Source organism: Micromys minutus (genome assembly GCF_963924665.1).
Source record: "Micromys minutus genome assembly, chromosome: 2".
Classification (NCBI taxonomy): Eukaryota; Metazoa; Chordata; class Mammalia; order Rodentia; family Muridae; genus Micromys; species Micromys minutus.
The window spans coordinates 19,919,060-20,036,452 of record NC_137971.1 but is presented as its reverse complement, the minus strand read 5'-3'; the positions used below and the strand labels follow the sequence as shown (position 1 = coordinate 20,036,452).

Below are 117,393 nucleotides of genomic sequence, written 5' to 3'. Positions count from 1 at the left end.
GGGACAAAGGCGCCTTAGCCCTATCCCGCCGCTAGATGGCAGCTGGCATCAGGTTGGTGCCCTTTACGGACCTGGAGGAATTGAGTCAGGTCTTCACTGAGGGCAAGACCCAGAGGCACGAACTCGAATTACTTGTGTCTTTCGATCGGTCTTCCCAAGGTAAGAGGCCCTTTCTGTGGAAAGCCCATGATCTCAAGGAGAAAAACATATTGAAAGTCACAATCCTTACGTGTGCTGGGAAACCGGATCATGCTCGTTACTCCAGAGACTCAAGCGGAATCCCAAAGTTTAGGCCAACCTGGGCTACTGAGTGAGACTCTGTTCCCTAAAACAAAGACAAATGAATAAAGTCCCCATAATAGAGGCTTTAGAGATGGCTCAGCTGCTATGAATATTTGTTCACTTCTCAGAACCCACAGGGTGCCTCACAACCATCCGGAACTCCAGTTTCGTGGGATCCATTGCCTTTGCCATCTTCTGGCCTCGGTAAGCGGCATCAGACATCCACAGGAGCACAGACACATGCAGGCAAAACACTCCTATGCATAAAATCTAGCAGAAAAATTAAAATATCCCCACTGTAATACTATGGTATTTTTTTTAAAAGCACAATACAACAATACTTGTATTATATTTAAAAGCACAATACAACAATACTGTGTTTCTTTATCCCCCACCCCTCTCTCTGAATCAGTTTCATGGATCCCAGGTTGATCCTCAAACTCAAGATGTGGCCAAGGATGACCCTGAATTTCTGATTCTCCTGGGTCTGGAATTTCAAACTCACGGCTTTGGCTTCATTCACACCCGGCAATCACTCTACCAACTTAAATTTTATTTTAAAACAAGCTTTAGTAAGTGGATCCTATCAATAAAGGCGATCTGTATATTTGTCGCTAGAAAGAGTAGTAAGGGGAAGAGGTTCAGTACAAGAAAACGGGATGGTTAGAGAATATGAGGACTTAGAGAAAGTTACAAGTTAGAAACATTTTCTGGGGCGAAAGTAAAGATACAGAGATGGAAATAGCCAAGGAACCAAGAAGAAAACTTATTGCTATTTATTTATTTATGTATGTTTACTGTTTACTGTTGTTTTGTCACACTCTAGAATGCGTTTGCCCTTCTCAGGAGTGCCATGGCCCTTCTGATTGTCTAATAGCACAAACATTCTGTATTTCCACTAATCTGAGACACAGGCACATGTGGCCCTTGTGCATATGATCGGCACGCAATGTGCTTGAGCTGTTAAATATTTAATATCTGCCATCGAAGGTTAAACAACCTCAGGTGACTAATAGCTGTTGCAATGTGCAGTTGGGTTGTTTATGATCAAAAGTCACCTGCCAACCATCGCCCTGTGCTCCCAACTCCAACGGGGTTATTTTAATGGTTGTGGGGGTAAGATTGCTCTGGAGCTGGGTTACAGCTGGTTGTGAGCCTCCTGCTGAGGATGATGGCAACTGGAGGAGCAGAACACATGCTTGCACACTGAGCCGCCTCTCCAGCCCACATCCCATAGACTTTCAAAGGCCAAATTTATATCACTCAAATTATATGTATTTGCTGAATATAATTTATGTAAGGTAAGCAGTTTTATCTGTCTTGTTTGCTGATTGTCCCCTTGCCAAGTCACGCTAGCTGGTTTCATATGCGAACATTCAAAATATGTACTGAAGACTGGCTTATTGAACTCCTTTAATTTAGCTCTCGGGAGACTACTTTATTTCAGGTTGTACTTATCTTTAAACGCTGTTTTATATCTGCTCATCAAATCTTTTAGATCTCAAAGTTTAGAATTTCCATTTCCACTCTGGAATTATTCATGAATGATTATTGGGAAACTTGGGTTGGTTGAAGTAATGTCAGGGTTGCCTGGTAAGGAAATACTGTTCAGCAACATCTAAGTTACTTTTCCCTCAAGTTTCAACCCTTGAGAGCTGGGTTCAGCTCAGAGGCAGAAGACTTGCCTACCGTTCTATCAGCTCTGGACTCTTCCCCAGTGCTGGGAGTGGGGCACGAGTTTATGTCTCCATCTAATTTTTCTGTACTTTGTGGAGAGCTGTGGAAGATGTAAGAGGACTTTATTCCCAGTCTTCCATCTTCCATCTTGATCCAATCTGCTATGTTTCCAACCACATGCGGAACATTTTCCCTCTGAAATGCAGACAGCCACTGGAATCATATGATCTAATTTGGAAATCTCTCCTTCCAAGGTGATGTCATATTAACGCACCCGAAAGACTTGGCTCCACCTTACATCTGGCATCTGCATGGCACATGGGAACAAATTTCTTCCTTCTCAAAATTATCTTTCAGATTTTAATATTAGGTCCCTGAAGAATTGAGATTTTTATGTTAAAGATTACAGCACACAGAAAATAGTAAGAATTTAGACAAATTTTGTGTTCAATTGTCACAACTGGGAATGAACTCTGTCCTCTCTCCCCCCCTCTATTGTAAAACTAAACATCACAGAGTTTATTGTAAAACTAAACATCACATGGAAAAAACATGATTAGGGAATTTTGGGGAAGAGACAGAAAGCAGATGATGGACCAGCCTGATTCCATTTTAGGATTAAAAAGCCATTTTGTTATAAGACCTGGATGAGTTGTTTCTGTTTGCTACAGAATTCAAATTTGACTTAGAAATACTTTGCTGTGATAAGATAAGGTGCTCCTTCAAGGAACCTTAGCAGTTCTGCCAAGATGATCTGTCAAATACTGTAATCTGCTACCTGCTTAAGTAAAATTGGCTTGCAAAATCCTTATGTCACATTTTCCCTAAAAGAGGTGCATGAAAAGCCAACCAGTACTGATTCTCTAATCATGCTTTAGAGAGTCACTCCTGTGCACAGTAAATAAAGCTTGCTTATTTGGTTTTCCTTCGGGTGGTGCTTTTCATTCCTGACTGGAAGGATTAGCACAGACAGCTGTGAGCTCCCCACCTGCTGTAGCTTCAGCACCACAGACCCTGTCAGTAGGAGAGCCATCTCTTAATCCCTTCCTCTGTTAAAAAAAAAAAGTTTTTGCTCTCCAGTTACAGTTTTGTCTTCACAAGAAACCTTACCAACAGCACAAATCCATCCTCGATCCATGAAATACCTTGTATTCATTGGGAATCTCAAACCTCTTATGGTTAAGAAGTCTGATTTAGAGGCCATCTTTTCAAAGTATGGCAAAAATCTGGATTGCTTTGTGCATAGGGGCTTTGCCTTTGTCAAGTGTGTTAGTGAGAGAGGAGCTGCAGCCAGAGAGGATGACAGGGTGATCGCTGGCCAGGTTTTAGCTGTTAATCTGACTGCAGAGCCAAAAGTAAGCCGAGGGAAACAGGTGTGCGATGCTCAGTATCAGGGATGTGCTGTTCCTCGCTTGGCCTCCGATGGAATGATTATGACAGGATGTACAATTACCCAGCATGCATCCCTTCTATTGCTCGTGCTGTGGTGCCTTCTAAGTGTAGTGTGTGTTGGAAAATCCTCACAAAGGGGCAAAAGTGAATTCAACGTGAAGATTGGACAACTGGGATCCTGGAGCCTGGAAAGATGATCTTCAGGCCATTGAGAAGGAACTGACCCAGATAAAATACAGAGTGGACCCTCGGCTGGAGAGCCCGGAGAAAACCGAAGGAGAAATCAAACCAGCAGAGCAGAGCAGCCTCTGTGCCAAAACCGGAAGCTAATGCGGAGGCGGGAGGCTAAGGCAGATGAGTGCTGAGCAGGTGGCCTGCTGGATGACTGTGCGATGGAGGTGGTGATGGTGTGTGCGTGAGTGTGCGTGCTCGTGTACACGTGTGTGTGTGCGTGCGTGTGTGTGCGTGTGTGGGAGTGTACACATGTGTGCATGAGCGTGTGTGGGAGTGTACACATGTGTGTGCGTGTTCGTGTGTGAGTGTGTGCTCGTACACGTGTGTGCATGTGTGTGGGAATGTACACATGTGTGCATGAGCGTGTGTGGGAGTGTACACGTGTGTGTGTGTGCGTGTGTGTGTGTGTGTGTGCGCACATGTGTGTCCAGCTGGAGCTGATAAAGGATGATCGAGAGAAGCCAAAGAAGGATAATATGACTCTTGAGCACATGGACTTTAGAAATCTTTCCCCCTTATTCCTTTACCTAAGTGCTTGTGTGAGACTGAATTAAGAACAGATCCTCTTTCTTGGTATCTTATGTACATCATTACAGGCCTTCCTCTCTCTGTCCTCCCTCTCACTACCCTCCCTCTGTCCTCCCTCTCTGTCCTCCCTCTGTCCTCCCTCTGTCCTCCCTCTCACTACCCTCCCTCTGCCCTCCCTCTCTGTCCTCCCTCTCTGCCCTCCCTCTCTCTGCCCTCCCTCTCACTGCCCTCCCTCTCTGTCCTCCCTCTCTGCCCTCCCTCTCACTGCCCTCCCTCTGTCCTCCCTCTCTGTCCTCCCTCTCTGCCCTCCCTCTGTCCTCCCTCTCTGTCCTCCCTCTCTGTCCTCCCTCTCTGCCCTCCCTCTGCCCTCCCTCTGTCCTCCCTCTCTGCCCCCCTCTGTCCTCCCTCTCTGTCCTCTCTGTGTCCATTAATTTACAATTGCCCTGCATCTGGCTCCACTTTCCTTTGATGCTCCTTAGTAGTTTTGTTAAGACTTATACCCTGTTTTCTTTTTAATCTTGATACCTCTTTGGCTTAAGAAGAAAAAAAAGATTTTTATTTAAAAAAAGAAAATAAATCATGAAAAGGGGCTTTCAATTACTATAGGGTTTTTTGTTTGTTTGTTTGTTTGTTTGTTTGAGGGAGGAGTAGAAATGTTGGAGTTTATTAGGCTCCAGGGTCCAGTTACAGACATGCATAACTTCGAAGTTCCAATTAAATTTGAATGTATGTAACCTTTTTTAAATTGGATATTCTCTGTATTTACATTTCAAATGTTATCCCTTTTCCTCCCACTCCCATCCCCCCTCCCCCTTCACTTGTTGTTATGAAGGTGCTCCCACTGCCAACCACCCTCTCTATTTCAGTGCCTTGGCATTTCCCTACACTGGGAAAACAAGCCTTCCCTGGATCAAAGGTCTCTTCTCCCATTGATGTCAGACAATGCTGTCCTCTGCCACATATGCAGTCAGAGCCATGGATTCTCTCCATGTGTGCTCATTGGTTGGTGTTTTAGTTCCTGGGATCTCTGGAGGATTTGGTTGGCTGATAATGTTGTTCTTCCCATGGGGTGGCACACTCTTTCAGCTCCTTCAGTCCTTTCTTTAGCTCCTTCATTGGGATCCCCGTGTTCAGTCCAGACTAGTTGTAACAGCTTGCAGTCTTACCAACAGTAGAGGAGTGTTCCTTTTTCTCCACATCCTGGCTAGCATCTGCTGTCACCTGGGTTTTTGATCTTAGCCATTCTGACTGGTGTGAGGAGTAATCTCAGGGTTGTTTTGATTTGCATTTCCCTCATGACTAGGGGTGTTGAGATTTCTTTAAGTGCTTCTCAGGCATTTGGTATTCCTCAGTTGAGAATTCTTGGTTTAGCTCTGTACCCCACTTTTTAATAGAATTATTTGATTCTCTGGAGTCAAACTTCTTGAGTTCTTTGTATATATTGGATATGAGCCCTCTATCAGATGTAGGATTGGTAAAGATCTTTTCCCAATCTGTTGGATGCTGTTTTGTCCTATTGACAGTGTATTTAGCCTTACAGAAACTGCAATTTTATGAGGTCCCATGTCTATTCTTGATCTTAGAGCATAAGCCATTGGTGTTCTGTTCAGGAAAATTTCCCATCTGCCTATGTGTTCTAAGCTCTTCCCCACTTTCTCTTCTATTAGTTTCATTGTACCTGGTTTTGTGTCTTTGATCTTCTTGGACTTGAGCTTTGTACAAGGATTAATTTATATTCTTCTATATGCTGACTGCCAGTTGAACCAGCACCATTTGTTGAAGATGTTTTTCTTTTTTCATTTTATTTTCATAGCTCCATGGTCAAAGATCAAGTGACCATAGGTGCATGGTTAGGGATGGTGATTCTCCCAGAAGTTCTTTTATTGTTGAAAATAGTTTTTGATATCCTGGATTTTTTGTTATTCCAAATGAGTTTGCAAATTGCTCTTTCTAACTCTATGAAGAATTGATTTGGAAATTTGATTGGGATTGCAATGAATCTGTAGACTACTTTGGGCATGATGACCATTTTTACTATGCTGATCCTTCCAATCCATGAGTGTGGGAGATCTTTCCATCTTCTGAGATCTTTCTTCTTCAATTTCCTTCTCCAGAGACTTGAAGTTCTTGTCATACAGATCTTTCACTTGCTTGATTAGGGTCACACCAAGATATTTTTATATTATTTGTGACTATTGTGAAAGGTGTCGATTCTCTAATTTCTTACTCAGCCTGTTTATCCTTTGAGTAGGGGAAGGCTACTGATTTGTTTGAGTTAATTTTTTATCCAGCCACTTTGCTGAAGTTGTTTATCAGCAGTAGGAGTTCTCTGGTGGAATTTTTGGCATCACTTAAGTATACTGCAAATAGTGATATTTTGACTTCTTCCTTTCTGATTTGTATACCTTTGACTTCCTTTGGTTGTCTAATTGTTTTGGCCAGAACTTTCATGGTAATTTCTATGGTAATTGAGAGTTTTGCTGGATATAGTAACCTGGGCTGGCATTTGTGTTTTTTTAGAATCTGCATGACGTCAGTCCAGGATCTTCTAGCTTTCATAGTCTCTGTTGAGAAGTCTGGAGTAATTCTGGTCAGTCTGCCTTTATATGTTAAATGTCCTTTTCCCCTTACGTTTTTTAGTATTCTTTCTTTGTTTTGAACATTTGGTGTTTTGACTATTATGTGTCAGGAGGAATTTCTTTTCTGGTTCAATCTATTTGGAGTTCTGTAGCTTTCATGTATGTTCATGGTCATCTCTTTCTTTAGGTTAGGGAAGTTTTCTATCAGTTTGTTGAAGGTATTTAGTGGGCCTTTCAGTTGGGAGTCTTCACTCTCTTCTACACCTATTATCCTTAGGTTTGGTCTTCTCTGTGTCCTGGATTTCCTGGATGAATCAGGTTAGGAGCTTATTTTCTGTGTTATCTTCTTCCCTGAGCTTCTCTCTTCCATCTCTTGTATTCTGTTGGTGATGACTCCTGATCTCTTTTCTAGGTTTTCTGTCTCCAGGGTTGTCTCCTTTTCTTTATTGTTTCTATTTCCATTTTCAATTCCTTCTCTTGTTTGGTTGTTTTCCTGAAGCTCTTTAAGTGATTTTTATGTTTCCTCTTTAAGGACTTCTACTTGTTTATGTGTGGTCTCCTGTTATTCATGTGTTTCTCGAGGCCCTCCATCATCATCATGAAGTATGATTTTAAGTTTAAATCTTGTTTTTCTGGTGTGTTGGGATATCCACTACTTGCTGTGGTGGGAAAACTGGGTTCTGATGTTGCCAGGTTGTCTTGGTTTCCATTAGGTTCTTGTGCTTGCCTCTTGCCATCTTATTATCTGTGATGCTAGGTGATCTTGTTGTCTCTGACGGGGGCTTGTCTCTCCTGTGGGTCTGTGGGCCCATGGGCTCAGGAGGGAGATTGCTCCTGGGTATTCAGCTCTTTGTGGATAGTCTGTGAGTTCCGATGGCGGTTAACCAGCTCTGGCTCTGGGCCGGAACCCACTATAGGTTTTATAATGTGTGTATATATGTAAAATAAGGATTTTTACCTAAACTATATGAAGAACCTAGGAGAATTGGCCAAGAGTTGAAGAGTATATCTACTATAATTTGGATCTGAAGTATATCTGAGGATCAGCCTATGATGCTCTTGTGAGATAATAGAACCTTCTAGAAGTGGGCCTTGGTAGGAGGAAGTTTCCTGGCTTCCACAAGGTGAGTACTGTTCTTCTACCTTGTGCTCCTCCTCCACCTTTGCCTCACACAGGCTCTTAGGCTCTGGGGCCAAATGAGCATGGGGGGGGGGGGAAATAAAATGTCCTAAATTATGAGCCACAATAGCACTTCCTTCTTGAAAGCTATTTTGTCAGGTGCTTTATCACAGTGGTGGAACGTGTCTTCACAATATCCAAATGACCAATAAACAAAGGAGGAGAAACAATGTCATTAGTAATAAAGAAAATCAGAATCAAGACAACAGTAAAATACCATGACTCACAAAAGAGCAAATGATAGAAAAACCTGCTAATAAGAAAGTTTCAGTAAAAATGTAGAATTACTTAATTTTCTCTTTTCCCTATCTGTGCCCCACCACCTTTTGGAGCAAGGTCTTGTTTTATAGCCCAGGTTAGCCTTGAACTCATGGTGATCCTCCTGTGTCAGCCCTGAGTGATGAGATTATAGGTACAAGCTGGCATTGTGGCTTTACCTGTTACTGATGGTTGTGTAAATTGTTGCTCTTGTCTCCTGTTTGACTAACCACATTCAGCTCCTATGACAAAATACATTCTTTCATATATGCACTGAGATGTGTATGTATTTGCCAAAATACTATGAGGATCCTTATAGAACTGTTTATACAGCATCAATGACCACATTAACAGCAAAATGTATATGTCATAATACAGTCTAGTCATATGATAACGTATTGCAAAAGAAATGAACAAGTTTATATGATTTCATTAAACATGTTAAGATATATTTATTTCACATGTATGAGTGTTTTCCTACATGTATGTGTGTGCCCACAGAAGCCTGAAGAGGCTGTTAGAGCTCCTGGAGCTGGAGCTAGGGATGGTTGCAAGTCACTGTGTGGGTGCTGGGAATGGAGCCCAGATCCTCTGCAAGAACAAAGTGCTCTAGACCCTGAGCCACTCTCCCAGACCCCTTCTTGAGTTAAAGAAAATCCAAAACAAGGCAAAACTGCCCTGCTAGTAGAGACCAGGACATGGTTTGTTTGGGGGGAGCTGTCAGTGGGTAGGAGTGCAATGGTGTGTTCTCCTTCAGTTTCCTCGATTTACTGTATGACTGTATGGTTTGGTAGTTCTGTTCAGTTTCTCTGGGTTTTTGTTTGTTTTGGGGTTTGGGGGATTTTGAGTCAGGGTTTCTCTGTGTAACCCTGGCTGTCCTGAAAATCTCTCTGTAGAGCAGGCTGGCTTCCCTGGAGCTCATTCAGTAGAACAGGCTGGACTTGAACTCAGAAATCCCCCTGCATTTGCCTCTCTGCCCCCCTGCCCCCCTGCCCCCCTGCCCCTCTGCCCCTCTGCCCCCTGTCCCCCTGCCCCTCTGCCCCTCTGCCCCCCTGCCTCTCTGTTCCTCTGCCCCCCCTGCCCCTCTGTTCCTCTGCCCCTGCTGGGAGCAAAGGTGAACATCACCTCCGCCTGGCTAGTTCTGTGCAGTTTTAATGAATTTACTCCCTCATGTTTCTGCCACCACAGAAAAGGCACAGAGCTCCATTCCTACGAAGGTCTTTCCTATGGTTCTCCCCTAACCAATCCGTTTTAACTGCCATTAATTTTATAATAGACATGATTTGATTGATCATCTAAGTTATTTACAAATGGCTTACAGCAGGATGTGGTGGTACCTTTAATTCCAGCACTCTGGAGTTAGAGGCAGGATGATCTCTGTGAGTTCAAAGCCAGCCTGGTCTACATAGCAAGCTCCAGGACAGCTAGGACTACATAGGGAGACACTGACTCAAAAACCAAAAAAAAAAAAAAAAAAAAAAAAAAAGGAATAGTAGTAGTAATAATAATAAAACAGCTCACAAACATTTACTAAGTAAATCATATGCATGGTGTTTATACGTTACCTGAAGATAAAAGTTGAATGGCGCTCTAGTGGAATTCAGTCTGCCTGCCTTGCCTCCCTTTCTCTTGAGACTGTCTCATTAAATACCCCAGGAGGACCTGGAGCTTCAGTCCTCCTGCACCCCAGGAATGCAGGTGTGTGCCTCTATACCCAGCTTCAGCTCCTTGCTTTTCACTGACTAGCCACTTTACATAGTCTTGCAACACAGTTAGAATAGCTGTGTATTAGCATTAGGACCCCATGTGTTAAATTCAACCTGAAGCAATGGTTTCTGGCCTTCGGTGAGCACCAGCCCTAATTGTTTCTACAGTTTTATTGTCTTTGCCATTAGGTGGAGCTGGATAGATTCCAGTTTGTCCCAGTTTGGGGTATTGGGATGAGGTTTTTGTATCTGTGGGATTATTTTTCCCTCCTGTGTTTTTAAATCGAGAAAGGGGATTACAACAGTTTCTGAGAAGGTCGTACTTCTAGTTTGCAAGTGCCCAGTGCATCATGGCACTAGGGTTTCATAGAACATGGTGAGTTAGGTTTGCTTCTGATGTACAGTAAATCACATGGAAGTCAGTGGAGTTAAACAACAAACCATTCTTGTGACTTACTGGTCCCAGTCTTCTGGGCTGGGCTGGCTTGGCAGGACTGGATGGTCTCAGATGACCTCACATAGCAGACTGACTGGGTCATGGTATGAAGGTTGGAAAGACACACATCTGGGAACACAGATGACTTTCTTAATGTTTGAATCAATAAGAGAGAGTTGCTCCCTTAGGCTGCCTTCTTTGTCTTTTTCATGGCGCCCCCTTGATTTTGAAAGTGGCTTAGCTATCAGGTGGGTTTTTCCTTCCTATGTTAAACATACATCTTTCACTAATGTTAATACCATTATTACAGCTAAATGGTAACAGTGTGAGCCTGAAACAAAATTTACTTACAGCATAAAGTTAAAATTTAAGAACATCAATGAGGTAATTTCTATAGCATATTAGTCTGCTTAATTTCATAAGGTTTCACGAAAAGACATATGTTTTGTATTTTGAAAAGTACATATGGCAATACAACATAGGAGTTATATACAATAACTGTGTATTAGTTTACTTTTATTTGTTACAGTTTAGGAGTGAACCAAGTTTTAAAATACTCCACAAGTGACCAAGTTCCAAAAGTCACTTAAAAATTTCAGAAATCATAACCATATTTATTTTTAACATATGCATTCAAGGATTACTAAAATGATAATAATATGGTAGTAAATTTTAAGTGGAAAAATCTTATGTTTTGATTATATAGAATTAAGTCACCAGACCAGGTTTTTGTTTGACAGTGTTAACAAAAGATACCAGATATTTCCATAACTAAAAGAAAAAAATTGGGGCTGGAGAGATGGCTCAATGATTAAAAGCACATACTGCTATTGCGGAGGACTTGAGTTCAATTCCTAACACTAACATTAGGCAGCTCACAAACTCCAGTGGCTCTATACATCAATTTAAATAGTCACAGATTTTTTTTTTTTTTTTTTTTTTTTTTGGTTTTAGGGAATATATCCAAGTTTCATGTAGATAAAAATTTAGTATGTCTATATTTTATTTTCATTATAATATATATGTATAATAATAACATTACCTCAGAGATGAAATATGTTTTTTAATGTAAATGTAAAAAACCTAGTTTACCAATTATTCCTTATTTCCATTGAAAATGATTCCCAAATAAAAAATCATAAAAAATTATCAACCTTAAAGACATGCATTTTATTACTTAATATTAAATTCTCTTAATCTGTGGTTAAGATTTTCTTTTAGATTAACAGAACTATAGTTACGTTGAAGATGGGAACATCCTTGATAACCTTATTTTAGCCTATAATGTCCTTGATAACCTTATTTTAGCCTGTAAAGCAGGGTTCTGTGGTTGTAACTAACTCTGAAACAAAACGTTTACTTCCAGAGCTTGGTTTCCGGGCCTGGCCGGCTGTGTTTCCTCGGAGGCAAGTGACCTCTATAAAGTTACTCAGCATACTACATGCCTCATTTCACAGTTCCATGGGGAAGAGAGTGCCTTGATTTCCGAGCCTAGGGTTATAATTAAAAATTAAATAAAAAACAGTGAGTAGTTTAAAGCACCTTCATTTATTACATTTATTATCCCAACCAGACCCCATCTTGAAACTAATCATATTTACAGTCTCTTACCCCTCACACAGTACTTTTGCTTGTTTATCTCTGTGTTACTTCATGTCCAGCTAGGGTTATGTATAATTTATATTTATTTTACTAAAGGCCATTTTAAAAATTATTTTCTTTGCTTAAATTAAAAAAAAATTAAGTTTTGAGACAGGGTCTCTCTACCTATCCTTGGCTGTTCTGGAACTTACTATATGGATCAGTCTGGTTTCAAATTCACAGAGATCTGTCTGTCTCTGTTTTCTAACATTGATGTTAGTCCATATGATGTTACTCACATGTATGTTTTCAGGGCTTTTTATTTGGCACCGAACGGCTAGCTCGATTTTTGTTTACTTTAAAGAAAAGACTAGGCCCCGGCTTCTAGAGTTCTTGAATAGTTACCATCCGATCCACAATACATCACATATCGCTACATACGATTCCTGTGTGTTTTCTGGGAGAACCCCACGTCGGGATGCCATAGAGACGCCTACAAACTTGTGTGCACTGCAGCGCTGTTCACAGTACCGTAGCTGTCGTCCTGGCTCAGGTGCTTGTCAGTGAGAGAGAGAGAGAAAACGGGCATATGTCCATGGTGGAGCTCACTCAGCCTCGAAGAATAAGGTGATGCCATTTGCAGGAAAAAAAATTTTAATTTATCACATTAAGCAAAATAAGCCAGTTTCTGAGAGCCAGATTTGGGGAAAGGGTTGGAGAGGAAAGGTGGAAAAGAAAGGGTGTTGAGTGGACAGTTACGACCAAAGTCTGTTATATGCATCTATGTAACATCACAGTGAAACCTGTTACAATTAAATACCTCATACAATTAAAACATGCTAAGAGTTAAGTAAAAACAAAACAATAGACAAATGGCATATTTTTAGGCAGACTTTCTGTAACGCCTTCTAAGAATGTGACATTTTGAGTTTCATCTTATGTTTTAGCAAGCCTTGGGCCTCGAGTCACCAAGGAATGAAGAGAAAGAGATGACCAGAATCATTAATTTGAAATTAAATTTTCTATTTTAGAACTAACAACACTGATGTAAGTTGTGTTAAAGGACAGAAAGTTTTGCTTATTTCCCTTATTTTAGCCCATAGAAAAGAGTCACAGTGACATAACTAATTTTGAAACAAAGAGAGACAAAATATTTCCTCATCTTATTTTGAGGCTGGTTCCTAAAAAGGAGGGAGAATATAACAGGAGCTATGTTACATGTTATGTCACTGTAGCCATCCCTTTAGCATCTTCAGGCTTAGCTTTGATGCCTTTGTCAATGTTAAAATTATGTCAGTATAATATTATGTGCAGTAGATAATTTAAACATTATGTCAGTATAATATTATGTGCAGTAGAAAATTTAAACCAAAGGTTTATGCCCTGTCCCAGCAGTTAAGAACACTTGCTCTTTCAGAGGACCCGAATTTGATTTCCAGTACCCACCTGTTGGCTCACAGCCATTTATAACTCAGTTCCAAGGGATCCAACACCCTCTTCTGATCACCACAGACACAGGACAAACATGGTGTACAGGCACAAATGCAGGAAGAATATTCAGACACATAACAATAAATAAATCTTGAAGTTTTAAAATGTTTATTCAGGTATCCTTTTGTTGTTGTAGGTGTTTTGGTTTTTGGAGACGAGGTTTCTCTATGAAGCCCTGGCGGTCCTGAAACTCATTCTGTAAATCAGGCTGGCCTCAGACTCAGAGATCTGCTGCCTCTGCCTCCTGAGTGCTGGGCTAAGGTGTGCACCGCCACATTACCACATCAGCGTAAATGATTCCTTTTATGCCCTCTGATTTCTCCCTGAACTTCACAGTAATTGTTTGTGTGTATGTGCACATTATCTAAACAAAAGTTCTTTTAGGTAAGTGATTCATATCCCTTTTCTATTTCTCTTTTAAGCTTTGTTGTTTTGCTTTAGATTTTATTTTTTTATGTGTACATATATGTATCCATATGAGTATATTCTATGAGTGTGTATCTGAAGAGGCCAGAAGAGGGTGTCTGATCCCCAGGAGCTGGAGTCACAGGCAGTTGAAGCCACCGGATGTGAGTGCTGGGAACCCCACTCAATGCCCCTGCAAGAGCGGTGCACACACTCAGTCATCTTTCCAATTCCTCTGTTCAGTTTTGTAAGTCATTGCTTATTGTGTTTTGTGCCTCTGTTATTGGATGTTCATAACTGTTACATTTTCCAGATGTACCTTACCATAATGTTCTTTATTAGTATCTATTATTATATAGATATATATAGAATGTCTATAATTATTATAGATATTCCAGCCTCTCTATGGCTCTCCTTTACATATTTGTGCAATTTAACCTACAATCTGGTGGTTTTGTTTTTGTTGATGATAGATAGTTGGATATAATTTGCATTCAGTCTGTCTTAATAAGCTTTGTGTTGTTAAAAAATTTTTTTTAAATTACAAAACCACAAACCCACTCAACATAATAGAAGGGCTGTTCAGCTCAGCGTTGTGGAGGCATCCGTGAAGGTGGCTGACTGTTACCTTTGGCCTTGTGGTGAGGCATACATCATTGTTCTTTGATTCTTTTGTATATGTATATGTGTATGTGTATGTATATGTATGTGTTTGTAGGTATGTACACACAAGTGCAGATACCCATGGAGGCCAGAACACAGCAAGAATAACTGGAGTTACAGTGGTGAGTACCAGATGTGGGTGCTGGGAACTAAACTCAAGTACTCTAACAGGGTAGTGCTCTTAACTGCTAAGCCATCCCTCCTATGTCCTGTGAATAGTTTTGAAGTTTGTTAATATTTGGTGTAATTGATGTAAACAGGTGGATGCTGATGTGCTGGTAATTGACTATAACCCATTCTCTCCACTACTGTTGGACTTTCTCCTCTTGCTTTTATGTTTGCAGAGGTGGTCCCCAGGGTTCCTAGTTGTTTCTATAAGCCCTTGCTAAGTGTGCTACATTGCAGGGTCTATCTGTCTTCTGACACTAAACTAGTCCTGAAGCTAGCATCTTAGTCAGTTGAGTTGGTCCAAGCCTATCAGTGGGAGATTTCCCAAGGAGAAAAGAAGAAATTGGCTCTGCTGTTTGCTCAAAATATTTGTGCCCTTTGCCTTTGGCTCCTTTCCAAAAAAGCAATCTATAGTGTGTGTGTGTGTGTGTGTGTGTGTGTGTGTGTGTGTGTGTGTGTGATCTACTCTCTGGGATTTAGAGGGAAGTTAAGCCCTTGTACACAAGCTGGGTCTTGCTGTGAATGATCAAACTGTCTGTATCTTCCAACTCTTCTGCATTTCTCCCCAGCAATGTCATTATTTACAGGACAGCCCTCTTTGTATTTTATCCTGGTTTTTATCTTACTGTGGTTCACTGAGGCCTGTTTTCTAAAACTCAAGCCCCTGTCTTCGTGGTACCCACTGGTCTCTTTCTCATGCTTTCATTCTTTTTTTTTTTTTTTTAAATAGACTGATCTTGCTTTGTTTTTTATTAAATCATGAGTGGGGATAGGCAAACAGGTTCAGATTTCTCTCACATTATTGGGTACATCCTAACCTAAGTTTTTGTACCACTTTGCACACCTGTTAGGTCCTTAAAAGCTTGATTGGAGTGACACAAACACATTAATATTGAGCTGCTAAGAGTAAAATAAGGTCCCAGAAGACTTTTATTCACCCATCAGCTTCCAAACGCAGATGTTATTGAATGGAAGTATCCAAGGGTAGCAAGCAATGTAACAGAACCTGCCTTCAGATGAAGCCTACAGTAATATTCCCCGAAAGCACATCGGTCATCTCATGCATACTATCAAACCTTTAAAAAAGCCAAGTACCAACAAAAATATATCCATGTTTTCATTCTTACGACTTGTCCTGGTTGTAACCAGGGTTACGTACGTAACCAGGTAAGTAACCCCATGCTTCGTGTACTTTAGTGAGGGATGCATATTTGTCTTTTACAAAGGGTGTGTATTTGTCTTTATGAGGGGTATATATTTGTCCATCCATAAAACTCAGTCGGAAATTTGGTTGCCAATGTATAGAATGGTGTTGGAGGGGTCTATCTTAAGAGGGATTAATATCTTTCTTACAAAACTAGCTTTGTTCTTTGGAGTGGATTAGTTTTCTTATTAGCATATTGTTATAAAAATGCCCTGAACTTCTTTGACCCCCTCTACTCTTTTATACGGTGGGGTTGCCACACTCTGTGAAAAAGGGCATAGCATGAAGCCTCAGATGTTGTGGCTACCCACTTACTCTCAAATTTCTCTGCCTCCAGAGCCATGAGCAAAGTGTTCTTTCTTTATAAATCGTCCAGTCTCATGTATTCTGTTATAGCAATAGAAAACAAAGATGGCAGCCAATGTTGTAGGTAGGAAAAAAAAAATCCCTGAGCCCATATGCCTTTCATTCTCTGCCTATAAATCTGCATGAGTTACACCTGGTTTTCAGCCTTCAGCTCTGGCTTCCACTTTTGTAAGGTTCCTTTTGAATCTCTAGCAGAGATTTAACACAGAGCAAGCCAGTAACTTTCTGGATGGTCCATCTCTAGCCGCCACTGGCACCACAGAGTTGCAGGTCCTCCTCTGTCAGGCCCAGTGAGGGTGCCACTTTGCCTGACAAGCCTGGTTTCTCCCTTCCTCTTTGGATGTGAGTCAGCCTTCTCTGGGAGGAAGGCTGCTGGTTCCCATTGCCAGCCCTGTCCTGGTAGAACTTCTTTTTTGCCAAGATTGTGTGTTGAAGATGGGAGAGGAAATTTTTTTTAAAAAGCCAGGAAAACAGGTCACAATTCCCATTGTCTTTACCCAAAGTTTTGGCAGATATTTAGAAATGAATGCTCTCCAACGTACCTTCTTCTGTCTAATTTTTAGGGTCCGGAAATCTATCTGGTAGTAGGAACCTTTATCCTCTCTGTAATTTTCTTTAAATATGCCCTCCACATACATTTTAGAGCATGACAGAAAAAAATGTGTTATTTTTTCTTCATTCTTCAAGCAGAATTTAAGAAGCTCAAACGGAAAAGGAAAAGCCATTGTTCTCTTTTGAATTTTTGGCTATGGTCCCTTTATCCCGATGCTTCTTCCTAAAACCCTGAAGTTCCTTTTCTGTTTAGCAAGATCCCATAGCTGTGTTCAAGTCAGGTGCTGATGACAGAGTCTACCATTCCTACATCAGGTGCTGTCTTCCTCCCCATCATTTCTCACAGGGTTCCTTCCGGGCTGTGAGTTCTTGCCTTTGAGTAGTCGACCTCTGCTCTGAGAACAAATTGCTGTAATACTGCTTTGCTTTGCAGGAAGGTTGCTGTTTCTCTACTTTTACACGTTGTCTTTGTCTGGCTTTTCTTTCGTTTTTTGTTTGTTTGTTTTTTGTTGTTGTTTGTACTCCAACCCCCACCCCCCAGACGTGGTCTCTCTGCTTAGCCCTGGTTATCCTGCAACTCACTATGCAGATCTGACTGACCTTGAACAGAGATCTGCCAGCCTCTGCCACCTGAGTGGCAGGTTATAGGTGTGTGTCACCACACCCAACTTGCCTTTACATTTTAAAAGCCTGGCTCTTGCCATATCTTAGTGTGGTTTTCTTGAGACTGATCTCACCTAGTGTTCATTCAGTTTTTAGGTCTCTGTGTTTACAATTAGAGGTGTTGTCTTGTGGCAGTATCCTTTGAATATAGATGTTTTTGGATAGACTCCTCACTGTGGAATGTCTAATTTATAAGCATCCCTAAGGTTCAGGTCTTGAGCAATCTTCCCTCTCCCAGGCTAAGGTTGGCGCTATTCCTAAGCACAAGTCTGCCCAGGAAACAGCTAGCTCACTTGTAGTTCTGGTCTACAACTTAGGATCTGGGTGCTTCCCAGAACAGAGAGCTCCTCCCTTCTCCCCACCAGTGCTTCCTTCTTCTCCTGTTTCTTCCCCACCCCCACCCCCTTTTAAGATTTTATTTTTACTTAATTTTGTATATATCTGTGTGGGTTTGTCCAAAGGACTCTGGCCGTCTGCAGAGGCATGGGTGGGTGTTGGATGCACGAGAACTGGAATCCCAGGCAGCTTTGGAGCCAAACTCAGCATCTCTGCAGGAGTGTGGGCTGAGCCACTTCTAAGCCCCAAACTGGAACGTTAATTAGTAGTGTTTTTTTTTTTTTTTTTTTTTTTTTGCAGTAAGTTGTGCTCTGGCACAGGCTCAGAACTCGATAAAGATCCAGTTAGTTCTACGTGGTGATAGATCTGAGCATTCCAGGCTGTTTCTGGGATTTTCTTGCTAAGACATGGAGCTCTGACATTTGGAAATGGGCTCACATATGCTATTCCTAGTGTTTCCTAACCTTCAGAATTCAGCTATGGTTTGGGTATGTAGAGTTTTTCTGTTTATTTGAGGAAAAGGAGAGATTTGTTTCATTAAGAGCAGGTCCTATCTTTAAGAACCTGGAAAATCAATAGAGCAGAGGTTTCAGCCATATTGGCACTCAGGAGCTGTCTTCTTGGGGACAGAGGAGCAGGCAGACTGAGGCTGGAAATGACTCTCAGGACCTTCCTTACTTGTGCTTGAAAGTCGAGTAAAAATCCCCAGCAGTTAAATCCTATGTGTTCATATTTTTACAAATATAAAGAGTATTTGGATCTTTACCCACTTTATTCACAGAAAGCACCCTCGCCATCCATCAGCTTGTGAGTCGCTAGTGTCAGAGCTCAGTGTGAGAGAGTGATGGTGCTCACTCCTCTCTGCTGTTCATTGGCAAAGGCAAGGCTCGTAATCCACACTGCTGTAAACATTTATACTGCCTTCAAGTACATGACTTTTCTTATTTCAGCCCTCAAGCATTAGTACTGCTAGGTGAAGGTTCCCTTCTGTCCTTTTCTCTGGAGGAAAGAAGAGACACAGCTAGTTTATTTGGCAAAGCAAGGGGAAGGAATACTCCAGGGACACACACACATATACACACACACAAACACACACAGACACACAGAGAGACACACACAGACAGACACACAGGCACATAGACACATACACGGGACAGGGTGGCCCGAGGAAGGGATGGTAGCTCATTCAGTTCTTTATTATGTATTTTTAAGATTTTATAAATAGTCTTGAGGTGGGTGCCATATTCATAGAAGTAAGATGACCCTTTTGTGCCCTCAAATCATAGTGGAATGAATCTTCTTTTCAGGTGTTTTCCCCTGATCCTTGTGAAATGTCCACAAAAGAGACTCAAAACCACAGTGCTATAGTACTATAATGAAGCCTGGTACTTAGAGGATGCAGAACTATATTACTGTTCATGTATGGACACTGGGGAACTTTGCCAGGGTTTTGCTGACTTAGTGGGAAGAATCCACCTGCAGCTTCAAGGATGATTAGCCTCAGGGGCATCTGCTTATCAGAAGGTACAGCTGCATTTTCCTTGGTTACCTCATGTCTAACTCCCTGCCCTCTGCTCTCAGTATCTGTTGACATAACTTTTCTCGTGGATAATTACAACTACATGTGAAATAAAGGCATTCCTCTACAGTTTTAAAAATGTTAGAGATAGCTGGGCATGGTGGCACATAACTTTAATCCTAGCAGAGGCAGGTGGATCTCTGTTAGTTCAAGGCCAGCCTGGTCCGTATAGCAAGTTCTAGGTGAGAGTGTTTCTCAAAAACCAACCAAACAAGCAAGCAAACAAATAAAAACAACAACAACAACAAACTTGCAGAAGATCAAAGTTTGGGTCCAGTTTGGGTCCCATTTCCCACTTCCGGCAGTTCAAGACCACCTATAATTCCAGCTCCAGGAGATCTGATGCCCTCTTCTGGACACCATGGGTATTTGCATGCACATGTGCACAGATGGACTCATACATTATATAATTCTATATAATTAAAAGTAAAATCTTTTTAAAAGAGGTAAATAGGCAAATAGTAGTATCTTACTTAGGGCTTCATTGCTGTGAAGAGACACCATGACCAAGGCAACTCTTATAAGGACAACATTTAACTGGGGCTGGCTTACAGGTTCAGAGGGTCAGTCCATCATCATCATGGTGGAAACATGGCAGCATCTAGGTAGCCATGGCACTAGAGGAGCTGAGAGATCTACATCTTATTCGAAAGTCAAACTAGAGAAGACAGAATCCCCAGACAGCTAGGAGGAGGGGAGTCTCAAAGCCCACCCCCACAGTGACACACTCTCTCCAGCAAGGCCATTTCAAGGCCACACCTTCTAATAGTGCCTCTGGGCCAAGCATATTCAAACCACCACATTCCACTTCCTGGCTCCCACAGGCTTGTTCAAACTCATGAATCTATGGCAGCCATACCTAGCCATATCTTAATCCAAAATATATTTTTCTTATGGGGTTGCAAACCCCTTCAACTCCTTCGATTCTTTCTCTAACTCCTCCATTAAGGACCCCATTCTCAGTTCAATGGTTAAGCCTAAGGTTTTCATGACCACTGTTCCTGAAGATCCAGATCCAAAGCCCGTGTCTTCCAGCCTCAAGATCTGCATCACTGTTGTGCTCTCCATTTCTGGACTGTAGTTCATTTCAGATTAAAAGTCCAAATGAAAACAATAACCAAGTCCCTTGTCCAACTGCAAAAGAATAAACAATAACCTTAGCAGAATGGGATCTTGCTCTGACGTCACCACTCCCTTAATCTGTTTATCTCCTGGAACACAGGATTTAGCTCCATTCTATTTTCTGGTGCTCCTTTATTCTTTGAACCCCACATTTTGTACTTTACCTTTTGAAGCATGACTTCTTTTTATCAAAATGTTCTTCCCATTTTGTAACCACACAACAGAATTTATACCAGGCTGTTTTGAGACTTCCTTTGTCAAAGCAACTAATCTAAATCTCTTCACCTTTGCCTCAGGCAGACTCTTTGGACAGTGGCAAAAAGTGGCCGTTTTCTTCACCAAAATATCACAAAAACAGTCTCTAGGCTACATACTAACATTCTTCTCCACTAAAATCTCTTGGGCCAGTTCTGTGCAGTTCAAATAATCCTCAGCACCAATTCCTACTAGGATGGTTCAGTAAACCCCACTGAAAGCCTCCCACTGTGTCTCAAATACAAGGTCTCCAAATCCTTCCAAACAAAAACACGATCAGGCTTATCACAACAATACCCCAATCCCTGGTACCAACTTCTTAGTTGGGGTTTCATTGCTGTGGAAGACCATATTTAATTGGGGCTGGCTTACAGGTTCAGAGGGTCAGTCCATTATCATTAAGGTGGGAGCTTGGCAGCATCTATGCAGGCATGACGAAGGAGGCGCTATGAGTTCATCTGAAGGCTGCTAGAAGACTGACTCCTAGGCAGCTAGGAGGAGGGTCTCAAAGCCCACCTCCACAGTGACACACTTCCTCCAACAAGGCCACACCCACTTCAACAAGGCCACACCTCCTAATAGTGCCACTCCTTGGGCCAAGCATATTTAAACCACCACAGTTAGATTTTGATAGGGGTTCTCTTAGCAGCATCCTAAACATGATGCTAAAGTAATATTTCCTACTTATGTGGTTATTCCTAGCAGTCTGATGATAAAACTATTGTCAAGTTGAAGCTTTCACATTTAAAATGGTGGTTATACAAACACTAGAATATTCACCTAGACATTCTGTGCAAATTTAAGTTTCTTCAATCCCCCCCACCCCCAAGTTAAATCCTTATGTTTGTTAATCTTAGTTTAAGGTTTGTGATTTGGAACAATCTAGTTTGAGAATGTAAAACAAATAGTCTTGTAATGCTTACAAGACTTAAATATGAATTTATTTCATATTACTTGAATTCTTAATCATGTTCTCTCTCTTAAAACATATATTGTAATTTGTAGCACTTAAGATTGTGTTCCTACAGGTAGTCTACCGAAAACTATACTGTGGATGCTGAACATGATCTCGGAAAAATGACTTGGCTCCTCCTAACTGGAGATGTTTTACAGGGTTTTCCTATAACCTCAAGCAAGTTCAAACTCAGTCTCCCCGCCTTACTCTCCTAAACTGAGAAAGTTTGCTTTTTTTGTGGTTGTTGGGTTTTTCTGATTTTTTTGTTTGTTTGTTTGGTTGGTTGGTTTTCAGCCAGGGTCTCATGTGGTCTAGGCTGGCCTGGAACTCACTTTGTGGCAGGTAACTCCCTCCTGTCTTCCGTTCCCACACACTAAGTTTATCCACACCTGGCTCCCCTGGAGGTTCTTTATAAGTAGTTTAACCAGCCATGTAACCTACCAACTGGATGAGTGTGCGCTTTGCTGCGCTGTCAGGCTGGGGCTGCAGCGTCTGTTAGCTCTTTAGCAGAGTTCAGAAGGCCAGTGTCTGCTTCCTCAAGATGCTGTGATAACGAAGCAGAGAGCGCAGCTCCACAGCAAAGCCCAGTAGACTTGAGTTACCGAAAAGGGCAGCCCCTTTCCTTCCCTCCATTCTAAGCCTTCCTGCTCCCCACCCACTTCGGGAGACTTGAAACAATGGAGCGGCACTGAGAATGGCACCTTTGCGTTCACTCCATAGGAAAATCTGGAGTCTGTAATGACATTAACTTTCCACCTTCCTCTGCTTTGTCTTGGATGAATAAGAATGGCCACTGCTTGTTTACCCAAGAGGTGGCACATTTACAAGCACTCTCCTTTCCCCAAAGCTACTTTCTGAAAACAAAACAAAATAAAACCCCAGCAGGCCAGTGGAGCCCCAAGCCGGTGACTCCACAGCGGTTGTGAGCTAAGGCTGCTTCGGTGTAGTTTAGCCAACTTCTCCATTTACAGGGAAGCAGAACCATTGGAATGGCCTGAGAGAAATACTGGTCATTTTGCTAATTCCCTGGCTTCTGTTAATTCCCTGTTCTGCTGAGTAGGTCTTACTGTCCTCTAGTGGTGACTCCGCTGTGACCATTGAAAGAGAAGTGAACCGAGCAAGGATCATGGTTAGAGGTGCATCTCCCGACTGTCTCTGGACCGTCCCTGTTTAGGCCTATGAGGAAGTGGTTGAAAAAACAAAGCACCCTGCAAGAAACAGAAGGAAACAACTAGAAAAACAACCGATGGCTTTATTAGAAACTGGTCTGGGTAGTTGTGGCTGAGGCAAACCACCGTGTAAAAAAGTAAAAGAAAAAAAAAAACAAAAACAAAACGGGGAATCTATTTAGGGGTACGTCGTCGTTTTTCTGATGTGCACAGTGGAATGCAGGCCTTGTGAGGGAAAGGCAGGCAGGCGGGCAGTGCACAGTCTCGAGTGATACTTCCTGTGTGGAATAGAAATAGAATATAGATTTTTTTAATTGGGGAGGAGAGATTAGTGGAAATAAAGTAATTTTCAGCAAATTCTCCCTTTGCAAAGGATCTGTGGTGGTATTTATGCAGATGTTTTCCTAAATGGAAGACACAGTGGGACAACATTGTCCTATTTGTTTCTTGAGTGTATTTCAAATTGGATTTGCTCTTTGTAAAACAGTAAGAGATCACCCATACCGTGCCCTGGGAGTTCACAGCTGCTGTGGTTCTTGCCCCCACTTCCCCAGCCCCTTCTTTTGCTTTACTATGTAGTACACATTGATCTCAAATCCTGCCTCAGCTGTCTGTGTGCTGGGGTTATAGATGTGAGTCACCAGATCCGGCTCCCAATAGTTCCTGTAGGCCAACAGGACCTGCCCTATTAGAAGAGTAAGAAAAGAGACTCTCACCTGCCAAAGACTCCACAAGTGGACCAAGCCAGAACTAGATTGCATATTTCTATGTAAAATTCTCTTTTGGTTTCTCAGACTGCCAGGCAATGCTTCCATGATCCTTTCCGTTTCCCTGGTTTTAGTTAACACACAAACACAACATTGGAACATCCATGTAGCAGCACAGGGCTGTTTGAAGTTTTAGAGGTTAAAATGTCAGAATGCAGAAGCCCTGGGTGTTCTCTGCTCTGTCTCCCTCCCCCTTTTCTGTGTTCTAATTGGTCAGCTAGATGAAAGGCATCAACCAGGTGCTGGTCTTGGCGGTACACATCTTTAATCCCTGCACTCAGAGACAGAGGCAAGCAGATCTCTGAGAGTTCAAGGCCAGCCTGGTCTATAAATGAAGTCCAGGGCTACACAGAGCAACCCTGTCTTGAAAAAACAAAACCAAACAACCCCCCCACACACACACTAAAGAACAAAAAGAGGAAGTGCATCACCGGGGTTGTAGTCAAGATGAGGGAGCTTCTGACACACTTTGGTGTCGCCTCTCCAACCAAAGGTACAGTTGACCTTGTGGCTCCCTTCCCCACATATCCAACCTCACGGTTCCTTGTGCAGGGTAGTAACTCTTTTTGAGTCTTATCTATTTTCTATCTAAGGGTTCTTTTCAGTCATAAAAACATACTGAGCTCATGCAGGTCACAGGCACTGCAGGGACAATCCTGAAAAGCTCCAAGTATTGATGGTGTGAGTGAACTGGCAAATAAGAGCCTCCACTTTTCTTCCCTAGGCGTGGAAAGCCAGTAACCTGGTTCTACCAGCTCCCCCAGTGGTCCCTGTCAGTATAACTTCAACTACACAGCTGTTTGTTTCTGTATTGGCCTTCCTCCCACTGCCTTTACCTCACATTTTCTAGTATCTCCCGCAATTGCCATCAAAATACTTAAATCTAAGCCCCAAGACTGGCTGCTGAGAAGCCTACTTCAGCGCAGAAGCCACAGCTATTATGACACAGCTGCCTCTTTACAGCCATGCTGTTGGACTCTGGGAACCTCTTTCTTCCTCTCCTTGGTTCTTCAGGGCTGTGTAGTCACGGTGACACAGTTGCTACCTGGGGAGTGATTCACTATCCCGTGTCTACAGCTTTGGGACAAAAAGGGGCAGTGGAATCTGTATGTAGTATGACTGTGCATTCTTTTAGGAAGAGGCTAAGCGGACTGAGCACTTTCTTGTCTCACAGAGGTGCACTTCAAAGACTATAACTAGGGAGGCACTGTGAGCTAATCAAGTGCTTGGAAGTGACATGAGTTAAGGCAGCAATGACTATAACATAGTCACAACCGTGATGTCAGAGAAAGCTCTAAGGGAGTGTCTATGGTTTTCCTCAAGGCTATTGCTCTTAGAGAAGAGCTGCTCTGTAACTACTTAGGCCTTTTCTATGACCACCCCAGCTCTCCAATAATGACATGGAACCTTATATTAATTAATAAATGCCTAGGACTTAAGCTAGGCTTGTTTCCAACTAGCTCACATCTTCTTATCCCATTTATACTAACCTGACATCTGCCATGGGGCCGGTCATCTCTTCTCAGGGTTATGCTTCAGACTTCCTGAGTCTTGCTGGCCAGACTCAGGGGTCCCACCCTACTAACCTGCCTTCTGCTATAGGCCACAGGCTTTTTATTTTAACCATTCAGAAGGTGCCTTAGGCAGGCAAGGAAAGACAGAGACACATCTTCACACAGTGTACACGTGTACAAAAACATCACCCCAGTACTGTTCTGGCACTGGGTGTGCCCTTCTTGGAGGCAAAGTGCTACTTGGTCTCTAATACATATCTTGTGTGACAGCTCATTGTTCTTGGTACAGCACAGCCCTCCTACCCCAAGCTGCCTGTCTGCTTCATTTGTCATCTCTGGTACTGCTGTGACCAGATTTACATTAATCAAAACTACTTTAATGAATTAATAAAGACATGGAGGGACTTCTGAGCAGGATGTGGACTCACAAATGAAGTGTTAAGAGTTCCTGGTGAAGGTATCTTAGAGGATATAACAGGAACAATAAACTAGCCTCTCCTTGTGGAACTTCAGGTCTGGTAGCAATAGAAAACTGGGGAGGAGGGAATAGAATTAGAGTTGAGAAGAAAGGACCGCATAAGCAGGAGTCACAGGCTTCTTTGAGAAGAGGTTGATAGTTATGGGTTCCAAGCATAACTTGAAGTTATGGGACCCCGACTTATTGATGAAATTGCAACGTGCCCTAGAGCAATAAGGTATGAGGTAGAAGGTCAGCAAAGAACAGAAATTCTGGAAGAAGGAAACAGAAATGAGTGAGCCCTAGGGTAATAGGAATGGTTCCTGATAACCATGTGATCAAGGCAATTTACAGAAGAAAAGTATATTAACCTTGTAGTTCTTTTTTTATTTTTTAAACTTTACACTTGAAATATTGTGTGTGTGTGTGTGTGTGTGTGTGCGCGTGTGTGTGCTTCATATATAAAGTAGTCTGTGCCACCGACCCTTCCCATGCTCACAAGTCAGTCTCCTTCATCCTTATTTGCTTCTTTCCCTCTCCATCCTTCCCCCATCCCCCACTCTTTCTATCCCCATCTGTTTTCATTTTGGAACTATTTATTTACGTGAGACTCATGTAGCCCAGGCTAGCCCTGAACTTTCTCCATGGACAAGGTTGTTCCTTCTGCTTCCACCTCCCATGTGGTGGGATTACAGGCATGCACAACCCTCCCTGGATTTTCTTTTTACTTGGTGGTTCCCTTCTGCCTTACTTTTTCTCCTTATAAAATTTTGAATGTAGGAAAACTTATGTTTAACAAAATAAAATACCTGTATATACACATATGTTATGCAACATAATATTTTTGTTGATTATTTGGGAATTTCACATAATGTACCCCGATTGCAGTCACTTCTCAGTCCTCCCAAGTCTACCCCCACCTTGTTTTCTCCTCCCAGAAAAAAAGAAGAAAACACCAAGACCAGTTTGTGTTGTCCATATATTCACTGGAACATAGTCAAACTCTCAGTACCCAGTCCCTGAAAGAAAACTGAGTCGTGCTCCACATCCCTGCCCAAGAAACCATCAACTGTGAAGCACCACACTTCAGCAAACTTCTCACAGATCTTAAGAGTTTTCTTCCATGGCTTCCCACCTAAACTGATTGGGGGGGGGGCAGGGAGGAGTGTCACAAAAGCCTTCTGTGTCTTTCATTCTCAACTGTGACTCTGCAGTCATTGATAACTTCCTTGCCCTCTATAGTCAATGGCGGCACGGATCATGGACTTTCACATGGTTTCTGGTGACAGCACAGACCAGCTACCTCAGCATGATCTTCAATGTCAATACAGACAATGGTCATGATCATGGCCCTCAACAGCAGCACAGGCTACAGACACCAAGATGGCTCTCACAACATGGCTCTTGACAGCAAGGCCCACAGGCATCAACATGGCTTCAGGCAGCAGCAAAGACCAAGGGCATCCACAAAGCCTTCAGAAATGGCCTACGGATGCAGCATAGACCATGGACCTCAACCAAGCCTGTGGCGGCAGCACAGATCACAGACAACATGGCTCTGGGTGACAGCCTGAACCTTCAGTGGTAGCACAAGGACCTCTGGCATCAACATAACCTCTGGCATCAACACATCCTGGGCCGGCAGCATGGACCATGGAAACAAACATGTCCCCTGGGTATACCACAGACCATAGATAGCAACATGGTCTCTGGAACTGGGGACCAGCCTCGGCTGAGGGCAGGGCCTGGACAAGGTGGATGTGAGAGCAGCAAAAGGAAGGAAGGATGAGAGACAGGTTGGAGAGGAAGCACATCTCGGTATGGCTTCTCCTACACTAACAACTTCTGTCTCTTTCAGGCTTTATTTATACATAAAATCATTTCCTCAGTAATTTTATTCATCAATTACACAGCTTTTCAAAATACATTTTCTTCTAAAGTCTTCCTTGATTATGTAAAAATATTGAAAGAGGAAAAAAGCAAGCAAACAACAATTTTATAAGAACCAAAAATTGATATTATGATAAAATCAATTGTTTTTAAATGCGATATCTTCTTCCTTAAGATTGGTGTCATAAAGCTTTGCAGTTACAGAAATGCTAGACAGGATGACTCTATTTGAGTTTGATTGTTTCAGTTTGGTATAAGGTTAATAGATCAAAAGTTATTTCCTACCAATTATATCAAACTTGGCTTTCAACGAAAGTTTAATCTCTAACCCTATTTAATTCTTCCTTTCCTTCCTCTATATTTCCTTTATATTTGGCATAAGACCACCATCCTTTTTCTTTGACTCTAAAATACCATGCAGCTCCTTTGCTTAAGCAAGGGGGATCTACATGTAAAGTTCTGGTCTGACAAGTCTGTTCAGGAGGGCAGGCAGTTCACTGAGCCAGGATGCCTTCCCGTGTCTCTGTCATGAACCCTCATTTTAATATGATTTCTATCTTTATTACAATTCTGTAAAGAACGGAAGAACATCAGGATTCCTAAAACTGCTTACTTTTGCCTTCAGGAAGGCACCAAGGCTTGTCTTTAACTGTATGATCAAAATCTCTTCCTATTCATACAAGTTCCTTGTTTCCAAAGTTGAACATTAAAAACCCAGCAATTCAATTAGTTTGTCAGCTTCTAGAATTTCCCTCAGTTTTTCTTCTTTAATAATTTTTCTCAAACCCTCTATCTTATGCTTACAATATTCATTAAAGATCTAAGTGTTTATTTAAGTAATAAGTTCTAGGGAAAGACTCAATTTTCTGCGTAACTGTTTTCTATAGGGACCTCTCATTAATTCATTCTTGTTTACACTAGTTTCTTGTTATCCCAGTTCTGTCTTCTGGAGAGAGGCCTTTAACAGTAAGAAACATAAGTATAGCAAAAGGTGTGGAGTAAATGTCCATCAAGGGCAGTGAAGGCTCAGTCCCGCTTATCCAAGCACCAGAACTCTGTCAAACAGAGCCTTCAGGATGCTTGGCATCGCCACTCTGGGGGTAGCATAGAAAGGAAGTGTGGCTAATATGCCAAAACGTGCCATCTAGACAGTATTACCAAAATGAGATGTAGGAAGAAACACCAACGTAGAGAAGAGAGAAACTCAGAGGGATGCTGGACATGGCAGCACATGTCTTTGATCTCAGCACTTGAGAGGAAGACGCAGGTTGATCTCTGAGTTCGAAGTTAGTCTGGTCTACAAAATGAGTTCCAGGACAGCCAGGCCTGTTACACAGAGAAACCCTGTCTTGAAAAACAACAACAGAGAAACTCAGAGAGAGAAGTAACTAGGACTAGTAGGGTCATGCCTAAGGAACAAAATTCTTCCCTAACAAGAGCAAGGACCTCGGTTTCATCCTCAACATCACAAAAACAATAGATTAAAATAATAATAATAAAATCCTTAAACAGAACAAAACTACAGTCATTGCTACTTGTAACAAAACTCAACTCTAAGTGTAAATGCAAAAGCAATATTTACAATGAATTTAGGGTTATATACATCATCTAAACACTGAGAAAAAAATTAAATTTAATAACAAAACTATCTTCAAAAACATTGGAAATTTAAAAAAATTAGTTCCTCACTTGCACCCTTGCAGCAACCCTCAGTTTGTTCTGCGTGGCACTTACCTATTTGAAAAGACTAACATATACGATCAGCATTTTAACATCTTACTCCTCTCCTAGATGCACCCCTGAGAGCTATGTTGATCATCATTAAACACCAAACCCTACAAAAAAGAAAAAAAAAAAAAAAAAAAAAAAAAACCCTGGTCATCATAACACAGATGGTAAATTCTAGCTGAAAGGAAGCCACGCCCTTGCTTTTAGTCCCTTCCTTAAGTTATTTTCCACATCCGCAGGCTCTGTATCTCACTACTGGGAAGAGAGCTTTAGTTCAACTTCAAGTAGGCTCAAAGAAGATGTCTTTCATGTAGAAACGGCACTTTTGGCACCGATATAGGATATGTATATGAAGTTGTATAGCAAAAGTAAAAGTTGAAGATAATTTCTTGGCACTTCTGACCCGTGTGCACAAGTAAAGAATGTTCTACCCTCCTGAAGCCTATTTGCTCACAAAGTGAGGAAGGCCAAGTCTGGGCAGGCAAACACTACCAGGAACCTACACTGGGTCATGGAAACAGTGGCTTTCTGAGGCGGTATAGGTGTGACACAAGTCTGTGACAGGTAGCCTTTTAATTAGTATAATATCTTGGCTATTTGTGTGTTCGAGGGAGAACAGCCACATGCTTGAAGTCGCAGAAGCCTACACAGAGAGCTTTAAGAGCCACCCTGTCTTAAAAACAACAAACCACCATATATTCGAATAATATGTATGAGCCTGAGAACAAAGCAGGCAAGAACCCTCCTCTGAAGGCTCAGTGGAGAGTAAGAATGGCAGGGGAAGAGTTTTCTTTACACACATTTACATATTTCTACTAAAATATTTCAATATAAATTTAGGAGAGAAGGCGAGCTATGGCCTTTTGTTAAGAACGCTGTTCTCAAGGAAATGACAACACGAGTTGGTCAAAACTCAATGATCCCCATCGTCTTAAAACTCATCCTTCAGCACGTAATGGGCAACCTCCCACATGAAGAAGCAAAGATTAGTTTTTGCTGAATTTTCTTTGTAATCTTCAAAGTATTTAAAAAGTTGTGAACTAAAGTTCCCTGGAAAAGCCAGGTGTATGCTGCAGATCTTGCGAGCTGCTTAGCTGAACCTTGGCAACCTGGGCAGTTGGAAGGTTACAAATGGACAACCAAAGTTATCTTCCGATGTCTTTAATCTCCTTACTAGTTAGTCTTACTTCATCCAGGCTTTTAAAACCCAGCCTCATGCAGCCCAGTTTTGCCTCAAACTCCTTAAACTCTTCCTGAATCCTCTTCTTCCACTCCCAATGCCATACCTGGTTTCTAATAGCCATTTAACACGCACTGTTGTGTCTAACCTGGCATTCTTTTGTCTACACCAAAAGGTAAAAACAGTCATTTTAAATATAAATCAACAATGAGGTTCATAATAACGGAAACAAAAATGTTTAGAATTTATTTAACCAAATAAGTAGATAATCTTTATTTAATCCTGTTATAAATTTAGATTCCACGTTGAATTTTAAGTTGATAGATTTCTGTGTTATATTACTTTGCCTTATTATTAAAGCTTTGCCTTATGACTAAAATTTCAACTTAAAGGTTGTATCATCTTTTTAAAAAAGATTTCTTTATCTGTAAGTATACACTGTAGCTGTTTTCAGACACACCAGGAGAAGGCATCAGATCCCATTACAGATGGTTGTGAGCCATCATGTGGTTGCTGGGAATTGAACTCAGGACCTCTGGAAGAGCAGTCAGTGCTCTTAACCACTGAGCCATCTCTCAAGCCCCAGCTTATATCATCTTAACATAGGTGTATGCTTTTTATACCTATTTTTAGATATATGTTATATTGTATACTTTTATGGTAGATTCCCCTAAATGACCTAGTTCAAATTGATTTATGAGTAAGTAAGTATTCATATTAAATTACTTAAATTCCTTTTAGATCATGGGTCTTAAATCTAACTGGTTAATTCAAATCATGGTGTTTGGCTAAGACAGACTCGTGTGGTGTTTTGCTGAGGCAAGACCCATGGGAGGACACATGATGTTTGGAGAGAGTATAAAGAGGACTCAAGGGACAGCGATGGCATGCTTGCATAGCTAGCTTTGTAGTGCTTCATTGATCTGGAGTCTTTGTCTTCACTGAGCTTTGTTGAGAGAGGAGCAGTATAGAATGTCTCCTGATGTCCCGCTGACTGGTCCTGATCTTCGGCAGTTTCTGCTGGATTGTGACACTGATGCTGACTCTTGTTGGATATCCTGGCTGCTGAACTGGCCCGCTGGTACCCTGACAACAGAGATTGGAATCACCCCAAGGAACTATGTCTGAGCATGTCCACATCCCCTTATCCTATTTACCATCTTTTCTCCCCTACCTTTGAATGGTGGGCTAAAATGTGGTCGAAGCATTTGAAAACCCTTATTAAAATGTTTTTAAAAAATCAAAAGCTACACAACGCCTTCTATATTTCAAATAAAGCTTTCCGAGTTTTACTTAAAATATAAAGTTGTGGCCTGGAGCCTCCCAGTGCCCAGAGATGAACTACTAGAAGTAGCCTGAGATCCAGTGCTTTGAGTTGCCCATCCCCCAGCCCCCAACATCTACTTCATCTACAAGCTGTTGGAGGGCCATGGAGGAGCCAATGCTGCAGAGCCAGATCCAGGAGCACGTGAAGCATGACTGTGATTAAGGCCCCCATCACAGGGACACAGTAAACCCGGAGCCATCTAAAAACAAAACCAAAAAAGCAGGATCTATGGGAAGATGGACTGGCTAAACTGGAAGGAAAAAGGTTGAGGGGCAGATGCATACTGAACAATGGTGAACCGACAGACACAGCAGGAAGGGAGTGATATGGGAGAATGGCCCTCGGCAGACAGAGAACAGGGCATTACTGAATAGGACCTGTTATTAGCCCTTGAGCCTGCACCATGGAGCTCCTACTGCTGCTCACCTTAATGGGAGAACACAGCCCCTGTGCAGTCACATAGTTGCAAACACAACAGTTGTGCCTAAAGACCTCAAGGGCAGCAGGCATTGACCTTGGGGGAGGAATGGACGGAAACCCACCTGGATCATGCCCCTGGATGTCCTGCCTAACCAAAAGATCAAGATCACCCTGACTCTGGGCAACAGCAGAATATCCAAGATGAGTCTCAGTGATGGTCCAGCATTTATGGTGTTTCAGAAATCAAGACCATTGAACCAGACCAATGACACATTGCAATGAATGTATTCATGTAAAGCTGTTTGGACACACACATATGAACACATACTGTATGTCACACTATGACATTTCCAATGCCACTATTAAGAATGAATATGCTGGATAAAGATGTGGAAAAGATGGAGGAATAGAGATGTGCATGCAGTGGTGAGAGGTTGAACTAGGGATTTGATGCAGTGACAGTTGTGGGAGAAAGGCATGTCATTGCTGAGACGGGCTGGCAGGGTCATGTGCAGCACAGCCTGGAACTCTTAACAGGCTGCCCAGCCCCACGGTCACCCAGCTCTGAGCAACATCAGTTTGTCTGAGATGGAAAACGGCTTATTTTCTGGATTGGGCCTCTAAAGACGTCCATGGTCCATGCTACCCCCAGAGTGGTGACGCTAAGCATCCTGAAGGTTGGAATGTGGCTCTTTGGTGAGGCGATGTAATTCAGATGACCTTTGATAGGCGTGTATAGGAGGTTGGCACCTTAGCAGGAGAAATGCTGGACTGACAAACTTGCTTTGCTGTGGGATCTGGAGGCTCCGAGTCTCACCATCTCCATCACTCAAAGTGGAAAACCTACTGAAGAGGTTAGTAAGAGCTGGGACTTCTGGAGTAAGGTACTAAGGAAGACAGAGACAGACGAAGGAGACCTGAGGTCAGAAGTAGACCCTTATCAGAAAAGTTTTCTGCTCGTGGTTGGCGTTCAGAAGTGTGTGTTGAATAAATGAACACATGCGTGATGCTCATCAGGGTAAGGCTGCACACAGAACAAAGCAAGCACTATTTATGTTAACATAATACCCTAATTAGACTCCCCCAGCCCCAATCGTTACTTGTGCCTGCCTGGGTTTCCAATTGCTAAGGATTCAGTTAAGAATATATTCTGTCTTTTCCCAAGAGAAGTGTCAGGGTGTTAGTATAAACAAGTAAGACAACAGGCAAATACACGACTGTCTTAGGGTTTCTATTCCTGCACAAACATCATGACCAAGAAGCAAGTTGGGGAGGAAAGGGTTTATTTAGCTTATACTTCCACATTGCTGTTCATCACCAAAGGAAGTCAGGACTAGAACTCAGGCCGGTCAGGGAGCAGGAACTGATGCAGAGGCCATGGAGGGATGTTACTCACTAGCTTGCTTTCCCTGGCTTGCTCAGCCTGCTTTCTTATAGAACCCAGGTCTACCAGCCCAGGGATGGCACCAATCATAATGGGCTGGCCCTCCCCCCTTGATCACTAGTTGAGAAAATGCCTTACAGCTGGATCTCATGGAGGCATTTCCTCAACTGAGGCTCCTTTCTCTGTGATAACTCCAGCTCGTGTCACACTGATACACAAAACAAGTCAGTACAATGACCAACAGACATGAAGAAAGCCAGTGCTAAACTAAGGCTATGTGGCAGAGTCTCCTATGTTTTTCTGCTCAGGAGTCATTTTCCAAAGGCTTTGAAACCACGGCTTCTCTCCACTAAAGCCAGAAGCATCAGTCAGCTGGGATCTGAGGAGTTTTTAGGAGCAGGAGTCAAAATAGGAAAAATTAGACAGACATGTATGACCCTGTTGGTGAGAGAGAGCATGCCCATTCCTTCTTACCGCAAACTGAGACTTGTCACAGGTAGGCAGATCATAACCACGACGACCTCCTGGCTATTTGAGTGGATAGCCAGAAAAGTAAACTTTGATTTATATTTAAAGTAAATAGGTATTTAAATGCTTATTTAAATATAAATGTTATTTATAATATATAAATTGTGCCTATTACAAATTTCAGCGAAATCACAATAGCCAACGAAAGTCAGATATTAAGTAAAGACCTCGTAAGTGGGCTGAGAAACTGGCTAGGAGAGTTGATTTCACTGATAACGCCTGCAGACCATCTGGGAAGCTCCTGATAACATCGACCAGCACTCCAGCCTCCGCTGGTATTTACAACATTGAGACTTCAGGGGTACAAGCCTGAGATGGGGTCCTCCACAGCCAAAGTGCTCTCTCTAAGCTATAACTGACCCCAGCCCACTGCGTCATGGTGTACAGTCTCCACTCTTGTGAAGTGATTGCTGCCTTTCGTTGTTCTGATTCAATGCTGCAGAGGGTACCTGTGGCGTGTAGTTTTAAAAACACTCTACCACAGCCTTCGTTGCACTCGAAGCCCCTCCTGACTCCGTTTCGTCCCACCCAGCCTCCGTGATCAGCTCAACCCAGCCTCTCTATCTGTCTCCACTTGGGAGGTCTCAACAACAGCTCCCACCCAAGACTCTTGAATCTGCAGACAAAAGACACACAGACAGCTCTGTTACTTTACAGCGTGCCCACTGGGCACAATTGCTGAGCGCAAATGTCTCTTGTCTGGAAATGCATGCTCTTACCAATGTATCATCTCCGTCTCTCCTTCTGCCCTAAATTTAGTGGCTGGTTCCAGTTAGCCCTTGTCAAACATCAGCAGAGGCCGCAGTCCCTAGCTCTCCCTGAGGCAAGGGAGAGATGCCTCTGAGGGGCCCATGTAGGGAATCTCTTCCCCCTGAGGGATCAGTCACACAACAGTATAGTACAGAATAGAGTTTATTCAGGTCATGGGAAAGTTAAGAGGGTGGTAGAGGCAGAGAGAGAGAGAGAGAGAGAGAGAGAGAGAGAGAGACAGAGACAGAGACAGAGACAGAGACAGAGACAGACAGAGAGACAGAGACAGAGAGAGGAGAGGAATAGAGGAGTAGAGGCCAGCCATTAGCATGTGGAGGGAGGGGGGAAGGGAAGGAGAAAAGGAGGGATAGGGGTGGTAGAGCAAGGCTGCAAGAGGCCAAGAGACCTAGAGAGGCAAGAGAGCCAGGAGGCCAGAGAGAGAGAGAAGGGGGCAAGCAGCCCCTTTTATAGTGCCAGGTCATTGGGGCGGAGCATACCTGCCTACTGCCAGGTAACTGAGGGGTGGGGTTTACAGAATCCCAACAGACAGGATTTTAACTTCAGGCTCTCCCTCTACGGGGATCATCTTCCCTTTATTTCCGTGTCACTTCCATCAGTGCCAACCTAAATACGTATTAAATACACATACAAAACAGTAGACTTGGGCCTATGGGATGTGGCAAGTCTTTAATGAAGACAGAAGAATAATTTGTGTTCAGGTCCCGGAACTTTAGAATGCACTGAGTTTTATGTTATGAAAATACTACTTATGAAAAGCTCGTGAGAAGCAAATTATAATCTTAGAATTGGATGGAAAGGGCTGGGGGACTTTAAAGATTTATGGTTTGAGTGCGACCTTGAAAGATGAGCTGGAGTAACCCCACAGGCTAAGTGGAGAATCCACAAGTCTGTAAACAGTCCCAAAAGTCTGAAAACTGTATTAAATCTTTCTGTCCCCCAATTGCGTCCTGCTCTGCTGCCCTAGTGTAGAGGGAAACGGGGGTGGGGGGTGGGGGGTGGTCGGGGGAGGGGGGTAATTGGGGTGGCTTCTTTAGGCATTGTCTCCAGGTCACCTCTGGTTGATCTCTGCGAAGGTGGAGGCCTTAGCACTAACAAGGAAGCTTCCTGCTGTGGCCCAACTTGATGCTATTGTCTTCAGGAGCTGGGTGTGTGAACCCCATCTCAGAGGTCATCAGCACGATGCTAGGGGCCTCTTGTTCCTCAGAACTTCCCGCTAACCAGGGATTGTGAGAAGACAGAGACTTACGCCCTTTGAGATCCTGACTGCTTGGAAGACCAATCCTGAGGCCTCTAGGGCTGGTGAGTGTGGTAAAACTAAGGCACCAGCCTTCCTTCCTGCCTCTCAGAACGTTAAGTTTTCCGGCAATGTTCCCATATAACTCAGCCTGTCTGGGGAAGCCCAAGCCTCCCCCGCCCCCTTTTTCCTTCTAGGCTTAGACCAGCGATCTCCTTCCTGCTCTCCCCCAGTGCGAATTTCTGACGTCTCCCCAGAGACACTCATTTGGAAACTTTTTGAGCCAGTGAAGAATCAACTTAGAGATCTTTCCTTCTCCTGACCAAAGGGAATATTGTGTGTCTTGGAGTGGAAGGATTTGAATAGCACTATCACACTGAGGGTAGCGGGCCGCTTGCCGGTTGTGGCTCACATCCCAAGTTTGCTTTGCTTTGCTTTGCTGAACGTGGACACAGTGGGTTCTGTTTGAACAAGAAATCATGTGTAACACACGCTTTTGCAAAACCGTGGTCACTTAGCAGTTACTTCAACAAAAATGTGCTTCATCGAGGGGCTTCAGCATAAAAGCTGCATTTGAACTTTTATGCGATATTGAATTTAATGCACTTATAAATAAATGTAATTTTAGGATAAATTTCAATTTATGGAAAAGTCAACATAGTACAGAAAGTTCTCATGTATTGCACGCTGTGTTTCTCCCGCTATTAACATCTTACATTAGGATAGTGTGTCTGTCAATTAATGAACTAATATTGATATTTGTTTGTTTCTCTGTTTATCCCTGGATGTCCTGTTCAGGAACTAGCTCTATAGACCAGACTGGCCTTAAGCTCAGAGATCCACTTGCCTCTCCTCTGCCTTTTGAGTGCTGGGATTAACTGCTTGTGTTACTATGCTCACTTAATACTGAGTTTTAATGTGTGTGTGTGTGTGTGTGTGTGTGTGTGTGTGTGTGTGTGTATCATTGTGTATGTATAGAGGTCAGAGGACAGTTTGTAGGAGTCAGTTTTCTCCTACCACGTGGATCTCAGGGCCCAGAGTCAGGCTGTCAGGCTTGACCAGAAGCACTTTCACATTCGGAGCCATCTCCCTGGTCCTGGTAACATTATTAACTAACATCCCAATCTGTAGTGATTTGAATGTGGACTACCCCTTGGCAGACTCACTGGCTGAAGGATAGACCTGGCCCCATGTCTCTCTTACCTTTCTGTTCCCTCCCATGCTGTGCCTCACACCTCCACTTGGGTAATGTTCAGAATCAGTGGTGGTCCATGGACTGAAAACTCAGCATCCCTGAACCTCTTCTTCGATTGTTTCTCTGAGCTCTTTGGTCACAGAGATAAGAAAAATCCAACACAAGATCTTTATTCATATTCCTTTAGATTTTTTTTATTGGTCTAGATGTGACATTACTTTTAATTCCCAAATATTTTTACTTCCATATTCCCCATAGTTGCCTAGAGTTCTGAGACTATTTTTGCCGACTTTGGCAGTCTGAAATAATACTGGTAAGGATGTGTTTGGAGCGACCCTCAGTCGGGATCGCTGTTCTCAGTCTTACTCATAGTTAGCCTGGAGTCTCGGAGGAAGACCACAGAGATAAAGTTCCATTTGGGTGACATCATACTGATTGTGTACTGTCAACGGGGCTCGCTGCCATCACAACTGTCACTCCTCACTTCCCTTCTGTGCTGCGCTCTTTGGGAAGAAGTTACGAAGTGCACGAGGGGCTTTTACGGTGCGTCCTGGGTAGCAGAGCACCTCTGTGAATTACTTTTAATTCTTTTAAGCAGAGATTCCCTTGTTTTCTCCCATTTATTTAATAACTCACTTATTTAGTAAGTAGTCTATATTAGTATAGTCTCATGGATACACATGTTACAGTTTGGATTATAACAGAGTCTGTTTTGCTGTTCAGGTTGTTTCTGGAATATTGGGAGCTCTTAGGACTGGCCCCCGTTTTCATTTTGAGATATATATCTTTGCAAGTTAAAATAAAAAAAAAAACACTTTTCAAAAGTCATTTTGGGGCTGAAGAGATAGCTAAATGCTTAAGATCATTGGCTGCTCCCAGGTTTGATTCCCTCCCAGCACCCATATAGTGGCTCACATAAGCTATATCCCTTTTCTGGCCTCCACACAGTCACATGCAGGCAAAACATTCATACACACAAAAAAAGAAATGAGTTTTGTGGCACTCTGAGATACTTTAGACTCACCATGTACATGTCTGTATCAGTCCTAGACTCAACTATTTCTCAGAATACCTTTGGTCTTTTGTATTTGGAGACTGGCTTTGAGGTGAGGGTCTGTGGTTAAGGCTTTGTCGATTATTCAGGCATCTTTGCTGATATTTTCAGCTGTCAGCGCAAAGGAATACTGTAGGTATGCTCAACCTAAATTTATGAGCAATGGCAGATATTGCTGTCTTTTCCCACATGTATTTCTATTCAGCTGAACATGAACTTACACGGGCTCTGACTCCAGTCTTCTTCCTCATGCATCATATGAGGGATTCTCCGTGTTTAAAACACTCAAAAGCTGCAGCGTCGACAGTGAGAGGTGCTTCCTGTGCCCACATCCACTTCCCTGTTTGATTCCAGTAGAACGAGCAGAGGTTGTGGAAAAGTGCTTCTCCGCATTTCCTTCTGCTGCTGCCTTACAGCTGCACTCAGCCCCAGGCTGGCTTAAGCCAGGCCTTTTCTTTCTCACCATTCAGTGAGGTTGTTCCCGTACTCGAAACACAATTCAACACTTTTCCCACAATCTACATTTTGGGATTCCCTTGGCCTGTTGAATTGTGTGTGTGTATGTGTGTGTTTAATATATGTGTGTTTGTATAATGTTCATTCTTAGTGTGACAAATGTATATTGTTGTGCAGACACCATTACAGTATCATATGGAATAGTTTTGAAGTACTAAAAATCTTTCATTATGCTCCAGGCTCAATTCCCAGGCCTACCAAAACAAGAAGACCCATACACACAAATTCTGACTCGCTCACCTATTTAAATCATCTTCCCTTTTTTTTTTCCAAGAGTCTCTACCACTGATGTGTTTGCTGTCTTGATAGGAGTTTAATAGTGTAAAGTTTTAAACTTTAAATATTTTCAGAAGTTCTGGAGCCTGGTCTTGCTTGAGTTGCAATGAGGGCTTTCTTTGGAACTGAACAGAGTTGACCCTAAAGACAGCATGGCTGTTGTGCTACGTGCCTCAGGCTGGTCTTCGGATGAGGCTACCCTTGGGTCTTACGGTTCCCTTCTGGAGGAACTGGCTCTTCTGCAGCATCTAAGGATTCCTCCCTGGTTACCCTGGTTACTGTGGGAACAGAAGGGCTTGCCAGCCCATCCTCATCTCCATTTTGATGTCTCTTGTCATGGGGCCCCAGCCCTATAGCTGCTGACTGAGTCTTTAGGATAACTTTCAATTCAGACAAGGAGAGTGGAGAGACCTGTGTCCCATACAAATGAAGAGACTTCTGTTCCTACTCACATCAGGAAAAAAAAAATACACAAAACATGTAAGTGGGGCAAGAGACAGTAGAAAAACAAACTCTTTTGTTCAATACAGATTTAGAGTACAGGTAAAGACCAAGGAACTCTGTTTCCTGTGTGTGAGCTGTGTGCCAGGGCATCTTCTAGGGTCTCACATTCTTTATTTACTGCCTCCCCACCCCATACTCCGTGACCCTCTGAAGTAGGTTTTAAAACAAACCCTTCATTAGTCTGTGCTGTTTAAAAAATACCAAAGGAACACAACATTTTGAACACTGGGATATTGCAGTGTTTCAGTATATTAACACATAACAAAGGCTGAATGGATAAATACAGGCATTCTTGGAACTGGCAGAACACGCCATTTGCACAATAGTTTCCCTGAGCATTTATTTTATGATACATAAAACCCAAGTACCTCTTCTTATGAGTTTTATGAAAGGACTACTGTTTTAATGGAGCCTTAGAAACAATATGGAGACCAGAATGCCCATTGTCCACTCAATCCAACCAGCTGCCTCCCCTCCCCGCAGTTTGATGAATGTGACTCCTGCCCCATCACAGTTGGGTCTGGGGAGAGTGCTGTAAACTGTCAGGCCACACAGTGCATGCTGCACGTTGGATGGATGTACATTCCTGACTTCTGTACCTAATGCTAAGTTCCACATCAAAAGAAAAGGAGGTGTAGGGCTGGAGAGATGGCTCAGTGGTTAAGAGCACTGACTGTTCTTCCAGAGGTCCTGAGTTCAATTCCCAGCAACCACATGGTGGCTCATAACCATCTGTAATGGGATTTGATGCCTTCTTCTGGTGTGTCTGAGGACAGCTACAGTATACTCACATATATAATAAATAAATAAATCTTAAAAAGAAAAAAAAAGATATGTCTCATGTCAGTTTTGCCCTACAGACAAGTTGCACAGCAAATCTGCTTCTCTTGCTTACATGGCATTTCTTAACTTCGATTAGCTTATTGATTAGCTTATTGCTCAATCACTTTTTCTTACAAATGATCTCTTCATCTGACTATTGGACAATGACGTGCTCTGCCTACTCTCTTGTTGTTTTTGTGAGACATGGTCTCTCTACATAGTCCTGGCTATCCTAGAGTTTTATGTAGACCAGGCTGGCCTTGAACTCACAGAGATCTGCCTGCCTCTGTCTCTCCAATGCTGAGATAAAAGGCCTGAGTCACCATGCCAGGCTCGGGCTGTTTTGTGCTGATCATCTCAGCAGACTACATGTTTTAAAAAACTGACCCTGGCCGTAGCTGCACATTGCCAGTGTTGATCCCACGCTACTGTAGCATGTGGGTAAGACTCAGTAAACTCCGGTCTGGGTTATTAAACTCTGCCTCAGTTCCTCCCTCTAAAATCATAGAAATAGTACCTGTTTGCGTTCACCATGTAGTTCCAGAAGACAGACGTAAAAACTGTAGCCATAACAATGTCATGCTGGAGAATGAAAACCATTGCAAATTATGTAGTCAAGCAGTGTTCAAATATTCAGTTCTCCTGATATTTTTTAAAAGACAGAGTCATGCTGTGCATTCTAGGCTGGATTTGAACTTCAGATTTTCCAGCCTCAGCCTCCTGAATTCCAGGGTTACAGGGCTGTCCCCTCACATCCAGCTCCCTGGAGTGTCTTAGTATGTTCTGTTGTTCTGTGCCATGTACTTCCTTTGAGATGGTAGTTATCCCTAGAAACTCGCTCTTCTTCCCCCCCCTTCCCTTCACTGCTCCCCTCTCTTCCTTTACCTAAGAACCTTCGATAGGGTGTTCTACTCTCCTGTCAGTACAGACTGAATGTCTGCCTCCTTTTGTGATGTAAACAGCCATCAGTGATTATTACTTCAACACATGGTTTTATTAGGTATCAGCAAAGCAGTGACAAATGCTGCCTGTGATATTCCTTTCTTGTCTGTAAGCCTTGAGAGAGGACCTTTCTCATGAGCCATTTGGTCATTGGGTACAGTTTATGCAGCAAAGGTGGTGGATTGTTGATATTACCCTTGTTATAAACGCTGGCCATATTGCATATCTGATGAGTTCCAACCCATTGTAGTTATTATTTCAATCATTGCTTTAACTTTTCCTATTTTGACTAATGCTATCTACTTGGGATTGGCCCCAAGTCATTCTGGTGTGGCCCTAGCAGTTTTGGATACCAGCCCTGCTTTCTGGTGTAACAAAATGCTTCAGATTCACATTCTCATATGCTTCCTGCCTGAGGCTTGGGCTCAGCTATTTTTCCAAGGAGTCTGGTTTATTTTGGTGGGAATAATAGTGAAGATACAGTCTTGGTGGTAGGATCTATAAAGGAGAATTCCTTAAAGAGGCTGTGTCCACAAAGACTGATGGACTTTAAACTGCAGGGAAGTAGAGGTGTTGGAACGTTACAGATCCGGAGGCCAGTTACCTTATCCTGGGCTAGCTTTAGCTCCCTCAGTAGCCAGTCCTTTCCCTCTGTGTATCAGAACTAACAACCGTGGAAATATATAAAAACCTTTGAACCCATTAACTTAGCAGACACTATCTTCCACCAACCCAAAAGCTAAGAATGCCACCAGCTAGCATCTTGAGCCTATAGCAACCTCCCCTCCCCCCATCTTGCTGTATCCACCTCTCTGATGTAATCACCAATGTATTTTAAACTTGTCTTGACTTATGACTTTGTCCTGTAGAACTGTGACACTTCATGATACTACTTTTATGTTGAGGGATGGATTTTGGGACAATCTAAATCTGTGTTTCTGAACCATGGTCACTAAAATGCCTCCAAAAATAAACTCTTATTTCCTTTGGGATGAGACACGTGGTTCTCCCCTGTCCCACAACCCCCCATCAACAAGCAGAAGACAGTATTTCAGTGAGAACATGCAGGCATGTAGGGAGAAGCTCCTGCGTATTTGTGAAGATAGCCTTGGAGACAGGAGGAAGAGCAGAGCACATCCCTGAGGCTGGGCCAGAAGGAGCAAGAAGAATGCAGTGAATCAGAACAGTGGAAATGGGGCAAAGGCCATGAGGGCCTGGCAGGAGGTTTGTTCTTCTTGTCCTGAGGTGGAGCCATCACAGGATTTCCAGCAAGGGAGGGATAGAATCCTTTGTTTTATCTTGGTCCTATGGATGCTGTGTGGAGGTTTGATTGATGAGCAGAAAGCAGGAGACTGGTGAAGACACTCCTGATTCAGCTGACAGCAGGTACGGTCTGGATGAGGACAGAGGCCGAGGAGGTCATGAGGAGAGATCTGGTTCTGGATGTGTCTTGAAGGAGGAACCCACAGCATTGGCTGAAGGATTAGACATGCACTGTGAAGAAAGAAGATTGAAATATGACTCAAAAGTTTGTGGGCTGAGATGTAAGTGGATGATAAAACAGCATGATACTGTGGTGACACATGATTGGCTGAGCACAGTGGTTTTGTTTCTGCCCATGTAGCACCAGGCCTAGAGCTACCGCATGAGGAGAATGGGGTTCTACCTGTGATGATAAGGACAGGAGGATTCTTAGACACAGGAATAACGTTATCTGGATACACTTTGCAGAAAGGCCGTCTGTGCAGTGGTGTGGAGAACAGCTCGGATAAGATTGACAGAGAACACGTCTAAAGCGCATAGCGTTATAGGCAAACACAAAGGTCCTGGGGTCCCCTTAGTCTGGCTTCAGTTACCAGTTCTGCCACATACTAACTTCATCAAGATACTCAGTCTTAGGGCTGGAGAGGTGGCTCAATGGTTAGGAGCACTAACTGCTCTTCCAGAGGTCCTGAGTTCAATTCCCAGCAGTCACATGGTGACTCATGACCATCTGTTATGGGATCCAATGCCCTCTTCTGGTGTGTTTGAAAAGAGCAAACTGTGTACTCACATACATAAAATAAATAAATCTTAACAGAAAAACAGATACTTAATCTTTCTGAGCTTCTGGCTTGTGATCTATAGAATGAGAATCCTAACAATTGTTAAATCACCGGGTTATGAGGATGAAAAATGAATTAATAGGCATTTATTAATTAGGCTACAAATTTTAGTTTTTAACTCATCATTACTACTGCACAGAGGGGATTGGCCATTGGACAAACATCAGTCTCACTTACCTGGGCAGTGCTGTTGAACAGTTTCATGGGGGTGCGAGTTGTAGAGACTGTATTAGCCTGTGCCTAGGTGAAAGTCAAGGAAAGTGTATATGAAACAGAACTATTTAAAATATATGAGAGCCACATGCCGTTAAGGTGGAATGGAGAGGGAGGCGGACAGTGGCAGTCTAGATGCAACCAGTTGTAAGCCCAAAGGAGCAAGGGGAGGAACAGTTACCAAGTCTTGGAGGGGAAATGTTAAATAAGGCCAGGGGCTTTGAGAGAGGCAGGAACCTTGTGCAAGAAGCGCAGCTAACTTCAGGTGGCCGAGGAGATCAGAGGAGCTAAGAAACCAACCTTTTGATGCAGACAGCATGTGGAAGCAGGGAGGGTACCTTGGAGGGACAACTCCAAAGCATCGGGGACACACAGACTATCAGGATCACATTCTTGGCTGAAGGCACCTTCTAGCTCGGCTTTAGAGATTTGTGGGCAGTTTATACTCACCACAGGTACTTGGTGAAAACTGATTCTGAGCACTGAACTTGACGTGTTATGACACTCTCCCGATCCTGTCCCCAAGACAGAGACAGCTGCTGAGACTATGACTTACGGTCATTTGCGTTGGGCTCTTGGACTCATTATTTTAAGGAGGCTCAGAGGGAACAGACATCCTTGTGAAGCAAGGTGACTAGGTATGAAGTGTATTTACTTACACATTAAAAGGCTTTTGACTTCTTTGTCCCTGACCTGGCATAAAGGGACACCAAGTTGCAGTTGTTCAGGCAAAGCTGAGGAGCAAGTGTAACGGCAAAGGTCATGGAAATGGAGAGGAAGCAGATTTGAGAATGACAAGAATAGAACAGTAATATTTGGTCACCAGGAAGATATGGGCAGTTGGGAGGGGCTGCATTTTTATGAAGTTTTATAGTTTTATAGAACAAAAATGTCATAAGTCAAGACAACTTTAAAATACATTGGTGATTACATCAGAGAGGTGGTTACAGCAAGAAGAGGGAAGTCTTTCTACAGGCCCAAGATGCTATGTGATGACATCCTTAGCTTTATGGTTGCTGGAAGCTAGTGTCTGCTAAATTGATAGGTTTTTATCTGTTTGTCACAGGTGGTCCTGACACACAGGTGGGCAAGGGATGGCTATTCAGGGAGCCAAAAGCTAGCTCATGCTAAGGTAATTAGCTGAGGTAATTAGCCTCCGGACAGGTTACATTCCAGCTTGCAGTTTTAACAAGTCAAGCAGTCTTTCCAGGAGCCTTGGTTCACAGGAATGTGTGAATTAAGGGAGTGGTAGAGACCCAGGGAAGGTAAAGTCATGATCTGTGAAAAAGAGAAGAGGCCCAGGCTGGTGGCATATTTGTTTTTTTTTTTTTTTTTTAAATAATAATAAAAACAAAACCAGAACCAACCAAACTGGGGGGAAAATGCATACAGCATAAACTTGATAGTATTGACCGTCTTTGGCTACAGTTAAGCCTTGTCCAGTACATTTGCATTGTTGAGCAACTAATCCCCAGAACATTCTCAGCGTGCAGAACTGAATTCTTGGTGCTCCTTAAGTACCAGAATTTATCTTTAAGCATAGAAACTCAATTACTTCAGATGCTAATGGAGGAACTGACAAAATGTAGGAGTGTGAAGGTGTAGGAAAAATGAAACTTTTCTAAAAACTTACATTAAAAATACATTTCATCGGTAAAAGAAGAACAGGTATATTTAGCTCTAGCAACTTAAAGTACCTTAAGAAGCACCTTTCTTACTTTCTATGGAAAAAGGAAGCAATAGAATTATAATGAAGGACTTTTTTTTTGCCCAGAAATAAAGCTGAATTTTAAAGCAGTTTTCAGGTCTTTAAACAGGCACTTGTGTCCTTGCCATCCCTGATGTGAACTACTCTCATGTGATTGGAGACAATCATACAACCATAATGCTTTTCTGATACCAAGGAGCTGCGTATCCTGAGCAACAGGAATGTGCTGCACTACAGAGTGCTGTACCACCAAAACCATTAACTGCTGTCAGGAGGTTTGTGTAGGATGAGTTAGTTTGGTATGAAAGGCCGCTTCTATTACTATGTATTCAATTCAGGTGACCTTCAGTTAAAAACAAATTATGTGTGGGAGGGTGGGGGGAAGGGTATGTGTATTTGGGGGCATGTATTGAGGTCACAGGACAGTTTGTGGGAGTCTGCCTTCTCCACCCGGCAAGGATTCTGAAGATTAAACTCGGGTTGTCAGGCTCAGCAAGCACTTTTATCTACCGAGCCATCTCTCTAGGCCCGAACTTCATCTTTTTTATAGAGCACACATGCAGTTATAAAGTCACAAAGAATGATTTGCAAATATTTCATTATGTCACTTAGAAACAATGCTACTATCATAGGACAATATCCAATCAATATTTATACGGTTTAAACTGGCCCCAGAGAAGACATTTATTCAGCTTTTCATTTAGTGTAATTAATTATTCCTCTAAATGCAAAATCCTATGGTTATGCACCATTTAGTAAGATACAGAAAATCTTGCTATACCGTTCTGGATTTATCAAAGTATTCAGAATTCACTGAGCCCCTGCTGTGTGGCAGGCACTACACTGTGCAAGGGAACAGCCCTGCCCTGTTACAAATACCCCGAAAGTGTAGCAGAGAATGCATTTCCTTTAAAGCAATCTTCGGTGGTCACATAGTAAATGATTTGGGGCAGAACTATGTCTAGCGGTATAATTAGCTCCAGACACGAATTCTCTGCTATAAAGGGAACACAGAAAAACCAACAAACAACAACAAAACCACCATGAACTAGAAATCAGAGGGCTGGGTGAATATCCTTCATTGTTACTGTTCATTCACTAATTCAGCCATTCACTCGGTGTTTACTGAGTACCAGCACTGTGGGGGAATCTGGTGTTGGAAGCATGGTGGCAAACAGGAGAGGTCCGCTCCAAGCCCAGTGGCATGTGACTAGGAGCAGGTGGCTTAGTTTTCCTGCTGCCGTCTTGGGTTGATGGGATGCCGCAGGTCTCCTTCAAACCTCAAAGCTAAGGTCACAGAAGCCGTATCAGGAGAAGCTGTCCAAGTGGCTTTGGGATTTGAGGGCTTCCACCTTCCTCCCTGAGGGCCAGCCCTCATGTCAAACCTCCTCATTTCAAAACAAGTTCATAGTTCACCTGCATTTGGGTCACCTTGCAACGCCTGTGTGCAGCTGTCCCTGTTCCTCCGGCTTTGGAGGTAGGAAGTCAAAGCTGGAGAAAGGATGACATTCGTCACTTACAGCCCGCAAGCGGTTACTCACTGAGCAGTTTACTCTGTGGTCCCATAAGGCTTTCCAGACAACTGTGCGGTTTTGCCTGAGGCTGCCCCCGTTGCCCACGTTCTTCTCCAATGAGACCGGAAAAAGGATTGCTCATGGGGGCTGGAAGGGGTCAGCTTTATGCAGTAGGAAGAACGTCTATCGCCCCCCCACAGGTGTTGAGTGTCAAGGCAACCAACATTATAATTGTAGGACAGCCGTTTCTCATTTTATCCTCTTTTCTATCTTTCTCTTGGTGGTAGTAGAAATGTCTTTTTCAAGGGAGAAAAATAGAGTTTTCTATAACAGAGAGGGCGAGAGATCTATAAAGGAGGAAAAGAGGAAGGAAAGGGGAGGAGAGAGTAAGTTTTGAACACATACTACTTCAAGCCCAGGCAAAAGAAATTAGAACCCCAGTGAGCTTTCGAGTAACTAGGGAAATAAACTGCCCGGCTCCTTTTCCAATCAGTATTTCTAGTCAATGGAAAAAGACATCGGCTTTGAGGTTCCTTCCGAAACCGGGCTGGCTAATTTAGCCCCTCCCACAAGCTCTAGGGTCTGTTATATCTCTGAACCGTGAGTACCTCTCTCACAGAAAGCCACCGCAGCAAGCAGAGGCAGCAAAAACAAAAACACCCAAGACAAACGAGGGAAGAGGAAGAAAACAAAAAGCTGCCCCTTATGGAAGATATAAAGGGTAAGACCAGAACTGATTTGATCCAAACCCTTCGGGGGAAAAAAATGCCCAGATCCAAAGCAAGTACGTGCAAGAGCCAGAGGCTAAGCGCCTGAATGAACTCTCCCACTCTCCTGAGCGAGGCAGAGAAAGCTCTGGGAAGCAGACCGAGCCAGGGTTGCAGCTGGCTCTTGAGTAGGCTGGAGTCGATGAATATTCATAATTAATTGGTATGCAGATGTGTTTTTTTTAAAGCGGCAAGTGACTGTTTTTCAATGCTCTTGTACCTAAAGAGGCAGCTGCTTCATCTACAGTCTGGAGTCATCGAGGGTCGGTTTGGGTCCCTGGCTTGCAGATGTTGGATTCTGCGTGTAGATTTGTTTTGTTCGAATTTCCTGCGTTCTTTCCTGCTGGGACATTAGCAAAGACTCAGCCGCTTCTCTGTGGGGAGTTAGACGGGCAAGTTTTTGTGGCGCGAGGCTGTCACAACAGGACCCCAGAGTGCGTGTTGTAAAAATGCTGTAAGCTCCTTATGCTGTGTGGGGGAGTGTGCTGTCCCAGAGAGAGGGAGAAAGAGGTGGAGGGAAGAAAGGAAGAGTTCCTTTTAAAAGAGCAGGTCAGATCGGACTGACCACGTTAGATTTTGCCTGTGAACTACAAGGGCAGACTGGTTTGCACAAATGGTGTGCAGTCTCTGCCTTTTACCTCTTTTGGGCATTTTCTGTCAGGACGGAGAGTCAGCTGCTTGCCAGTCCTTGGGAGCCAGGAACAAAGGGGGAATGTAGGGTCGCGAACCCACTTCATCGCCAGCTTCTAACAGGCTCACAGATTTCTATCACATAGGATGCCCAGGAACTAGAGAGCTAGCAAACAGATTTCTTCCTAAGTAAAGCAGACCAAAGCTGTGTGGGTTTACTAGGGCGTTATTTACTGTGTACTGGGACCTGTGCTGCTTTTCCCTTACGTGCTGCGCAGCTTTTCTCTCATCATCCATATAAGGTAAGTGCTGTCCTTATCAGCTCCATTTCCTGGAGGATTCAGTGCAGGAACCAAGAGCATTATTCACCTTGGGATCCTGTCTTTAGGAAGTGGCATCTGTGGACGCAGGCAAGGCTCCTTAGGAAGGGGGAAGTCTGGATCGCGGGGTTTTAGGCTTGTGAATCTCTGAAGCTATCGAGGAGGAGACTGATGAAATCTAGACTGTGAAGGAATTTGTATTTTGTAATGAAGTCTACACCACCAGTCCCAGTTGGTGTTAATGGTCATTCCTTATGGGAGAGAGGCAGACATTGTTGTTTTGTTTGGTCTTTTACAAAAGGGAGGATCTGAAGCTGGGAGGAGTTAGACAGAATGAATCAAAAATCTAGGTGTCAAAAAGTCTAGGTCTAACCAGAGCGCCTCTACTTCTGGTTTCTCTTCTGAACATGTGTCCCCACCCCCAGGGAGTACTCACCAAGCTACTTTCAGTTCCCCAGGGACCTGATCTTTCCTCCTGATCAGTCAGCTGCAAGGCTCTTTTCTCCATCTTGAAGGCCTAGCTGACCTCTTTTCTTCTTTGTCCTGGATCCAGCCCACCTCTGCTTGAATTCCCTCCATCTTTTTTTTTTTTAACTGTGAGCCTTAACTTTCTCATCTGTGAAATGGAGAGAATAATACTTACCCTAGAGGGTTGTAAGGACCAAGTAATGATCTCCACGAAGTTCTTAATGTAGACTGTGTGCTCAATAACATACAGGCTGCTGCTCTCCCTCCTAGATTTTTCTTGAGTATTGCTCTCCCCTTAAGCCTTCTCCTCCCATCCTTTGGCCTTGCTCAGGACCTGCCTTGACCACATCAACCTTTACCGTTTAAGGTGGTATTCATTGTTGTGTTTTATAAAAATAGAGAAAACAGAGATATGTTTGGTGGTGGCACAGTATGGTGTGGGGGAATGGGGTGCCTCTGTGGACCAGTGCTGAGGCACCCCTTTCCCATGAGGGACCAGCCACAGGATGGTATAGTATAGAATAGATATAATATAGAATAGTTTATTCAGGGAATAAGGAGGGGGTTGAGGGAAAGTGGGGGCAGGGGGAGGAGGAGAGGCTGGCCATGAGCACGTGGAGAAAGGGGGAGGGGAATTGAGAGAGGGTAAGAGTGGGACAGAGCAAGAGGGGAGGGGGTAAGCAGCCCCTTTTATAGTGAGTCAGGTACACCTGGTTATTGCCAGGCAACTGCAGGGCGGAGCCTAGACTAAAAGTCAACACTCACAGTGTCCATTTCCATTTTCCAGGATGTATGATAGCTAGTGCACTTTTTTTTCCTCTTAAAGTCTTAAAAAGCAGAGCCACTTTGTTGTCCATGCAGGCAGAGTGGTTCGAATGGCCTCAGTCATGACAGAGGGCAGAAGGCACCTGTGTACTCACAAAGCAGCCTCAGAAGGTTCTGAAGTCATCAGGGAAGAATACTGAGCTAAGTCACTGAGTTAGTAAGAGCCACAAGACAAGTCTGTGGCCCGGGCTTGGGCTAAGTGGCTTTACCACAGGAGGCCCTCAACTGGTCTGGAATCATCTCATAAGTCACAAGAACAAGTCCTTGAAGTTGATATTATCTCAGAGATGCTGTGCTCTGCCCAGACAGTGCTCCTTAGGCTTTTGTCTAAGTCCAGAAGGTCCTTGTCAGCCACAAGCACCTGGTTCTTAGTGGGCACTCAATCAGTATCTAATAAACTATTATTATTGTAGTTGATGATATTCAATAGTCAGAAGGGCTTACAAGGAACCTTTGAATTAGTAATAGGGTTTCTGCCACATTAATGCATACTACTCCTAAGCAGTCCACAGACATCTTTCTCTGTAGATACTCTGAAAAACTAAATGCCCTTCTCTAGGTTGATGGTCTTTTTAAAAAAAGATTTATTTATCATATATATGCATATATATGTATATATAAAATTGTTGCAATATCCTCTTCAGCCCAAATACACCCAATGAAAACACAACTCAGTAATTAGGTACACAAGCTGCATGTCTATATTGGGCAGATTTACCACTACACTTTCTATTTCCCTCCTAAGAGATGTGTGTGTGTGTGTGTGTGTGTGTGTGTGTGTGTGTGTGTGCTGTTTTCAGATATGCCAGAAGAGGGCATCAAATTCCATTTCAGATGGTTGTGAGCCACCATGTGGTTGCTGGGAACTGAACTCAGGACCTCTAGAAAGGCAGTTATTGCTCTTAACTGCTGAGCCATCTCTCAAGTCCCTAGGTTGATGGTCTTAATTGATGTGACTTCATGCTAAGTCACCCAGTTTGTCCCATCCAGCTCTGGATAAACTTCAACCTCTAGTCCCCACTCAGTCAGGGACCAAACTGGATGTTTTGGATGTGTCCTAGCATATCTTTGCTGTCTCTGAACAACATATCTGTTTTGATAAATGGCATTTCTCTAGTCCCACTTTATAGAAATTTTGCTGTCTGAAGCAGTGCATTGTGGTAACAAAAGAAAACCAAACACTGCAGAGTCTGGCCCTGGGTAAAATCATAATGTACATTGTTCGTTCTAGCTCCCTCCTCCCTTTCCTCTTCCTGGCATGCCTTCAAAGCAATTTGACAAATATTGTTTGTCTGCCAGTCGTAAGTACCTGTGCCAGCTCCTCGGGATGTAAACAGTTTGCACATGATGTAGTAGGGAAAGGAGACATGCGAAACCAATTCTAATAGAAGCCAGATTCGGCCAAGTGCTAATAATAGCTAACATCGATTATTATGTGCCAGACGCTATAATGGTTCATATATATTGTCTAATATAATCTCACAACAAGTCTTTGGTATTGATTTATGCATGTCACAGTCATAGAAGGAAGTCACTTAGCCAAAGTCACACCACTGATAAGAGGCAGAAGGGACATTTTGGACCACGTGGTCCATCTGCAAAGCTTGAACTAACAAATGAGTTCTTCCTCCTGAGAGCCACAAGACAAGTCCAAAGGCAGTGCCATGAGGTGAGGTGTACAACTCAGAGAAATGAGTTCTCAGAACAGGTCTTAAAGAACGGGCTGCTTTCTGCTGGACTTTCGAAGATGAGGTGCAGTGCCCACAGAAAACCCCTTCCTTCCCCAGCCAATGGTGCCAAAGGAACCGTGGTTTTTGCTGAAGCTGCTGCCTGGACTTAAGGGTAAAAAGCTCTTTCCCACATTCTGAGCAGGACCTGTTTGCATCTCATCTTGTAGACTTAAAGGCAGAATTGTAGACATGGAGTTCTCGTGGCATGCAGTACTGCGTGGGCATCCGTGTGGGCGCTGGGCCGCTGTACTCATACTCTGTATGAGGCCAAAAGAAACATCTCTGAAATCATTCCTTGAATTTCAACCACAGAAAATAATACCTTACATTCCTTCACGTCTTCTACTTTCTTGTATTTGACTTCAAAGGTACTTTGAGAGAATAAAGTCTTTGTGCTAATTTGTGACATTGGGACACTAATATGGCAAATATTTAATAAATGGGCATGAAATTGCTTTTGCTATCCTACAGATGGATTTGGGTCACAACCTGTTCTAATCACTTTATAGATGTTGATTCAGAGTTGAAACACTGCCAGAGATTGGTGCTATTCAATTTGACTGTCTTACTGATATTTGGGCTATGAGAGCAGTAAGCTACTTACTTAACCAATGCCTGTCAGTTGGAAAGTGTGGCATTCAGACTCAAATCCCAGGCATTGGTCTCATTATCGTTTGGAGCTATGGTTTACATACCATGTGACTAATGCAGTTGAGATCTACAGTTCAGTTGGTGCTGGTATACTTAAACAATTGTAGGCAATTGTCACAATCAGTTTCAATACATTTTATTATTTCAAAGCCTCTGTACCCATTAATAATCACGCTCATTTCCTATCTATTCATCCACCCTTACCCTCCTCCAAGCTCACACAGTCTAGTTTTTATAGTGATTCTGCCTATACCAGCCGTGCCCTGCCTATTACTGTCATGCTGTATCACATGGTAGCTGTCTGTCCATCTCACACCTGACTTGCAGGTTGTTTCACATCCTGATTTTTGTCATGCAGGATGGTACTTTGAATGTACCTGAACAAACTTTTGTCCAGACAATGCCTTTAATTCCTATAGGGATAAAGCTGGAGTGGAATTGTTCATTAGCATAGATAGACTATTTACCAAAGTGGGTGTGCTATTTTACATCCCAGAGTGTGATTCCTAGTGTCTGCATCGCTGTCAGCACTTGTCATTGCCATGGGTTAGAGCCGTGCTGACAGGCGGAGTGGTGTCTCTGTGCTTCAAGTCTTGTCTCCAGTGCTGGATGACGTCACTGGGCACTTGCGCATCTTCTTCGGAAAAAATGTCCATTTGGATTGTTTGCCAATATTTAAAAGTTTGACTTTTTGCTGTTGACTTGCAATGACTCTTTATCTGTTCCTTTTGTTCAAAATTCTTCTGTATTGTGGTCATCTTTCCATTTTTAAAAAACTTTTTGCTGCATAAAAGTTTCACATCTTAATGATATCCAGTTCATATTTTCTTTGGTATCTTACGTTTTTGATGACATATCTTAAGAACTCAGCACAGCCATTTATGCCTGTGATTTTATTTATGTTTATTTTGCCTGCATATTTGTGTATCACATGCATGCAGTGTGGGAGGAGGCCAGAAAAGGACATTGGATCCCCTGGAACTAGAGTTGCAGATGGTTGTGATCTGCCATGTGTGTGCTGGGAATCAAACCTGGATCCTCTGAGAGAGTAGCCAGTGTCCTTAACGTCTGAGACATCTCTCTAGCCCTGTTATTTCTTCAGCATTTTAAATAGTTTTTATTCCTACATGTAGGTTTCCAATCCTTTCCTGTTTTCTCTTCCTCTTTCTACCCTTCTTCTGAAATATCCAGCTGCCCCAGAAACGTTTGTTGAGAAGACTGTTGTTTCCCTTAGTGAGTTGTCTTGGCAGAGTTGAGAATACTTGAGAGCATCTGTTTGTGGAGTCTTTGTTCTGGCAACTGATCCTTCATCCCATCTTTGCTCCCCACTGACTTGGTCACTATATAGGGAACTTCACAATCAGAAGTGTGAGGTCTCCAGCTCTTCTTTTCCTCCTTAAGACTGATTCACAATTATGCATCCCCTGAATTTTCAAATGAATGTTAGGACCATCTTGTTAATTTCTGCGAAGGAGCTGCTTGAGAATTTGATAAAGATTATGCTGAGCATATGTGTATTTGGAGAAGATTGCCATTTTAAAACTATCAAAGATTAAGCTGCAGCTCAGTGACAGAGGTCCTGTAAGTTCAAGGCAGTCTCTAGTACTACAATTCAAAGAGACAGATGAATCACATGGCTTTTTCAGGTTGCATCTTCAACTTTCTCCAGTAACATTTTATTAACATTTCAGACCACAGGTTTTAGGTTACCTTTTTTGTCTAATTGATTGTTAAGTTTCTTCCTGTCATTTTGATGTCTTTGTAAGTGTAATGGGAGCCAGGTGCATACTGTTAACCTCAGTGCTTCTGAGGCAGAGGAAGGCAGGTCTCTGTGAGTCTTTTCTTCATATACGTTGTCCATCTTTATTTCCAATGCATCTATTCCCCACTTAAACCACTAGCCTTTGAAGTGAATGTTTACTGCTTTGGTGGAAGAATTGTAGCAGTCTATATTTGCTTTTACCTCCCTTTCTCTTTTGACACACCCTTTGCTTATTCATTGTCATGTATTCAGCTCCAAAAACATGGATGATAGATGCCTTACATTTAAATCCTTGGCACTCTAAAAAGAAAAGCATTCTGCTTTTTCCTGTAACCCAGCATCAAAGCAGAAGGAGCAACTTTGATGTTAATTTAAAGATAGGACTTAAGATCACCTTTCTATTTTATCTTAAATATTTAACCTATGCATCAGGTTAACATTGTCAATATCAGTACTGGGAGCACAGTCATCATCCACAGTGGCCATTAGTACTGGGAGCACAGTCATCATCCACAGTGGCCATTAGTACTGGGAACACAGTCATCATTCACAGTGGCCATCAGTACTGGGAGTATAGTCATCATCCAGAATGGCCATCAGTACTTGGAACACAGTCATCATTCACAGTGGCCATCAGTACTGGGAACACAGTCATCATTCACAGTGGCCATCAGTACTGGGAACACAGTCGTTATCCACAGTGGCCATCAGTACCGGGAGCATAGTCATCATTCATATTGGCCTTCCTCTTCAGCTCTTACTAACCAGACTCCTCTCTGAAGAAATGTGCTGGTGTTCAGTGTGATTCTTTTCTTACATAACTGTTTGCACTCGTGAGTTCTTAATCTGCGTTCTCTTCATGACAGTGTCTTTCAACACAACAAATTAACTTTCTAGAAAGATGAGTATTGTGCAGAGGAGCAGCATGCTGTCTTCAGAACAGAAATCTTCATTGCCACGTCACTGGGGAAGTTTCTCCACGGTCTTGGGAAAGCTGATGCTGTAGAGAAGCTAAGATAGCACTGCTTGCAGTGAACTGTATCTCAGTGTTACAAGGTCTGTGGCAAAGTAGCTGAGGATAGACTTCCTGATTTAGATTGGCCTAAGTTAACCCTGCTGTTTTCCAAATGCAGATGTTCTTGGAGATGAGGAAATCCTTCCATCATCTCTTTGGTCACCACCCTCTCTTCTTGTTTTAACTCCAAGGGCTCATTATTTGGATGTCTTTGGATTTTTTTTCTTCTTCTTTATGCTTTCTTTTCCCCCCTTCATTTATTTTCCACCATATTCCACTAGTATTTTCCTGAGATTTTCCTCTAAACCATTCAAGTTCCCTAACTAGTGCCAACATCAAATTTGATTCAGCTGCAATGATTTCGGCTCCCATGGAAATGTTGGCTTTTTTTTTCTCATAGCAAGATCCTCTCCTATCCAGTTGAAATTAAAGATTTCCTTTTCTGTCATCCTTTATATCAATTTATCAATGGAGATTTCACCTTTATTGGAAATATTTTGTTTGTTTATTTATTTAATGTATATAGGCGCTTTGCCTGAATGCATGTCTGTATACCATGTGCATAGCCCATGGAGGTCAGAAGAGGGTGTTGGATACCCTACAACTGGAGTTACAGATGACTTTGAGTTACTAGGTGAATGCTGGGAATTGAACCCAAATCTTTCTCTGGATCAGCTGGTGCTTTTAACCATCTTTCCAGCCATAATTTTTTTTTAAAAAAATATTTTTTTTAATTGGAAGAAAGAGACTCCTTTAAAAAAAAACAGTATATGTGTACGAGTATGTCTTTATGATAAGATTTAAATTGGTTTTACTGTAGATTTACTTCCAACAAACCTGAGAGGGTGTTGGAATGAATGATTTACCCACGGCTCCTGTGGAGTCTGCTTAGATCTTGTTTAGGATCTCAAAGGCTGGATCCTCACCTAAATGTGGGGAAAAATCTAAGTTTTCCAGGCAGAGTGGCTCACGCTGCTCCAGGAAAGACGGCAGACGTCATCGAATGTCATTAGACGTCATCAAACGTTGTCTCGGCGTATTTCCATGCTTCAGAGGATAGAGAGAGACGAGGCTCTCAGAATTCGGTCGGTATTGTTGTTTGGAGGCATACGACGTCTAGGAAGGCCCTCAGAGAGAGGACGTGTGTGGAGCTGAGCACTGAGCTCTGTCCCTGTGCTTAACACTTTCATGTAGTGATGCTGTCCTGGCAGATTAGGTCGTTGTACCTTAGACACATGGCTGCCAACTCCTGGAGGGTCGGGCAGGAACAGAAACAAGACACCAGAGGTTTCTCCAGATTACTTTGTCCCTCTGTTACGCTCACACTGCGCTGTATTTTTGCCATGGCGTGTTCTCTTGTTTCTAGTTTAGCCGTGTTGAGAGGATCACTCGGCCCCTGCTTTACCTGCTCCTGCTCGTCCACCTTGTCTCCAACGAGGACATGACAATTGCTACCATGATTTCCTCATCTTCTGTAAAGTTTTATTTTTCAAAAATACTTTTCTTTTTGGATACACAGGTAGATTTTAATAAGACGGTGGGAAAACGTGATAAGGTATTTTAACTCAGGGTTTATGTTGTCCTCCTGTTCAGTGGACACTAGGTTGTGAGATTACTCTAGAGACATTCTAAGAATGAACCAAGCAGTTAGAGGGCAGTTCTGGGAGGGTTTATCACTGGGTGTGTGCAATAGTGTCTCAGTAAGCACAGGTTAAGGCAGTCACACAGTAGAGGTGGAGAGTGGAATGGGCAGGAAAGGCTTAGTTTGGGCAGTATTTCTGACATGGAGTTGGAGAGGTAACAGATTGGGTGGCTTCTTGGGAGAAAGGAGAAGAAAGATGTTAAAACTTATCCTAAGTCACAAGTTAGGTGGTTGGATCAATAAATATTTATGATCAAGAGTGAGAATTGGAGAAGGAGAGTAAATCTGACAGATAAAAACATCTTGGATACTCTAAACAAGAGATGTTTATAAGATACTAGGTAAGGCATAGGTATTCTGTTGGTTGCTGGGAATTTGTATGTAGCTATTAGAGATCTGAGGAGTTGTAATTGAGATGCAGAGTTAGTGGTTCAGAGTGTAGGCATGGATGAATCAGCTTGTAGTACAAAAATAAAGACAGAAGGTAGTGAAAAGCGATACCTAGGGAAACGCCATGTTAAGGAAAGGTCAAGAAGAGAAAAAGCTTAGGAAAAGAGATTCAGCAAGAATGCCTTAAAAAGTAGAAGAAAGTCAGAGATGGTTTGAGCCAGGTAGCTGGGGAAACTGTGTTCACATTCACAGTGGCAGAAAGGGAAAGAAGGATAATGAGATTATACACAGCATCTCTCTTGTAGCATACTCACCCGCATCTCTCCTGTAGCATACTCACCTGCATCTCTCCTGTAGCATACTCACCCGCATCTCTCCTGTAAAAATACTCACCTGCATCTCTCCTGTAGCATACTCACCCACATCTCTCCTGTAGCATACTCACCCGCATCTCTCCTGTAGCATACTCACCCGCATCTCTCCTGTAAAAATACTCACCCGCATCTCTCCTGTAAAATTACTCACCTGCTTCTCTCCTGTAGCATACTTACCTGCATCTCTCCTGTAAAAATACTCACCTGCCTCTCTCCTGTAGCATACTCACTCGCATCTCTCCTGTAAAAATACTCACCTGCCTCTCTCCTGTAGCATACTCACCCGCATCTCTCCTGTAGCATACTCACCTGCATCCTTCGTCCCACTCACAGTGTGAGGTTGTATGCAGCATCTCTCTCGGAACATACTCACTGTTATCCTTCCTTCTGCCCACAGCCCAGTGCTTTGGGAACTGAGATACACTTTATACTTGCTGCTAAAAACTCTATTCTCTGAAAAATGAGGACCAGCAAGCTGGCTCAATGGACAAAGGCACTTGTCATCAACCATGACTGACATGAGTTTGATTTTGGGGATTCACATGGTTAAGAGAGAGAGCCAATTACCCTGTAAGTTGTTCTTAGACCTTGGCATGTGTATGCTGTGGAATGCACATACTACCTCAAAAGACAGATAAATAAATAGATGGAAGAAAAAACAAAAACCTCCAATGGTGTGTTTACAATGGAGGAAGTACGGTGACATGATTGTGGAATGTGGAACTTAGCAGCAGAATTGACAGAATATTTATCCATGTTAAGAGATTAAAGTACAGAGAGCAAGAAAGTGGGGATGGGGGGCTTCATGTAAGAAGTGGGGTGTTACAGGGAAATTAGTCAGACCAAACAAAGAGTAAATGTGGTCACATTTGAATCATGAAAGTCAGCAGGTGGACGATGGCTCAGTAATCATTTATCAGACAGCAGTTATTGGACAAAGTGTGTGCCAAACACTATTTTGAATGCAGAGGATATATCAGGAGATAAATTATAAAAATCCTTGACTTTTATGGAGCTTATCTTCTAGGGTGGCAGGAGGCAGACAGTAAACTATAAAGTGTATGTACGCTCGGTGACAAGTGCCCAGAAGAAAAAATAAACAAGCAGGGCATGGCAGAGGTTGACATCCTGTGGCAGGTTCTGGGTTGAACATTCCAGGCAAAGGGACCATGAGCTACAAAGTCCTAAAGAGAAGTGAGATGTGTAAGAAACAAGGACTTCCCCATAGCTCAAGTGGAGTAAGGGCCAAGGGACAGAATCTAGGTCCTTGTGGGCCTCAGAGTCGGCTTTGGCTTGTATTCATAGAGAAAGGAAACATCTTAGCAGGTGCCGAGCACAGGCATGGCTTTGCCCCGTCTGAGTTTTGATAGGACCACTCTGGAGAGAGGCTGACTAGTGACGCAGGGTCGAGCTGAGGGGAGGTACCCAGCAGGAGAAATGTTGAGAAACAATTGCACTGTATCTAGTTTGAAGATAGAGGCTATAAAATTTCCCAATTGGGTTTGAACCAGAAAGAGAGGCAGAAACTTGGCTTCGAAGATTTGGCACCTTCTTAAAAGTTCTATTTCCCAACATGGTGAGACCAACTGGAAACTAAGTCTTCAAATCCATGAGCCTGTGTGTGTGTGTGTGTGTGGGGGGGGGTGTTTACAATATGAAGCTTTCAGAGACAGCAAGTAGATATATGTAAAAATGTGGAGCTTGTGGGAGAACACCGAGCTAGAGATAATACTTTGGGTAATGAGGAGACATTTAAGTTTGGTGAGCCTGGATTATCTGCAGTGAGACTAGTTGAGAAAAACCAAGGAAGTAGAAATAGAAAAGCAAAGAGGTTTGGGGCATTGAGCCTTGGAATATTCAAGAAGGCCAGCCCCACCCCTACACGTGTGTGTTGAGGGTATTGAGGGGAGAATAAACTAAGGGAGTTCTCTGTGCCCTGGGGAGCTAAACAGAATGCTTCAAGAAGAACTGGTGGTGGTCTGGGTCTTCTGATACTCATGGGTCAAAATCAGGTGAAACTGGGGGCCTAGTGTGGTATCTAGAACCGTGGGGGTCACTAGATCAGTGTGGCATCTGGAACTGTGGCAGTTATTAGGTGGCCTTTCTAAGACACTTGGTGGAGATTCTCCATGGAGATGGTCCTGTTGCTCTCTTTTCTTCATTTCTGTCCTTTTCCTTTGTTCAAAAATTAGGAAAGGACGTTCGATATCTAAAGAACTTGGTGAGAGGGAGATAGACATGTTTCCTCAACGGAAATTTCAAAATCTGGTGCCAGAAGAGGAGGAAATGAGCTCTTGGCATTTGGTAACAGCTTATGTCCACTTTGGTACAGAGAGTCTGTTGCTATCTATCGGAACCTATTTGTATTCCTGCCATCAACTATGTGTGAAATCATTTAGGATGGAAATTCTTACGGATAGGCTTGTAGTTCCATGGTGTTTCTGGGCACCAGTTTATAACATTTTCTGTGATAGAAGTATCAGCCTTCAGGACAAGCTACTCCAGTTTATCTATGACCATAGCGTTCCCAATGATCAACTGAGGCTCTGTTTTTCTACAGAGAAAATGGTTATTTTTCATTCAGAAATTCTTAGGGTTAGAAATGTTCTTCCCTTAGTCAAAAGTCACCACTCACAGACCATTTTATGATACACCTGTTGGGATTTTCCTGATTTTTTAAAAAAGTGTGTGCATATATGATATGCTACTGTACATGTGTGGAGGTTACAGGACAACTTCTGGGAGTTTATACTCTCTTTCCTCCTTGCTGAAACAGGATTCTCTTGAAGTTTCTGTCGTACTGTATACTCCAGTCTAGCTGGTCCATTAGCTCCTAGATATTCTCCTGTCTCTGCCTCCCATCCTGGATAGGAATGCTAGGGTTACAGATGCACATATGCCATCAAGGTTTTTAATATTGGTTTGGAAATTAAATTCCGGTCATCAGGTCTGCACAGCAGACACTCTGACCTGCTATCTCATGATTTTTTCTGCTGAGTCATGATTCTTTTCTGCTGAGTCATGATTCTTTTCTGTTGAGTCATTATGTGGCTGCTCTCACTGATTTTTAACCTTGTTGGACTGTAGTGTATTTTGTTTCTACCTTTACTGGAAACAGGGATCTCTGTGTCTACCTCATCCAGCAGAGTAGTATCTGTGGGAGGCAAGAAGGTAGTTAAGTTCAACACAGTTTTGTAGCTGGTATTGATTCAAACTTCATGAGTCTGATCCTAAGTAGTTTATTTTAGGCATATTTAAGTACAGCACAGTTTGGTTAAAAAAATTCTTAGTAATAAATAACCCAGTCTCTTGTGCACAATAAAGCTTAAGACATGAATGACTATATCAAAACTCTTCTAAAAGTATTCATGACACCTTCCATAAAGATAGGTTTTATAGATTGACAAGCTTATAAGGTCCTGGTGGATGATTCTGTGTCATCTTGGTCACACAGGTAGTGCAAAGGTCACCAGGTTATTAGCCACTTCCACTCCTAGGCTTCTGGATGGAAAACAGAACACTCTGAAAAATATATCCATATATACTTATGGGTTGGACCATTTTAAATAGACAATTTTGTATGTCAAAATTAAATGATTGGAATTTCTTATGAGTACTATTAAAATACACGTTTTTAAGGTATCAAGGCAAATACTGCAGCTTATCCCCAGGTATAGTCTGGAAGTACTTCCCATGACCCCCAAGTACTCAAACAGCTGTAGTGAACAATTAATTATTGTGTGGGTTGGCTTCGGGTCTCTGGGTGGCCTGTGATGTAAGCAGCACCTTATGAGCTATGCAGCATGCAACTTGCATCAAGCCCTTTTCATTTTCTATGAGGCTAAAATTAGTTGTTAAATCAATTATTATGACTAATAATCAAAAATTAGTGCTTTGGATTCCATCCTGATCACTGGGTATTGACTCTTGTTAGAGCTCCAGAGCTGTTCCAGAGCTGAGGTAGAGGAGCCTCAGTGGCTAAAGACAATGGGAAGAATAGGAACGCCCTCCATCACTAACAAACCCAGTCAGCTGCAACACAAGCCACTGTTTTCACATGCCAAAGGGAAGCACTTCTGTGGTTCTTTTTGTTTTTGTTTTTTAATGATCAGTACCACTGAAAAGACAGGAAAACAAACATTCTCAAGTTGGCAAAACTGTAAGTTAAGCTTTTCTGAATGCTAGTTTGTCTACAATTATTTAAGGTATGAAGATTGTTATTATCCTGATCCTATAAAAATTGTCCAAGAATGCTATCCAGAATGTCTGCATAAATATTCCCTGGGGGACATGTGGTGGCGTATTATCTGCTAGAGTGACAGAGGGAAAAAGAACCTAACATATAGCTATATTCAAAAGAGATTATAAGAAAGATTTGTGAACCTAAAGGAAAATATTGTTATAAGGAGCAGGTTATCAAAGTGAGCAGTCAAGATCTTGGTTAGAAAATAATGACCTTGACAAAGAATATGTACAGAACGAAGGCCAAAAAGATGAAATATTAAAATAGTTTACATAGATTTTATTTTTTGATATTTTTCTGTATATACTGAATTTTAATAAGCATATATTATAAAAAAAATACTAAGTGCTACTTAGAAATATCTTTCATTTAAAGTTAATCAGAAAGTGCTAATTTACTAGGAAAAATTAATCAGGTTTAAAAGGATTATACGAAACATGGTAACCTGATTATTAGCCTGACTTTCAACTATTTAAGTTTTCTACTAGACTTCAAGCGTGCAACATCTGTCTCTCTGAGAGTCAGTATTATTATGGAATATTAAGAACTTAGCTATGAACAGTTCAAAAAATTATTCTAGAAATGAAAAGCAAATATATCTGGATTTGAATGAAGGAAAAAGACAGTAAAGGAACCGAAATGATGCAGTCACAGCAGGTTGGCTCAAGTTGTGTATTTTGATGCGATGCATCTGTGAGAAGGGTAGGGCTGCCCAGAAGTGGGTTTCTAATTCTTCTACCATTGAGACTGTGGTAGAATAAAGCTCGTGAACAATGGGGAAAAAGTCACATATTTTGAACCACCACAACAAAAATAAGTAACAAACTCAGTAGTCAGATTGGCAGCAGTCACCTGGAGCAAAAGTCTCTTGCTCAGAACAACATCTACTGGAGGACACAGGAATCTAGTGACTTGTCTGAGCATCGCAGACTTTGGTATCACTTAAGTCAGAGTCTCCAAGGGGTTTTAAATTGATATATGGTTGGGATATTTTTCCTTAAAAAATGAGTATTTTGTGTCAAAGAGATACAAGTATATAACTTAGACTCAAGTATACAAAGTAGACAATGACCTGCCATCACCCTCCCAATCTCTGCTTGTCTTGAGTTTGTCCTGTCCAGGACTGCTGCCTTTAACCTTTGTACAGTGTCGTTTGGCATGTGTGTCTGTTCAGCATCAGCTAAGATAGTTGCTGCTTTCCTATGGCGACAGCCAAATCGCTCACCCTCCAAGCCATCTCCCGGCAGTAATGAACAGACAAATCTGGAGTAGGCCAGCATTTCCTGCCTACGTCAGCATCTGAGTAAGTGTTCCTTCCCCCCAGGTCTCCTTTCCTGTGCATCCTTTATCCTACTGCAGTTAATAAGGTCTGCTTCTCCGAATGCTTAGTTGGCTGTTCTACTTGGTATCTGTTTTTTTCCTCCCAAGCCAAGTTAAATCCACATTTAGTTTAAGTTTGATGGTCAGTGATGTAACAGGTGTCTTTTCCTTCCTTTGATTTTGTTTTATGTTTTACTTTCCCCATCCCCCTCTTGTCTGTTCAGTTTTGAAATGTCCCTTCTGAGTCTCTGTCCTGTTTAGCGTCAGCTGGCTGCTCGTCTGTCATTCTCAGTCCCGCTGGCCTCTAGCCCATGTTGACTCTCACACTAAACATCTCTTCCTCTTTCCAGGTTCCCAGCCTCGTCTGGGTGGAGCACCCTGGGTGGAAGGAAGATGTAGTGCAGGCTCTTGCATCTTGTAGGATTTCCACATCGCAGCTCTTGTTCCTAAGTGTTTTTATGTGTGTTGTTCCCACCCACCCTCTTTTTCTAGAGGGGATGTACAAAGTCTTAGTCTTTTGTTTTGTTTTCTAGTCTTTTATGTACTAGAAGTTTATGGCGATGTGTTTTGGCACAGGTTAGTTTCTGCCCCCTGTGATCCACCCATTTTGGGATTCGTGGATTGCGTGGGAGCACTTGTTCCCTCCCAATCAGAAATTCTCATCTTTCAGTTCTGGAAATTTCTCTCATCTCTGATTCCTTCCCGTTGCTTTCTCTGTTCATTCTGCAAGGTCTTCTGAGTTACAGTAGTGCTCTGTTTGTCATGGGGCTCTCTGCTGAGCTCACTTTCTAGGATATTTCCTTAACTTTATGGTTGTTTTTTTTTTTTTTTTTTTTTTTTTTTTGACTAACATTTTTTTTATAAAAAATAGGTTTTTTAAGTTCACTTTACATCCCAACCTTCTACATCTCCCCTTCCCAGCCCCATCCCTCTTCAACTTTGAGTTCCACCCTTACAAATCCAAATCCCTATGTCTCCCTTCTTTTCTCTTCAGAGAAGCGGAAGTCCCCCTTGGGTTCTACCCTACCTTGGGACATCCAGTCTCTGTAGTCCTAACCTAATCCACTCCCACTGAGGCCCAACTAGGCAGTCCAGTTAGGGGTAGGGGATCCAATGGCAGGCAACTGAGTCAGAGACAGACACTACTCTACTTGTTAGGGGACTCACATGAAGACCAAGCTGAACATCTGCCTCAAATATGTAGGGACTTAGGTCCAGCCATTGCATGCTCTTGGGTTGGTGGTTCAGTCTCTGGGAGACTGAACCCATGGGCCCAGGTTAGTTGAATTTGTAGGTCTTCTGGTGGTGTCCTTGATCCCTCCGGCTCCCTCAAGTCTATACCCTACTATTTCATAAGAAACCCTGAGCTCCGCCTGATGTTTGATCTCTGCATCTGTTTAATCAGCTGCTGGATGAAGCCTCTCAGGAGACAGTTATGCTAGGCTCCTGTGTGCAAGCACAACAGAGTATCGTTAACAGTGTCAGGGGCTGGCTCTCGGGGCAGTTGCTGGTTGGCCCTTTCCTCAGCCTCTGCTTCATCTCTACCCTGTGCATCTAACAGGCAGAGCGAATTCTGGGCTGAAGGTTGTGTGGGTGGATTGATAGCCTCCCTTCCTCCACTTGTAGGAGTCTCAGCTAGGATCACCCCAAAGACTCCCTGTAGCCTCCCCCATCCCAGAACCCCAGCTATTCCCAGAGACACCACCCCTCCCCCATCTTCCATTCGCACTTCCAGCCCTTTCTTGGATCCTTATTTTGGTTATTTTTGGAAAACTTTCTAAAAGCATGGCTTTATTTTCTGAGGACTTAAACCAAACCATACTCTTTCTGCTCTCTCAGACTCAACATCTCCTGGTCTAGTTCTAAGTATTTTGTTTTTATAGATTTCTTCTTGTGACTTTGAAGACTTTTCCTCACTCTTCTTTAGTCTTTGCACAATATATCGGATGTACCCCCACCCATGTTTTATAGTTATTGCATTGTAGAGAATATATCACTTTTTATTCCTTTTCTCACCATAGATGTTTACATTGGTTTTCTTATCACCATGACCAAGCACCCAACAGAAAGGCAGCTCAGTGGAGGAGGAGTTCATTTTAGCTCACAGTTCAGAGGATGACATTGTGGGAAAGGATGGTGGGAAGCCCAGCTTGGTCTTTGGTCCCATCAGCAAGCAGGGGAAGAAGCACACCAAGACTCCGAGTTTCCCTTTTATTCAGCCTGAGCTCTGAGCCAAGAAGCTGGAACCATTCTTGTTCAGGGCGTGTCTCTGGAAATGATACCACAGACTCATCAGCTCTGTGGCTGCTAGGCAATTCTAAATCTAGTCAAGTTGGCCATGAGAATTCACCCTTACTCTGCCTAACCAGTCAAACCCACAGTTCAGTTTCTCTTTCTAGTTGGTTTTTCTACTGAATTCTTAAAAATCTTTCCCCACTCTGCCCGGTTGTCTCACAAAGCTAGAAAATTCTGTCTTTTCCAAGTTACGTTCCCTTCCCATCATCAGAATTACCCTGTACTATAGAAATCTCTGTACTATAGAGAGCCTCTGCCGTATGTAAATCCCTTTCTGAAGGGTGAGGCCCTCCAAAACCTGAAGAGATACTGCCTTGGGTCTTCCACATGTGCCGTTTCTTAACCTCAAGACGCTTAAAACTGACTCTTTTCATGAACACTTTGTTGTATTTTGAATATGAAATGTCCCCCTAGGCTTCAGGTGAGGGGGGGTTGGCTTCCTTAGCAATTTTGGGAAGTAATTGATGTTTAATGAAATAGTTAATCTCTTGTTGGACTTCTGATATGGTGGCATTATTGTGAGGCAGTGAAAGTAGGTGGTAGCAGCCTTGTGTAAGATTAACTCATTGTGGCCTGGTCCTTGGGTGTTCTATCTTGACCTTCTCTTTCCCTTATTTTCCTCTCTCTACTCCCTGCTCGCCATAAGGTGGGAACCTCCCTACATGTTTCTGTTGCCAGGATGTTCTGCCCCAGCTCTTAGAACCAAATAGTTACATGATCCCTTAGAAACTGAACTGTGTTTAACTTGGGTCACCATAGTGGTACCTGACTAACACAGAAGCTCTAAGTGGATGGATGCCTTTGGGGAGCTTCAGACCATCTCCTGGCTGCAAAGGTCTCACCTCCTGTGTGTCTACATCTTAATGCAGCATTGCTTTGAAAGATAGCCTTGCTCAGGTCTGTTTAATTGCTCTCTCCTGTGGCTTAACGTGGGAACATCCACATAGCTTCTTCCTAGCTTCAGTGCGTTTGTCACACATTCTAATTGCAATGACTCTTATTTCACATGCTTTCCAAATTGGATGGTATGAATTTGTTGGTTTGTTTGTTTTGTTTTGTTCTTGTGTGTGTGTGTGTGTGTGTGTGTTGAGATCCTTGTTGGCTATTGCTTGTTTTTGTTTTGTTTTGTTTTTGTTTTTTGTTGTTCTTTTCTTTTGAGTCTTTTTCAATTAATCAAAAGTGAAAGTGCCAAGTTGATTTGAAAATTGAAAAAAGAATCTTGTTAATGTAAAGTACAAAAATAATATTTGAGAATAAACCCACAATTTAAGCAGGTACTTCCCAGACATCATATTTAACATGTTATTTTATTTGCCCTTTACAACAACCTTTTGACACGAGAGCTATTGTTATACCCATTTTATAGATGAGGAATTATGGCCCAAGTCATACAGCTAGGAAGATGGAGGGTGTGATGCATACCTAGTACCACAGCCCAGTTTGTGCTGGAACTTGGAAAAGACAAGCTCTGCCCTTACATGTTATGCTAATGATAGCTGACATGTCTGCTCTATCTAGCCTAATGAGACTCCTATGTGTTTCCCTTCTTTAGCAGAACATGATAAAGGTAAAAACATTTACTTTTTATATCCACATTGACATTTGAGTGTTAAATTTTATAGCCCTTTATATGTCAACAAATGCATGGCCCAGTGCCTGATACTGAGCACAGGTCGGCCAATCAGATAACTTCAGGTCAGAGGAAACACAGGTCTGGATGAAGATGTGAGTTATAGGGGAAAATGCTCTGACTTCAGTACCTTTTAGAACTGTTTATCCCTGTATTAAACTCTCCATTGGCCTTTGATGTGTGTGTGTGTGTGTGTGTGTGTGTGTGTGTGTGTGTGTGTGTGTTTGCTCTCTGTATTTTTTCCCTTCTTTGTTGTTAATGTTCCCAATAGAATATTTATAGACATGAATTGTGCCTGAAACTCTTTACATATGAGAGAGAGTAAGAGGAAGTTGCCCTGGGCATTTCAGATTATAATGTCCAAGGATCAGGAACAAAGCCATGCTTGATCCAGGCCATGACTGCATGTATTCAAAGACTTCTGAGCCAAGGTGTGGAGGCCAGCTGCAGGGTCATCTGGGAATTACAGTCTTGGTTTATGTCCAAGTTATTGGGGCAGAGGAATTGTTCTCAGAGATTCTGGAAACTGAATTCAGACCCTAGGGAATATAGTGAATAGAAAACAGTGGGAGAAGTCACCCTACCAATTTCATCCAAATCTAAGCTTAAGCTCTGTGTGTGAGGGTGAAATTGAAAGATGGGTATGGACCTGGGTAAGCAGACAGGATGTTGGCTGTATATCCCATTATATACTGGGCAGTGGATTGAGCTAAGAAGCTTGCTTGGATCCTCCCAAAGGGGAGATAAATCTTAAGACATTGACTACAGGTATGTGAGCAACTGGTTTCAGATGCCTTCTGGCTAATGGAGAAAAACTATCATACAGTCCAGGAATTAGACAGGACTGATCCTTAGAAGACAAACTCAATGTCTTCTGTAGGACAGGGAAGAGCTGGCTAAGACAAAATGAAAGGTAGATGGCTGATGGGAATTCTGTGAGTCGGAGCTGCTTGCCTTCTTGGGGTCTTGGCCCTTCCTGGTTTTTCTTTCTTAGTCACTTGGTTTAGAATATGCCGGTGTGACCTGAGGACAGCCCTGAAGATCTAGAGAGTATGGAAGAGGAATGCTAACTGCTGTCCTTCCCCAACCCTGGAATCCCAAAGCAAGTTGTCCATATGGAACATTTCCATCACACAAGAGCATTCCTCATAGCCAGGTGGTGTCTCTTGCCTGGAATCCCGGCACTTAATATGCTGAAGCAGGAGCTGGTGAGGCCAAGACCAGCCAGGAGAGGGAAGAATAGGATGGTACCCAAGGTCAATCCCTGGGATCCACATGGTGAAAGGAGAAAATCGACTTTGCAAAAGTTATCATACAACACATAAAACACACTAGTTAACTAGATGAGTACAATTTAAAAAAAAACCAAAAAAAAAAAAAAAATCTAGACTGGGCTACATGATGAAGTTCTGCCACAAGCAGGTGAAAAAGCCCTTTTGATTCAGGGTCTGTTAATTCACTTTGCATCATTTCTGGGGAGCAGAACTGACCCCTCCTCCATTCCTGCTCTGCCTCCTTTTTGTTTCTATTTTATTTTATAGACTGTCTTTTTGTTTCTATTTTATTTTATAGACTGTCTCCTTTTTGTTTCTATTTTTTTATAGACTGTCTTTTTGTTTCTATTTTATTTTATAGACTGTCTCCTTTTCCTTTCACTTTCAAAGTCAGATATTGACAAACTGTGAGGGTCTTGCCACCCCTTGCAAGAGAGCATGCCATGGAAGGAGGAACTTGTCAAAAGAGGTTGTAAACCATGGACTTGGCTGCTGTTAACAAGGAAGCTCGAAGCAAAAACTGCCAACTTGTCTCTGGTCATTCAGAAAGTTTAACTACTTAAAGAGCTGCTCACGTGAACTGAGGGGGGGGGGGTCGGTCTAATGCTGGAGGGCTGCTGAAGGAAGTTCTTCATTGACAGGAGGGTAGGTGGTGGAGAGCAAGGAAGATGCGAAGGAAAGCGGCCACACCCATGTCCCCTTGGGCCACTCCGCAGTTCATCTCATCTCTGTGTTCTCCTCCCCCTTTGTTTTTTTCTCCATTTCCCAACAGCCTTTCCATTCTTTTACCAAGTTGTGGATTGATTAGTTTGAATTCTAAGGCTGTTTTTTCAACTCCCAGTCTCCTGGATCACAAAGGTTCCCAGTTTAAAAATTCTTCAGAGAGAGTAGCTCTTGGGAGTGAAGGTTCTGGGCAGATGTCTAGGATAATACATGGAGGTGGAAATAGACATTTTGGTTGAATTGATGCTCAGTCCCATATGGACTGGGTATGTTGCCCTATTCTAGCATCAGGATTTGTGTGTGCCTGTGGTGTGTGTGTGTGTGTGTGTGTGTGTGTGTGTGTGTATGTACACGAATGCTGTGTCTTATGGAGTTTATTTGAAAATAAACTAAGAAAAATTTTAATTTGAAAAATCTAAGAAAAGAGCAATTGCACACACATTTTTTCGAGGCTGTTGAGACAACAAAATGTAACATTTTATGAATATTTCCGCTCTTGTCACCACATTTCCATTCCCTGAACCTGGTTTTACCTTGAACATGCCCTGATTCACAATGATTTGTGATTTGTACAATGGGGGGGGGGGGTCCATCATTTACTGTATATAAATCATTTTGTCTATGATTTCCCAAGACAATCCATGTTGGATTCACATGAGACTCCAGCAGTGTCTCTGGCCAGCACATCAAAGAAAACAGGCAAAATTGTCCCTGGAGTTGAGAGCTAACTCACAGTCTTAGCTACTTCCTTTCTGTAGGCTGATGCCTCCCTTGGGTCTTGCATTAGTGACACGCATGTTACAGCTTGCTGCAATCCATTTTTTCCTCAAGCTTTCTTTTTATGTCCCATACTAACTATGGAACAACAGTCCAGTTTTTATATTATATTTTCTATTTTAGGACTTGACATTGGTTCTAGAAAATTCAGCTAAGTATTGTTGAACCACTTAGTTCAGAGGTATTCAGAAAAAAAAAAAAACAATACCCATTTATATTTTTCCTGGCATTTTAGTGGTAGGGAAAATGTTTGAATTTATTTTAAGGACAAGTCACATGGCAAAAAAAAAAAAAAAAAAACACACAAAAAAACCCAAATATTTGTGGTTGCCTTGGGAACTCACTTTCTAGATATTCCCGATTGTGGAAGGGAGGAACAGATGTGGAGATTTTTGCAAAATATAGGTTTCTAGTCAACTATTTTCTTGTCTGATTCTGATTACCATATCCTGCCCTGCCTTCCTCAGGGAGGAATGAGTCGGAGGCTTTAGATAATCAAATTCGTATTTACTTTTCAAAAAGGAAAAAGGTGGTAATCTGATTGTTTGGTGTCATAGACGAAAGGAAAATGGAGATCCAGTGTCTTACAGTCCTGGATGCTTCCTGAAACTGCCTGCCACTTAGAGATGTGGCCCTGCTGCTCTCACACATGGCTGGCTTGGGGCAGACATTATTTCCGGAGAAACTAAAGCCACCTGAGGATTGGTTGTCTACCCTTAGCACCAGCTCTCCCCAGCAACTCTTCGTCCTTGCCAACCTCAGAGGCCTGGAGACGCCGACAAGCCCTGTGGTTTTGTGTAGAGAATGGTGCTCCTGGCAGGGTTTCATGACCTGGAAAGAACACTCTGACTTTGTCTCCAGTCCTTGAGGAACCCAGGAAGTGGCAGTTCTGGAGGGCAACAGTAGTGTGACCTTTCAAATTACATAGTGCTCTGGTCTTGCTTTCCCCTCAGCACACATTTAATGTAGAGCTGGACCGCTTAGACACTGTTGGAAGGCACCTTCAGGCCCCAGCATTCTTTGCCCCAATGGGTTGGAAAACAACGAAGAAAGAGAGGAGCACATTACCTGCTGGGAGAGGAAGTTGGACTGGCAGCTGGCCTGGTGGATGGCTTAGTGTCTGCAAAGTTTCGGACCCAGCACACGCGCTCCAGCAGACCTAGATGATAATAAAGGAGTGTGAGGAGAAGCCATGGGGATGATGGGGATGATGGGGATGATGGGGATGACTGACCCATGCAGCCTCAGCTACACAGGTAAAGACTCTAAAGCTGTAAGCTGGAGGCGGAAGGAGGAGCTACTCACTGTTTGATGAGGGCCCAGCAGCAGCAGCAGTGCACATGACCAAACAGCTACTGCCCAATCTTCTCATCATGAGAACTGAGCTCCTCTAAGTATGGTTTTCTCTCTGTAGCTCTTGCTGCCACTACTAGACAATGTCTCACTAGCATTCAACAAGGTCCTTGCTTCTGGGCTAGCTCCACTAACTTCTGGGGAAACAAGTAAGAAGAGGAAGGAAGGAAGGGAGGGAAGAAGGGAGGGAGGAAGGAAGAAAAGAAGGAAGGAAGGGAGGGCAGGAGGGAGGGAGGTAGGAAGGAAGTCAGCCAGTCAAGCAGAGAGCCAGGCATTCAGAGAAGCCTGCCTTCAGAACCTGGGCTTGTTTCTTACTAGACAGGCAATGTCAGTGCCAAGCAGGGCAGGTAACTTCCCTCCTCTAAGCTAAGCAACTTAATTTCACTGAGTATGGTGTGTGTGTGTGTGTGTGTGTGTGTGCTTTGTTTTACCTACAAAATAACTTTGTTATCTGTCCTCAGCTTAAAGCTTCAAATGATGCAATGGATGCAGGCCTGGCCCACAGTTATCCTTGACTCTAGCAGCAGTTTCTAGACTAGTCTATTTTACCCAAGATCAAAAGGTCAGAGGAAGTAAGATTGGGCACAAAGCCAAACCCGCCACTTCTGAAGCAGAAAACCACTAGTTCGAGTTTCTCAGAAGATGCCTGTGTAAACCGGTTATACTTGATCAAAGGAAGCTGTAGGTTGATGTGCAGACTGGAAAAGAGAAGAGTTAAGTGTGTGTCAGTTTCACCTAGTAACAAAAGCTTAGACTCTCCAGAGTAAACCAGGTTTTCGCTCCTCTCCCCACTCTCTCTGTAGGTGAAGGAAGGTATTAGTGGCCTTCTTTTCTAACTTAATTTTAATTCAGAAGAAAGATAAAGCCAAGGAGATACAAGCAATGACTAGGTCATTTAGACATTAGGAAACATAAGGCATACAAACATATGGCCTCAGTTATATGTGTTTGTGTGTGGCACATGCACGTGTGTGTGCATGTGTAAATGCCAGATCCCTGCCAGGTGCCTTCCTCTGTCATTCTTCACCTTATTTTTAAAGACTTATTTTCAATTTTTGTATATGGGGGTCGTGTGCACGCGAGTGGGGGTGTCTACAGAAGCCACAAGGCATGGGGCCTCTGAAGCTAGAGTACATAAGGCTGTGAACCACCTGAGATGTGGGTGCTGGAAACTAAGCTTAGGTCTTCTGCAGGAACAGCAAATGCTCCTACCCCCAGAGGTCTCTCTTCAGCCCCAGACACTACCTTAGTTTTTGAGACAAGGCCTTTCACTATACAGAGAGGTTTTAGGATAAAATGGCTGGGCAGCCAGCACCTAGAATCTGCCTGTTTTCAGTGCTGGGATTGCAGGTATATGCCACAGAGCCAGGCGAACTGGAGGTTCATATTCATCCTAGGCTATACAGTGAGTTCAGGGTCAGTCTAGGACCCCAAGTCTCTGTCCCTAGCTCTTCACCTATAAAATAAGGAGAGGACAGACATGTGATGCCTGCATCTGCTCAGTTCTAATGAGGACCCTTCCACACATGCCACACCATGATGGACATCAATGGCACACACAGATGTGGGAGCAGGCCACTGAGTCCAAAGCCCGGTCTTCAGAGGGAGTTCCAGGAAGGCTGAGGCTACACGGAGAAACCGTGTCTCAAAAACAAAACAAAACAAACAAACAAAGATCTTAAACAACAACAACAACAACAACCACAGAGAATGTATGGGCCAGGTTTAGGCTCTTTATAAAAACCCTAATAGGAGGTTTATGGAAGGCCATTGTGACACCTACCTTAATCTCTTCTAAGAGTAGGGTGCCCATAACTTAATCTTCCCGTAGGTCTCACTTTTAAAAGTTCTGATGGCTCTCATGTTATCATGCCTGGGGTGGGGAATTGGGGGGTTGCGGGGTGGGGACCACACTCCCCACACTGAAGAACCAACTGAAGCCAAACCATAGCAGTCACTGTGACTATAAAACAGGGTCTGTGTGGTAAGGAAAGGACATAGAAAATAGTTGAGCAGAATGTTTGAAAGCTAGGAGGATTCTTTCCAGCATCACTTGTGCTGTGCATTTGCTGAAGATGAGGCAATGCTGGGGATGGTGAGTTGCTTTGGTTCAGTAGAAGCATGAGCAGAAGGTGGCAGGGTTCTCTCCTTCACCATGAGTTGTGGTCAAACGCAGGCCAGCAGTGTGCAGATACGCACCAACAGGCTGAGCCCTCGCACCTGCCCAGTGGTTGATAGTTCTAAGCAAATGAACAGAGATTACATATGCTCTTTAAATTCTAAGAATGTATAATGTACATCACAAAAACGGAAGAGAGTAGATTCAGAAAGCCTTCCCCTGAGCTTAATATTTGGAAAAAATAGAAATGAACAGGGACAACCCATTACCACTTGGAAAAGAAACATCTAATCCCTGGAAACTGGCCTGTGTTTCACCTAATTGGCTTGTAACAAATTACCAGGGGGTTGTGCAAGGAGGTGATTAAAAAATTTAGCCATCTCTCATAGAAACAGTATATTTTATTTCAACAAAAGATTGGAAAGATTTTCAGTTCTGAGAATTTCAAACCTAAATGGGTGATAAATAGACGTGGGGGTGGTTACTCATGGTCAGTGCTTGTCAGGAGGGCTTCCTTTTTCCTTTCCCGGCAGCATTGTTGCTTTTGGTATTGAAAGGAGAAAACCTGTAGAGTCTGGAATTTCACTGTCAGTACTTCCGTCTGAGGAAGACATAGAGCAGTACTTCTCGTGGTGTGCTTTAACGTGGGTTGGAGAAATATGGATTGGAGAAGGAGCCACAGAACTTCCTGGCTGGCTCATGCCGACAACAGGTTTGAAGTCCACAAGGTTCTGTCTTTTCCCTGCACGGTCCATTGATCAGTAATTGGGATAAAAGCCTAGAAAGCACAGGTAGCAAATTGGCCAACGATATGAAGCTTCCAGTGAGAATACAGTGGTACAGAGAGAATCAAGCTGCCTGCAGGTTGAAGAGATGGGCTAAGAGAGAAGCTGGCATTTAAGTGAGTACCTGAGGGAGAATCCTGACTTGATCACTTGTCCGGGGAAAGATCTGAAGTTATACAGGATCCGATATCTGAAATGCATAATAGTCACATTGGTAGTAACTTTCGGTTTATAGATAATAAGGTGTAATAACCACCTCAACTATATGACCTTTAGTTACAGAAGCAGGATTTGACAGGTGCTTAACCAACTGGAGAGCATCCGCCAGGATGTCATTAGGGTGGCATATAATCTGAGAATCATGATTCATGAACTGGGTTTTTTTTTTTTTTTTTTTCTTTTAAGACAGGAAACTTGAGGCACACATACTTGCTGCCTTTGAAGTCTTGAAAAACTAATGAAAACTGAAACACTCTAAGTGGCTTGACCTAGAGCTGGTCAGTTTGGTTGAAGATAGAAGGAAGCTAAACTTGTAGGCTGCAGATGTCTATTGTTAGTCCGGTTAACTATGAAATACACTGTGTCCAATCAGGAAGGATTTACTACAGGGTGAAAGCCTTCTCTAAAGAATTGTACAGCAACAGAGTTGCCTGCAGCAGCAGTTGGACTAGGTCCCATGTCTGCAACCCCTGACATTCATTAGAATCACCTGGGGACGTTAAGCATGACCATAGTCTGGCCTCTGCACCGAGAGCCCAGTGTGATTGCTCAGGAAAGGACTGGGAAAATCCCTGGGTGATTCTTCTGGGCGGTCAGTCAGTGCTGGGAATTACGGGAGGGAGTCAACTCCAAGGATCCTTTCAACTGTCATTCATGGGATATTTTAAAGGTCTCAGTGGTGGAAAGCAGTAGTGTCAGGCAACACTTGAGCTCAGGAGAGAACAGAAGAGGCTCAAAGAGCCAGAGCCTGGCAGAGAGAATCCAGAAAAGGTACCTACCAGTTTGACCAACTACTAGAGTGAAGCTGGGTTGGCTGGTACAAAATGAGCGTCACTGAAGATGGGCATGCCATCCTGGAAGTTTTGTTGGGATGTGTGCCTTGAAGTATTACAACCAGGACAGTGATGGGGAAACAGCCCTCCATAAGAGGGCCCTGTAGGCTCAGAAGAGGGCAGTGCAGGGAGTGTCCTAGTGACTTCCTTTGCAGAGTGAACATGTGTTATGTAGCTGTCCGAGAGCATTGCTCTGGTGTGATGTGGTGCTCCAAGGCCGAGACACCATGTTCCCTGCAGTTGTTTATGCCAATCCGAGAGCCCTGAGTACTGCTTGGACCAGCTCACTTCTTGCCAGCACACTGTTTGTGGTTCACATGCTTCAGCGGATGCCTTTCCACACTGTTCCCTCCCAGCCACAGATGAAGCCCCCAAGGTGACTTGAAACTCTTTTCTTTGAAGAGCTTCCGGCACCTCCTCACCCAGTACTTCAGCCTTTCTGCCACTTTGATGAACAATGCCCGCAGTGACTTCAGTAAGCCAACTGGCTTCAGGGAAGGGGAACGGCTGCGTCTTCAAAGTAAGCTAGTGATGACTGAGGAAATTGCCTAATAAGGAACTGATTTAGAGACATGCTGTCCTTCCAAACCTTCACAATTTCTTCTTCTAAAAGGAGACGTATGGGAGCGGGTTGAGACTGCTTACAAAAATAGTGCAGAGAAAACCCCTCTGAAACCACAGGGAGAAGGCGCATACTGTGCTTCAAAACATAAAGCATAAATTCAGCAGTCTTCACCCATTACGCTTCTGAAAGGCTTTCGAAGCCCTCCCTCCCTCCAGCTCTCCCTCCCCACCTGTCTCCCTCCCCACCTGTCTCCCTCCCCACCTGTCTCCCTCCTCACCTGTCTCCCTCCCCACCTGTCTCCATGTAGGTCATGCAGCTCTTTTCACATATTTGGAGATAATACACAGCATGCAGACATTAACTTGGCATGGCTATGAAGTACTAGGAACCAGATGGTTTTCAAAGTATGGTCCTTAGACCAGTGAGTGTCACCACCATCACCTGGAAACTTGTCAGAAATGTAGATTCTTTGGCTTCACCTCAGACTTGTTGAATAGGAAACCCCAAGGAGCTGGCAGCCACTGCTTCCCCCAAGCCTTTAGATGTATCTGGTTCAGGGCGATGGCTGAGAGCTGGATTTTACAAATTCGTCTGACATAGGCCTGAACCAGGTAAACTACAAGCAAAAGACCCATCCTGATCCCTGAGCTGGGTTAGGGAGCAGAGTTCACATTTTCTTGATAAAGGAGTACAAGAGACCGGAGATGGGGGGAAATATAGGAAGAGTGGGGTCCGAAGTTAATTCACATTCCTACAAAATTAGAACAACGCCAGTGTTGAAGTCCCGGAAGTGACTAATGCAGAGCTAGACACAGGGGTTTGACACGGTATGAACTGGAGTTTTAAATAGATTGTATCCTTTTCACCTCAGTTCGTTGATGGGACAATAGAAATGTTGAATTTTAAGAAAGTGATTTGAGGGGCTGGAGAGATGGTTCAGCAGTTAAGAACACTTGTTGATCTTCCTGAGGACTTGGATTCCATTCCCAGCACACACATGATTGTTCACAATTTTCTGTAACTACAGTTCCAGGGGATCTAATGCCCCTTACTGTACTCTGGGTCAAAGTACATGTGCTACACAGATGCACATGCAGGCAAAATGCCCATACACATAAAATAAAAAAATGTATCTAAAAATAAAAGTGATTTGGTTACCACCATTTTAATTACTTTGAGTTTTGTAGTAAGGAATCACAGAAGTGAAATGCACAAAGAAAGCCATCAGGCATGCTGATCTAAGTAATAACTGCATCAGCAGTATCAGCAACAGCAAACACAGTGGCTCCAAGCAGTGTGCTGCATGCTTGGCCCTGGGTTCAGAAGGATAAGCAGTCACGACTCTCTAAGCAGCGAGGATCGAACTCGGGACCGTGCACATGCCAAACAAGAGCTTCACTTCTGACCTACATCCCTGGTCATCCCTTGACTGGTTCCCTGTTTCCTCAGTTTCCCATTTCCTTTGACAAGTAATTCCTTGTTGTGGTTGCATGTTTGATTCCCCAGCGAATCATTAAAAAAAGCCAAGGTTGAGGCCTTAGTTTCAGTCTCATTCAATTATTTTGAGTGGGACCCCAGAGTTGGTGTTTTTCTAAAGTTCTATTGTACATCAGAATGGGGATTTATGTGTGTGTGTGTGTGTGTGTGTGTGTGTGTGTGTATGTATATGTATATATATATATTCCATATATATTCAGTAGAATAAAAAATACACACACACACACACACACACACACACACATATGGAAAAAAGAGTCAAGTTTTAGAGCCTAACATGCTAAGTTTACTTCACTTCTATAGCTAGATGGTCAGAATAGCCTTAAAATTATTATTAAAGAATCTGGACTTAGCAAGGTGTGATGGCTCATGCTTTTAATACATCAGTCAGGAGGTAGAGAGATGGATCTTGGTGAGTTCAAGTCCAACCTGGTCTACATAGTGAGTTTCAGGCCAGCCAGGACTGCAGGTGAGACTCTGTCTCAGAAAAAGAAAGTTTGGATTTTACTTTGAAGCCCTGCAGTTTAAATTGCCATGCTGGCTTTAAAAAAAAAAAAAAAAAAAGATGATGAGAGAGATGGCTCAGCGGTTAAGGGCACTGACTATTCTTCCAAAGGTCCTGAGTTCAATTCCCAGCAACCACATGGTGGCTCACAACCATCTGTAATGGGATCTGATGGCCTCTTCTGCTGTGTCTGAAGACAGCAACAGTGTACTCATATATAATAAATAAATCTTTAAAAGAAAGTTGAAGTGGAAGCACCACTTCAGAAGCCACTATAGGAGTCCAGGGAAGAAATATAAACAAATGGATTAAAGGGATATTTCATGGGCAAATTTTTAAAAAAAAGAAAAATTGGAGTTTCGATAAGAAGACAGACTCTAGAAAGATGTAGGGGTAATAAATTTTAATGAATAGATTCTATAAGAAAGATTAAGTTAATGGGGAGAAAGCTACATTCAGACATAGTAAGTTTGCCTGTAGAACACCACTGAAGCATATATGAGTGTGTTTGGGGTGGTGGTGGTGGTGGTGGTGGTGGTGGTGGTGGTGGTGGTAGAGCTAGTGTTATGAATCCAGAGCTCAGGAACCTTGCCTGGGCTAGTAGTGCAGATCAGGGGACATACCATTGAGACTAGGGAGTTGTAATCACTGGGATTACCAAGTTACACCATGGGGATTGAACAGCCATCACCACTCAGTCTGGGTCATGTTTATACAATAGGGAGAACCACAGTCCCAACATGGCAGCTGTAAGGCTGCCATTAGTGGATGTCAAGCAGAGAGCCAGCAAGCAGAGACTGGAGAAGTAGGAGGCTTGTCAGAAGAGTCTGGTATCTTGGGAGCCAACCGAGAAAGAAGGTTCAAGTATGAGGAGTCAATGGTATAAAATTCTACCAGAACTGAAATGTACCCACTGGATTTGGCAGCACAAACTGGTGGGTGCTGTTTGTGTGAACAACTTCAGTGTGAATAGAAGCTGATGAAGGGCTGAGCAGTGAGTGGTCTGTAGGAAGTAGGAATATGGAATTTAGAAATGTGAGGTCTGAAGAGGTAAAACAGGGACCCCAGCAGTCAGAGGAGTTAGAGCTATAAGCACTGTCAGTGTTGGAACAGCACCATAGAAAGCAGAGGGACAGTGAGCCCAACAGAGAGGATGGGGAAGGGTGGGTCCAGTTCTGCCTTTGACATCCAAGTATTGTCTTTGCTCACTGTCCCAGCCTTAAGGGTGGCACCCCCGATTTGTCATCCTAAAGGTCAGTTCTAGGTAACAGATATTTCCAGAAGGTGTAATAATTTTTTCCTCTTCTACTCATGCATGTTTCTTACAGTTGTCAGCCCTTTAGGAGTCTCCAAAGAATCCCAACTATTTTGGCACTAGATCCTGAGTGTCAGAATCTGTGTTTCCCTTAGATGTGGTATCTTAAGTCTCAGGTGGAGACGCATTTCCTTCCACTGAGAACATTATCATAGTTCCAAAGGAAAGAAAATAAGGAGAAATCATTCTTGTCTCGGTTGGCCCTCCCAAGTGGTCTTCCTGGTCTGGCACCCTTCCTACCGCTGTGAGCCTAAATAAATGAAGACAAGGCATCCCAGTGCAAGCAGGAAGCACAGAGGCTGACTCCCCAGTCATTCATGTCATCCCTGTGTTGTCATTTCCTGACCTCGGGGCTTTAGAGGGACAGACAATCTGCTGCCCTTTGTGGAACACAAAGAAAGAATTCCCTAAAACCCACATTTGAAAGGTGGCCATACAAGTTGCAGTGTCCATTTATTATTAACAACCGCCAACTCATCAGCTTCATAGAGATGTTGATGTGGTCAGGAATGGAGAGGAGGATCGGCAGTTTGGGGGTGGCTGCTCATTCAGAGGATTTAGGTTTGAGTCCCAGCATCCACACGGCAGCTCCCTCAGGCCACTTCGGAGCTGCAACACAGGTCCTTTCCATAGTCTTTCCATTCTGTGTCCTTGTTTTCCTTCTCGGGGGCTGTAGAGAGCAGCAGTAGGGTACCACTTTCTTAGTCACAGTCTAGATTAGAGAAAGTCTCCAAGACATAGGACTGACCACACCTTCTCTTCTTAGCTATGGCAAATGTGGTAGAAGACATTCTCATCTGCTCTCTTGGTTTGTTAACTGTTGCTTTCAGAAGACATTTCTAGGGGTTCAGAGTGTAACCCAGTTGGTTGACTGCTTGCCTAGCATGCCCTGGGCTCAGACCTCAAAACTTCCTCAAGTGGGTATGGTGGTGTATGTCAGCCTAGCAACGGAGGTGGAAGCAGAAAAAAAATCAGTGTCATTCTTGACCTCAAATGGGGTTTAAGAACAGCCTGGCTTAGAGATTCTGTTTTTAAAAGCAAATCAAAACAGGATGACTACCAATGAAAGAACATACCCTGTCTCTAAGGTCCAGGGACCTTCCTCTAACCCCCTTTGCCTCCCTTTCAACAAAATGGATACAGAAAATATACTCAAATATGTAAGGGACTTCTGAGTTATCAGTTACCGCTATCACACTCTTGAGAGGAACTTAATTCTAACCGATATAAGATTGGATAGCTAAACACTCCGGTGCTCTGGCTGAACAGTGAAAAGTCAGCTGCCTAAATATGGCCACCTATGATGAAATTACCAAGGACAGCTAGAAGCTTGACCATGCCTCACTAGAGGATCATTCCTTTTTACTCTGAATCTCAACACCAAAGATACCAAAAAGGGCAGTACCAGTGCCCTCTTAAAGCTTTGAATCTGTCTAAAATAAAGTTTGATGGTTCTGCCTGACAGTATAGGAGGCATGGCATTGTTCTGGAAAGCCTAAATGAGTGGGAATCAGATGTGGCTGCTTGGATTAATTGGATCGACCAGTGGCTGGCAGGGCACTAGGGTGGGCCATCAGCAAAGGTTACGCTAGACCACTAAAGCACAACTCCCTGTTTAGCCATTGGTCACCTGCCTTGCCGACTGCCACTTGTCTCTCACTGGCAGCCTTCTGAATTTGCTACAGCCCATACCCTTTTGCTGTAGCAAATTCTAGCTGTCTGTATACCCATATGCTGAATCCTACAATCCCCTTTGGTGAATGGTCAATCCTGGGGTGTTCTTGGGAACCCTGGCACATTCCAGCTTACAACTCCAGGACCATTTCTCAAGAGCTACTCCTGGCAGTTGCTAGTCTGGTGTACTTGTCCAGAGATGTCAATGTTTTACCAAGTACAAACTGCATTTATTGTCTTGTTTATTTTCCATATAGTGAAGTACTCTTATGTTGAGATTCATAGGTATAATTCAGTCTGTTCATACCTGCATGGTTCTATCAGTTATGTATGTATATTGTAGAATTTATATGTTCAGAGCCATATGATGAATCTTTAGTTATTTTTTTAGACTGTTGTACTGAACACCCTATCCTTGAACCTTTTCATGTCCTCACAAGCATATCGAGAGGTTTCTACACTAAACTTCTTTGATAAGATATTACCTATTACAACCATCAGAATTGACATTTTTTACTTCCATTAATAAGAAGTATCCTTGTCAATATAATTTCTTTTTCCTCCCACTGATTTGTTTTTTGAAACAAAGTCTCACTCTTTAGCTGTGGCTGGCAGGAAACTTGCTATATAGAGCAAGTGAACTTCAAACTTGGAGTGGTCTTTCTGCCTTTATCTTAGGTGTTGGGATTATACCATGATGTTCAGATTCCATAATTCTTTATATAATTTCTTTCCTGAACATGTACTTTTAAATGTACATCAGTGTGGATTGTGATATGTATGTGGGTGGTCATCTAGCCATCACCACAATAAGGATAAGAATATTTCTGTCTTCTCCAAAAGTCCTTTGTAACTCCTGCATGTCAGCCTCTGACCCCTGTGTTCTGACTTATGCTCCTAATATTGCCTTTTTGATAATAAAGTCGTTCAGGTTGTGGCCTTTTGAGTCTGGCTTCTTTCACTTTGTACAGTGCTTTTGAGATGTTTCTGTGCTATTGCTTTATCCCTAGTTATTCCTTTTGTATTGCTGAGGATAATTCCATTGTATAATTGTCAAGCAATTTGTATACAGGCACCAGCCGGTAGACATTTGGATTATTTATTTATTTATTTATTTATTTATTATAAATAAAGCTGTTAGACATATTTAGATACCAGTTTTTGTATGGATATCATCTGCCCATTTGGGGCTAAACACCTAAGAGTGTAATTGCTTGGTCATAATCCTAATTTATTTTTCATGTTTTCTTTAAATTACTTATTTATGTTTTTAAAAAATTTTTATTAGGTTGATGATTTTCTTAGTTAAAGGACTAATATATTAAGAAGTAAACTATTTGATTGTGTCAAAGACATTTTTCCTGATTCATCACTTTCATTTTTTTACAGTATATTTTTTCCACATTAATATTTTTGTGCAGGCTCTGAGTTTACACCACAAGGCTACAAAAGATGAGGTGATAGGAGTAAGAGAATTTACATGCATTAGGTAGAAAACAAGAGCCCACCAGAGCAACATAGTCTATGTGAGTTCATGCTGGTTCTGCTGGTTCTGCTCTTACCTGGAGGACTGAAACATGACCAGTATATTTTCCCAGTCTCTCTCTCTCTCTCTCTCTCTCTCTCTCTCTCTCTCTCTCTCTCTCTCTCTCTCTCTCTCTCTCTCTGTTGGCAAATAACCACAATGTTGTTGACATTTGCAGCTGCTTCTGGGAAAGAGTCGAGTCCCCGGGGCACAACTGTTTGATTTCGGATGTGTAGAAGATTCGTTTAGTAGAAGCAATGTACAGAGATTGTTATGCCTTCTGGCTAGGACACAGGGAATTCCAATGTGCAGACTCGGTGACATCACTTTGTCGGAAACAGTGCTACTCCCTGCCAACCCTACCCTTAAACATGGGGATTCCGTGCTGCTCACAAAGGCCTTTTATGTTTAGCGTGATCTGTGGGTACATGGGTTCATGGGAAGCCAGAAGGAGAGTGGGCGAAGAGAGTGGGTGGCATGGTGAGAGGAAGTTGGGGAAAGAAGGAGGAAATGGGAGGCTTTTGCTTCCTTGCTTCTCCCACAGAACTTCGTCAGTATCTGAGTTTTGCAGTCATTAGCAGTTTTGGAGTCAGGGTGCACAGAGTCAGCTAGGAACAGTGGCTAATTGGAGAAGAGCACACCACGCAGGAGTGGGCAGAATAGAGTCTGCTGAGCCTGCATTGCAGTAAGACCTTGTTCTGCACCCCACACCCTACTGCCTGATTGTCCCTAGATGGCCTCAGCAGCCAGAGCTGATGCTCAGAGCATCTGCCAAACTTAGTCCAGATGAATATACTTCTTTTCCAGCCGATGAACTGGTGGAATGAGAAGAATTAGATAATTAGAACTCAAACACAAACTGCTGGTTCCTTCTCTGCAGGTTAGGGTCCAAGAGATGGGTAGACTTCAACCCTGCAAAGCACTCCACACAGGTAATTCCTCAGTGTCTCCGAAAGATCCCCACCCCTGCCCCTTCTGGCATATTCTCTCTCTCTCTCTCTCTCTCTCTCTCTCTCTCTCTCTCTCTCTCTCTCTCTCTCTCTGTTGTGTCTCCCAGCTCACTCTCATCTTGCTTTCCTTCCTTATCCTTCTGCCTTCTGTCTTTAAGCCACTGACATAATTAAACTCCATAATTAAGCTCCAATTTCAGTGGAATCTGTACTGCCTTTCCAAAGTACACTTAATTCAGAAAAGCCCCCACCAAGTTACCTGCTTTATCAATGAATCCAATATGGATTGATTGACTGGAGAAATGTGAGTGATATAAAACAATAAGATTTTCTCAACAGAATGGAACTTGGGAACCAAAAATGGCTGAAGCTTTGTAACGTCTGTAGGTTTCTAGTGCAGGAAGGCTGTCAGAAGCACTGGACTGGAGTCGGATGATTCAGGCCAAATCTGCCTTCTGTAACATGTATGACTAAGCAGGTTCTCAGATGCTCTTGAAAATCACAACCTCTGCCACTGAAGCGTAAGCTTCTTGTTGTCTGGATCAAAGATGCCGCTATCCACTCACTTCCATCTCTGGATGATGGAATTTGCTACTCAATATGACATGACGTCTCAAGAACTGGAGAGGGTGTTGGACACAGGATCTCTCACTGAACCCAGAGCTTACCAATTCAGCATCCTTCAGAGATGCTCCTGTCCTCATACACCCCAATTCTCCACGGTAGAGTTCCCCACGGGCACCACTACACTGTGCTTAGCTTTCACGAGGGTGCTGGGGCTCTAAACTCAGGTTTCATGCTTGCGCAATAAATAGGGTGGACAGAACCATCTCCCAGTCCATTAGTTAAAGATCTTGAAATGAGGTCATCCCAGATTTAAAAACAGGTCAGGCCATGCACACCTTCAATGTCAGTACTCAATAAGCAGAGGCAGGTGGATCTCTTGAGGGTTCAAGGCCAGCCTTAAGCTCTACATAGTGTGTTCCAGGACAGCCAGAGCTATATAGACCTTGTCTCAAAAGCAAAGGATTAAAAAACCAGGTCAATGATGGGTGTAATAATCAAATGTAATTAGAGAAAATCCACAAGTGTGATGGGCAAACACACAGGAGGAAAGGCAATGTAAGGAGTTAGGCAGGCCAAAGAAGGCCAAGAGTCACGAGGAACTGGAGAAGACAGACAAGAATCTCTGACCCTTCCTGGGGACTAAGACCCTGCCACATTCTGGTTTTGAACTCTGTCCTTAAAAACTGTAATGACTTTTTGTTGTTTTTAGCCACCAAGCTTGTGGTCATTTGTAGGGGCAGGCTTGAGAAATGTATTATCAGATTATTATCTACCAGATAATAAAAGTGTATCTTCTTACAATATTAAATGAATTTGTTTAAGGTAAAAAAACGTAAGACCCATATCTGAACCTCAGAGTTTTTATATCGTTTCTTAGATTAATTAATGAATTAACTTATTGTATGAGTATTCTATTTGCATAAAGAGCTTTCATGCTAGAAGAGGGCATCAGATCTCATTACAGATGGCTGTGAGCCACCATGGGGTTGCTGGGAATTGAATTCAGAACCTCTAGAAGAGCAGTCAGTGCTTTTACGTGCTGAGCCATCTCTCCAGCTCCAACAAATGCGATTTAAAAAAAAAAAAATTAAAGAAGGAAAGAGGTATGGAGAGGAGTTTAACCTCCTTGTGAGCCTAATATTGGGACAACAGGGAAGAAGACTTGGTGAAGAATGAGGAGAATACAATTCCCAAATGAAGGAAATGTTACATTGGAAAAAAAAAATCTGAGAATTCAAAATTCACTCATTCATTTACCATGGGACATATCTGTGAGCAGCCAGAATTGTCCAAGCCCTCAGGGGTCCAAGCCAATGATAATGACAAGAATCAGGGCCATTCTGATCTTGGCCACAGTGGGCAGCAGGAAGTTAAGTTAGATTCTTGATCAGGAAGAGCCTGGGTTATAGACGATCTCCACAATCACCCAAAGGTGGGTTCTGACAAGGAAGGGAACCAGGAAGTGTGGGAGTTCCTGAAACGGGCTGGTGGATCAGATACTGGATGGGGGTGTTGAGAGCAAGGAAGTGGTTGTATCCAAGGAACCTGGTGCAAAGCTCCCAAACATAATTGTAGCTATGCGTGTATCCTCTGATGGACAGCAAGAAAGTCACAGAGACTGTGAAGGGGTTCTGATTCAGGAAAGGGGGGACTGAGACCTCGGTGAGCATGCTGTGCCTGGCTAGAAACAAAGGCCACCTCAGTGTGTCTGTCCCTCGTCTGTGCTTGCCCATGGGTGCTGCTTTCTCCCATCGACAAGCCAGGGTTACTCAAGATGTGGCCCCCAGAAAATAGGATGCAATTCTCTCAGTCACTTGGGATCCACAGAAGAAATGTTTTGGTCACCTTTGCCTGAGCCTCATCACATCTGTCAACATGAAAAAGCCTTTTACCAATGGGAAAATGTTTGAGAGATTATATTTTTGGAATCGTGTAACAGAGATCCTAAGACTTGTCTTTACAGTGGCATTTTGATAAAATATGATTTTTCATAGTTAATAAGATTCTAACTGGGCAACTCTCTAGCTATCTCTATAAGAATGAAGAGGGTCCCCCCCCCCCCGTAGCCCATTAGCATGACATTAGTTTATATTATACTAAAAAATGGGCTTCTTTCAGCTCTTCCTGTAAAGTGTAGGTGGAAGTTATTACTTGGGACCACTATTAATCAGGAAAACCTGCTTACCTGTCACATGAAAGGGGAAAAAAAACGTGAAGAAGCTGCAGCTTTGAATTCTTCAGTATAATCAACTCCAAGAGAAAAAGTAACTGTTGCTAGGATTCCCAACCCCAATAAGCCCATGTAAAAGCCATGCAATCTAGTTATTGTAATTATAGGCTATAAGCCTAGATTGGGCAGATCTAACACCATCCTAACTTACTCTCCAGCTATGAGACTCCTTGCTACTTGTGGTTTCTCCTGGCTGCGTGGTTCTGCTCTATCCTGGCTTATCTTTTCTGTCCTCTCTCTTTCCCTTCTTGTTCTCTCTCTACTTGCCCCCACTCTCAAAGATCTCTACTCCCACCTTTCCCCTCCACTGCCCAACCACAGACCCTAGCCTTTATTGACCATTTAAAATGGGAAGAAGATTTACAAGAGATCACCTGAGTCCACATGTGCTTGTTATAGAGGGCAACCCCTTTTGAGGAAGCAGAATTAACATCAGAATACAAACAGCACCAAGACAACCCACCGCAGCAACACTCTGTGCTTGGATAATCTTGGTAAGATCATCCCTTGGACTTTTAAGAGGTACCACGCTATGGGCGGGGGACATAGCTCAATTGGTAGAGTGCTTGCCCAGCATGTATAAGGTCCTGGGTCTGGTCCCTAGAACCATATAAAACCTGGAAATGTCACATGCTTATCAACCCAACTCTCAGGCAGTGACGAGAATGGCCAGAAGTTCAAGGTCATTCTCAACTATACAGCACGTTCAAGGCCAGCATGGGCTACATGAGACCCTGTCTCAAAAAAAAAAAATGTAAAGCATAAAAATAAATGCCACTTTATGTTGACCAATGGAAACTGTCTCTCTGTTCATTACCCATGAGTCAAGTGAGGCTTTCTAAGCAGAAGAGAATCTGTGTGAATTTTCATAATAAACCTGCCTGTTTTATTAAAACTGGATCTGAAAGGTCTGGTCAGTGGTGAGCCTGGCAAAGGTGGTTCCCCAAACCCTTTTCCCCTTTTCACTCATGGACTTCCACATGCTGAGCAGGGCACCCCAGCAGCCCGTGTTTCCCTTTTCTGCCAGCCTGGACCTTCACATGCAGCACCACTTCCTGTGAAATGTCTGGTTTCCTGCCTGCCACCAGGGCTTTTGAGAAGTCTGTGAAAGACAGTTTTGTTTACTCCTCTCTGGGTAATCCCATGAAAAGCTAACAGCCATAGTTTTTGTAGTGAAGATTTTGAAAATTACATGTAGAACATTTATATACTTAAGTTCTCTTGCTTATCTTTAGTAAGTAAAAATGTGGTGAGGGACTTGAATATACTGTAGAAACATGGATATTGTTTCAAGAGCTGGGCAGATGTTGAAAGCAGTCCAACTGCTCAGAGATGATGAAGATTAGCAAATATTTGCATAGGAGAAGAACAAAAGCCAAGTCACATTAAGCATTCTTCTTCTTCTTCTCCTTCTCCTCCTCCTCCTCCTTCTTTTTCTTCTTCTTCATGATTTATTTATTTATTTAATGTATGTGAGTACACTGTTTCCGACACACCAGAAGAGGGCATCAGATCCCATTACAGATGGCTGTGAGCCACCACGTGGTTCTGGGAATTGAACTCAGGACCTTTGGAAGAGCAGTCAGTGCTCTTAACCATTAAGCCATCTCTCCAGTCTTCTTAACCTATGAGCTAACACTATGGACCTCAAGCCCAGTTCTGCAGCAATCAGTTGACCAGATCCCTTGGTTTTAGTTTCTTCAGAGCACTTTTTCATGACCTGAAATCATTCATGTAATTTATTTATTTATTTATTTATTTATTTTGGTTTTTCGGTCTCTCTCTCAGTGAATGGCTGGCTAATTCCAAAGAGAAGAGATAGTGTTAGTCTCTTCTGTTGTAGTAGTTTGGATGCTAAGAATAATGACTGCATAGATGCAGTAGACAGTCAGCAAAAATTGTCATTTGTGGAGAGGAAATCTCTAGGTGGGTAGTCCTTTTTCAGCAGCTTCAGGAACGGGAAAAATAGCATTTAAAATTCTATTGCTAATGATGCATGGCTACAAAATGCTACCAATCCACATTATAACCAATCGTTCAGAAGCCATGCTTGATAGCACAGTTTCAGTTTTATGTATGACCTTGGAACGGAAAAGGGGGCTACACACAGAGATGTCCGCCTGACTCTCAGACTCTAGAGTTCTGACATTTTGACATTTCTTCTGCGACAGCTTAAGCTTCAGGTAACTAATATCTTGGCATTGAGTCAAAAGGTAATCCTATGGGAAGACAAGCGCAGGGATGGTCAATGTAGCATCTCTCTCAGCTCTGCCATCTGTGTCTGACATTTCATCCAAGCAGGACAGTGACAAGAATGTTTCCACTTTTTTCACTAGTCTTGCTCAAGCAGACCTCCGGTTGTCAAGAGCCATGATTAGGTATCATAGAAACCTTTCCTAGTTGGGACATGAGATCACACAAACTGAACAGGTCCATCTCTTAGCTTGTGTGGGGGGGCAGGTCTTTAAATAAGGTGTATGTCATTCAGGAAGAGGGCATAGAAATGCTGTGGCTTTCACTTGCTGTTCCTACTTGAGAAGTAAGGTAATGGTTTGCTAGCATTTTGTCCTGGGTTTTGTACCATTTGGCTTGATGGAGAGAGATTACTAGAAAACTCTGGGGCTTGGTGCAGACTAGGCACCCATGCACCAGCAGCCTTTTGAAAAAAGTTCAAGTTTCTGCTCAAGACAGTAAGGAAGACTTCCCATGACAGCGTCAAGACTACTGGTGCTGACAGAGAGGGAGATGGGAGAGCAGGGACACTTGCCCCTCCCCCCTTGATCTTACTCTGTTCTTAAAGAAGTATAAAAGGGACAGAGAACCCATCTCATTTTCCACACGATTCTGTATCGTGTGCCCTGGAAGCCTATGAAAACATCTGAAGATAGTGTGAGATGTCTACTGAAGAACAGGCTGTGTCAGCAAGACGGATGAACTGATGTAGCCTTCCATGTCCTATTTCCATTCCCGGCACGATCTGTTCAAGTTCAGTGGAAGTGGCTTTATATAATTCTTCCAGTAGAGTTTTAAATGTTCTTTGTCAAATAAGACTAAAACCAGAATAGATTAGCTAATAGACTGACAGCCGAAAATGTTCAGAACTCCTCAGGATTAAGGTGGCTGTCAGTTAAGGTGACTGTCAGTTTTCCATATAAAGGCATTAGGACCCAAAAGGCGTATCAAGCCCGAAACTGTTAACAGTGGTGGGATCTGATGTTTGATGTTTTTAGCAAATTAAATGCTTTGTGTATGCTTTAAAATCGCAGAGGTCTGTCTGTCTTTTGTTAGTTGTTTCTTGTCTTTTGACTGACAGGTCTGACCTATTAGATAAGACACCCCCACAACTCTCCTTCTCATTCCTCTCATGTGTGTGGCCTGGTTTTGCCCATTGTTCTCTGAACACCACCAACTTAACCTTGGTCTTCCTGATACAGATGAACCTTTTTATTCATAAATCATTTCCAATCATTTACAAGTATCTTGTGGATACAGATGGGCTGCTTACTAACATCTCTGGTGTTTCTGGATAGCCACCATAAAACCAGACAAAAAGGCAAGAAAAATCATTGTTTGCTGATTTCTTATTCATGTTTTGTTTTTGGCTTTAGATTCTAAGGTGAAGAGATTTTGCTCCAAAAATATTCTGATCATCCTTGGTTTCTCCTCTGTCTTGGCTGTGATAGCTTTGATTGCTGTGGGGCTGACCCAGAACAAACCATTGCCAGAAAATGTTAAGGCAAGTAAAATCACAAATATTTGTAATACAGTTTTTTTTCTTTATCTTTTAATTTAAGACTGTGAAACATTTAAAGTGAAAAGACAATAAATATATCTGTGTGGGGTCCCCCTCACATGAGTAGGCCAGTGAGCACACTGGTACATATGTCATGTGGGCAGTGACATATGCAGAAGATAACATGCCTGGGGATGTCCTGGAATACACGCTCTGAAGTATATTTCATTTGCTAAGAAGATGGTGTCCTGTGAGCTCAGGAAAGCAGTTACATGCCCTGTTTCTGAAACCGTCACCACCCACCCTATGTCACTTGCTGTGTAGAAAAGGCTTGGGTGTCCAGTTGGCATCTGTTTGTCACACAGATTCATCCCAGTTGTACTGTGTACAGCGGCCACTTTGTCAGTACAGAAACTGGCTGGCGCCAGCTCAGTGATGGTGGTCTCTTGCCTCTTGCTGTTTAGCGACATGGGCTCTGGCAAGACTTCACTCACCCTTGAAGTCTCATGACATCTTGGTTTTGCTATTTGTTTACCAGCTCCAGAAGCAAGTGCTCGCTTTCTTGAGTGACCTTTCTGCGTGCTCAGTATTGCCTCACTGGGGAGAAGGGCCGCTGAGGAGACACACTTGAGCTCTTGTCCCCAGTGTTTGCTGTGGTCAGGGCTGGCTCCTTCAAGCACAGTGGTCCACAAGTCTACCAGGCTTCTGCTTTGTGATGTTTGGTGAAAGGGAGCCAGGTCTTTGACATTAGTTAAATAAAAGTATGTCAAGAGCAGCTACTGGCACTGTAGTGAGTATGGTAATGTAGCTGATTTATTTTGCACAAAGATAGTTTTTACTACAAAAAGCTGGTCATTTGTTGAAGTTGCCAATTTCAGTAAGATTTTTATCACAGATTGAGAATGAAATGCAGGGCAGTACAGACAGATGTCCACCACTACAGAGTGTCTGTTGGACTTGGCTGCTTTCGAGTGTACTCTCAGAAGACATCTCTGCAATGGTTCACATCCCAGCTGAATGAATGTGGTGTATGAGACAATGTATTGTAAAATCTAAAATAGGAAACAAAAACAGGACCGTTTTACTGTGTGGACGATCCATCACAGCCTGCTAAACTGTGTTCAGAAGTTTATTGGTAGAAAGCACAGTTGGCCTCCAGAATCTTCCAGGGGATTTGTTCCAGGACACCCACCTTGAATATCAAAATCTGTGGCTAGTCAAGCCTTTTATGATACCCAAAGGGCATATCTTTTACATATAACCTATTTGAGGTTCTGAGATGTAATTGCTAATATTTTAAACCATCTCTCGATTTCCAATAAAGCCCAATATAAGATAAAGTGTATGCAAACAGTTGTCATGCTATTTAGCTTAGGGAACAATGGCGAGAAGAATTTGTACAGGTTTCACATGAACACATTTTAGAAAATGTATTTGCTCTTCCATCTGCATATTTTTGCTCTGCACATTCTGCCATTCTCCATGAGACCTGCAGAGCAGACTGTATTCTCTTCTCAAATAATCTGACAAAGGACAGCCCCCATTCAACTGCTTGCACACAGACCGTGTTTTGTGAAGATGATCTAGCCTTGTCTTATTTCTGCTTATCATGGTTTGGGTTCAGTCTTGCTGAGGAGGTGGTGACCTCATGCCTAGGACTTACCTGGAGCACCACAGGGAGCACTTTATTGTGCTCACACACTTACCTGGCCATTCAGTTCTAAACATGTGGAGGACAGGGACTGGGGGCCGCTTGTCTTTGCATATATTTTACATATATTTTTACATACTTATTCATTTAATAGATAGCCACTGAACATTTACTCTGATATGTACCAGGAAGCAACACTGAGAAAGTGGATGCATTTCTGCTGGGGTTGGGGGGAGGAGATAATCACAGTGCAAGCATTAGCTCACAGCCAGTCCAGCTGATGCTGTAGGCATGTGCTGACTCAGCAGAGCAAACAGGATGTCAGCGGAAGGGTCTGCACCCTCCTTGGATACAGGCCTGTCAGTGTAGGAGGCAGCCCACCAGCCCAGGCCCCTCCAGACATCCTGTCTACCCCCAGTGTGAATGTTCTCAATGAAGGCTTGAGACTATGTCTTCAACAGATAACCTAAGGCATTCTCTTGTCACGGAAGTTGGAGAATGAATGAGCATCAGTACTAGGTATGAACTTTTAGATGACCGGTCTGAAAACAAAGGCTTCAGTGGAGCGGACAGGCAATAGCAATGCCATTTTGTCCTCGGAAGAGTGCTTTTGTCTCCGTGGGTCCCGGTGGGGAGATGGCTTTGAGCTTTGCTCTGTCCACCCCTCCTTAACTCCCTGCTCACACCTGGACACTGGCTGTTGGTATGACTTTCAGCATGAGCACCCCACATTTTGACGTGCAAACTGGCCCTATACCCAACAGCAGGCTTGTGTTCAGAAAGCTCTTACTGTGGAAGTCGGCTCAGGGGGCAGGGTGCTTTCATCTCAGCGACAGCAACAGCAAGCGAGTGTAAGCAAGTGAGTTTTCTTACGTGTCAAGTGGAAATAGTAATAACACCTACTTGATGGTGGGCTGGGATTAAATGGGGCAGAACAAGCAATGGCTTGTCAGAGAACGTAGCCAGCAGAAGCCGGTGCAGTGGGCTGCTGTCAGCATCTCCTTACAGAGGATGTACTCCATGAAAGCCCCCCCCCCCACCTGTGGCATGCTGAGGTTTCTGAGCCAACACTCAGCACAGGATTTCTCACTGCTGCTGAACGGTGGTGGCCTTCCCCAGATCTGCTTTTCCAAATCAGGCTAAAATGATATTCTGGAATTAGCATTTCTGATCCTTTTTTTTTTTTCTTTAATGGAGAAATGGAAAGAATTTGCTTTGGCTTGCACTCATAAATGCGCTTGAAAAGTATCTGTTGTTATTTTTACTTTACTGTACTTTAACATTTTCCATTTTGAGAAGCGGCCTGTGGAGATGGAGGGTGATAACGGCTGCACAGCCTGAGGAAGTAATTAATACCACTAAACGGTATACTTTAAAATGGCTCATGTGGTGCATTTTGTCTTGTGCATATTTTACCATAGGTTTAAAAACAACAGAAGAGTTTATATTCAGGATCTAGTGACTCTAAGTAAGGGAAAAAAGAAGAATAAATAGTTTCTAGATGTTTATCGTCACCACTGGCATCTCTGTGGCTAGCCTGTTTATAGGGTATTAGAAACACATTGTAAAAGATAAGCTTTTGTTTATAAGCCCAGAGCCAGACTGGTGAAGTTACTGTTAAAGCTGCAAGCACTTTAAAGGGGGTGGAGACCGGGGGTTAAAGATCCAGTTTTTCTAAAGGTGCCCTGTGAGGTTGCCCCAGTAGTTAGAGTCGTTGTCCCCTTGGACTGCTCTAACAGACTAGTACTAAAGCATGATTTGGAAAGATGGGATATTTACTTTCTCCAGTACTTCCTCTTCTGGAGAACAGGAAGCCCAAAGTCCATGAATTTGTTTTAAGTGTACTTCAAGTCTAACAAGGGTGTAACCTCTGTTTCCAAACTGACATCCTGGATGCTGCACTGTGTCAGGGGGACACCACTCCTCTTATGGGCAGTGGGTTAGAGGGTTAGAAAAGGCAGGCATCTTCCCAAAGCCCACTTCATCAGGTCATTAATATACTCATGAAAGTAGCATCTTCATGTCCTAAACACTTCCGTGAGGCCCCACCTCCCAGCATGCCCACATGGGATTCAGCTCCAAACATGTTCATATTGGAGAGGAAAGCATTAAGCCAAAGCATCTGGCTGTGCCATTTGGAATGGAGTGTGTAAGCCAGCCCCAGGGTCACTGCTTCAGATTACAAGACTGTAGGTGGCTTAGAGCAAGTTGGTTTGTACAGAAAGACCACTACTCTATGAAAAATGCACACTTAAAAAGACTGGGAAGAAGCAAAGATTTGGTGATAACGTGTTAATAAAAACATCTAGATGGAATTTTAAATGTCTTTCTCCTCCATTTTCTAGCTGATAATATGTCCTAGTACTCTTAAAATAGAAAGTACTATAATAATAATAAATAAGAATAATGAAACGCATATTTCTTCCTTACCATTGGAATCTCTTTTTTTCTTTAATATGAAAGACATTCTTATATGGATTTTAGAATTGCTTTATATCTATACCACAGGAAAACATTATTTCTTCCCACAGTCAGATTTCCCTAAAGTCACTAACTATTGGGATAATGAGTCCAGGAAGGAGAAAGAAGGGACATTCCTCAGACATCTTGGCCATGTTGATTTGCTGATATCCTGTGGCCTCATGTGTCCTGGAACATCCTCTGCAGAATGCTGTGGTGGTGGACAGAGCACAAGATGGGATTATCGGGGCACTTGGGGACTCTGGAACCACACGAGGCAACCTCCCCAAGGGTGTAGACTTAGAACACGGACTGTCCAGTCTTAGCTGTTCTCAAAATGTCAACTGTTTGTTCTATGAAACAATTTAGGAAGCGACCCAAAGCAGTCCTCCTCAGGCATGGCTCAGGTTATCCTTCCAGCGCCATGCACAGGGTGGATTGTCCTTTATTATGTGGAATGTCCCATGCCACTTTCTAAAATACTTACAAACAAATATGATAATGTTTTCATCTCTCCACTGTCTTGCTGTGTAGGGCCTTAGAGAAACAGGCCGACAGAAGCAAGGCCACGGTTTTGGCTTTCCTGAAGAGGAGGCTTCCATGTTAATGAAAATAGAAAGAACGGGCTGCCTGAGTCCAGATAAAGGCTGTCTGCTGCAGTCTCTCTAGCTTTTATCATGAGCCAATATGGCTGGCACGTTTTCTGGTAGGAAGAACTCAGGGGCTCTGCTAGGGAACACGAAAGATTTCACTGTGTAACCCACGAGCCTTTGCTCAAACCCTGGGAGGTTTTAGGATCTAAAGGCCCTGGACCCCAACCATCATTCCTTCTCACCCCCCATGATCACCTACGGCAGTTTCTGGATTCTCGTGATTCAGAGGGTCCTGCCCTGTTTGCTTCTTGGTTTTGCTCAGCACATGTATACAGTTCCTTTTCTTTCTGAGCACATAAAAACTAATCACTAAAGAGATGCAATTCCCTCTGACCCTGGCACTGTGTATAGGGAGGCCGAGAACACCGAGGAGGTAATGGAGGGTCAGGGATCCTCAGGAGGTCTGTACAGAGCTGCCTCCTGGTGAAGTGGAGTGACTTTAGGTACCCAAGAGCCTCTGCCTTTAGCTATACCTAGTGGCCCAGGGAGGTCTCTTAAAGTCTCACTCCTGTCTTTTCTACCTGTAAGCTCTTAGGGATTAATAGATGAGACAATATGAACTTATATAATATAAACACATTACAAATATAGAATCTTTTTTTTTTTCAAGCAGAAGACTCCATTTTGAGCTGCACGGCCCAAAGGGCACCATTGCTCTGAATCTCTTTCTCTTGCTTTCCCACTAGAGATGACTAAGGAACGAACGTTCCAGGGCTGGAGAGATGGGCCCTTATACAGCACTTGCTGGGTGAGCATGAGGCCCAGAGTTCTGATTCCAGACCACATCCGAGCTGGAGCCACGGCAGCCTGTCTGTAACCCCACCCTTCAGAAGGGGGAAATGGGGGAATCCCTGTCGCAAACTGGCTACACAGAGCAGACTAGCTGTACTGGCAGCCCTGCCTCAGTGAACAAGGTGGAGAGTAATTGAGAGAGACTCCTGGTGTTAGCCTCAGACCTCCACATACACTCATTAACATGTGGCCACATGCATGTGAACCTACATACTCACAGGACACCACTTACACGTATGTAAAAGCAAACAAACCACATGCACTATCATGTTATCCTTATAGAGCCCGTGGAAGGCATCACAAATCAATATCAGATTTACCTCCAATTTAGTGAATATTAATTGACCAATATGGGCATTTGACAGTCTACTCCATGGGAGAGACAACTTAAAAAAAAAAAAAAAAGGCTTTTATCCCATAAAAGTGAAATGTCAGGAATGTTCAAAGCAGCTATATTCCTAATAATCTCGATTAGAAACAATCCAAATGTCTATCCGCATTAGTATGAATAAAAACATGGAATATACACACAGTGGAATACTTTGCAGCACTGGAAAAGCATGAAACAGGACAGTGTTCCAAAGCATGTGACAGCGCAGAATGAATGAGATTAAACCTACCGGCTCAAACCAGGCAAAGCATCAAACGTCAGAGCAGTGATTGGTCCTGGGGTAAAATGCCTAGAAGGAGCATCAGAGAGGCTGCTGGGCTGGCCAGTGTTCTGGATCCCGATTCTGCTAGTGTCAGATGGGCGTGCACCGTGCAGACGTTCACTGGGGTGCATCCTCACACCTGTACAGTGTGTCCGCATTGTTCTTACAGATGTCGCTTGAAGGGACATCTCCAGGAAACCTGATGCTCAGCCCTTGTTCTGTGTTCCACAGACAAGGACAAGGTCTTGATTCTGAGCCTAAATCAGACTAGACTTACTACCTTCTGGTAGCTTCTCATCTATATAAAAAGGATTTTAAAAATTAGCTTCTACTTCATGGCATTGTTCTGAGTTCAAATAAAATAATTTAAGTCTAAAAGGGTTCACACGACTGATCCCTGCTTGGCACATCACCAACACACTTGTGATACCCAGTGTGTGCCTTTTCTCCTGCCCCTTTCCCTTTAACCTCCTGCCTTTTCTTCTTATTTTCTGTGCACGGGTACACAAGTATGTATGGACATATCTGCACATTGGTGCACATACATGTGGAGACCAGAAGACAGCCTCTGTGACATTCCTCCACAGGCACCATCCACCTTATTCTTTGCAATGGAGCCCTCCCTGGGGCCTGGGGCCTGGGCCTTGCTCATCAGGACAGGCTAGCTTACCAGTGAGCATCAGACCCGCCTGAGGCCTCACACTGTCAAGAGTGCAGGCACAGTACCATGCCCGGCTTTCCACGTGTGTGCTGGGGCTCAAAGGCCTTTGCCACTTGAGCTGCCTCCCTATGCTCTCATTTCCCCGATTTTATTTACTCCTGAAACTTTCTCCTTCTTCTAAAGAGCTGCAGACATGAAGTATACAAGCACACTTAGCACTTTTCCCTTTAAACTATGTGACCTCAACTCACTGAGTACCCAAATTGGTTGAACACATTTATTAGGTTTCTGCAGCCTCTGTGGTTAGTTCAGTGGGCACCAGGCTTGTCTGTATGTTACAGTCCCACAGGATCTCACAATGCTGCTGCTGAGCTGACTACTCTAAGCAGTGTCTGAGGGGACACCAGCCCCTGGGGCTCTCGCTGATTCCAGGGTGTGGGCAAGTTCGAGAGGCCCTGGGTTTGTTTTCTATCTCCTTTACAGTGTCTTGGTTGCTCCAGCATGTGGGGCTGATCCCAGCTTCACGCTAGAACAACTGAGCATTTTCTAAATAGCCCCATGGCTCAGGGGCCCTGGGTAAGGCCCAGATGGTTCTAAGGTACAGCCAGCACCTTGAGTCCTTACGTAGAGTGGGCACTTGGGACCCTTGGCACTGGGGACAGTTGCTCTAGCTCTCAGCACCAAATGTCCCATGTAGCTTAGAGAGAACTTTCTCTTTATGGGTGGGTTGAAAATTCCAGTCTCCGTCTACTTCCTTTGCAAGCGAAATATGGAGAAGTGTGGTGTCCTGCTGATAAGTGTTTTGAATTTGCTTCGCCCTCAGTATGGGATTGTGCTGGATGCAGGGTCGTCTCACACTAACCTGTACATCTACAAGTGGCCAGCTGAGAAGGAGAATGATACAGGGGTGGTACAGCAGTTAGAAGAATGTCAAGTGAAAGGTAAGATGGGGCCATGGGATGGGGAGATGGGGGCATAGGGTAGTGGGAGGCACAAGGGAGTCAGAGGCACGAGGGTGTGAAAGGCACGGGGGAGTGGGAGGCATGGATACCACACGAGAGCCAAGAGAGGAACACAGTGGATCTGTCATTGATATTTTATTATACTATAAAATGACATTGAGCCAGGCCTAGTAGCACAGGCTAGTAAGCAGGTAGATCACCAGTTTCAGGCCAGCCTGGACCACAGAATGAGTTCATGGCCAGCCTGGACAACCTAATAAGGCTCTGCCTTAAACAAGACACGGATGTAGCTCAGCAGTTGACAAATGCCTCACATGCAGGAGGCCCTGTGGTCAGTCCTTATTACACCCAATAATAACAATATTGAAATCGATCCCTGAGAAATGAGCGAATTTAAAAATAGCTGAAGATACAGCTTAGTGGTATTGTCAGTCTTAATATTCATGATGTTCTAGGTTAGATTCTCAGCAAAATACAAACACACTCACACACACACACACACACACACACACACACACACACACACACACGAGCTGAGCAATTACAGCTCTCGTCAATAGGGCACGTCTGTATCATGTATCCTGTGTCCAGGAACTCAGCATAGTTTTCGCTCCCGTGGTCTGCTGGGTGAGCAGCGGCCCTGTTTTAAAACAAGCACAGCAAGGTTAAGGCAGGTCATGTCATTTGTTCAAAATCACCACTGACGTTGGCCACTGATGGAGCCAGTGGCTCTCAGGCTTGAAATGGCCCAGGGCTGCCTAGGGTGGGGGTGGGTGCTCTCCCAGGCCAACAGGTCTGGATGGGAGCCTGGGGTTTACATTCTCACCAAGTTCCCTGGTGCCTCTGCTGGGATGCATGCTTGACTACTCTTCTTATTTTCAGGCTCAGATGTAACTTGGAGGAAAATCTCAAAAGGTTTTGTTCTCTTTTGCTCAGGGAAGAGTAGATCCCAGACTTGTAGGGCCGGGGTCCTTTAAATCTGGTTTTCCAAGGAAGGCAGCAAGAGCCTGGCAGATTGGTACCCTGTAAATGGCAAGAGTTCAGCCGATGGTCCAGGCTCCTGGCTGCACTACAGGCTCACACAGAAGCACTGCTTTATTTGCTCAGAAATTGATAGCTCCCCCAAACCCCCCATCTCCACCAGAGTCACTTTTAACATCACACCGGGAGGATGGCTGACCGCTCAGCTCCTCTGACTTGCTTTGTCCTGCTCTCGGCCATGCACCCCTGTGATCTTTGTCTCTGTTGGCCTTTTGAGCCAAGAACACACTGTTTCTTTTCAGACAGGTAATCTGGATCCCAGAAGAGAAGTGACTTTTGATCTGATGGTTAATAGCTTTCACAGATTTTTATAATTTGCCAAGGAACTGGGCAGGGAAAGAGAGAAAAAGCCACTTTTCCTGGGGCCTGGTGTGCAACACCCAGGACTTGTTGCTATGAGGCAGTTTCTAAAGGTTCCACAGATGTCTTCCTTCTGAGGATCATTTCGTGAATGTGTGTGTTTGGACCAACAAACACAGCGTTAGCGACACACTACGAACAGATTTCCAGGATCAGAAAGTAAGCTGCTGACAGAGCCGGGCCTTCCCATTACGTTATACAAACAGGCTGTTTACAAGGCCATTTGAATAATCACCTCAAACGCGAATTCTTGGTAGGAAGCACTGTGCAGTTCACCTCAGAGTGAGATGGAAATTTAGGAGTCTTGGCTCCAGTTCTCTCCATAGCAACCCTTAGTATGCTCAAAAATTGAAATAACAGTCTTAGTAGGGAGGCAGGGTACCGGAGCAGAAAAGACTATCGGGATTTGCAGATTCTGTTTCTGTTTATTCTAACAAAAAAAGGAAGGAAGGGAGGGAGGGAGGCAGGGAGGGAGGGAGAGAGGGAGGGAGGGAGGGAGGAAGGAAGGAAGGAAGGAAGGAAGGAAGGAAGGAAGAAACTCCATAAATTTTAGGGCATACTTTATGACATAGCTAGTTAATGACTGTTCTGTCTTTTCAGGAAAATCCGGTGTGTCAGGTACCTTAACTTTTGCTCTGTCATATTTACCCAGGGCCTCTAGGAACTAATGTTGCTAAATTACTACTCCAAGGAAGGATCATTCAAAAGAAACGAGCAAAGGAGCCACAGTCAGAGTTGTGTTAGTGTCAGGATGTGAAATAGCACCACCTTGTGGCCAAATTGATGAACACCAGGTTTTACCAGCAAAAAAGTTAAAATGACAAGGTTTCAAAATATATAATACTATACATGTATTAGCTACTTTTTTCATGACTATAGTGAAATACGTGAAAGAGAAACTTAATGGAAGAAGGGCTTATATTGGCTCTTGGTTCTAAGGGAAACAGTCCATCATGGTGGGGAAACCATCGCAACAGGAGCTTTTCACACCTGGGCAGACCAGGAAGCCGAAGAAGGGTCTTACCAGCTTTCTCCTTCACCATTTTTCATTCAGTCTAGAACCCCACCCCTAGGATGGTGCAGGCCACATTCTTCTTCCCCAGGTAAACCTCTGTGCAAACAGCCACACAGACACACTCAGAGGGTGGCACGCTCATTCACGAAGTGCTTCTGACTGCAACCACTCTTCCCTCTAAGAAATACAACCCGGTATACATCATATTGAGAAGTGTTTTCTTCCATTTTCTTAGCGAGCACTTTTTAAAAAATACGGTCAAGACACATGCCCCACACTTTTTCTCTTAAATGTTTTCATTATCTGTATCTTTCCTCAGGTCCGGGAATCTCGAAATATGCTCAGAAAACAGATGAAATAGGCGCATACCTGGCTGAATGCATGAAAATGTCCACTGAGTTGATACCAGCGTCCAAACAACATCAGACCCCTGTTTACCTGGGAGCCACAGCAGGCATGCGCTTACTTAGGTAGAGCATTATAGAGAGACTAGTGTGCTAGGAGTCAGAGGCAGTGCTGAGGTGCCTGACATTGTGGGACTTGTAGCCACCTCACATGCCAAATCCTGTGCTAGGAAACACGTTTTATTAAGTTTATATCATGGTAAGTTTTAAGGCTCTAAAAGTGCCTGCCTGTCTTCCTTGGGGAAGTTTTAGAGAGACAGATTAAGGCCATGCACTCTAGAATTTGGGGCTGAAGACAGAACAATCAGTATTTTGGAGGAAGAAGGTATAAAGGAGACCCACCAGTGTCCCAAGAAAAGTAACTACCGCTAACAAAGCTTGATTGGTCCCCCATTAATATCTTTGTCCCTGGTGTACATCGGATTCCATTCATCCAGTGTGGCCTGAGTGCTTCCTCAGTCCATGAGAAGGAAACTCAGCTCTCAAGGAAATGAGACTCCTCTCTAGGGCGGCCTGCTGGCTAACGGAGGACTAGGCTAAGCTGCCGAGGGAGTGGGTGGGACAGCTCAGGATGGAAGGTGGGCAGAGTGGCCTGCGACATCAGGGCTGCACGGGTGGAGGGAAGGGCAGCGCTGGCCAAGTCAGCATCTGTTCAGTTAGACATCTGCTTAGCACTTGTACTTGCCAAAGATGCTCTTAGGTGCCGTGATAAGAGCTCGAGGCATCATGTAGTTTGTGCTCCAGTAGATGTACAAAGGTAGGGAGCCGAGAAACCACGGCAGAGTCGGGGTTGTAAAGGAGATAGGAGATGGGGAAGAAGTAAAATAATGGAAGCCCGTGTTCTCAGTGAGGTGCTAAACACCTGAAACACATTGCTGAGTCAGGAAGGTCACCATGGAGCCACACTATTCATGTTAAGTTGCTTACCAGAAGCCACATGGCTGGAAAGTGGCAGACCCAGGGCTGCCGGTGATAGGATCTAGACCAGAAAGTGCCTGTGGACCATGCTAGGAAGGTTGGGGAAATAAGAAACCGTTTAAGGACGCAGCACAGTTACCGATACTGAGGGTAGACTGGAGCAGGAAGGAGGGAAATGTTTGTATGAGAGACCCCGGTGCTGCCTCATTTCATTCAGAGCCTCTCTGGGTTTCAGACTGGGTCTTGGAACGGTCACATTTAATCTTCATCTGATGACCCTGAAGACTCCCTTCATGTCTTGAAGTTTCAAACAGACCCGAGGCCTGAATAATAAATAGCAAGAGGAAGGTTTTTCCCAGGCTGGCGTCAGAGGAACTTAGGCATCTGGTACTCATTTCTACAGTTCTAAATGACATTACTCAGAGTCTAAGGTGTAAAAAAGCAGGGGCCACAGTGATGGCTAAAACCTCACATCCCAGCTCTCAATATGGCCAGGTAATGCTAGTCTACCTCCACCGCCATTTAAAAGAACCTTTGATACTTTTGGGTTAAGGAGCAAAGTCAAACTGGCACTTTATACAGAGACACCTACTTACTCACTGGAGGACTTGCACGTGGAGAGACAGCCGTGCACAGGCTCTTCCTGTGTTCCAGGCTGGCCTGGTAGGGTCTCCAGCTGAAATGGGTAGGTGTAACTACGAAGACAAAAAACAAACAAACAAACAAATAGAAAAACAAAAGCCAAACCAACCAAGCAAACAGAAAACAAACAAACAAATAACCCAAAAGATAACACCACCTCTTCTTCTGTGTAGAATGGAAAGCGAACAGTGGGCAGACAGCGTCCTGGCTGCGGTGTCACAAAGCCTTAGGAGCTACCCCTTTGACTTCCAGGGTGCCAAAATCATCACTGGACAAGAGGAAGGTGCCTATGGCTGGATTACTATCAACTATCTGCTGGGCAGATTCACTCAGGTAACTATCTCAGACCACGGACGTGGTTCCCAAAGGGCTGATGCCATTCCCATTTCGGGCAATGTTTGGGTTTGAGCAAAGCAGTGATGGGTGGATAAATGAATGACTGGACATGCTCCTACATTTGGAGACTTCACTAGAAGAATATTTACCTTAGCGTTACTACTGGAGAATATCAAAGCCATGTCTTTGAAGACAAAGAAAAATAAAATATACTTTAAAGAATTGATCTTAAAAAGCATATGTGTGTGTATTTGTGTGCGTGCCTGCACATGAGTGTCTTCAGAGGTCAGAAGAGGTTGTCAGACCTTCTGGGACTGAGTTACAGCAGTTGTGAGCCTCCCCATGTTAGGAACCAAGTTCCAGTCCTCTGCAAGAGCAGGGTGTGCTCTTAGCCTCTGAGTTCTCTCCGGCTCCCAAATATATTTCATCCGAGATCGTTTTAATCTGATTAAAAACAAGACTAACTGGGCAGAGGCTTGAATGAGACTAGAGCAGGAGAACTGCAAGCTGGAGTCCAGACCAAGCAAAGCAAAACGAAACTCTATTTGCTAAGTGAGGAGTGTCTAGCTGCCTGCCCTGGTGTGGCTCATTCCTCAGAACAGCCACAGGCGGCGCAGTACCACCCACATTAGCGGAGTCCCCATAATGCTTCCAAATAGAATCGTTTCTGGCCCAGGTCATTTGCTGCTGACCGAGTGTGGATTTGTTCTGGTTCGTGAAACCATAGTTAACTTTCCAGGCCACGCCCTGCTCTTCTCTGAGCCCCAAAGCCCACTTGCTGGCTGTTGATCTGGTGCTGTCTTGGGAACCCACAGTAGGCCTTGCCCGACCCTCTGCCCCTGGTTCTCCATCTTGGGAAGTAGGATGTTCAGGCTTCTAACACTGTCCTTTCTTCCAGGAACAGAGTTGGCTAAGCCTCATCTCAGACAGGCAGAAACAGGAAACCTTTGGCGCTTTGGATCTTGGCGGAGCCTCTACACAGATCACCTTCGTACCCCTAAACAGCACTATAGAGGCCCCAGAAAACTCTCTGCAGTTTCGTCTCTATGGCGAGGACTACACTGTGTACACACACAGCTTCCTGTGCTACGGGAAGGATCAGGCACTCTGGCAGAAACTGGCCAAGGACATTCAGGCAAGTACAAGTGAATTTGGTTGTGCTCTCCCCACATCTGGTCCTCAGCCCCCACAGCCTGTCATTTCCCCTCTGTAATCCAGCAACTGCTCCAAAGCTGGCCGCTGCACTCTCCAGTCCTCCTTGGGCAGCACACCAAGCTACATCTGCTGGACCCCTGTGAGTCGGTCGGTCCACCCTGACACCCCTCCCATGTTTGTTTGCTGTGCTATCTCCAAGGACACCACTCAGTCCTTTTCTTGGGAATTCATTTCTGGCCCCCGCTGTGATGATAATGCAAGTTACATGCTAGAGTATTCTTTGGGGGGAGGAGTGGCCATTTACGAGTTTGTCTACACCATTTTTGTAATCAAAGAGGGAGAAAAAAAACCCCACTGTGCGGAAGGCACAGAATTTGTCAATATTTGATTGTCGCCAGATGCTTTCTGCATTTTGAATGCAAGAATAAATGAGATTACCAGACATTCCCTGGCAAATAAGCACAGAGGGAAGTGTCACATCCAGCTGTCCCATTTCTAGGGAAGGGCAGTCATCTCTCTTCTCTCCTCCATGAACTCCATTGTTCTTCAAACCGCCCTCATCAAGACAGTTGTAGATGAGAGGTGCCTTGGATTCCAGGTTCACGGGTCTCTTTTCCACAGCAGCCTCTCCCTTTCATCCTTGGGGCTTAAGATCTTTGTTTTGTTTTGTTTTTTTCATTACTGGAATAAAAGATCTAATGCATCTTCCCACCCCTGGAGCTCCCAATCTGGTTGGGGAGGGAGAAAGGAGACAGCATGCCGACACAGGTACACCCAGTCTGGAGTCTTCTGGAGATCCTTGCTTGTAAACCTACTGTGTGTTTAGCACTGAGAGGCCAGAGACATTACCAGCTCATGGCCTTTCTGGATTCAGGTTTTAAAGACATGTCCTCAAGCGTGGTGAAGGCAGGGCAGGGACATGGTGGCACCCTTTGGGGATGATCAATTAGCATTCAAGTGCTTCTTCCTTTCAGGGGTCAAGTGGTGGGATTCTTAAGGATCCGTGCTTTCACCCAGGATATAAGAAGGTTGTAAATGTAAGTGAACTCTATGGTACTCCCTGCACCAAAAGATTTGAAAAGAAGCTACCGTTTGATCAGTTTCAAGTCCAGGGAACCGGAGACTACGAACAGTGCCACCAGAGCATCCTTAGGCTCTTCAACAACAGCCGCTGCCCCTACTCCCAGTGTGCCTTCAACGGCGTCTTCTTGCCACCTGTCCATGGCAGTTTTGGGGTAAGTTAGTGAAATGGTGAGAGTGTTTGGTGTTACAGCTGTACAAGACACGCCTACAAAGTATTTAAATAATGTGAGCCCACACACAGTAATGTCTGGCTATAACTGGGCGTTTGTTGTTTGGCCTAATGATGTCAATGCTTAGGATTACCTTCTCCATTATCTTCTTGATTTTTTTAAATGGTGCAAAAAGTGTAGCTGCTGCTCCAAGCATCATGTTCTCCCCAGCCAAGTCAAGGTAGGAGAGAGGTTTCTCTTTGTGCACTTCTCTCATGCACCAGAGTCAACAGGTACAGAGTCTGCTGGCCAGATCGTGATAAAATGCACATCCTGAAGCCGTCTGATAAAAATGCCATGTTTGGTTTAGGTTAATTATTGTTTGGTTCATATATTTGGGTAAAATGAAGGTTCCATAAACAAGGAAGAGGGCTGGCTTTAGATATGTACCCATCAGATCTGCTTAAAGCAATATCCTACATGTCAGGAGTAGCACCAGACATGGGATGAGTCCACCAAGGGATTTCTTCTCTAAGAAACATTTGGGAAGCAGATTGGGAAACAACCAAGGGAGAACTTAAGTCAGCATCTGTCTCATTACAGTGTGAAGGGCTGCCTGATCATTGGATCCTGACTCCTAATTCCTTCTTTTCCTAATCTGTCCAAAATAAGATAACGTGTTGGTGCTGAAGAGGAAAGATGCCCCTTGATCTATTAATGATTCAGACTGCCCGTTTGCTTCCTGAGACCAAACACTATTGTCACCACAGTTAAGAAGTAGACTGCAAGAGTTGCCTAGCATCCAGCAAGTGCAAATTACAAAGCCACGGTTACAGATGCATACGGTGGTTGTCCATGAAACCAAACAAAGAATCAGGGTCTTTGTCTACCTTTCTTCCTCTTCAGGGGAAAGAATAGATGAGGGGAGATTTAGTTCCACCCTGGAACCCAGAGTGAGAGGTGTTTGTTTGTTTGCATGGTCTATATGCCCAACCGAATGTCACATAAAACAGCCCCAGGGAAAGAGAGCACAGGGCCTGTTGTCATCAGACCTGACTGAACTCCTGAGCTGTGAGCTATAGGAGTGCTCAGTCCTCTTGGGCTTTGAGAAACAGCATGGAGAGCCACGAACCCAGGCATGGGCAGCCTTCTCGGGCCCCAGGGAAGGATGCAGCAGAGCAGTTGGTCAGATGTTGGCATCCATCCCAAACCAGAACCTGGCTTCACTACCATGTGGCTGACCTGGTACTTCTTTTCTGTCATAGGGCTTTTGGTGGGCCAGGGTCCTTCCCTGACTTGAGTGAACCTTTCTAAAGAGGAAGGAAGGGGGCACGAGAGGGGGGTATATGGATACGGTTGCAGCAGAAAGCTAAGGCTTTTCTCACTGCAGTTGGAGCTAGGAAGGGTAAACCTAAGCAGAGTCCTGCCATTCCCGAAGCCCGTTCATCTGGGGCTGTGAGGCACAGAGAAAAGCCCGGATGCTCACGGTCCCTCTGTAACTGCTGTAGTAAACTCAGCCGTGTCCTGAAGTCTGGCTATGTTGTACCCTTGGCATCTAGATGGAATCCAGTGTCAAAGCAAACTAGAAACACCAACAGGAAGGAGAGAACATCTGTTGGGAGTTATTTATGAGGTAATTTAGAAATCATTTCTTAAGAACACATTGTACAATTTGCATAAACAAGAAGGAGCAGAGATGAAGAATTATAATTAAAGCTCATTCAAAATACTTTACATATGTGTGTTCCCTGCTGGACAACAAAAACATGATTAAAAACCTACAGACAACTATTTAAAATGTACTGAGAATTTATTAATAGGTGCTTTTTAATTTTAAATCAGGAATCTGTTAAGTTGTCCAGGCTGGCCTTGAACTTGCTTCTTCCTGCCTCCAACTCCCATGTAGTTAGTTGGGATGAGGGACATGTGCCACCAGATGTCCCTTCCTTCCTCTTCCTCTCCACGTTATCTTCTTTTCCTCCTCCTTTGAAAGAAATCAGGTTTGGAAACATTTACAAATTAAATGTGACGTTCTCAAAGAATCTCAACATGGCCAGACAAGAAGCAACCTGATATCTTTAAAGGTACAATGAGAAAATCTAGGCTTACAAAAACACATTAGTTATTAGCAAATAGAGGCATCCTTAGGAGAAATGTGCAAAGTTCCATGCTGCCTAGCTAATGCCAATCTTATTATCTGGCGGAGGGATGAAATCCAACAGCTAAGGTCTCAGCTTCAGTCTCCCATTGCTTTTTACCCCCGAGGCCCCATGTTCACCCTCTGTGCTAGGACTCCGGCTGGTATAGACTGGCTGTTACCTGCACCCAGCTGCAGGATATACGGAATTCCCGCTGTTGGATCAGCTGCTTTGGACTCTCTGTCATCTTGTGGTTATGAGTTTTCTGGGCGCCTGTGTCAGTAGCTGAAGTGAGGTGATACTGACCTGGAGGGGGCTTGTTGGCCTCAAGGCTTATTTGGATTTTTCTTCCCATTTTTATGACACCGCATTCTGCATCCTTCTGGCAGGAAGGCTCCTGCTGAGCAGTGATCTGTAACTACCTACCCCTGCACAGAGTCTGCTGCACTGGGCTCCTCTGCTGTCCTACACCCAGACAGACTGTCAACACACATGCATTCCACACAGGGGGTTTGGACTGCTGTAGAGAAGAAACACACGTGCTTCGGGGCTAGCTCACATGGTGGGGCCAGTCCTCCAGGAGCACTTTCCGATGGGTGTTTCCCTTGCTCGTCCCCAGCAGTTCCGGGATCGGTGTGGAGGAGCCCTCTTTTGTAATTGCTAAAGGCTGCATGTTCAGTCTGTGCAGCAAAACCTCTCACAGCTGCTGCCTGTGTGCTCTCTTCTCCTCTGGAAACATAGAGCCCCACTGTCTGTCTGTCTGCCTGTCTGTCTTCTTGTCTGTCTGTCTGAACACTGACAGGTTGCTCAATGGGGTTGATATCTTTGGTGGCATCTAGTGTACAAACACATCCTCGTTGGCTTCACTCACCTCTGCTTATAAAGTCACATCCATTTCTTACTTGGCACCATTTACTGTCACCAAGTCTTCCATAATGACCATTTCTGGCCACCGGCTACAGCTGTGAAGCAACGTGCCCCAGAACAGTCTGCATGCTGGTTTGGAGGGCAGCGGTGCCTGTTGGGTCTTTGCCTCATAGCTCATGGTGGCAGGAATGACAGACAGTCCTGGGCCTCTGAGGTCTATTCTCTGCCATTGCTACTGTCTAGGCTTTAGGTTCCCTCAAAGACGTAGCTGCTAGGAAGTTATTGCTGTTGCCTAGCAGCCGATGACCTGGGCAGTTAAATAGATCATATGCTCTGTATTGTGCATACTGCATGCCGTGGAAATCTGTAGAAGCCGTAGAGACAGCTTTTTTACTCTAGCATAACTACTAGAAAGACACATTGTTTGTGGGAAGAACAGAAGTACAACGTGGCACGTCAACCAGAGGTTTGCAACACCTGAGCCTCATCATAAAGCAACATGGAGGGTCATACAGGTGTTAGTTACAGAGACTCATTTATTTATTGTACCTCAATACTGCATCATGTAAGTTTCTCTTGACTGTTAGTGGCACACTAGAAGCACATCCGTGTTGTTGCATGGTGTTCATTGTATAATAGTGTTAATCATACACTATCACACACCAGTGTTGGTTACATGGTGTTAGCTGTGCAGTAGTGTTAATTGTACACTATTACACATCAGTGTTGGTGTGCATACATTTTGATCGTTTCTCTTAGGTTTATCTTTTGTTTTTGTGATAGCAACTAATGAAATATCTTCAAAATCCAAAATGTTCCACAGTCTGAAACCCTCTGAGATCTGAGATTTGATTTCAGAGCAGTGTCATGTTGAACACTCTCCAAAGGTTGTAGGGTGGAAGTCTTTGAGGAGGATGCTCAGACCTTGTTCTTTCTCTCTTTCGTCATTCCTATGACAGTACACCCCTTTACCCCCACACTATGACAGCGCCCCACCTCCACATCCCCAACACTATGACAGCATCCCACACCCACACCCCCAACACTATGACAGCATCCCACACCCACACCCCTACACTATGACAATGCCCCCCACACATGCCCCCACACTATGGCAGTGCCCTACCCACACCCCCACACTATGGCAGTGCCCCACACCCCCACATTATGACAGTGCCTCACCCCCACACTATGACAGCACCCTACCCCCACACCCCACACTCTGACCAGGCTATCCCACATGCCAACATCGCAGCAGAATCAAGTACTATTTGTTTTTTTGTAACTGGCTTCTTTCATTTAACATGTCTTCTACAGTCCAGTCTTGCTTAACCCCGCAGGGGACAACAGAATTCTGTAGAGTTTGAGGAAAGCTAAGGATCTTTCCATCAGAAAAATGGACATCAAAATGTAAAATGAAAAATCTGCATTAAATTTATTTGATAACCCCTTGTGGTTGTTCTGTGATGTGATCACAGTTTATTAACTTTTAACCCACCACAAACTGCACATGGAGGATAGAGACTAAAGTCCGAACATGAGCCTGACTAAGCGGGACAATGTCTCTGAGTGAACTTCCCCATGGGAGGCAGGGGCTGAGTCTACATAAAAGTTTGGACGGTAGATTCAGGAAGAAATGCTGAGAAAAGTGACCCCGGTCTGGACACCACCCCTGTCTCTATAAAGCATCTTGCTGAGGCAGAGCCAAGCTAAACCCTAGAGTTTGGTAAGCAGACAAGCAAGGTGAAACATGAACAAGATGGAGCACCACAGAAGGAGCACCACAGAAGGGGACTAGGGACCAGTCAAGTGGTCAGCTTGGGGGCAGGTCCCTGATCCCAAACATGGAGCCTGTTTCTGTTCCCACAAATGTGCTTACTACAGCTTCATCTCAACAGTGCCAACATCCCCTCAGTGTATTTCAGTTACAGCTTTTTATTCCTTTATAGATAAATTTGGTGTTGAGTTAACTTTCTTCGTTGTTTTCTTAGGAAGCTGATAAAAGTTGAATGTCAGCTATATTACCAGATGACTGTTTAGACTGGAAGTACTGGGAAAATCCAGGATAAAAACAAAACAAAACAAAGCGTGTATGTCACACAAATGGATGACTGCACAGTTACTTATTTTTGCTATAAAAATATAAATTGTGTATCTTTCAAGAAACTTCCACTGGGTTTATTTTTAGCTGAAATTGGAGAGGGCAGCTTATTTTCAGCATGGGATTGCCAGTAGAGGGTTTCCTTATTGTTAGAGCTGGCTCTGAACTCTGGAAGGCTTTGAGTCTGTGTCCCTGTGTGTCGGACGCAGCCTGGTTGAAACTCTGTTCTCTGCTCCCCAGGCATTTTCTGCTTTCTACTTTGTGATGGATTTTTTTAAGAAGATGGCAAACGACAGCGTCTCTTCTCAGGAGAAAATGACTCAGATAACAAAAAATTTTTGCTCAAAACCTTGGGAGGAGGTAAGTGACAAGAAACCACAACTATGCAATGGGTCCCGTGTCCTCAGTGTCACGGAGGATGTGAATCTGCACATGACCTTATGCTGGTTTGACAAGCGTCTAGCCAGTGTGTTAGGGGAGGCCAGAGAGTGGGCCTAGGAATGCCTTTATCACCATTCCTTGATGTGTAAGGGCTTAAGCAACATCCTACTTTTCTCACTTAACACAGTTCTGCAACAAGGAGCCGCTCACATGGGGTTACTCACTTCTTTCTAACTCAGCCAGTGCTTCTTCGGGTCTGTCGCCATGGATACAGGGTGGCTACCAGCAGTACATCTATTCTTTATAAAGGATAAAAAATATCACTCGCAAAGCCCCCCATCAGTTTTTCCTTTATTTTTAAAAGGTGGTTTTTCTATGTTTGTTTTATCTATTTTTGGTAGATATATATTTTTTGGTATATAATATAATATTTTAATATTATATTTGCACCATGTACATTTATCAGAATAATGGCCATACTTTTCACCTTAATCAAATACTGTATATTTGTGGCAAGAACATTCAACAACCTTTTTTTTTTTTTGGCTATTTTCTTTACTTACATTTTAAATGTTATTCCCTTGCTCCGTTTCCCCTCTGGAATCCTCCCATCCTCCCTCCCCCTCCCTCTATGAGAGTCTTCCCCCCCCCCCCCACCCACTCCCTCCTATATCTCCACCTTAGCATTCCCCTACACTGGGGTATTGATCCTTCACAGGGCCAAGGACTTCTCTTGTTGATGCCTGATTAGGCCATCCTCTGCAATGTATGCAGTTGGAGCCATGGGTCCCTCCATGTGTACTCTTGTTTGGAGGTTTAGTCTCTGGGAGCTCTGGCGGAGGTCTGTTTTGTTGATATTGTTGTTCTTCCTGTGGGGTTGCAAACCCCTTCAGCACCTTCAGTCCTTCCATTGGGAGTCCCATTTTCAGTTCAATGGTTGGCTGTGAGCATCCACCTCTGTATTTTTCAGGCTCTAGCAAGCCTCTGAGGAGACAGCTCTATCAGGCTCCTATCAGCATGTACTTCTTGGCATCAGCAATATTGTCTGGGTTTAGTGGCTGTATATGAGCTGGATCTCCAGTTGGGGCAGTCTTTGGATGGCTGTTGCTTCAGTCTCTGCTTCAAACTTTGTCTCTGTATTTCCTCCTGTGAATATTTTTGTTTCCCCTTCTAAGAAGGACTGAAGCATCTGTACTTTGGTCTTCCTTCTTGAGCTTCATGTGGCATGTGAATTGTATCTTGGGTAATCTGAGCTTTTGGGCTAATAATATCCACTTATCAGTGAGTGCATACCATGTGTGTTTTTTTGTGATTGGGTTACCTCTCTCAGGATGATGTTTCTAATTCCATTCATTTGCCTAAGAAATTCATGAAGTTATTGTTTTTAATAGCTGAGTAGTACTCCATTTTGTAAATGTACCACAATTTCTGTATTTACTCCTCTGTTGAAGGACATCTGGGTTCTTTCCAGCTTCTGGATATTATAATTAAGGTTTCTATGAACGTGGTGGAGCATGTGTCCTTGTTATATGTTGGAGCATATTTTGGGTATATGCCCAGGAGTGGTATAGCTGAGTCCTCTGGTAGTACTATGTCCAATTTTCTGAGGAACTGTCAGATTGGTTTCCAGAGTGGTTGTACCGCTTGTAATCCCACAAACAATGGGGGAGTGTTCTTCTTTCTCCACATCCCCCGCCAGCATCTGCTTCAACAATTTTTTAAAATCTATGTTTTGTTATTGTTAATTATAGTAAACTGGCCATACAAGAGGAGAATGGACCTTATTCCTGTCTGGCAATGACCTTTTGCCTCCTTACCAACCTCCTACCATTCCTTGTACCATTGGTTTTCCTGTTCTCCGATAACCACTGCTCCTTGTCCCAATGCCTTGACATCTTTTGAGTCTATTAATTAGATAATGGTGAGTTTCTTTATAAATGGTTAACGTTTTAGCATTCCATATGAGAAAGATCATTCAGTATTTTGCTTTTTGTGTTTGGTTTCTTAACAAAATAATCTCCAGGTTCACCTGTATTGTACAAAAGGGCAGATTTCATTCTCTCTGTCTGTCTGTCTGTCTGTCTGCCTGCCTGTCTGTCTGTCTGTCTGTCTCTCTCTCTCTCTCTCTCTCTCTCTCTCTCTCTCTCTCTCTCTCTCTCTGTGTGTGTGTGTGTGTGTGTGTGTGGCTAACTAGCATTTTATTTTATATATAGCCTCATTTCCCCTTTCTGTATGTTCTGGATAGCACTGCAATGAGACTACAGGTGTCTCTCTGAAGTTAATTGTATTGCCTTTGGATATTCCCACACTAGGGAACTGCTGGGTCATGCAGTGCCACTTGACATATTTTGAGGAACCTTTGAACTCTTTGCTCATCATGACCACACTGATTTTTTTGTTCTGCCAGCAGCATGTCAGGGATCCTTTGACAGCATGAATGAATAACACTGAGCCACGAGGTAGGAAGCCTTCCTAGTCAGTGTCTTCTTCAGTGTGAACGTTTTTATTCCAGTTTCTCTCAGCTTTCTGATCAAGTTTATTCCTAGGCTGGTTTTTGTTTATTGGAGGTGACTGTGAGTGGGGACTATTTTCTGGATTTCTTTTGTCTGTAAGGTTATTGTTTTGAAAGAATTATTTATTTATTTTAATATATTTATTTTTATGTATATGAGCACACTATTGCTTACTTCAGACACACCAGAAGAGGGCATTATATCCCATTACAGATGGTTGTGAGCCACCATGTGGTTGCTGGGAATTGAAATCAGGACCTCTGGAAGAGCACTCTTAACCACTGAGCCTTCTCTCCAGCCCCTGTAAAATCATTCTTAATCTAAAGCAAAGCCACTGATAATTTTGGGGTGCTTATTTTTGTATCCTGCTACTTTGACTAAATTGTAACATGGAATGTTTTCTGGTAGCGTTGCTCTGGTGAGTATCAGATCAAAAGAATAAGTCATGGTGGACGTATCTGCGATAGGAATGGTTTGACTTCGTTTCCTTCTCTGGTTGTCACTTTGCTGAGAAAGAACCTTGTGCTGTACTAATGCCCAGTGGAGAGAGTGGACAGAGGAAATGCTTTTAGTTTTTCCCTGCCTGTACCAAGTTGACTATTGCTCTGTGGTGGGCAGCCTTCATATGTTTTTTTCTATTCCTTCAGAGCTCTTATCAGAAGGAATGGTCTGCTGGATTTTATCAAAGAGTTTTTATGTATCTGTTGAGATGGTTATATGGTGTTTTCATTTTATCTTATGTGCTATAGCATGTTTATTGGTTTCCATATGGTGAGCCATTCTCACATCTTTAGAATGAAACCAACCTTGACCATGGAACGTGGCTTTTGTATTACTGATTTGACTTGCAAGGAAAGTGTTATACATTTCTACTAAACCTTTAAGAGAGAACCAGCAGCAGCTGCTCCATACAACAAGCAGGAAGTGATCCCTCCAAACTGATTCTGCAAGTGAAGCATTACACCAATACCAAAGCCAGACAGAGAAGACAAGGGGGGGGGAAGGAGAGGGAGGTGCTGACTTTTGTGATGAACATAGATGGTGTGTGTGTGAGAGAAAGAAAGGGGGGAAGAAACAGATACAGAGACAGAATCAAGTGAGAATGCAGATTCTGAGTCAGTAACTCTTGGGGAGAAGATTGGAGCCTTCCAAAGGGATGCTGATACTGTCCTCCGAGCTAACCTGAGTGACAAGATTTCATTGGACATTATTTCCTTAAGTTGCCTATAGAAGCTCTGACTTAGAACTCTGTGAATGTCGTATAAGAGACTGCTCAACATAGACGTATAGACTTCCCTCAGATGATCTCTCACTGCTTTTAATATGCTAACATGATTGTTGAGTAAGGCATGGGCTGAGATGCTGAAACTGTTTGTTTCTGAAGCCCCTAGACTGAACGTCCTTTCCCCTAGCACCCTCACTGTTCTCAGAGAGAGCCCCGAGGAAGAAAGGCTTCCTTGGGAGACCTGAACTTATAACCCCGCAGCCTCTGAAGGAGTGACACACCATCTCCACAGCCTGTGGTAGAGCCTGGGCCTCAGACCCATGTGAGCTGGGAGCTTGTCTTCACTGGGTCTGTAGAGGTTTGATGTCCCCTTCATTTTTCTTTTAGGTAAAGGCGTCTTATCCAACAGTAAAGGAGAAGTACCTGAGCGAGTACTGCTTCTCAGGAGCCTACATCCTTTCCCTCCTCCTGCAAGGCTATAACTTCACAGGCAACTCCTGGGACCAGATTCATTTTATGGGCAAGGTAACTTGGGAATCTGCTGAGGGTGTGGGAGTCGGTGACAAAGCAGTTTTGAGCTTAGAAAAGGTGGGAGTCCACCCGATCAGCTTTGATTAGTCTTGATGCCTGTGCTACCATCCGACCGGCTGGCATTCATGCCAAGCCCGTCTGGAAACAGCAGGCAGTGTAGGCCGACTCCAGCCATGGGGATTCGGTTCCAGCATTCTGCATATGGAAATGTAGCTGGGTCTCAAAGAGTCAGCTCACTCATGTAATAGTACTTCGGTGGCCGCTGTCCTGACTTCAGAATTCCCCCAGAGGCCTCCTTGGTGATCCAGGACAAGAAGACTTGGTTTCTTATCAGCCTTGCCTCTGGAGCTGTTGCTTGGCAATCTGGCCTAGGGTGAGACCCTGGGAATAACCTCCCTGCTGTGCTCTGCACAGCGCCACCTGCAGGCATCCAGGGAAAAAGAAGCAGCTGCAAGGCCCCTGCCTGCTGGGAAACAAAATGGGGTTCTTTGTGTTGCTAGCCCGGAGACTGCTAATGCCTAAAATAGGTTTGCCAGCTTTTCAAACACAGTGTTCTCAAACAAACCAAAGCGTGGAATCAGGGCTGTTGCAGCTCTGTGCACACTCCCGTGGTGATACTTCCTTGTAGATCTTGTTCATTTATAGGAATCATTTCCTTATTTTAACATCCCAGACCTCCATACACGCTGGCAGACTATTCCTTCTGTTAGAAGAGTCTTTTAGATTTGGTTGAGATGCCGGGTGGTGTTGATTTATATTCTTGGAATAAATGCTATTGCTTAAAGGTTTCCATCTCATACTGAGAGGAAAATAGTCCTTTTGCATATTATCATCAGTCTGGGTCAGGGTTTGGAAGAAAGGAATATTTTAAGTTGGCACAATATGTGCTGAAAGTTGTAAAAAGGTGCATATCATTTTGTCTCATTGCTTAGACACCGAGTAACTGGTTAAAATGAATAAAAGGCAGTCTACACTGGCATGTGTTTTAAAAGATGGTAAAATCGTTTAGTGATGATCAGAAATATATTAACTTTGGGGGCAGGTAATGTTCACCAAGTATTCCTAAGTGAATAATCCAGATACAATTTAATATTTACTTATTTGTTGTGTAAAAACAGCAGCAACATGTTCACAGAGGACTGGAAGGAAGTGTCACAAAGAAAGGACACCAGAAGTCCTGAGAGGCACTGTGTGCATAGCTTCTTTAGGCTTGTCTATGTTTGCTAACTTCTCTATGTCATCATGAACAGCTTGTACTAAAAAACCTTTCCAAATTGTTATTCAGATACAACCCACATTCCTATAAGTTTTGAGTGACTGGAATTTATTTTTCTAAAGGTGAGAGGCTCAGAGGTTGCTTTATAATTTAATAAGGATCCTTTTTCAGAGATGTACATAACCCTCCAGCTTCATAAAGGTGACTTGCTGAACTTATTTCCCAAGCTTTCCCTCATGAAGCCCTGGTTCTCTGTGGCTTCTCTGGCCTGGGAAAGATGTAAAAGACTAGATAAAGCCAATCACTGCTCCTTCCTCTTTCTACCTTCTTCCTGCTGCCTCTCACTTAGCTCCTCAATTCAGGAAACAGAAAGAATCCTGACCTCCTGGGATCTCCAGCCAGTCACCAAACTTCCTGACACTCTACACTATAATGCAGGGCTCCAACCACTCTTTCAATCATTTGCTTCGACCCCCACGTCCACATCGTCCCCAGTGTAGCATATTCAGCCACTCTGTTGTGTGACCTATACAAGGTGTTCTCTTCATATTGATCGGTCAGTGGCATGTGGGTGGGGCTATATGAAAACTGCAAATTATCAGTTTGGACCATGAACTAGGTTTCCCCTTCTGTTTACAGATCAAAGACAGCAATGCAGGGTGGACTTTGGGCTACATGCTGAACTTGACCAACATGATCCCAGCTGAACAGCCATTATCCCCACCTCTCCCTCACTCCGCCTACATCAGCCTCATGGTTATCTTCTCCCTGGTCTTGGTTGCTGTGGCCATCACAGGCCTGTTCATCTGTAGCAAGCCTTCTTATTTCTGGAAAGAGGCGGTATAGCAGGAGCAGCTGAAATTTGCTGGCTGGAGAGAGAGAACAGCCTGCCTAGGGAGAGGATTCCTCCCTGCAGGGGACGCCTGAGTTGTCACCCTTCCCTGCTTACCCAGGACAGTCTAGACCAGCATGAAGCTTCTGAGGATTCCTGAAGCCTTTCCTTGGGGACACTCAACACCCTCTTCCTCAAGGACTTCCCGGTGATACTCTCTTGTCTTTTTCAGTTCCCCCTCTTTCTCCTTTGTTTCCTGTGCTTGGGATCACAACTTTCGTGATCCGTGCTTCATAAAGAACAATATCAACTTTGTCTCAAAGAACTAAGAGTCCTGAGTGCCACACTGCCGGAGCTGAGCTGGCTGAAAGACGAAACTTGGAAACTGTCTCAGCCATAGCTTTGGGACACCCCCCCCCCCCATATCTCCTAATAAAGCCATGCAGTGCCTTTGGAGAGAGAAGACCCAAACCCAGCCAAGCCTGCTCTTTGGATAGGAGAATTTTCTAAAGTAGATAAATATGTGCTAAAGCCAAAGAGTCTTTACAAAGGAGCTTATGTGCTCGTGCAGCTAATGTGATTTACCATCTACTGAAAATAAGAATGGAAACAAACCCATTGTATGCGCCTGTGTGATGCCAAAATGCTACCCAGTAGAACCCAAAGCCCAGAGGTGTTTGAAAAGCAGATGTGTGTGCACGCACACACACACACACACACACACACACACACACACACACAGAGAGAGAGAGAGAGAGAGAGAGAGAGAGAGAGATTGATTCAGGGAATGGTATGTGACAATAGTATACAAAACTAGGAAGAAAGGTACAGTTACCACCCAGGACTGGGAAAATATATCCTCTACTGCATCCTTTAGAGTTTTGTGGGGTTTTTTTTTATGTTAAAATACATATAACATAAATTTTGCCACATTTACATTCAACCCAGTACCACTGAGTGGAATTTAGTACATCTACAACGTTATGCAACAATCACTATTTTGAAGTGTGCTTTCAGCTATGAGTGCATGTGTGGGTCTGTGCACATGAGTACACATGGTGGCCAGATGAGGGCGCCCATCCTTCAGAGCTGAAGTTTTAAACAGTCAGGCGTGAGCT

The 117,393-nt window shown here is 43.5% G+C and overlaps 1 protein-coding gene across 2 annotated transcripts; it reads left to right on the top strand.

Annotated features, from left to right (window-relative positions):
- Positions 1 to 47,446: 47,446 nt before the first annotated feature.
- On the top strand, positions 47,447 to 116,769 carry ENTPD1 (ectonucleoside triphosphate diphosphohydrolase 1). Of its 2 annotated transcripts, XM_080913159.1 has the most exons (10): positions 47,447 to 47,551; positions 89,412 to 89,539; positions 97,230 to 97,347; positions 100,104 to 100,254; positions 101,922 to 102,081; positions 102,983 to 103,219; positions 104,214 to 104,474; positions 109,818 to 109,937; positions 114,084 to 114,221; positions 116,083 to 116,769. In XM_080913159.1, the coding sequence occupies exons 1-10, from the start codon at positions 47,536 to 47,538 to the stop codon at positions 116,287 to 116,289; spliced, it is 1,536 nt and encodes a 511-aa protein (XP_080769285.1). In that variant the 5' UTR covers positions 47,447 to 47,535; the 3' UTR covers positions 116,290 to 116,769. The 2 variants fall into 2 exon arrangements, with proteins under 2 accessions (XP_080769285.1, XP_080769286.1); XM_080913160.1 differs by lacking the exon at positions 89,412 to 89,539 and having other exon boundaries at positions 47,460 to 47,551.
- Positions 116,770 to 117,393: the final 624 nt, after the last annotated feature.

What these genes read in the sequence shown, in the direction of transcription:
- ENTPD1 (XM_080913159.1), top strand. An exon ending in TGCTGGGCAGATTCACTCAG is followed by an intron (nt 102,082 to 102,982) that starts GTAACTATCTCA and finishes CCTTTCTTCCAG; the next exon opens with GAACAGAGTTGGCTAAGCCT. An exon ending in AACTGGCCAAGGACATTCAG is followed by an intron (nt 103,220 to 104,213) that starts GCAAGTACAAGT and finishes TCTTCCTTTCAG; the next exon opens with GGGTCAAGTGGTGGGATTCT.